The sequence below is a fragment of the Solea solea genome, chromosome 13 (assembly GCF_958295425.1).
Source record: "Solea solea chromosome 13, fSolSol10.1, whole genome shotgun sequence".
In the NCBI taxonomy this organism is placed as follows: domain Eukaryota; kingdom Metazoa; phylum Chordata; class Actinopteri; order Pleuronectiformes; family Soleidae; genus Solea; species Solea solea.
Window position 1 is genome coordinate 14,080,455 of NC_081146.1, and position 144,179 is coordinate 14,224,633.

Genomic DNA, 144,179 nt, shown 5'->3' on the forward strand with positions numbered 1-144,179 from the left:
TTATTTATTTTATTTTATTATATACATATATATTTATTATGGTTTAATAGTTTTATATGCATATGTATGCTTTTTTGTTTATTTAAGCTGCATTTATTGTATTTGTTTTGTTTTGACTTAGTCTTATATATTTTTTTATTTCTATATTTTCTGTTCTTTTAGTTCTTGTAATGAGAAATAAATGTGTTTATTTAAAAGAAATAAGAACTATGAGCTATGGAATGATTATTATGTTTATGAATATCGTGTGTTGTATTGTTAAAGTACACAGGGGAGAAGACGAGGTGAAGGCAGTAATGACACTACATTACAACTGCTGTAAAACACTAACAGCATCAACCACACCTTGAATTTATCCTTGTGTATAAAATGTGATTTGTAAATAAAACTTTCCTTGCCATGCTTTTATGTGCTCGCATATCTGATTTATGAGGCATTTTTATCTCTTAAATGGTAAAGAAAATGGATGCAGGCCTGTACTTTCTGTACTTGTTTTACGTGTTAGTGTATTAGTTTTCTTTTAACCTAATTTTGGTAGCCACATGATTACATTTTTTGAATCTTTTAAACCCTGTTTAACTTCTAAAGTCTAGTTTAAAAGTTTCACTTTTAATTATTATTTATCTAAAACTGCTTTCTTGTCTTCATGTGGTGCATCACTGTGTGGTTGGAGTGTGTCACATATTAATATTACTGTATTGAATTGTACATTCTAACCATGTCATTTCCTATGGTCAATAAAAGAACATTTTAAAATATTTCATTATCAGCTGAGACCGGAAAAGCTAATTATCAGTTTACCTGCAGTAGTGGACGAAGTGTGAGTCTCTTACACGTACATTAACTGTACAGCAAGAGAGGAGTGTGTGTGTTGGGTGTGACCCCTCTGCGCTGGGGCCTTTGAGTTATTCACCCACAGCCCAAATCCACACCCAAAGAAAATATGACACCATGTGGAAGTTATTTGTCTCAAAGAGGAAGCCAAGGGAAAGAAAGAGAATAGTGTTTGTTTCAGGCATGATTCAGTACTTTTTTTTTTAATTGGGGCTCTTCTGTGTGTAAGAATGTCAGGTTTACTGTTAAAGCTTTAGAATTATTACTTATATGAGACTTTGCAGGGGGAGTAATGTTTTATCCAAACAGAAACTTCAGCTGCAAGGATTTGGGTTTTAAAAAGTAGGCGACACTGCCCCCTGGTGGACAAAAACGCACACTTTTTAGTTAGGCCACAAGAGATACATGATAAAAATCATTTGTAACAACAATCACAAAACTGCTGCAAAACTGTTTAGAAAGATGTTTTGTGGGGAAAAAGTATGACAAAAACTTGAGAGAGTGGGTACAACCTGTACCACCATCCCACAGTCCTTACCTGATTCCACTCCACTTCAGCTGTCTTGGCCACAAGATGTCACCAAAACCTAGTATCAACATTGGTATGAAACGCTTTTAATAATGCAACAAGGCTTTTCTTTCCATGACTGAAACTACTTCTTATGAATACTTAATAGCTAGGATGAACAACACACAGGAGAAAGCTTAACATGCCTGGGATCATTTCCTCCTATACATCAAGGGGACACTGCATTAACAGATTTTAAGGGGCTCTATAATACATATCGGAGTTGCCAAATCATTTCATATACTGCTGCAGCTTCAATTACTGATGTTATGTTTAATTTATTTGTTTTGTGTCTGTTTATGAAAAGAAAACCACAATTTCTGTACATATTCTGACGTTTCTTTCGTCCATCGACCCTATGCAATGATCATATTGGTTGATATTTTGTAAAAAAAACAGGCCCAGTTTCCACAAACGCTTAACTGTAAGTAGTTAATATATCAAGTTATTATATTCATTTGATTAACAAGAATGTGTGAAGTTCATCTTTTCAATTTCCTGCTGTTTAGTCTGTTTTCATATACATGGAAATTGTGTGATATTGTGTAAAAAGCTCAACACCAGCCCAACAAACCCCCGGGGTGACATTATTTTGCCGACTAACGTCCGTGAAAAGATTTACATTTAGTTTATTAGGGAAGTGGACACATGAAGGTTGCACAGTTACACATTCAAGAGGCCACTGTGGCAAAAACATTACAACCTAATACATTTTTTCCTCTTCTTAACTTCATAGTAACCTGTTGAACTGTAGAGGGAGACACAGAGAGGTCAACTCTCCTCAGGGTGAGGGGGAGGGTCTGGGGAGTGGGAGCGTGGGCAATATCACCTAAAAACTTAACTAGAAACCAGGTTTAATCTTCTTATTCATAGGATATAATGACATTTGGCAGCTCTGATATAATATATATTTATATATATATATATATATATATATATATATATATTTGTGCTAACATTTTAAATATGAAAATTACAGGTTGAAAATACACTTTTTGGACAGATGGACGGCCAAAAAACAAAAGAAAAAAGGAAGAATATTGAGAACTGAATGCTGGGTTTCCAGAAACATCTAAGCAGCAACAGCTTCTGTGAGCTTCTGTTTACAATACAGCTTTAATTTGTTTTTATTTATTATCTCTTGTGTTGGTGACTTCCCACCTTTTACCCCTCTTTTTTTAATATTAAATTATAAAATACATCGAAAACATGATTAAAAAAAGAAGCTGGCTTTGCGTGCTAAGACATTTCTGGGAAACTCCAGTCACATGAGTTCAGTTGTTCAAATTGTATAAGATCAGATAAACTGAAGTACACAACTGAGGTACAAGTACTTGATTTTAAACCACTATCGAGGCGGTTCACAGTTTGCACTGAGGTTATTACACTCAGCTCAGCCACTCGCTAATGTGTAGAACACAAATTAAAGATTTAGGCATAACCGTTCAAAACAACAACAAAAAAATACACATCGTGGACTGAAGTGAAAGTGAAGTGGATGCGTGTCTGCATCACCTGACATCTACACTCATAATACTGATTTAAATCTCTCCATTGCACAGCCAAACATTTTTCATTTAAGCCAATTTGCTTCTCTTAATATCTGCAGATGAGGAGAAAAAAAAAACACTTCCCTGTGGCAGCTGTTCATTTTTTTCTTATTATATTATTACAATGCAGCGTATGCATTAGTGGGTATGAAATAAGGGACTTAAAATGAATTGTAGTAGGACAGAACATTTCACTGATACTAAAATCTGATGTGCAACACAACTCTATTACTCTGATATTTTATAGAAGTATAAAAATAGAGATAGGTTGAGAAACAGAAAAAAGATTTAAACACTGAGAAAGAAAATAAATACAAAAAAAAAATAATGTGTGAGTTCCCGGACTAACTTGTACATCTAAATAATATTTACACTTTCATACATGCCATGGTCTCACAGTGCTTAACAAATAAAAATAATTAAAACACAGACTATGAGTCAGTGACTCTAGTTGCTTTTAGCCTTTAGAATAACAACACTTAAGAAAAGCCTTAAGATCTTCAGAATCTATTGTCCAGGTGAAAAAAAACCAAAACCTAAATGCACCTTTAATGACACATCGTTTTGATTGTGATGAGATTTTGTACAGAATTTCAGTTTCAACTGAACTCGTTGCTGTTGAAGCTATTTAAGAACAAAAAAATAAACACAAAAAAACAAGGATGCATGCATAAAGCATGCATTTCAAAGAGAAAAGTTCAACGACAGCAAACAGACAGAAGAATAAAAACAGTATGACATTACCAACCATAACCTTTAAATCTTATCTTTTAAAACATCAAAAATATTTCTGCCTCTATAAATGTTTAATACTATATATATATATATATATATATACATATGTATATATATATATATATATATATATGTATATATATATGTGTATATGTATATATATATACATATGTATATATATATATATATATATACACATATGTATATATATATATATATATATATATATACACATACACATATATACATATACATATATATATATATATCTATAGTATACACATTTGAATTAATGTTGAGTTTTGACATGGCACATCATTACTTTGACTATTAGTGTTATGAGGAAACAATGCACAGGTTGCAATGGGGCTAATAAATGCAACAAAAAGAAGGATCTAATATATAAGGTCTAATATATACGTGTAGAACGCAGTGAGTTCCTCAGCGTGTAGATACTGCAGATTAAATGAGAGCCATAGTGAAGTAAATGATACAAAATAAAAAGATCTATAAACACGCTGTTTAAAGATGTAAAACAGAGGGGTTTTGGCACAGTGGTGCAGGTGGCAAAGATGCAGAGAGCGGAGAAAGAAAAAAAAGCACCGACACACAACTTGCAAAATATTTACAAAACTTTAACAAAACAGAAAGTAACTAATCAACCGTGTGACGCTTCCGTCACACTGTCGTCTCCCAAGTCTGTCATCTGCATTTAGCGTTGTGAGGAGAGCTCTCTGTATTGTTCATACTCCTGCTCTGCTCCTGCCGTTGGCTCTGTGGCCCTTGCATGTAATTTAGTGTTTGAAGTATTTTGATAACGCCGCGTCGCTCTCCCAAGTACGCAGCCGATGCAAATCAGCAGTTGTCAAATGGAGCCATTACTTTGTAGAGCACCTGAATATCGCTCTCTTGAATCCGCGTCGAATTTACAGCGGGTGACGTGTTCATTCAGCGAAGCCACTCTGTCGTTTACCCCTCGGCGATACAAAGAGGGTTTGTTTTTTTTACATGGACAGGAAACATCCACATTGTCCTTGTCCAACAATCTGTGTCTGGATTCCTGTGTTCTTGAAGGCATTCAGTGAAGTAATGCTGCTCTGCACTTCTTCTCATGAACAAAAGCGTCCTTTTGTTTTACACAGCAATGGGCTCGGATTTTTATGTAATTGCTCAGTCCAAAAGCCTATTATTTGTGCGTCTAGGCACGAAATTAGATCTTTTCCTTGTTCTTACACAGGCCCATTCAATCCTAACGCGTGCCTTAGTGTTCCACTTCACATCCAAATATTTACCTACCTTTAAGCTGGCTCTAAATGATTTCTGAGGGATCTCAAGCCACATTAGAACATTTGCACATTACATTACAATTTTTCCTCTCATGGCTTCTGTAGTGAGAGAGTCTCACAGCTGGAAATTTACAAAATGGGAAATTAAAAGGCTTTTGATTCTGTGCATTGTGTTTCTATCAGCAACACTTTTGTAAGGAATATTCGTACTCTTGTACAAATAAAATAAAGCTGAAGCTGCACGTCTACGAGTCAGGATCACACTTCTCTTGTGACCCTCACCTCAAAGTCGCGACGTTGTCGTCATGCAATGCGTGGAGCAGAGCGATCATTGGTGAGGGTTCTCTTGAGCTTGACCCCCTTGCGAATAGCCACCAGCATGTTTCCATCTCCCCCTTCTCCTGCCTCCTCCCCTCCTCCTCCTGAAGGCCTACTCTCACTCTGTAGGAGCTGCTGGTTCAGCTGGTTGGGCAGTGGGATGGTGGGAGGGTTGGTTGTCGCCTGACCACTCCAGGACATTAGAGGCAAAGTGTTAGCATCTTCCCCTCCGGTATATGTTGGAGAATCTGGGCTCTCTCCTCCTCTTCCTCGTATCTCTACTGCATTCCTGCTCCCATTCATTGCTCCTGCCATATCAGGCACTGTCGGGATTTGTACCGGGATGACAGGTGTGCGAATAGGAATGGGGCCTGTACCTGACATAGAGGCAGAACGGCGAGAGGAGGGTTTTGAAGGGGTGCGGCGGATTGTGGCAACCCCCGGTGTGACAATAACTGGACCATGGCTTGTAGAATAGGAGCCAGAGGCATTATAGGAGCTGGACCCAGAAAAAAATCCCTGACCTGAACCTGCAACGAAACAAGACAAATGATTTCAGTCATTAACAGAGTGAATTCCAAAATCATTAAAGAACTATATTATTATTATATTATTAGCAGCTCAATATATGAGAAGGAAAAGGAAAAACAATTACTTTTGGCCAATTACAGTAAATTCTAAATATTCAAACAAATGAGTTCACATGAAAAGTTTCAGAAGTGAATTTGACTCATTCAGCCGCTTGACAGGATAAAAGCTTCTTGGCCCCACCTGCTGTTTCACTTCCCAAAGTATACACACAAATACTCCTCAGTCACATCTGATATTATTTGCTAAACAGAGCCAGTTTTCAGATGAAGGACGCAGCAAACAAATGATGTAACATTATTTACTGGACTCAAGACCAAACAGAGGCAGAATAATAACGTCAACAAAAAAAAAAGAGAAATATCGAAACTTAGGAAATGCAGCTTCATAATTAATTGTGTTTTGCAAGGGAATTGTTGACATTAAGGTGTTATTAACACAACAACAACAGAAAGGTAAAAATGTACCTGTTGGGGTGGTAGGATAAGACCCAGAAGGGGTTGATGGATAAGTTCCTGTGTGGATAGGTGTTGGGGGATAAGGCCCCCCAGGATAAACCCCATGTCCAGAATAGACCCCCTGTCCAGAATAAGGAGCCGGAGGGCTGGGCAGTCCAGCTGTGGAGGCTGGGCGTTTGGTCTGGAACATGCGTCGGTAAGACTGACTGATGTCGCTGTTTCTGGGTATGGTAGAGGACTTGTCAAAGTCAGGCTGCTGCTGCTGCGGATCGGGCTCCTGATCTCCAGCCATCGAGAAATAGTCATAATCTGATACTAAAAGGGCATAAAAAGAGAGGAGTTGGCAGTGTACTGATATAGAAGTGATAAGAGATTAGCATGTCCTTTTCAAAATGGTGTTGGACTGATTCTAAAATGAGCGTTACCCTGTGAAGGTATGGTGTCTTCAGAGCAGCAGGGTGTGTTGGTCTGAGTGCTGTAGCCACTCGAGCACTGGATAGAGTCTCTACTGGACCTCTGGGTGTCCAGTTCCAGACCTCTGGACAAGGCCAGAGTCAGTTCCTCATGAGCCGCAATATCACCAGCCTGTAACAATCACCCATTGAAAACAAGACTTGGTAACAGAGTCTCAAAGCCTGACTGTCTGGATAATACAGCCAGGTACAATTCATCTAAGTCATTAAAATCATTAAGTACAACTCATTAGAGTCATTATATGGGGGTTTTAGTGGTGGGAGCCTCATTCAAGTGGTTTTAATGCCGTGACTGCAAAAACATCAGTCCTGGTGGAAGTTGAAAAAGAGGTCATCTGAACTTTAATTATAACAGCTGCCATTACATGCAGACTGGCCTGTGTTTACGCGCTTTAACAAGCATTGGCACAAGGAGGAGGATAAATTTTAAATCACAGCACATTTATGATGTTTTTTTGGGGGACGGATTTGCCTCCAGCTCCAGCAAAAGCACAGGAGTTTTCAAGCACAAAGTTGACATATGAGAAACATGTAAGTGCACAAAAGGTCTGAAATCATATGTGTTTAGTGTGTTTATATACTTTCTGGTTTGCAACAGCCACTGCAGTTCACTGAAGGAGTGCAGGGAGGAGCTCTCCATTTGTTACACTCTGTAGTCTCATCATTAAATGTCAATACTAATGGAAGTTAATATTGACATGGACATTGGTATTCTTATACTAATGGATGAGGAAATTACAACTGTATAAGATAGAGACTTAAGCTGACCTTGAGTGGTGCAGCCACGGTCCTCCTCTTGTCTTCCACTGAGGTTGGCGTTTGTAGCGCCGCCCGAGCTGGTGCCGAGCTAGAAACCGAGGACGGGCCAGAGGTTTGGTTACCATCACTGTTCATATTACCATCACTGCATATTACAGCAGGAGTCTCTTTGTCTTTCTTCCTTCTTAGTGTGTTGACCATGGGTTGGTCATAAGGCCCTGGCTTCGCCCAGTCCTGTAAAGAAAGACAAGTGAGAAGTTCTTGTTAATACTGAAAATTTCTCTGATGTTTTGATCAGGATCTCTGTGTGTGGGTTTCACAATCTTGTAAATAATTGAGAGAAACTGATTAAATACATTAAATTATTTCACTGAAGTCAAATCCAGTTGAATAAACTGTGAATAAAAAAAAGGATGTTGCATCTTCAGCATCGAGGGGACGAACAAATGAACAGACCTTCCAGCTTGGGACTTGAGATGAAGGCATCAATGGGGAGCCCAGTGTGCAGTAGTTAGAGTAGTCTGGAAGCAAGGCTGAGGCGGGACGTGACCATGAACGAGTGGGACAGGAGGAGGAGGTGGAGGATGAGGAGGACGGAGGGAAGAAGGGGAAGGCAGTGGCTGACACTGAACCCAAACTCCCCCCATTGCTTTGCAGGTAGGGGGAACTGGCTGGACTGTAGTGGTCAAAGCCATTGGACAGCTGGATGTGTGTGCATCAATGGGAGTGAAAACATAAACAAACACATAATGGGATAAATTAATGAACTGATAAAAAATAAAACAGACAACATCACAGAGGAGAAATCATTCAAAATGACACAAAGATAATTTACAAATAAACTGATATTGAAAATGTCAAACAGAACAAAAAAAGGACACAAAAGATGAACCAAAACTAAAGAAATTAATGAAAGGGAGTTCATAGATGTTCATTGGTTTGTTTATCATTTCTGTGGTGAACTTAAATTAGTGCATAGTACAGCCAAGGCTCACGTTAGGTTGTGGAGGAACTGGGGTGTTTATAAAGCTGAGGTATTATTGTGAAAAGATGAGCGGTTCATGGTGAATGAGTGTGCTTCACCTCGTCAGTGTGCTGAGGCGCAGTGGCAGCTGCCAGAGAGGAGGGGGCGCTGCAGTCACTGTGAAGCTGCCCAGTCTCTGATACCTCAGAGGAGCTGGAACTGGGACAAGGCTGGAACAGCGAGGGCAGCAGCAGCAAGCAGGCAATAAGAGGAGACCAGATAGAGGGAGAGAAGAAGGAGAAGAAGGAGGGGGTGAGGGGGATTGCAAAGAGAAATAGCAGCAGGTAGACAGAGAGAAGCAGTTTATTGGAGAGTATGGCAACTTTCCACAGATCTCAGCAGTTAGTCAGGAGTTCAGCCAAGTGACTTCAGTGTCAGTAGAAAGGGTGCACTGGAAGTAATAACAGCATTAACTGCATGAATATCAGCAGTGTTAGGTCAGAGCCATGTTAAAGGGAAGAACAAGCAAATTCTGCTTCTTTGGGATGTACAACAAACCTTCACAAATCCATGATTTTTAAAAGAATATAGTAGCATTTATATTCCTGACAACTGTATTAACATCAATACTACAATACTGAATTACTACTTGTAGAGAAATAATATGTTTTTGCATTCTGCCCTGGAGAGAAAGACAAGGGCTTGGGGTCAGCTGCAGCATCCTTCATAGAAATGAGTATTGAACGCAGATGGAAATGACAGAGATTCACATTAAGTGAATGCCATAGACTGGCTTTATTGAACTTGGCTGTAGTCTTGACCAAGTCCCAGTTAGCCCTGTTTTGCGATATGACTGTTCTTTTTCAAACATAAGCCAATGTAAGTACATAAAGAATGAGGCAATGAGGAGACCGTTTCCCAGGCCAGGCCTGTACTGAAAAGGGGTCAGGTACGGAGCTGCCAAACCACCTTTACTGCATCATAAAAACTTGGACTCTATCTATGCCAGTATGCTCTGGACAGCAGGAACTCTGGATGCTGGTGTGCTAACAAAATAGCCGCTCTCATGGTTGATCTCAAACCACAAACCCCACACAGACAATCTGCTGGATGACATGACGGGTAATTTTTTAAAGCCCTTTGTCGGATGGTTAGATAAAAGACAGAATGGGACCTGTTGATGGAGATATGCTCTAAGTAGCTATAAAACATTCTGTTGACACTACAACATGTGATTTCACTGTGATTTAATGAAAATACAACATGCAGTTCGCTCAGGCCTCTGCAAGTTTAACCAAACCACAGTCTGTCACAGCAGTCAGCTCTTTAATGGCAGGATGGGGTTGACCTGTTTGGCCCTGGGGCTAGAATGGAGGCAGACTAATTTCCTGTGAATTTATGCTATAATAATAACATTCAAATGACTTCACCATGATCACATACTCTTAACTTTTGCCAGATAACTGCTGCTCAAAGTGGCTGAGGAGATGTGTGAGAGAAGCCTTGTTTGGATTGCTGATTCGGGGTTATCTTTCTGACTACAATAACTTGTAAAATCATAGAGCACATGTGGTTTTTATAGTCTTGTCTCAAACATGTACGTACTTGGATTTAGAAGTGTGGTTAGGTGTGGTTAAGTGTGGGTAGCAGAGGGTTTTATTCTTACCTTTGTTTCAGCTGGCATAGGCGAGTATGACTTCGACGTCAAGTACTGGTCTTGCGATGAAGAAATGAATCCAGAGTCGTGGGAGGAGATGCTGGAGAGCCGACCTGGTGCCGGCTGTGGTAGCGTGGAGCTACGGTACCGATGGCGGGGGTGATGGTGGTGGAAAAGGTGGTTTGAGGAAGAGGAGGAAGAAGAGGAGGAAGGAGAATGAGAGTGGGAGCCACTGGATCCCCTGGAGTCACTACTGTTAACGCTGTTCAGACTACTGTGAAAGGGGACGGAGTAAGGGATGAGGGAAAGACCAGAGGAAGGAGAGGTTTGGCAGTAACAGGCGGGGTAAAGAGAATCAAGTGCACCCAAAGAAATGGATTGCGGGAAGAAAGACGAGTAAGGAGGAGATTAAAGAAATAATGGAGAAGAAATGAAGGCAGAGGATTGGGGGGAATGTGGAGGAGACAGGGTGGGATAAAATTAACACACCACACCAAGATGCAGCAAGCAGTGACTGAGGCCAATCCAGTCAAAACAACAAATCAAAACAATTTATGAGGCCCAAAGTCATAATGAGAATAATTACAGGCTAGAAATCAAGAGATTTCAGGCCTTAGAGCCAGCCTTTTGAAATTATTCACACAAGACACATAAACAATATAATCATGGGTGTAATTACTGTAAACTGAGAAGAAAAACAATTAACATTTAAAGAAAACACATGAACTGTATAGTGTAAAACCTATGCTATGGAGAATGCAAATAATATGTATCAAATCATGTACAAACGTGACCTTAAAAAGCACAAAAAACAGCCAAGTCATACTGTATATCTAATGTAAGCTGCTCTTAGTGCAATCTATCATGCACAACCATAAACACACAAACACACAATGTACTGTATGTGCATAAAAGACCCACAACCCCTTGAGAAATGGCAAAAAGCACAAAAAGCAGGTAGAGGAGGGCCATGATTTGAACAGCAACATAAAAGATCCATTGGTATAAAATGTCTCTAAACTTAAATACCTAGTTGTATTTTTTTTAGCCTCTAGTAAAAACATATCAGCGTGCCTTTCCTTCAACAATGTAGTTCCAAATAAAGACATGCAGTTCAAGTTGTCTACCATAAAGCAGCTCATCCTGACCACTGGGTGGCAGACACTGAGTGGGCAACACAATTATTAGTTTTTTTCTTAATGTCTTTGTTTCCCACCTCTTTATGTTGATGTAAACTATCTCCAAAGAAGATTCATAAGTAGTTATACATTTGCTTATATGAGTGTCATGCTGTTATATGGATGCGGTATCTTGACCTTGTACTTATGATTATATTTTTGGGCAAATGTATATTAAAAAGGCAAAGACATTGTTTTGAAACATTTGTGGCTGAATTGCCGTAGGAACCTACCTGCACATGCTCGACTTTCTGGACATAGTGGTGCTGGGAGATGAAGGTGGCGTTTGATAGGACCAGCCATAGTCTGAGCCCTTCAGGTCCAAGATCACCTGAGTGGGAGGGACATGATAATCACACTTATTAGTGCTTGCAAAAATAGAAAGGCAGAATGAAAAGTTGAATAAACACAAAAATAAGACATACATAACCATAAGGCGTCATTTCACTTTCAGTTCATCTCACCTGTTCACTAGCAGGGGGCAGCTTGTGCGGGTCAGAGGTCAGGGATTTGAGGTCATCAGAGATAGCCTGGAGATGGGTGACTTCTCCCAGCATAGAAATCTCCTCATCCTAAAATAATTAACATCAATGAGATCTGTGCAATAATCCTGCACTTTTTCATGCAACTTTACATAATGAAAGGTATAAATCTTAAATAATATGAATATCTTGATAACATAATTTAATAATATATTTCCTTTTAATGTTCATGTTCTTGTTTAATCTTGTTATACTGCCTAATATATGTTAATCTCGCTTCATTGTTTATTCTAATTTTATTTTCTATTTGTCACTTCCTATTCCTGACCATTTTGTTGTCTTTACAAGTGAATTATCCCGGTGTGGAATCAATGAAGTCAAATGTAATTTAATCTACTCTATGAGAAAAGGTCATTGTTGGCCTGGAGAAAAAAAATATAATAACATTGAAAGCATATGTTCCATTTGTTTGGGTTTAAAACTGCATCATCACTGCAGTGTCAAATTACTTTCTGTTGTTTTCTCTCTCTCTCTCTCTCTCTGTACTCACCACTACAGGCCGCAGCATAGCTACAAAACAGCAGAATCTCTGTCTCTCCTCTATAAGAGCCTTCCTCAGGGCCTGTTTCTCAGCCTCCTCCAGGAGGATGTATTTATCGCTGACATCCTGCATGGCACTGTCCAACTGGGGCTGGAAATCACCTCGACCTTGAAAGGAAAATGGACACACAGACAAACACAAAATAATATTTCAATATAGCCACGTTTATTACTCCACAATGTTTAAGATACTAAGACAACAAATCTTCCTTTGCAACAGAAATACTGAAAAGCAGTGTTATCCCACTGTAACATGCATGAATAACTGTGAATAATATGACCATGTAACAATGACACAAATAGTAGATGCATTACTCCTCACTTTCTGTTCTGTTACTACTGCTCCACACAGTTTTCATTGAGGATTGTGTTATCTTAATTTGAATTTGAATTCCTCTGCTATTCTTTGGCTATCACCTCAGCATGAATGACCTCTCTTGTCGTGTAAGTGTCTTCTGCCTCTTGTTCGGAAGTGGCAAGAAGGTTATCTCCTTTAGACTAATCTGTGGCTTGTCTTTGAAAACGTCCATCGGTTTACAACAAGGTACTCAAATGTGAGAGAAGCCTTTTTGACTATCTCTCCAACACTCTTTGTTCAACACTTAAATTACAGGGTGTTTCTTGACAAGACAGACATTGTGTATGTGTGTGTGTGAAGATGAATAACAAGAGTGTAAGGCTTCTACAAGACCATCTCTGTATTGCAAAATGAATTATGTAAAGTTGTGAATGTTTGAGGACAAACACAACAATTCCAAAATTATTGTTATGAAGCACTATGAAGGCCGTGGTGCAGTTTGTGGTTGCATTAATTTGTGTGTATCTAAAGTTAAGAGAAGATACCCTGTAGCCAAATCAAGTACTCTTGATTTGTGTATGGAGGCAGGACGGCTGGCGACTGCCCAAGATGATATACAATGGGCCTCAGAGCCATTATCTTTCCACTCAAGCTACACTTGCACCCAAACACAGTCTTGACTTTGGTACATCAAGGTTAAACCCACAGGGAACCACCCTGTGGTCTGTCTGTCTGTCGGTCTGTCTGCTCTTGAGTTTGGGCAAAGATAACAAATTGGTGTCTTTTGTTTAACATTGCATATCATGTAATGTAATGTAGTAATAAAGGAATGCAGATACAATTTCAGAGGCAAATTATTTCACCTCAAATGTAAAACATAAGAATGTCCATCTTATTTTGAGCCATCAGCTCTTTTGCTAGCCCACTCTATACATTACATGTGTGGGAAGCTTTGTTTCCACTCTTTATCTCTCCTGCAGCAGACCACAGTAAAAATGACAATTAACAATGGCGCCCAGCAGACGCACTAATGCAACTACCGGACAAGCACACCGCATGGAAACTTTTCATTATACCCCTACCATCATCACATTAGCTAACCAGATTGAGAATGGACTTATTTTGAAAAATGCAGTTTTCATGTAAAGCTGCATCATTAACTGGTTTCAATGTTGTCTTTGCTATTGAGCAATGGACAATAATGGGGGAAAAAAAGTTGAAAAAAATATTAAATGACATCATAGATGGTTAAGAACAAGCTCCAACGAGGAGAATCCGATGCACCAATAGTTATCACTACAATTATGTTTATATACACTATATTTAAATATATTACATTTACAGAGGTCTAAAATACACAGGATAACTCTTCAAATAGACACCCTGCAACACTACAAATTTAAACAATAAAGTGTCTGTATACATCCTGTGTGAACAGTTCCTAGAAGTTAATGGTTGTTGACAAAGTAAGACAAACTGAGTTTCCATATATAGAGAATCCATTTGCCAAGCGTGGTTAAATGTCTGTAACGCTGGACTGGAGTGGAATGTGAGTTGTGTGTGTGTGTGTTCATTGCCGTTCCTACTATATTGCACTATGGAGACCACGACAGAGTTGATGGACTGTAGAAGCCAGACTGGAAAGTCCAAATTGCAACATACTGTATATTTTCAATCTCACTTAGATTCAAAGGCAGCTTATTGCGTGGACAAGATTTTGTGGAGCGCTGGATGTGCAAGCTGGACAAACAAATCTTACTTACTGGTCTGGTTCCCACAACAGGATCAAACTCATTACTATACGTGTCCCTCAAGGCAAAATTTATCTTTTTCCATTCCGTTGCTCCAGACGTTATTTGTAAGCTCGGCTGACAACTCCAATAATGTTTCAGTCACTACTTATATGCAGTTGGTTAATGGTATTGCAAAACTATTTGTCAAGCGAATCCATAAAATAATACTACTAACAGATCCAACAACAGAAATCAAATTCTTTGTGGTATAATCAATATTTCCCACAAGTATAGGCTCTGTATAATGTAGGTTCTTCAAGAGTAAATCGTAGCCACAAAGTGATAAATGTCATGTCACATGGCACTTCTTTATATCTGTTTTTAGATCACTGAATAACATTTTAAACTTTTAGCTTCAGTCGGACTCATTGTAGAAAAACAGCTTTTCAAGCTCCAGTGCCAGTGATGCTGTGGTGTCTCCTTGGCACGCAGTTAAATGAAGGAGCATACTGCTCTCTGGTTTCTCCCAATGGTTCAAATCTTGGCAGACTGTGTTCTCAACACAACCAAAGTGGTTTTGGAACGACACCACTGTAAGTTGAATAACTTTCTCCGAGACAGATGGAAAGCCAAATATTTTCTTTGTTGCTGTCTTGGTAGTGCCCGCGAGTAGCTTGAATAGAGCTCAACATTATTATAATTAATATCACATTAGTTCTACATTATCTGTTAAAAGGATGCCACATCAACAGCATTTATCCTTTCACTTACTAAAAAGAGGTTCAGTCTTAAATCAACAACACATTCATTTTCACAATAAGTTTGAGAAACATGTATGTGTGAATGTAAAAGACAATCATGGGGATGGAAAGGACTGCGTACACCAAACACACGTGGGCACAAAATGTGCCGAGACAATGCAAACACATTGTGGCAAGAAAATATCAGCTTGTGGTAAGCAGGGGGTTGTTAGAGCTGAACCTAAGCCTCTGTTATGCTACAACTTTGTCTCAGCGATGGGATGTTCCTTGATTTGTCCACATTCCCACTGTCTGTGCCATAACTTGTGCATTCGTGCTTGTGAAACTATGTGAATGACAAGGCCCTGATTGCTACTTCCTTTTTTCCCCTCAACCACAGACAAACATTGAGGTTTACTGAAGCTCAGCGGTCATCGACTACATTGTAATTCCACACCAACATATTTTACAACTCTTTTCCGCGTTCAATTAAAGAGAATTAGGGCTTATGACAAGGGTTTTGATTTATAGTATAAAAGGGCAACTGTTATACACCTTTAGGAGGACTAAATGACATGATGTAGATGTCCAGGTGTGTCAGTCTGTCAACTGCATTCACACTTAATGTACGCTAATGAATTTAACCAGTCAATTCATCATCATTTTCTGTAGATGTCTTAGTTATATATGACTCATAAGCTGATCTGATCATCAACACCGCAGCTGGAAAAGTGAGAAATTCTTCTTATGTGCATTTTAAAACAATTAAACAAATCTTACTGATATTCTATATTCTTGTTTTGACCAGTCCCAATGCCAGACATTCAGTAACCGAGCCAAGATGAATATGGTGGGGGTTGAAATGGCCCTCGGTGTGCACACATGTAGACATATATGCGTACATAAATGAGATTAACTGTTCCAGCTTTCACATGACCAATGATTACATTTGGATTCAGTCAAAGGATTTTTCTTAGCGAGGCCAAGGTCTTAGGTCAGAAAAACACCCTCACAAGACACATATCAAACAACAGATGGTGACAGCTTGTGTTAATGATGTGGATAAAAGACGAACTCTTTTTCAGTAATGGGACTACAATGTGTTGCCCATTCCTAAATGTGATTAAAATGTTAACGTTCTGTGACACAAGGTCAAGCGAAAATTGGTTAAGTGGTTTTCTGCTCAAGAAAATGAAATGATGTACATAATATTGTTGCTAGGATGTAATCAAAAGAGAAATGGCAAAAGCATTTCAAGAGTTATGAAACAAGACAATTTAGTTGACGTTCTTCCAGCAAAACGGCTATTGATTTCATGATGGTTAGAAGAAAAGGTGGTGTATGAGTATGTGTGAAAAAGCAAAGGAAATGTACACTTAAAGGCAGTTTGCATAAATGAGTCTAACCCTACAGACTTAGACCAGTAATGTAGAAGGAGGCACCACTTGTCAAAACAACATGATTTTACAATCAGTATTATTCTAATTTTTTCCTACTCCAGCCCTCCATAAGGTGACATTGAAAGAGTTGTACCCTCCGTCTTCTGTTCAGTGTGTCCACTTGAGAACACTTTACATATTACATTAAGGTGCTTTTAAATACTAAGTCAAAACTAGAGCTACAGTGAAAGAGGGGTCAGAGGGCAATGATGGTGCAGAGGTAGGCTACTGTAAAAAGTATGGACCCTGGTTTCTTTATGTTAAATTTACATGGAATCAAATACAAAAACTATATAATGTCATGTGTGTTTGAAACCAACACAACAAAAAATTAACTCAAGGGAAAACTGAGCATAGAAATTAAAAATGGCTTCTTGACAAAGAAACTGAGACAACTGGTTAAGCATTTCAGTATAAACAGCTAAGTGGACAGTGTGGACCGACTTACCTAGATTATCAGCTGTAATGCAGCATAAGATGAAGGATTGTGTCAGAAAAACATGGGTACAGGGAAAGCAAAAAAGAATATTCAAGTCAACTGCCAGCACACAACACTTCTTTATCAATGTGCAGGTGTGTGTGTGTGTGTGCATTTTTTTAATCTAAGAGAAATAAGAGTACTCTATATATTTTTTAACCAATTACTATACGTTTCCTACACTACTGATAGAGATGTGTATGTTTCTTCCAAGAGTAAATACTCGTGCAAATGCAAGAAACACAATTTGTAAAGTAACTAAATCTTTCAGAAGGTGTGTATGTGCATGTTGCTGCATCTGTATTAATAATTTAAAAAAGTGAATTTAAATTCAACAAGATTACCATCAAAATATAGAATTTAGATTTGTTTAAAAACAATTTTACATCAGCTACTGTACATGACAACACTGAATACTAGTGTTTAATTGTACAGGCAAGCTCTTTCAAAGGATAGTAGCAGTACACTTCTGTTTTCAATTAAATACCATCCTAACGTGTCCCACCACCAGATCCCAAAACCCTGGTGCTGCATTTTAGTGTGGATAGGCAAAAACAGGGAGCTTTAAAACCAATGATAGAGCTACCAGTATTCACTTCTTGATTATTCCTCATCAGCCACAACAACTATAAGTTGTAAATTAAAAGCTACATTAGTACTTTCTTTTAGTGTAACTTTCACCTCCTCATCGGTCTAATTATCACTGTTCTTACATAAAATCATTGTTGTTTTTTGTTACTATTAAAACATAGTAGTATGGAAGTAGCAGTGTCTTAAATCATGCAGGCAGCTGTAGAGGAAAGACATGTTTCATGTAGCAGTATTAGTGATCATTACTATGCACAGTGCAAATTCAATGCCGACATCACTGCATTACAGGAGCAAGAAGAAACTTGAGGAGATTGTTAAACTTGAACATTAGAGCTGTTTGACATACACTGATTCATGCCTGAAACGGTAAGCACAAACACACACTGGATATTATTGTAATTACTGTTTTGTGTATATTGTTTTTGCTAGGTGAATGCTAATGCAGAACCTGAGCCAAGAGGAGTGCAGGAAGAAACAGCCTCTGCACTCTCAGTGTTTACCAAGTATGGTAATGTTTAGCCTTAAGAGACCTGCACAGGCCTAATCAGTAAGGACAAACTTCTTCTACACAGACACAAACACACACTGCTGTCTAATAAAAAACATTGTACATACAATTTAGACACTGTTATGCTTTCTTGTCTGACAAAACTGGTTTCCTGATGATGAAACTGTAATTTTCCTTTACCCCTGATTGTTCCAGACACAACTTTTTAATGCAGTGCAGCAGCATACGGTGCATAAAAGTGAGGTGAAACACCCTTTTTTCAGTTATAGCAACTCGATAAACTACTTTTTCCTCATTCTTAATGTACAATACTAGACACAGTAGGCAGACCAGGCTAACTTTAGTTGTGTTGACGTTCAGCAAACAGATGATTACAAGATTTTCACAGAGGTCAATGAAAACCACATCTTTCTTATGTCTGGCCAGTGGTGGGAGAGACGTAGCATCTATGAGAAAAACACCGACTGAAGCTGGAGAGACCTACGGTTGCTTGAAATACATGAATAGAGCTAATCTTTAAGTGTGTAAGTGCTGTGTCTCATGCTTTCTAATCTCCTCACTATGTCATAAAAGCCTGTCAATGGTTTCAAAAACAATATTTGAAGTTGACAAAAGCTTCAACCTCTGTCAATGTATTTCTTGCCGACTCCCCTGATCTATATATTTACAAGAAAAATTGCAAGTTATGATTTTTACCTTTCTTTGCCTTCTTCTGAAGTTTCAGTGTGTCTGAGGATTTCTTCTTGATTTCCTGCCGAGCTCTTTTATACTCTGGTTTAGGTAGACAAGGTGATAAGTTACTTAACTGTGTGAAAATGTTTTACAGATTTAATGTAGTTGTTAAACATATCTGGCACCTCATAAAAAAAGTGTATGGACCTATGCTTAAAATCAGTTACATGTAATGTCTAATGCACAACATAAATGGAGTCAATGAAAGAACAACAATACCACTTTTTATTGTTTTCAAATAATTAGAACATCTCTTGTCGGCAAAATATCCTCTGGAACAGTGAATTGTTTGTTTAAGTACCTTTAGCATGGTCCTTGTCCAAAGTACTAACTCCTCTTTTCCAATCCTCCATCTGTTCTTGTAGAGGGTTAATCAGACAATCCAGGAAACCTCTGCAAAAAATGACGACAGGTTACTTAATTCTGATCTGGGGTCAGCTTTCATTTATGAGTAGAAGACTAACCCTTTAAGCTCTAAACTAGTCACATGTATCCAAACAGTTCATGATTATTTGGCCAAACATCTTATTTATAAACACAAATACCCACCAAGGACTTAAGGCTCATGTTTGATTAATCAGTGTATCTGTAGTAGACTAGAGCTGGGTAAAATAAATTGTTAATTACTTTAAAATGTCTGGTAGCGATTGCAGGATGGATACTTTGAACTTGGATATGTTCTGAGTTTGAATTATCATCTACAACTGTACTGTGAAGACATATGAAAAAAAAGAGCATTCATGCACAGTAAGTACTTGAGAGTAATTTTTCTTGTATGTGAACATCACTATTTGTAATGATGCACCAGGTGGGAGAGACACACATTCTATAAAATTTACAGCATTAGTTCTGTGTAAATCTCTTCCCTCTCTATTTATGGAAAATTAAATATATTTCAAATCAAATCAAATCAGGACCTTGTAAATCAGAATCTAGTGAATTCAGGTATTCGGCAGTGATATTCAGCCCTATAGAAAACATACAAATGCTAGCGTCTGTGAGCATTTCTGTCTGTATAATTTATTCTCTCTCTGTAAACCATTAACAGACACAAATAAAGGGAGGAAAACAGACACAGAGAGAAAAAGGTCTACTTATATCTCCGACAGTGTGTCACAGGAGGTGACATGTCTGTCTCTGTGAGCGTGTTTAAGAGGCTGGGAGTGTGAGAGGAGGGCAGCTGCAGGCTTAGTGCATTAAACTAAAATAAGACTTGTACGTCTTGCAGACATTTCGCCTGTGTGTGTGTGTGTGTGTGTGTTTGCCAGTGGGTGGTTGGTGACACAGCCCCCCTCTGTACAGCTCCTGCTATGGAGATCCAAGAGGAATCTCTACTGAAATGCCACGAGAATTAGAGAGGCCCTTGTCTGTGTAGTATGAGTGTGTGTGTGTGAGTGAGAGAGATACAGATATGTATTGTGGGTGACTTCACTGAGACATTACAGATTCTTGTTCTACCAGAAACACTGTCTCTTTTACAGCATCTCATGACCCCCACAGATAAAATATCAATATATGGAGACATATGCTGATATCCAAATACAGATCTGCTCTATTGGAGTTGCACTGGGTTTGGATCATGTATACCAACCAAGTGATTAATATAGAAAACAAGACACATATTTATTACAAGTAACTCAAAACTCAGCAGGGCAGGGATTGTGTGTGTTTGAAATAGACATTTAAAGTCCTTGTTAATATTCCGTTTTTGTGAGCTCAGTTCAGACAGTACATGATGTCAGATTCTGTAAAATGGTAAATACCAACTGTGGTTGTGGCATAAGACAAGGGAGCAGCACACCAGTACGATATGTCTAGTGTTACTTACATGGAAAACTGTTTGAGTTTAGCCTCTATGCTGCGATGCCTCATACACATCCTGGTCAAAGCTGATCCAATGTCTCTGGTTCCTCCTGAAAGATATAAAAAAGACATGGTTTTAATGAAATGAACTTGGATCAATATCACTACAGTACAGACATGTATAATAGTAAGTATTTCTTTGAATGATATAAAATCACATAAAGAGTAAGCAAAAGAAGAGGAAGAGGAAAGACAAGCTACAACAAAACACCTCCTTTCTCCACCATGCAGGAGCAATGCCCAAACTTGGTGTGACAGAGCATGCTCTAAACCACCCAAACATATCAGACCCATCCTCTTTGAAGTTGCTCCTAAAAACTCACCTATTTCAAACTGTTTTAATGTTCAAACTACTGTATGTGAGGTTTCATTTTTTTTACAACTTGTAATTTAAACTTGTAAAATGTCTTTGAGTACTTCTTTCAAAGACATTTGTACTGGAAAAATTGTTGCAATTTGAGTGAAATTACTGTAACTTAAAAACAGCAGCTATGACGTATAATTACACAGGCAACTACAGAGACTCCACACAGCTCAAAGCAGACGATGTGCTCTTTAAAAGAACTAGGTGGCTTTTACCTGCAGAGTAAACACTAAATGAGAAGCAATGTGATAAGTATTTGCAGCATATGACACTCATCATACGGTTACTTTATATTTTATAACTTCACACCAAAGCTGAGTAACTTCACTACTGGAATTAAAATGTGTTGCCAGACTTTCTATAGTAAACATTGTGCAGAAGCACTCACTGACCCCACTTTTTCCACTCCAGCAGTGGAAATCAGTCGGAAGCACACTTCTACTAACAACACATTGTCAGGTCAAGAGAAATGAAGAGAAGCCAGAGCTGGAGCCTTGAAAATGTGCTTGGGGCCAATGTCAGTTTCCGTCATGCGACCTAACTAGCTGTCTACTGGAAAACCTCTTTGGACAGCTGAGCGGGGACTTGATGTTGATTGACAGGACTATTGTTGGGCTGCTCGGTATGACTGGCCTGTTCCTTTGTGGCAGTGAAGCATGTCTCTGTGTGTGTCTGTGTCTGCTTATGTTGGTGTTTGCATGCAAGAGAGAAGGTGGGGCCGAGAAATCTTGTACGAAACAGTGTGGAGTTCTTGCGACATTCTGTTCAGTGACACAATGATTCTCACATTGTGTGTGTGTGTGTGTGTGTGTGTGTGTAGTTGTGATATCTCATGTTTAGTGTGAATCCTCTCCAACTGAGCAAGGCATTCTGTTGTCAGCACAGTCCTTAACACATGCAGAGACACACACACAGAGCTGTCACTCAATCACAGCAATACTTCCCCCACACACGCACACAGTTCTGCTCAGCTAGTCTTCTTAGGACACTGACAGTCTAATGACCAGTTAATGCTGAACCTTAACCACATATCAGAACCAGGTTTTGTTCTCTACAGTCGTATTTCCACCGGGTGGAGCCATTCGGTACAGTGTGTATTTTTTTGCTTTTCCATTAGGAATAGTACCAAAATAACCAGTTCCATTCTTCGGCACCCTTCCCGTGAGGTATCAGAGTAAAATGGTACGGTAAGGAGCTAGACCAGCTCAGTGTAAATATCCCATGGAAGTTCAGGTAAATGCGTGCAGTCTATTTCCATACAAAGCTTAACGTCTTGTTCCTCCACTGTTGTATGTTGTGCCGTGTTCGATGTGATCATTTGTTGGTTGTCATTGCATTGGTACAACTTCACACTATGCATCTCATTGAAGTGGCCAATCGGGCACAGCCCACAACCCACCTACCAAGTAAAGGTATGATTTTCAGTCAAAATGCAAGCCTGACACAGGGCTTTACAATTCCAAACCCTACCTACGGGACCAAATCGAACGGTACCATGATGTAAAACGGCACATGATGACTCCTGGTCCTGACAAGGCAAGTGTTTATGCCAGAAAAGGTCCTAAAGAAGTAACAAGTGTACAGTGAGAAAGAGAGAGAGAGGCAGAGAGAGGCCGACAGAAAAACAAATAGACAGACTGACAGAAGTAGAGATAGATTTACATGCACACAAAACTGTTTTCCACTGTGTCAACGGCTGTACACAACAAAAGCAGGAGTGCTGGTTTTGCCAATAACACTGATTGATGGTGACCGGGGTGCTACAAAAAGGAAACACTAACCGTGAAATTAGTAACAACAAAAAGCCAAAAACAAAAAAGTTAGTCCCAGACAATTTGTACAACTGTAAGCTATTTCAATCCTCATCTTAAATTCATGAGATCTTCTTGGAGCCAGACTGTCTCAGTCTGAGCTGTGGCAGGATGAAACTTGATAAAACTTGTTTCAGCTGAATTTCTAAATTCAACCAGATAATGGTGACATAACAGTAGGCAGATTAATAGTTCACTCAAAAAAATCACTAAAATTCATTACTAAATGTCGCTAAAAATGTTCCACAGATAGAATCTTGTGTCAAAAAAGGAGCATTTTGAAAAGAAAAGGCGTGTCCAGATGAGTATTTCAGCTTTGTAATGACAACCATGTGTGTCAATTTTAACACACCTGAGAATGTTTATCCCACAGCCATTCACGTACAGTGGGCATGTGTGTGCCAATGTTAAAAGGAAGCAGATTTTCTCCTCTGCAGTTGTTTATGCAGTTTCAGAAAATAATAATGAGAAACAACGATGGCAAAAAGAAAATGCAGTATTTCTTTTATTAGACCAAAGATGGGATAAAAGTGTGTTAACAGCACTTTTTTTTCCACAGCTACTCATTGTGTAGTGACTGATAAGAGTCAATCAGAAAACAAATTTTGACCTCGTTTCCAAATGTGTTTTCAAACTAAAACAGACCCATCAGCAATTCCAAACTTCTCCATTATAACGCTCCAAACCTCTGAGGCAGCAGATGTAACCTTAGCAGATGAGATGCTCTGTATAACAACAATACAGTAGTGTGGATGTAGTAAAATTCAAATGCTTCAAATCTAAACCAAGTGTTCATTGTGTTTTTAACAGCTCAGTTATGGCGAAGCTGAGACAAATACTAAAATACTAATATAGAGAGATGGGATGGTAACACTGAATGAAGCTATTTCATGTGATAAATAACAACTTTCCCTTTACCTTTCAACAATCCACAATGTAATGTCAATCTCTACCAATGTCCTCAAAGCTTTCCCTCTATCCATTCATCCATTCCTCTTAAGCTTTATGTGCATATTATTGCAGAGGGTGTGGCTACTACACACCATAAAAGACCTCCGTTATTCAGCAACATAATGTTCATTCATTCACATGTTGACTTATTTAGCCATCAATCCATCCTTCTATCCATTTGTCCATTCATTTATCTGCCCACCTCTCTCACCATAACCCATAACTGCTTGTTATGGTAGTGGGTGTGGCTGATTGATGCCACAGTGGTACAGACAGGCGACACCAAAAAAAAAGTTAGTTTCTCATTAGAAAGTTAATGTGGAGTTCAGGCCAATGCTCAGGGGAAGAGTTTGGTTTCACTTGATTATTTATTTGGTGCAACCCCACCCACACTACTGGATTTAATATGAGGCATTTACTGTACGTAAACCAAAATCTGCTCCTGTTGGACTTTCATGCAAAGCCTCAATTTCAATTTGAATAGAGTTTTGATCTTGAGAGAAGATTGTATTTGAAAGAGACTAGCACTAAAGTATAAAAGATGGTATTGAGAACATTGGAATTGCTCAGCAGATGTTGCAGTATTGCTTCATATGTGGTTATACAACTCCCAATGCTGTTAACAAACCATGGCAATCACAGTGATAACAATGCAACACATTCTGTGTACGAAAGACATGCATTTCTGATCTCTCTGCCCCACTCTTTCCCTCTTTCACAGCAGGTAGCAAGTCAAGGAGGCCTCTGCCATGACTGCCTGTTGCCATGGAAACCTGTATTATGCATGCATATTGTGTGTGTGCATGCTACAATCTGACTTGTGCTACAATACTTTCTTTCTGCCACATGAACTTCATGACTCCATTTGTTCTGTGTGTATGCATAATATGGTTTTGGCTATGGTTTTGCATATTTTCCTAAATGTGAAAAATTATATATATATTATTAAAATGATATATGCATGATATTTATTACAACCATGTAACTTTAAGCACCAAATTTCCCCTGACAGATATTGCATTTTAAATTCTTTATTTACTGCACAGGCTTTTGTCCAACCCCTTTGTTTTTATTCTTATTAAAGCTTTGATTTTTGGTGTCTTTTGTGTAATCCATTGAGACAGTTTGTGACTGAGAGGTGACATTTTTGTTTGTTTGTCAGTGTGGGCATACAAGTACGAGTGACAGAAGGAGATAGGATGGAAATCTGATGTCGAGTTTGACTCCGTCCTCCAACCCCCCGCCAAACTGTTCCTTGGGACGTCACACTATACTGACACACTGTATGTCTGTGGGAGTGTACTGTGTAAGACAGCATTAAAGAGAAGGGGATTTCCTATTATGATGTATATAAACGTGTATACACTACAGTGCAGTACTCACTCATCTTCTTTAAATAAGTAAAAGTTTGATGGGCAAAGTTCCTTCGATTGTCTGAATTGCAACAACAGATTGACTTTCAGGGTATTATGAGAATGTGACACAGTTTGATACAATTGGAAGCCATAAATAAATAATTGCATCAGTCCAGGAGGAATTATAATTACGAGCAAGGACAATGTGTGATCCACTCCTATAAGGCTGCTCCATATTTTACCACATGCTAGACCTTTAATTTTACAGCTGTTCAAATTTACTACCATAGTTGTTTATTTATTAATTGTAAATCATTTCAATTAAGCACATTACAATTATCATTCTCAATTGAGTGTGACCTTTCACTGTCCATCATTATGTGGTAGAAACTCCTTTTACTACAACTAAGACATCTTCCCGTATTTAGATGATCCATCCTGCACTGCTTTAAAGGGGTGTTCATTTAAATACAGATCATATGGTGTACCCTCTCTAAAAATACAGCCCATGGTTCATTTATGGTAAACCCACTGAGGAAAGAAGCATGTGGTTCACACCAAGATAGTTGGCATCTTTACACAGATCTCACTTGGTGATTAGAGGATGGAGGAAAGGCTGATATGAGGAGAGAAGAATGAGCAATTCAGACAGGAAGATAACAGTTAAAGACACAAATGTTAAACCCCCCCCACATTCAATTACAAAACAAGGAAACATAGGGATGAAGGGAAGACTATTTAGAGGAAAAAAAGGGGGAGAAAGAATGAGAGTGATTTGGCTTGGGTAATTCTGAGAAGAAACAAACTCTGTGTATGGGCCACAGATGGTCGCCGTTAAATAAGGGCCAGTGGTTACACTGATAAGAGGCTGTAGACCATACAGCTGGATACACACACACAAACACACACAGACACACAGCTGGACAGAGGTAGGGCGATCTGTTCACTAGCTAATTAGAGACCAGGAGAAAACACTGCGGCTAACATCCATTCAATTTTGACTATATTTAGCAAACCATTTCAATGGCTAGATAGTGTGCTGTTCACACCAAAAAAGCAAATATTAAGGCAGTCATTTGTTGCCTCCGGCAATGAAACAGACATTTAATAGATAACTGTGTCTGAAAACTGAGGCACAATATCACTGTATTAAAATGGTAAATTAATATCTATGCTGTTATTCCAGTAATTGTTATTATTGTTAGAACATGTTGTGGACTAAAGATCTGAACACAAGTACACTCCGACACTCCTAGCTGAGCAGTTGGCATGCCCAGATGGAGCCACCCACATAGCAAAGATACAGTCTAGCATTTCATTCATTGATTTATTTGTCTGCTCTGTCAGTCTGGTAGCCCACTGTAGATATACAATTACATTTTTCAGTAAATGATAAACTTATTGGCTGATTGGTGGCGCTCTGTGAATATGGGGAGGTGAAAGAAAGTAAGCACATATCTGAATGAATTAGTCAACAACTGAACTGATGTGAGTACATTTACAAAATGAATAACAGGAGTTAGATAAAAAGATGTGTATATGATCTTCAAGGTCATGGATTAATTGTCTGGTCTAATAGTTCCTCACCTCTTCACTCATAGCTACTGAAAGAACGTCAGCCTGTCACACACACACACAAAGCCGGTGAGTCTAGCCTTAATGGGCACCAATATATGCAAACCACACACATGCACCTGCTGCAGTGTGACCAGTGCTGCTGACACACAAACACTCTGGACAGTCTGACTACAGCTCCCAACAGCTGGCATCCAAAGACAGGAGAAGGGAGGAGTGCAGACTAGGGGAGAAAAGAGGAAGACAAATAAAGAGCAGAGCTGAATTGCTCTTTTTTTGTCCATTCAAGAGGACAACTTGCAGATTCAAGACTGTATATTGAATATGTGCAAGTGAACTATATTTGTAAAATAATGTTGTCTTTCTGCATATAGCACCATACTGTATACAAACTGAAAAGTGAGATATAGCAAGAGACAGACAGAGGGGACAGAATCCCTGTCGGAAACCTTATTCAGGTTTAAATCTGTCAGTGTTTTGCATCTTAATCAAATGAGGCACAGAAGCAACAGCAGGTAAACATCTGAGTGTAAATGTAGAGTAAATGGCAGCTGGTTGTGTGATTTAGTGACAACCATCACCACAGACAAAGGGATGAATCTCATGACTAGGTACTGTGTATTTACAAGCTGTATTCTTTAGAAGAAGACTCATTATAATCTGCAGGTGTGAATGTGTGTCAGTGTGCCACTGCAATGCAGTTAAATGCATCCTGAATGGTAATGCATTAAACTGCCATAACCCTTCTTTACTTTACATTGCTCTCCTCTCCTGAGGCCGACAACACCCCCATTCAACTCTCCTCCTCCATCCCAAAATATCTCACTCTTTTTGTGCTTCCATGTATTCATCCACCACCTCAACTGTCCTCTTCTTTTCCTTGTTTACTAACCTTCCACTTCATTGTGTCATGGTCACAGTCAGTGGGGACAAAACAGAAATCTGAGATTAATTAAAGGGATATAATATGTGAGTGATGTATGAGTGGTGTATTCAGCAATGTAAAGCAAAGAAAACCTAAGAAGTCTGGCAACAGTGTCAGCGTGTCTCACATTTACAGTTTAAATGCTTATTGGAACATTAGATACTGGAAAATTAAATACATTGAGATGTTATTGCTACAGACTTGAACATACAAATGTGGAGGGAAAACTATACAAATGAGAGTAGAGAGTATGGATTGCAAAAGAGGAGTAATTTGAGTCCAACATTATGCCACCTCTGTGTGGTCCTCCCGCTTGAATGCTAACAAGGTCTTGAGGCCCTACATAAACAATACAGCCGGCTGATTAATGCACCTCATTGAGATGCTAACCCAGCTACTGTATACACACCTCCCTAGTCTGTTATCCTCACTTACTTTTACAATCCCTATCTTAAGGTGGCATCAAATGTTACAAAGGAATGAATGAGGAACTAAAATCACAAAACTGCATTTCTCTCGTATGAAAAATACCATCATGATTTTCCTTGTCACATTCGGATGTGCCATGGTAACTTACTTCCAGCTTCCAGTGAATGAATATTTATGTGTATATATATACTGTATATACATACATACATACATACATACATACATACATACATACATACATACATACATACGTACAGAGGTCCTCCAGTTTTGGACAATTAAACTGTCTGATCATCCTAAACGTATAGATAAAGAAAACAAAGGGTGTTTTTATTTCAGTCACCTGAGTTCACTGCAAATGAGCAGGTGTTATACTTGCTGTGGACCACACTGATGGTGTGGTCCACAGCATGACTACAGAAGATGATAGATGTTTAACCAAATAGTCAATGTCTACAATTGGTTTAAGTGTCAAAGTGAAATGTAATTACATTCCTGCCTGAGATTAACTGTTATAAAGAAGAGAGTACAGTAAACTAGTACAATTACTGTGCTGTATGAGATTAACAAGAGACAAAAGTACGGGTGGTCTCAGGATAGAAATCCTCTGCTAGAAAACAGTCTCCGGGCAGACTTGAGATGCAAATTTATGCTAACTGGCCTACTGTATCCATGCAGTACTATGTCATAACTGTACATGTTGACTTCAGCTGCAGATTACAATTCAAATGTAGGTCATGGAGGACTTTCACCCCATCCCCAACCCACCACTCACTTCTATTCTGCTGTATTCCTTTGATTGCTTCCTTTGAGCTGTTCTCTGTCTGATCTAGATCTTAATCACACACTCACACAATCCACACTTTCTGTGCACGGTTCACTTTTTGCATTCTGTGGTTTCTCTTTGCACTAACTTAATCCTTTTCTCCCACCCCACTGCTCTCATGTGGTACCATAACGTTAACATGGTGCCTGAGCTAATCTAGTCAGTAAGCAGTTGGCCAGTTCAGTTAGCGGTCAACGTCAAGACAAAAATAAACGCTCAAAGAGAAGTAGACAGTATCCCATGGGAAAGTACATGATGGAAAAAGAACATTTTGGTGAACTCCCTCAAATGCCATATTCACGGAATGAATAGTAGAAAATCGTTTGCGGTGTTGAAATGTTTCACACCTGAGCTGTCACCTTATTAGCCAATTGAAAACTTGCACAGAGATTTAAGGACGCACATAACAGCCTCTCTTTTCTATTTTGGCTATGGTATCAAATTTGGTATTAAGAATTACTTTTAAATTGTATGGTACTGGTTATGGTACCAGTAGTACAATTTGTGGTAAAAGACTACATATTTGTATCTGAATATTGCTTTATTTTCAGAGCTGCACATTTAGGGTTGGATTCAATTTTTGAATATTGGGTGGAATGGTGGGAAGTAGGTTTGGGCAAAATGCTCAATCTTTGGTATGTATGGGTGGCCAAGTACAAAAACACAGGCTACACTCATTGCAGTTTATGGATAATATAAATGCTTGACCTGTAAATATCTGAAGTACAAAAACAAGTAATTTGTTGTTGGAGGTATGAGGCTTCATTTACTGGTAGCCAGGGCCTATGTATTGTTCTACACAGTGTCAATAAGTCTTCTGCAATCTAACAAATTAAACATTTTACCACCAAGTAAGGCGGGTTTAAGCATGTCATGAGATGACCAGACTGAGAGAAAACAAATGTTGGACAGAGAGAGTGAATGTGTGAGAGAGAATAGATTACCCTAGAGTCCACTCTTGCTCTTTTTCAGGCTTGGTGCCCCACTTTTTCTCTAATCTTCCTTTCTGGTCTGACACACATTCCACAGACAGATAGAAAGGGCTTACTAGGAACTCTACAAATGAATTGAAATCACTGCTGTTTTTGTCGGACTACTCCCATCCATATTTTTGTTGAGCCGACAACAGTCTGAGAAACAGTAGCAATGACAACTGCAACTCAACATAATCAAACCATAAAAGCCAGTGCTAAAAGACTCTTTCTCAACTTCGTGAACAAATGAGAAACTGTTGAGTGAAAATACCAGACTAGAGTCACGTAATCATATGGTCTGAAAGTGCAAAAAGTCTGGCGTGATGGTTAATCATTTACAGTTAACAGAGGTTCATATTTCAACAGCAATAAATGACGGCAGCAACAACTGAATTCTGAGTCACAGGGTTTGAGTCATATCCATGAAAACGTCACAGCCCATAAAAATATTATCAGCAAAAATACCTTAGTTACGACATGTAGAGAAAAACAGGTAAGGCAAGAAAAGAGGGTGGAGAAGTTATAGTTGCAGCATAGAAGGAGACCGTGAGGAGAAGCACTGAGAATAGTTTAAGAGATTCACAATGTCAATGTCCCACTAGTTCAATAGCTTTTACAGTATAAATTATTTTTCAAGAATAAAGTCATAACTGTGGCTCCCCCCCCCTTTTTGTTTTTTCCCCTCAGTGTGGCCCTAATATACTAATATTTTTCCAAACAGCATGAATATATTTTTTTGCCCGACTGGCTCCCTCCTGACCAGTCTTGACGTTCATTGGCCCGCCCAGGTCATTTCAGTTTGAGACCCCTGGTCTAGAGCACTTCCAGAAGGTTTACATTTTCAGGGCTTCAAAACTCTAGCAGACCGTGGACACATTAAATCTAAATGCTGTAAAAGTGAAGTGTTTTGAATGACAATTACAACAGTGTAGTGTAGATATAGCCTGAAAGACCTAGTGATATTTTTTTTCTCTGTAGGGGGAGAGATTAAGAGGCCTCTAGGCTGCGAGATACTGTGATAATTTAAACCAGAGACACTCTAGAGAGGCTGAACTATTTGTCCGTACAACACAACAGGACCTTGTTTGCTATAATGACCACCAGATTACATCGACCATACGTGTCTGAACCTTTGCATATATATCCGTATATCCGCATGCACGTGTGTATTTGTGTTAGAGCCCATAACTGTCAAAGAGTGGAAAGCAAGACAGTCTCCACCCCAGTGTCACTCCACATCCATCCACTCACAGACACACACACGCTATTCATTCAGAGGGATTTATGAAGTGTCTATAGGACAACATAGAACAATCCAGTCACTGAAAGCTAAGCAAGTCAACCGCACGGACTGAGTTACTTGAATGGGCACAACAAAAACCACAACTTGTCCATCCATCAACCAAAACAATGGCTGTATTATCTCACCCACTACATGATTGACTCATATCTATTGAATGTATATAAAGAACATAACTTTACAGGCATGTTCAGCAGAGTTTATTACATTTTCACTGAACACAACATATTCCTAAATTTTAAACATTTACAAGTTAAGATGATTACATGTACATACATTAGACGAGGGATTCCACAAGTTGCTGTTGGTCCATTAATCGATCCAGTATTATTTTACCAATTAATGAATAAAATAAAGTCGGAATTAAATACATTTTATTTTTAATTATTCCATGTAATTTTGTAAAGTGGCACCTGTGATATGCATATAGTGCTTGGGCTAATGTCAAGTACTGCTGTATTTTTGAAGCTTGGGGTTTTCCTTGAGTTGAACTCTTTCGATGCCACCATTTTCTAAAACTTTTTTTTTTCTCGTGACAGGGACGGACTGAGTGACCTAACCTTTTGTCCAAGTTATACTTTGGAGTTAATATTGCAGCAGATGGCTCAAAAGCCCAGTCACACAGTTACAAGCTGATGACGGTATCCCACAGTGCATGCGTCACTGTCCTGTGTCACTGTCTTGAGTATTTATGCAAATGCGTAGGTGTTGCTCTGTATTCCTAATAATGACACATCAAAACCAAGTATGACCTAACCAACACTAAGCACACAGACACACCTATTATTTCTATTATTCCCCATCAATACCGAGCACTTTCCCTGTAACTCTGCCTCTGGTGTTGTGGTGTTTGCTGACAGAGACCGGCTGTGCATGCACCTGGCCTCGACAGCATGGACACACACAGGAGGTGATGGTGTCGGTGCAGAGGAGAACCAAGGACATGGAGAAAAGGAGGAAATGACAGAGACAATAAGAGGGGAAAAAAACACGCATAAACGGCATGGAGGGAGGAATAGAGCTCTAAACAGCAAAAGCTGACAGCATGTAATGAAATACTTATGGAAGGGAAACTGCTTGTTTTCTTGGTGTGTGTTCAGTTTATTCAGTGAGATATCAAATACAACAACCATTTTGTTAAATTTGTCTTTTTGGCTGTAACTTTCAAGTTTATCCTGTAAGGACACCCAAAGTCCTTTAAAATGTATGTGAATTCATTTATATACAGTCCAGAGTGTGCAAAACAACTTTATTTTGATTGTTAAATGGAGAGAACCTGAAAACAAGTCCTTTAGTAAGATTTTCCCCAACAGGATTGAGTATCAGTTCAGCAGCTTTTTTGATAAATTAAACCACCTCAGAAAAACACAAGTCATAAGTTCATTTGCCAGAGAAGAGTCTGTTTTGAATTTAGCTTTGCATGCATGTCAGATGCTTCCAATCCAAAGCTCACTGGTCTAACCGGGTTCATGTTTAAACAAAAACAGAGAGCAAACAGCACTACCATGCATACACATACTGCACACATAGTCAAGTGCACAGAGGACTCTCTAGTTCTCCAGCTCAAACATTACAACTCCTATCTTATGAGACTCCCTCATAGACAGAAACACAAACACTCACACTTTTCCAAAATGTATTATATCAACGGGCAGTTGTTGTATTATCGCAGATGGTTGCAGATAAATCTTTCAAAGAAAGGTTTGTTGTATTTTCCATGTTAATGCGTTTTATAGTGTGAACTAAATGAGTCTACAATGGGATGACAAAAGAGTTTGACCCATAAATTCTCAAACTGCAGAGAGAAAAAACAGCAATAAATCAGCCAGAGGAGTCTATTGTCCCCAAAAAGCAGAGATAATTTTGAGCTCTCTAGTCTCCATGATTGAATCTCTTCACTCACTGTGCAGGCATACATGTGCATGTGAACACAACATATTAATCCATGGTCTATGTGTGAGTCGGTATATACGACCCATTAACTGATTCAATTGCTGGTTCCAGTGATCTGTAAGATTCCCAAGATGGGGTCATAATGAACAGAGGAGAACAGAGGGTGGATTGAGAGGCACTGAACTTGTCCAGGGACTGGTATCTAAGTCTGGGGATGGACAGAGGGCAGGAAATTTACACGGCCACGCTGGTCTTGGACCGAAACTGGGAAAAAGGGACAGAGCCCTTTCAAAGAGGGCATTGAGACAGTGGGTTGGTTCAGAATCTGAGGCTGCTCTGAAACAGAAGCCAATGGATAGAGAAGGGCAAAGAGGAAAGGGCTTGATTTTTTTTTTTTTTTTGCAAATCAGCTGTATGTTTGCCTGTCAGTGGCACCACACACAGAATGTGCTGAGAGAAAAAGAGCAAAACTGTTCTAAAATCGGTTGCAAACATGGACTTAAAACTCACTGATCAGAAAGCTTATCAAGTGACAATACATCTGCATTAATATAAGGTGAAGCTTTCTGGATTATCTAGTTTAACTGTGAGAAGTTTACGTAACAATAAAACCTGAATGTTTGTTTACTAACATTAAACTTTGTAAATGGTTCACTTATTTCATTAAAATGTACTACAACTGTGTGGTTGCAATTCACAGGAATTAAATGGTGCGGCACCCAGTTGAAAAAAAAAAAAAAGATATGAGTGACAGAACAGAGGCCTTATTTAGGAACGACTGGGACGTACATATGCTGACACACGCATGTACACACAAATGCGTAGCTTGAAAATCACAAACCCTAACCCTAAATCTCTCTGAATCTCCCCCCCTCTCTCTGTCTAACACACACGCACACACACTCTGGGTGACACACACCCTTATTAATGTGCAGCAGTTGGTCTCCTGGGACTCATTCAGATTCAAAGACTACAGAGATCTACAGTATTAAGTTCATGTATACACTCGCTTTTCATTCATCCAACTCCATTTCGTCACATTCATACTTAACAAACAATTTGCACTTTTATGAACCTCAAAAGATGCCATACATGTTGTAGCCTTGTCTCAACTACCAAGACTGAGAAGAGCAATAATAGGTGACTATGGCATCTATGCCTTTAATGGAGACAGGCATAGATAATAGATAGCAGTTGTTAGCAGAGGCACAAAGTGCATTACCAGATGACTGGAAATAGTAGAAGGTAAATCTTTAGAGACATCTGGGCTTTACAGCTCCACTTACTCTGTCTATCAGCTAAACACAGCAACATGTACTTCATGAACAGCATGAATAAATACCAATGTTCTAAGGACAAATCTTCTATTTTGAAATCTATCAAATTACTTTTTTCTTTTTCAGGGCTATTTTGTTGTGTGATGTGCACACATACACACACCTCTAGATTAGAAGTTATTTTCAGGTGGTGAACTCATTGTAGGCACAAAGGCCTCTGTGGAACTAAGCTATTCCATAAGGAGGGGCGGCGTTGATATTAATGGGAGAGGTTACACAATGAGCTGGAGCTAGGCAGCATATGGAGGTCAGAAAGATGTAGAACAGCCACTTTGTCAAACTTAAAAAATATAGCAACAATACGAAAACTTGGTGATTTTTTTTTTTTTTACCAGTATAGGAATGTCATAAAATCGGAATTGGAGTCGTTTTTTATTAAAAACACACATGACATTATTGATTAAACTATTCCTAGTATATACACAATACAATCTTTATTATGAGAAGACATTAAATGGTAAAAAAAAATGGCTTACTTCATAATGGACATTTTGATCAGGGACTTATTGTCATTCATTTCATCCTGTGCTTCAAACTAAATTGGACAACTCCATTTCACAGGCCATATCCACTGCCTCTCCACGTTTAATGGAAGACTGAAATCCATTAAAATTTTAAAGTTTTATAAGGGCTGCAGCTTACGCGGACATACTGAGCCACCTCCAGTAAACATAAATAATGTTTATGGTTGATTGGTGCTTTGTTTCACTCCATTGCTTCAGAAACTAGGGGGAAAGAGTTGGATAACACCGACAATTATTATGATTCCAGGGCTGCAAAAAACACTATATTCACTGGTCTTCTTCAAAGCAGAGAGGATGTGGTGGTTCACTTTATTAATAATGTCTTAATAATATTATATCATACAATAAACTGACTTGCTTGTTAACAAAGTAGGTGAAACTGTACATACTAAAATAAATAATATAGCTAATAGTTTTTATGTAATTATCAAAGCAAAACTAACTTATCAGGGTTGTTTTCAGCAACCCCACTAATGAAAATTATGTTAAAAGCTTATGCACAACACTGATAACAGTGATTTGAGTTGTTGTAATGTTCTCTTAATGGTTAATTTGACTGAAAATTATAAACTGAATAGGCCACTACATTCAAATAATTATCAACACTAAAAATACTTTAGTACAAGTGTGTAATCTTTTTAAGTTCAAAGAGAGTGAACAGGCTTCTACATGTTAGCTTTTAGGTAGGTGTCGATTTCATCTCTGCCAATCCAAACGTGTCCAAACAGACTCAATGCAAGAGCTGCCGATAGAGCCACTGGGATTAACAGATACACAGGCACACACTCATGTACATGCACCAATTCCCACTGTTCATGCAGAGACAGTGTCCTGACAGCTGCCAACCCTTATTTGACACAGTCCTAGATTTCTTCATAAAAGCGAGAAACGATTATTCTATGGGTTGCTTGAGGAAGTCCGAGCTGCGCATGTGTGTTTGTTAATGTGTTTTTGAACATACAATAAGAAAACTAAGAAACAAACACTTTCGTAATTATCAAACAATTTTACCAATGGTCATCAATATCAACTCTATACCTTGCACTGCAGCACAATTCAGAGAACAAGCTTAAGTGACAGAATGCATCACCTTGTCTTTATTCCAAGGTGGTTTTCAAGATCAGACACCGGGATTTAAAGATGGGTCAATGGAAGACAAGAAGAAGCATGTCCTCTAATTACCTCTCAAACGGGTAAAACTTGCTCACTGTGAACCTAATGAGATGTTCAGATGCTAAGAGCTCTTCCTATAGCACATCCCTGTCTGCATTCCAGTAACATTTGTGATTTGTGTAGGTCGCACTTTTCTCAAGCATTTGACTTTGAAATGCAGTTCCTGGAAAGGGTCAAAACAGCATGACTGTGTTTGTTCGTAACTTTTGCGCTCCTCTGGTTTGTCGAATGGAATGACCTCATGGTTTTCATAAAATTGCACAACTTACTCGTAAATTCAATCTCACACTGACTCAGCAAATGAAATACCTGAATGGAGGTGCACTGGTATAAAAGAACAAAGAACCATACACAAACAGCTTCAAAAAGGAAACAAACGTACACACACAAACACAGCTTTGAAGTTTTATGTCATCTTTGTACAAAAATATTAGGTTTGTTTTAATTTAATGGAATTCACTGGGTCCAGAGCTGCTGTTTTCTAAACTTCTTAAGCTGTGTTTCCACCAAGTGGAACAGTTTGGTTTGGTACAATATAGTAAAGTAAAATGGTCTACCCAATACAGCTTATTGGGCGACAGAAAAACGTTACTCCTTTGCGATCAATGTAAATATCCCATGGAAGTCAAGGCAAACGCCGGCAGTCTATTCTCATATAAAGCTTGAAGTCTTATTGAAACAAACAGCCACAAACCCGTTGTTCGCTACATATCTCGCTGGCATGGCCATGGGCCACACCCTGCCTATCAAGTAAAGGTACTATTCTCAGTCAAAACACTAGCCTGACACAGGGCTTTACCATTCCAAACTGCACTGCACTGTACCGAACCATACTATGATGAAAACACATCATTAGTGAAATCACATTCTGAGGGAGGTGATAATTAGTTTTGGAGATTATTGACTGTAATGTGATGTAAATAAATGAGTCCCATTCTGTTTATTTAACCTGTTTAGCTTAGTCAAAATGAATAAACTGATTACAACATTGTGCACTTAGCTAAAACATGTCTTTATTCTCTCACCGTTTAAAGCTTCACACTCTTATCTCGCCAAACTAAATAGCAATGAAGGTACTAGGATTCTACTTCTAAAAAGACAAAATATGATGATAAATTGATTCTTAAATTGAGTTGTTTCTATTTTCCATATTTTACTAAATTGTGAATCCCATTTTTTCAGACATTGTGGCCTGATGGGTCAGTAGTACTTCCACAAAATTAGACCAAAAAGATGTTTAATCATTAACTATTGATCACAGTTTAAACCAGAGCCATTAGACCTATGAGAGCAAACACTGTCACGCGCCCTTAGGGCAGAGGCACCTCTGGGGGTGCATGGGATGTGTTTGTGCCAACAGTACGTGGATACAGGCAAATGACTGCATGTAATTGATTAACCTTTGTGGGCAGATTCAAGGTTATAAAGCCATTTGAATAAGGGTACAGTGACAGAGGTAAAGGTGTTCAAAGAAAAGCTGAAATGCATGGCAATGTGGCAAACATAATAATAATTTGTTGGAATAACAACAAAAAATATTTCTAAAATAAATTCATCCGCTAATATCCCTGTGTATTAGTGTGAACACAGATAATTTACACAAACCCGAAGATGTGACCTACTCTCCTTATCAGAGTTGCAGCAGGTACGAAAACTTTCAACACTTTTAGTCTAGAAATTCGACAAGCTAACATCATGCATGAAGAAGAACATTTGTGAAATGCTGTGTTGTTATGACACAGAGACAGTAAATGATAAGGAAAACTTCACAGACAAAATGTGCAGAGGTGCAGGAGGCAGCTGGAAAAATCGTAGAAATGTGAAGCAAGGGGAGATGCCAAAGCACACTTCGATGTACTTTATCAAACCAAGACAACATAGCAAAGATTCAGTGGAGAAAGTCCAAATCCAACAGCAAAACAGGTGGTTTTCGCAAATCCTGTATGTGTGTCTGTATTGAAGAACATTTGGGTGCATAGGAGAAGTAATCTTGATATGAGTGCATGGCATGTGTAGTTGTACAGATGGTAGATCATAGAGATGGTAGGTACCGTACATGTATGTATTTTCTAATGATAAAACAGATTCAGTCTTTACTGAGAATGTGGTCACTGGCAGCTTTAAAAGAGACAAAAGAGAGGGATAATTGAGCACAACAGAGGTAGGGAAGGGGCTTTAAGAAAAAACTTAAGTCTGCCTTTCGATCTTCTATTCAAACTCTTTCCACTTGGCATTCCAGTCACTCAACTGTAAACTAATAAGATGGAATTTTAACCTGGAAAGAAAGACTTGCACTCTCATTTTGAGTTTATTCTGGTAATATGCAGTAATTACTGCATGTTAATCCTCTTTTCTTCTTTAACCTCAACTGTAAGCTTGCAACCCAGTCCATTGTAGTGAAAAAGACAAAACCAGTGTCTCAGGTTTTCAAGATTTTTCTTCTTTGTTGAAACCACCTGGTTCCCATAAACCAGGTCAAATAAACCCCTTAAACAAAATGCACAAACACAATCAGCATGTAACAACTTAAAACTATAAGGGGGTACAGCCATTTACTGGAGCATTTCCAAAGCTCAGCCTTTACAATACCTTTAAGATTAGCTCATGGGATGACTGATTTACTAATATTTACACAAGAAGGTTGTTTAACAACTCCAGTATGTTTTGTATGAAACAATGCCATTTTTCGCCAACGTGGTCCTCACAACCAACTGTACACTTCAATACGATTGAGAACAATGATGTCACAAGGATACAACAATGTTTGAGTACAACATACAGCTGCTAAGCAGGCTTGACAAAGCTACTCCAACATTCTGTCAACACTGATAATGACATTGTGTGAGCTGCTTTCTAATTTGATAACAGTGAGACTGATCTGATTACAGTAACATGAAAAAGGTGAAAACAGGCCAAGCTTCTGTGCACGGGGTGTCATTTCAGAAGGGGGATTTATATGGGCCGCTGTATAAATCAAACACTGTTGGTGTTTTGGTTAATTTAGGGACCAGTTAAGTTGCATTTACACTTCTGTTCAATGTAGACAAAATGCACGTCCGACCATCTCCAGAAGTGGTTTGGCAGATCGGATAACGATCCATCCTAGGCTGTATTTACGCATGTACTTACAAGTGGTCAGGTGCTATCCAATAGCAATCTGATGACAGAAAACACATTTAATGCCAGGTGTAGAGGGGCCCAGAGACTTCCATGCCAAGGAAAGAAACACAGGAGAACAAGAAGATGGAGTCGCCATCAACTTAGTGTATAATATGGCCTCAACAGCCTCTGGCAAATTATCATAAGCTAAATGAAAAAAGACATGCCTGTCAGCCTGATATAAATACAGACAAAACCAACATCAAAGGCACAGTAACACGCACGGGCACACACACACACACAGATGCACACATGTTGTGATGTCTAGAGAACACACTTTGCTCTTGTACTCTGTAAGTGAACAGTACAGTAAGGCGATAGCTTCACAGGTGACTACCCCAGGCACAGTTACACAACTGTTTTGTAGATACAGTAGATTCCAGAGAAGCAGTTCGGTTTGGTTACAAATGACTCCTCAGTAAATTGCACAGCAGAGATCATGTTTTCTCTCCCAAACATATTCTATAGGCTGCTGTGAGGACTGACCTAAAAATCAAACTAGTTTTTCACACCTTTAGAACCCATAGCCACCAACAAACATATTGCTAACATCTTTAAAAGTGAGTGTTGGCCTTGTTCTCCAGCTTGAAAGAAAGCCTCTGGTTTAGCTAAATACATAAAAGATTCTACACAACCAAGCAAAAGATATAGTGTTTAAGGCCTCAATTCATATCTTTCAATATGGAAAAACCAACCCCTCCATTTGCAGGAAGACAATCATTAGGTAGAGAGGGTGTGTGATAAGACACCAGTTGGATCGAGTTTCCATAAAAACAGTAGTGCAAACTGGTAGGGCTGCCACGATGAATCGATTATTAAAACTGAATTTTGGTTTATGGAAAACAAGAAATTGAGAACATCATAATTTCAAGGTTTAGGAAACACTGATCAACATTTACTGACATTTTGTGGACCATATAACTAATCCATTTACTGCGAAAATACGAACCCAATTAATTAATTGTGAAAATGACAGTTAGTTGCAGCCCCAGAAAAAATATTTTGGGCTACCACAAGGAACAATCAAACTCAGATGACTACGGAAAATTTTACACCATTATTTAAAAATAAAGAATTACACATCTCCACATTAAAGCTATTTGCAAGATTAAGTGACAAGCAAAATAAAAGGCTTACAAGAATAAGTTGCAAAAAAAAAAAAAAAAAACCTCTCACCATCTGTCTCACAGGCGTCAGGAGTGTAGTATTACCTTTTATGAATATGTAAACCAATAAAACTGTCTGTTGATGAAAAATATGGTCTTTAACTTTGGTACAACAGTAACATGGACAGGTTATCGGTACGCATGACAACGCATTGTCCTGGTTTGCCTCTCTGCTGGAGAGCTTAGCTCTAAAGTGAAACATGAGCAACAGGACACACAAAAACCTCACAAAATCAGTGCCATATGATAGTGTTTACATAAGACACATTGTACAAAAAGGATGTGGAGAGAAAATGATGCAAGATGAGAAACACTCTTCTGCTTAGTGAATTCTTAACAGCAAAACATGTATAATGGGTGATAGACAGAAAAAGAGGGAGCGAGAGAGGAGAGGGTGATCACTGCCTCCCTGCACTCCCCCATTACTCTCTAGCTCTACTCCCCCACACCACCACCCCTCTCTTTGTCTCTGCAATGAGTGAGATGATGAATGTGTGTGTCCGTCTCAGTTCCTATTAATAGTATGGAGCAAGGCTGGAGGTGTCAAAGCTGGGGAGAGATGAAATCCCTCACTCCTCTCCCCCCATTTCACACACACAGAGCTGGAGCAGACTAGTACAGAGTCCAGCTGTAGAAGAGGTGGGGTATAGGTGGGGGTGCAAAAAGCAACGGAAAAGTGGTAGAGGTTGGAGACAATGCCAGCAGCACAGCTTCAAACAGCACACTGACAGATTTACTACCTATACGATAAAGCAAACAACCCACAAAGTTTCTCAGCACAGTGAGCTTGTGGACTGGACTTGCACAGTAAAGCTACATCTAGACAAACCAAAAACACTAACACATAGGTGCCCAGACTCACATACTGTTAAATGGTGACTTCACTGATTGAACCCTGTCAGCATAGTGTGACAAGAGGGGATTCTCAGAGTGAAAGCTCACTTCTCAAAAACAGAAAAAGAATAGCCAGAGAAGACAATTCACTACAGCCTCAGTCCTCTTTATCTGGGTGCATGTTCTTACCTCGTGAGTTGGTAGCAAGGTCGGCCACTTTCTGAAAGGCGTCCAGGAAGGCAGCCACAGCAACTGCTGTCGCTCTAGGAGAAAACACAATAACAAGTAAAGTTTAAAAAAAAAAATATTTCAATACAAAATATACACAATATCATATTATTCAGCAAAAGGGCAAAGATCTCATTCATGACAGGATCAATGAGACACACATTTCCATAGTTCACCTTTGGGGACTTTACACGGAGTAATTTCCTGGAGACTTACCCTAATCATAACCTCTACTAATCAAACCCTATCCTTTACCTCTGACCCCCCAAAACCAAATTGGGCAAATTTTTTGACAAATTATTTGACTGGCTTTTAATCAGTACCTTGTCCCTTAATTGTTTGTGACAGACAGATACAAATACACACCCTGTACCAGTTATTCAACTCTTGGCTTTACATGCAGGTGTTGGCAGGAAACGACATTAACTGACAGGATAGGAAAAAATATTCTTTCATCTTGTTTTCTGAAATATTAAAAAAATAAAAACAGTTCCGTGCAAAAGTCTCAGAATTTGACAGACATGAAAACAAAAAAGCTGGTGGGGCACCGTGACCATTGGCATTTGGATTGGAATGATGTGACTGCAAGTTGTCTTAAATACTAGCAAGCTGTCAATGAGTTTAACTCATGCAGTGTGTGTATATAATGCCCAAGCATGTCTTGAATAAAGCTGTAGTAATAGACCTTTTTCACAGTAGATATTTTTCCACATGAAATAGTTAAACAAGTGCAGGTTTTACCAATAAAATGTGGGTTCCACTCCAGTTTTAAGAGGGTTGTGCTTGTTGTAAGGGTAGGTAACACCAAATACTTGACCTTTTAACCTTTTCTGAAATATTTGATGATTTTAAAACTGCATACATGTTTACCATACTTTCTGGATGTGTTCCAATTAAGTGATTGAGAAATAATTATACAGTATGACCATTATAGCATTGCTACAACAACAAATCTAATGATAGCCTAAGACTTGTGCACAGTACTGTATATATATGCATTTGCACAAATAACACGTACATGAATTTGTGGTACATTTTTGATTATGAATCCTGACCAGTCAAAAATTAAAGTATGATTGTGCTTGTGTATTAGTGTGTGTGTGTGTGTGTGTGTGTTTAAACTAAAGTATGCCCTGCTGTGTGAGGAATGTCTATGTGATTACTTAGAGACCGCTGGAATCTGTCTGGCTCAGCAGAGTAACTCCTGAGCAGAGTTTGCCACACTCACACTTACATGTCAATGAACGGATCAGAGTTGGATCTACTTTGTTCAGCTCTAAAATGGAACAGGGTCCTATGGCAAGTGTCCAAGTCATACCTGCTTATCTGCCATCTTGTACAGTTGGCCAAATTGACTTGTGCCAAGTATTCTGCAGGATAAAATACAGTGTATACACAACAGACTGCAGGAAGGGCAAAATACAGCCTCCTCATAAAAGATAAATAGAAGCTTGGTGTAAACTTACTTTCCATTTTAGACATTACAGGCACCGTTTTAGTGGTATCCCAACTAATCACCTACCTATCCTTCTGTCTGACCAGTTACCTTAGTTGGCTTTGGAGGGAAAGCTTGTACAACTGATAAAAACAGACCTCTTAAGATCACAAGTATGGAGATGGTCCTTGTGTGTGCACATGCATGTGTGATATCTGATCTCCTCAGCAGAGAAGAGTAGCTATCACTCATGTCACACAAAGAAACGCAACAGACTCCAAATTTTCCAAAGCATATTCAGCAACAAAAGCTTGTTTGTTCTGACTCCATGTGCCTTGATTTGAAAACACCTGTTATCTTCCATGGGCCAACAAGAAACCTTTTTAAAACAACCTAGGAATCCATAAACAACCAGACTCATACCTTTCACCACTGTGCAAAACAATAGCTGTAGCACAGTGACTCTCATGTTTGATGTGCAGAGGGAACCAGTGTTTTTTTAAGGAAACTTAATAGTGTGTCTTTTATTATGTGTATTGAACAATGTGAGAAAGGTATTTGCAGAACTTAATTTCCTGCATGAGCTTTTGGCTCGGGTGATATTCTTAAGGGGAAAGTAAACTGGCGAAGTCTACATATGTCGTCTTTGCACTGAGAACGTAAATTTTGTCATCCAGCCATTTCCACTGACATCCACATGGATGGGCCCTGAGTGGACTGTGGACACCGAGTGCCATCAAATGCTCTTGTTTTAATCACACGATAAACAATGAAAAAGACAGCAACCATGGACACTTGCTTGAGGTTATGAGAGGAGATCCACTGGTTCCCACAAATGTACAACTAAGCGCTCGAAGCATACAAGGAAATACAAAAGAGGGTGAACCCCTGGTGAGAAACTGCCACAGCTGGAATGGAATGCAAGACCAAGTATGCATGTGTGGAACACTAGCCTGACGCAGACCGTTGTTTCAGTATGAACGGAACCACATGCATGTACGCACATTCAACTCTCAATGGACGTGGAACACAATAAGAATGACCTGGCCCTGGGAGCTCTTATGAGGATAATTGCCACCTCATTATGAGTCTCACAACAAAAAATTGAGTTAACATTCTTCTACTTCTCTGACCCATTCAGAACTATCTTTATTATCACTCAGAAACTTAAAATGATTCTGCCTGATAAGTCCTATGTTGTTGCAGAGCTGACCAGAAGATCCAAGGGTGTGTCCTACAAATGGAAAAAGAAACATACACGCAGGCACACACGGATTCCTTTCTATTTACAGCCCAGCGTGGGTACCCGAGGAACCTCCAGCTGATATCTGCCTCCACTAATTTATAACATGTACACAATGGTCTATGAAATGGATCATGCATTTGCAGCCAAGTCTTGTTGAGTCAAGTTTAACTCATTAATTTAAAACAGGTTTTCATGGAAGTGGTTTTGGCTGAAGAATTTGGCTTTTAATATGAGAGAAAACCATACACTGAAGTACAGTGTGCGGCCGTTTACGACTACACATAATGATCATCTGCAAGATAATGTGTTCCATGCTTTAACAAGAGAAATGCTAACAAATTATAACAAAATAACAAACTTTTTCGGTACACTACAATTAGCAACAATTAATTTTTTTACATGTTTTGATACTTTTATGATAAGTAAGACTGGAGACAGAATAACAAAAGTGAAAGAGCATTGCTGCAGAGACATTATAGAGGAAAGACAGACCAAGTTTGAATACAAACATCTGTAACATCAAAGAGACACATATCTCACACTTTCCTCCGAAAAGCAAATCATTTGTTTTTAACAGCTAAGCTGTAAACACATACATACATACAAAATTAATATATATTAACATATCTAACTAAAATAGTACTCTGGTTGTAGGGATTAACGTGCAACTGTTTATGAACCTGTTCAATCTATTTATGTGGCGTCTGTCTACCATCAAAATACTATTGGCCTCCTTCCTGAGCACAATTTTGTAATCACATAGTTCAAAAGCTGAATTTAAAGCTTTGAGGTCTTTTTGCATCACAAGATGAACTTTTACTGTGTGCAAACCTGGCTCGGACCCAGCGGCATTAAACATGACCCACCAAAAAAAGACCAAACACTGACAAGTTAAGAGGGGACTGTGATTAGAAATCAGCCAGCCTGTATTCCACCCAGAGTGCGTACTGTGTTCATGTGTATGTGTGCATGTAAGATGGCTATATAATACCAGAAACAACACACACCGACCATATTTGGACCAAAAACAGACAGAACAGCCAACACTGTAATTGGTTGATTTCCTAGTTGCTTTGTGAGAGGGGAGCAAAAGGGGCTAAATTACAGAGCAGTCTGCCTCAGGACGTCATTACACAAATAGACATTTGTTGCTACCACTGCTGGCTAGTCACTTATCCAGGCCAAAGTGGGAAGGTGTGTCTGTGTGTGTGAGCCCCTCTATGAAGTCAAGTCTCAAAACAGATTACAGGGGTCCTTGGGTGGGGGGATATGCAGCAGTCAAAGGGGTTACTTGCTAGTTTTGGAGACCAGCTTTAAAGCAGACAAAGTCTTATTTGTAGGTCACCGTGAGTAAGCCCAGCACACTCCATAGACATAGGCCAAGCTTCATCATGCTGCACTGCTTAAATTTAGTTGTCTCTTTATTAGGGGTGGGCATAAGTATTTGATTATTAGCATGATTATAAAAAATCCCATCAGTTACCGTGACTTCATAATTAAAAAGATACAAGACAAATGTTTAATCAATGATTGTATTTATACAAAACAATCTTTCTCCTCCAATGACTACCTCATTTGTGGTGCATCTATTATCACAAGGTGCAGTGGCAGCAAGCATTTGGTGGGTGTTTGCAAAAGTGATGATATTTAAGAGATTTCTTGAATGCATCTTGAACGTGCTCCTCTAAGCCTGACACACGGTAGATATATAGGATGTTATGAAATTTACCAGGGTCCTTGAATGCATCTCATTAGCTGCTCCTCTTAGCTATGGGTCAATGATTATGCATCACAGCATATTGTTACACTGGACTAAAGACAGGCAGCTATTTAAATGAATTGAGCAGTCATTAAACTAGTTTGACCAATGAAATGTATGGCAAATTGTAACTAAATTTTCAAAGTTTCATTGTTAGAAAATGTTCATTTATCTGTGCTGTTGTGAATATTGGGAGTTTGTTCATCAAGATAAGCAGCAGGTGATGCAAAAGTCCATATCCCCACAGAGAGAACACAAGGCGCAAGAGCCCCAATGGCTGCTGATTAAAGGTGCTTCATCAGTTTATTATTGTAGTAATATTTGCTTCTTGCACTAGGTGGAGGAACAGTATGGTTTCCTCATCAGTCCACACATTGCTCCTCTTGCACACTGAATCCACCATTAAAAAATATTTACACACATTTTGCAAACGCATTTTGTAACATTTGAGGTACGCCATTTCTAAATGTCCATCATTTATTCACGAAAACTGTTCTCATTGCACTCATTCACATCTACCTTTCATCAATACTTTTCCATCTCCCTCCATCTGTACTTTCATCATTGCCCTGGTGTCCTGGTGCACAGACATCAAACTAATCAACAGCCAGTCATTAGCAACCAGGCCACAAACACTCCCCTAAGCTTTTAGCATGACAAGGTCACATATTTAACCTCTAATTTAAGAGCACACATAAATAACATATCACCATTAATCAGCCTTACTACTGAGAAAAATGGAAGAACGGGTCAGTGTGGCCCCTGGAAACCCCAAAGCCTCTATACAACTGTCAGTCTTAGTATGTCTGAGGACACGTGGTTACTTAAAATGGGAGAGAAATGTCCAGTATTGTCAATCAAAGAATAATTCAGACCCCAGGACATCCGTATTTACTGTACATGCTCAACAATGAGCTTTTATTTCAGCCGCCATAACTTGTGTGTCTCCTGACACGTGGCCACTTAAAACCAACTAGGAGAGGTGACCGGGTCTGGCATCTATTGTTCTTTAAAGACATGGAATAATTTTGACAGGAGGTGTGTACATTCACAGTGTTAGAAAAACAAATTAAAGTTATTTTTTTTCCCTATAAGGCATTTATAGCATAATCTAATAATTAATTAAAAAGATTAAAATAAAACCAGAAGGGTAGATATTGACCTACGGACAGCATTGTTAAGACATTGGGCTTTTACGTCAACATGACTGCTTGTTTGACTCAGGACACGTGGCCATTTTTCTTGGGAAGAATATCGACTGATATTTAAAAGCCAAATAAAATGCAAAGGTTGATTTAGGAGTACAAGATAGTAAACAGAGATATTATGCAAATATCACAGAGGTTTTTCCCTTTCCAATACATGCCAGTTCCAGCTTCAGTAGATATTTAAGTCACATGCAACATGTACAATATGATTTATTCACTTTTTGCTACATTTCTATTTGTTTTGTGTGTCAACATGTAGTATAAATACACATTACGATAAAAGTCTACTACTACTATATATTCAATTATATCAGTGTGTTTTTTTTTCGGGTTACGGGAACAGCTAAATGAATCAGCACAAATGTTGCTCTCCCTCTTTGCAGTTTTAATCACTGTAATAGCTCTGTATAGATTCCATCCACGGGCAATGTGACAGAAACATTGACATATTTTGTACTTGTATATAGTCACGCACTCACCTGAGCTGCGACTGCAGTTTGCCAGCCTTGGTGATAAAGTCCTCCCAAATAGGGTAGCTGCTCTGTGGGAATAAAAACAAGACAGACACAACCATCAGGACAGATTCAAGAATTCTCATTGTTTCACAACAACATTGGGCTACACTGACCTTATCTACAGGGTTAAACAGAAACCAGGGCTTACACGGTTTCCTCATGTAACCCCACTCATGAGTCACCTCTAAAAGTGTTTTCCCATATTTATAATTTTTAGAATTTAAAATAAAGCATGTAGATTAGTCACAGATATTTTCATTTTGCTCTTAGTTTAACTTCTTTACATCACTATATAATCTATTACCTGGACAAAAGGCAATGAAATTTTGCCTTGCATGTTGTAAAATGGGTCACATGCCTCTTCTGCACAACAAGGGCACTAATACTATGTTATGATGAGCCTGGTTCCCAATGGAACTCTAAATTTAATTTACCCAGTTCTGGTCGTGAGCTTAAAATAGTTGAAGAGTCTTTTGTCCAAACTATCATGGAGAACAAGTGGCCTAATGCACTGACAAGAGGATGTTAACACAGTGATAAGACAGCACATGATAGAGTGTTGGATATAGCATGACCACATGTTTGCCAGTGGTGTGTTACGACTGTCAAAGACCTGAGAAATGTCGTGTTATGGTGCCAAATATTACACCCAACAACCAGCCATCTCCCACCCCTCCCTTTGAGTCTCTTGATCTCCCTTACATCACTTTTGTTTCTTTTTTTATCACTGTCCCCTCTTTCTCTCTCTCTACTGTCATTGCCTTGGCATCTATTTGAGTAAAAGTCTACCAGCTCCATATCAAACACTTCACCAGTACCATGACACACCAGCTCCTCTGCATTTCCTCACTCTTGCCAATAGATTATAATAGATTCCCAATAGATCTCAATTATGTTAAGCATCTACTAAAATATAAAATTAAAGTATACAGGGGAACCCATCGGGTATTTCTGTAGGAATGACCACATGACTATGTGACAATTTAAGAACTATTTAAGATTCCATTGTTGTCTGGGACCTTTTAAAACACAAATATAGGCCTAATCTGAAAACTTGCAGCATGCCTTGGACCTGGACCCCCATTTGGGAACAACCTGATTTTAACTGCAAAGTCACTTTGAGCTGTGAGGCACTACCGAAAATGTGTTTTATGTTGGAGGCAAATACACAATTTCATTTGCATATTTCCACTGACAACATAGTAACCCAACAGTGTGGAAACAGGGGGTCCATGAATTGCCTAGTCAAGTGATACAAGGCATGGAGAGAAGTGCTGACTGTCTGAGTAGTATTCATAACAAACTTCCTGACTCCAGTAGACCTGGTGGCTGGCCATTTGACCCGCACATGTCAAAGCCTTCAGAGCCTGTTGGTGATTTTTCTAGCCTGGCAGCTACATTCCCTGGATTCCTCCAGTCAAGAGCACAGCAGCTGGGAAATCTGCTAATTGTCTCATCAGCCACAGTCAGTCAAAAATAACATCAAAAAACAAGATGCCCTAGTTGTGTGACTGATTTCCAAATTTAGCTTTTATCCAATGGTGGCTGCTGCAGCAACTTCAACCTGAATCCAGCAAATCAAATTGTTTTACCTAAAACTGGGGATTTGGTTTGTGGACAAATCAAGGCATTTATAGCATAATCTAATAATTGATTAATTGACAATAAATAGCATTAGTTGGGGCCTTATAGAAGCATAGCAACACACTATACTAGCTGTATCAATACTGGAAAATTGGGTTATGAATTAATCTTTTTAATCGACAAATAATAGTCGAGTACTTCATTAATTAACATTTATTTAGTCAATTAATAAGAGTGGTTTTATTTTTAAGTTTCTCTGATTTCAGCTTCTTTTATGATAATGTGTTCTAGTTTCAGTGACAGTGAAAATATTTGTACAAAACACGAACATTTTTCTGGACCAAACAACTAATCGATCATTTACGAAAATAATTGACTGATTAATTGTAAGCCCTATAACGTTTGAGTCTCTAACTGAAGTTCAGAAGTAGATGTTAGCTTAAGTTACGTGACTTTAGTTCTCTACTGTGTTCAAATTTTACATTGGGGTGATATAGTTTAAATAACTATGGTTAGAAAGTGTGTATTGAAGAAGAAGTAGTAGTAGTAGTAGTAGGTAGTAGGTAGCAGTAGTGGTAGATCGTCTTACTTTCATGTCTGCGATCACAGTTTGGAAGAGTCCTCCGAGCGCGCTGCATTCCTTCTCGATCACAGCCTCCATTTTCAGGACCAACTCCAGCGGTCAGTCCCGACTCAGTGAGCCGCTCTCAGTTCGCCAGCTCTCCTGGGCAAAACTCTGAAGCTCCAAAGAGTAAACCGAAAAACAAAAAAACTAACCCGGGAGAAATGTTTATACCGCTGCTGGGAAAAATGCGAATAACAACTTTTAAAATATCAGCCAAACACACATAGAAACTCAGGTCGCTCGGTTCTGCTCTGCTGCACCGTTGCCTTCAAGTCAACAGACGGGACGAGAAGAGAAATTTAAACCCCCCTCTCCTCTCTACGTCGCCCCGGTCGTAGCCATGACTGCGCCGTTAAAACAACCTTTAACGAGTTTTCTGGAAGAAAACGAGAAATAATCCACGAAATGTGGCTGTAAACGCCGCTGCGTCTGCTGACAGGTAAAGCCCACACTGTGAACCGCTGTGACTGTAGACTCCACTTACAACAACCGAACAGAGGAGAAACAAGAGTCAAGTCGAGTCAAGTCAGCCGGAACAAAGAAAGAGATTCACTTCCGGTCAATCGTTTCTACCAAAATAAATCATCCACAGTTCCAAAGTTGGTAAAAATCGAGATTTATGTTTATTTAGAACGATAATAATAATAATGATAATAATTATATCAAAAGAAAATAGTGAAACAATTGTTGGAAAAGTGGATTTTAGTAAAAAAAAAACCAAGGGATAAAATAAAACCACATTTCAATAAGGAGGGTTACATTTCAGAGATTGTACTGCTCCACAGTGGTGAATTTCAGTAACTGCAACTGATGAAATACAGGATTTATCATCATCTTTATTGGAATTAAATAGTGCCTCTCCCTCTGTGGCATGTCTCCTATTTCTTATGAAATACCTGCATTGACATAAAGTATGGCCATGTAAAACAAAAATAAATCTGTTATAATTACAAAATATAACAAAAATAATAATAATAATAATAATAATAATAATAATAACAATAATAATAATAATAATAATAATAATAATAATAATGTTAATAAAAAAGCATTTAAACACTTGAACAAAAGGGGTGGTTTTCTGTCCATCATTGCACTTGTGTTAAGATCAGGATCCTCTGGATTTAGCCACAGTGGCATAGATCACAGAATCCTCCTCCTCTGCTGCTTTGGACCTGAAGAGAAAACGGTGATATGAATAAGTATTAGTGGATTAGGCATTGTTCCGGTGTCTACACATGCTAATATTGACATTTTAACTAGATTTGATATCAAGGTAGAGTATCTCAACTGTTGAGAGATAACTAACATGGAAGTGACTGGCTTTGTTTTGTTTTGGGTGGAGGCAAAGCACATTCAAATTCAGTGTGGTCTCACAAGGTCAGAGCAAAGTTACTATAGGAGTTGCACTCACATTTGAAATGACTTTTAAGGTGGTTTGAGTCAGAGACCCCTGCTTTACAGAGTGAGGATTTAAAACAAAGTAAAACAGGTAATACATAAAGTTATTGTGAAGTCCTGGCTACAGGTTTAATTTTTCTTGGTCTGGTGAAAAATGTGGTCCTTTCACACCAATTCATGTTGTTTTGTAACGGTCTAAAAGACACTGGCATGAACTAGACTTGACTGAAAGTCACAAATGAAACAAAATATTAGCTGTGCAGTGTTACATGTATGGACAGAGAACATACTTTATGTGAGGCGTTACATTAGTTGCTTTGTGTTTGATGGTCACAGTCGAGTAGATCACTAGAGATTCGTCAGAACTTGGGGTCTGAAGCGAGAGCAGAGCAGTGAATTCATTAAAAAAATGAAATATGGTGCTGCGTCTTTGCATTTGAACATTTATGCTTTTGAGTTCATTTGTGAATGAGAAGCACGACCCGATCAGCCCTTACAAGTGGGGGAGAGGATGGAACTGTGATGTTGGCATAAATGGTGTCGAGCTGATCTTCTCTGACTGAAGAGCTCAAGCCATTTACTCTGGAGCCAGACACAGCCTGCAGACAAGGACAGAACAGGAAACAACGTCAGGTTTTCTTTCACAGGTGAATAATGTTTTATTTAATCATTTGAATTATATCACTGATCACATACAGATTACTCATTTCAATTAGTTTACTGTGTGCACTTACGTTTTGCGCTCTTAGTTTCTTCCTGACAAAAGAACACAAATAATTGTTACACATAACACTAGAAATAAGTGCCTCACATGGCCCCCTGGTGGACACTGGGGGATATTGCAGGTAGAAATATCAGCTAAATTATAATATTAATTCTGCCAAGGAGGTTATGTTTCTCACAGATGTGTAAAGTAATGAATTACATTTACTCACGTTACTGCAATTGAGTAGGGTCTTTTTGTACTAAATTTGTAATTTTACTTTTTAGTTTTTTTTGGAAGTACTGTACTTCACTACATTTTAAATCACATCCATTACAAAGTAAAAACAAATGTTGGCCTGAATTTAATGATGTACTACATTGTATATATTGTATATATAATTTGAAAACACTACACAGAGCATCTCAGTTATGGTCAAAAGGTATAATGTTATCTGTTTACTTAAATTTGTGTTACATTTTTGCTTATGTACAAATCTGGTCATGGCCAGAACAAAACTCTCAACTGCTCAATCCTGTGGTGTCATATTCTTGAGACGTTTTTCTGTAATAGTGGGAAACACAGCAGCAACATGACACCAAAACGTGTCTCAAAGTCTGCCCATACTCACCAGAACAGAAGAAGAGCTGTCACAAGAGCCACTATAACAATGAGTCCTGCAAGTCCAGCTATGATTAGGTAGGACTGGCTGCCTGAGGAGGAACACACATTTAAACAGTGGTTCCCAAACTTTTTCTGTTGGGCCCCCCTTTGGAGGAAGAAATTTCCCGGGGGCCCCATGACATTTTTGCTTTAGCCTGCAAAACTTTAGTTAGGACTTAAAAAAAAAAACAGAACTCGCGCCCCCTGGAGAGTCTCCACGCCCCCCAGTTTGAAAAAGGCTGCATTTAAAGATGTTGGTCCTGTCGGAAATTCGTCATGTGTCATAATGCTCACATCAGACAGAATGACAACTTGAGGACCAAAATGACGCACCACACGGTCATCATATATCACAGACCAAGTCCACAAAACCACACAGGACTTTGAATTGTATCATTTACAGCTGGTAGTAGATTACATATTTCTGCCAGTACAACTTATCCTTTATATTATTTTCACAAAGACTTGATGAACTTTTGTAGGATTTTTAGTTTCACAATTATTTTGGATACAGGACCTTTGTTTTCTGATGTTCGTGTGTTGAGTGCAAAAAAGGGCATAAAAGGTCCTGAGGTACCACTACGGATGTAATATATTTTTGACCACAAGTAGGTTTTTGGGGGCGCTGTTTCCCACTTGGCATAACAGTAAGGAGACGTTTTTTTCTTCTGAGTGAGAAGAAGTGGCGGCAGCAGAGAAACAGAAGACAGCGTCTTTTTCACGTTCCTCGACATATTTTAAGAATGTTTTGAACTTTTCAAAGTAAGTGGAGGGCCAGGCAGCCCTAACATTCATGCCTGTTTCCATGATGTGCCAGGGAAGTATATCTACTGCCATGCAAAAGTGTTTTCCCTGTACAAGACACAGGGCTTGGTCAGGGAGATGACCTTTGACCTGGAGGGAGTTTCAACAGTCTGAGTTTTATGAGGCAGAAAACATCAGGTGGGCTGCAGAGAAGAGGAAGTAGATATTTAAATGAATGAGTTGAATTTCACACTGTACACTAATTCAGACAATAATGTATAGACTTTATGTTTGTAGTAGTATTTACTGTGTATTTCTACTTTATCTTTTTTGACATGGTATCTGTTTTTATATTTATAATTCAGTTTTGTTTTCCAAAAAAGTACCTTGCCAACATCACCGTGACTGTATTTACGTGAGAGGGTTATTGTTATTATAAGGTTCAGTTCAATCTTTGCCAAAACCAGCATGTAAAGGCAGTATTATTCATTTTTGCAGCACTCTGATTCACTTTAAATGCTAAATGTACCCCCCTGGAAGTATAAACACACATTGTGTATAAAGTATTATGAACGAAATTCAGAACTTTAAAATTGGGTAAGGTGGGATTCAAACTTAAAATAATGTAATAGTCCTCTACACCAATCGTGTGGCCCTTTCTGGAAATGTGTTCAAACATTTTGGGAAAAAGTGCGATCTTCTTTTGAGGATAATGACTATAAAAAAGTAACTTTTCTAAAGTGGCACATACCTTGATTCATTGTCTCCACGGTGAGAAGCACCTCAGTTGAGTTGTTCTCCCCCACACTGTTCCTGGCCTGGCAGAAGTACAGTCCAGAGTGAGAAGCCTCCACAGAGTGAAGAGACAGCATCTGTCCTGAGCCCACCTGGAGAATAGAGTTGGAGTTGGCTGAATGTGTCCTCCTCCTGTACCAGGTGTAGTTGTCTGCTGCAGGATTAGCCACACTGTTGCAGGTCAGATTCACACTGCCGCCCTCAGCGACTTGTTGTGGCTCCACTGAACCTGAAACTTTCATGGGCTCATCTGAAGACAAAGGACAGTGTAAACTCAATGAGTAGTCGCTCTCCAACTCTGCAGCCTTGTAATGGCTGCTCGATGATTAAATGGAAAAAGGGATGCCGGAAAAGGTAAAAGAGGGAAAAAGAGTAACACGAGAGATATCGATATGTTAATTTTTATCTATCACTTCTCTCCTCCATTGTTGTTTAGCTGTGCTGTGCTGTGCTGTTGGTGCAGGTCAGTGATGACAATGCTCAGCACATGCTTGTAGGCAAAAAGCCCGCATTGATTCTGATATGATCGTTCTCACTCATGTTGAGACTTGGTTTCAGGGTTAGGGATTTAGTTGTGATGGTTCAGGTTAGTGTAAGGGGCTAGAGAATGCATTGTGATGACATGGTTTCTAATTTGAGAAGTAACTTTTAAATATTCAGGTTTATCTCTTTAAGGAGGTCAACATTACAAGGACCTTGAAATTGGGGGTGGAGTGGCTCAGTGGTTAAGACTGGTACCCTGTGTGCAAAAGATTTCATGGTCACAAGTTCACCTCCACCCCTGGCTGATTGTACTCAATTCCCTTGTCTGCTAACATGTAATGCAATGTTGACCTCCTTGAAGAGATAAATGTCTGTAGGCTATTGTGCAAATATGACACATGAACATTTTCATCGACACTTCCTCTCCACCCGAGTCTTTCGCAGTCTTGACACATCCTGCTTTAGAAACAGGGAGACTGGGCTATCATCTCAGAGTAACACTTCATCACACTTACACTGGACATCAAGGTGAATCTCAGTCGATTTGACCGTGTCAATGCCCATCCAGCTGATGCTGTTCCTTGCTCGACAGTGGTACAGTCCACTGTGACTGGGCTGCATATCAAAGATGGTGTGGGTCTGTCCTAAACTGACCAACTGTCCGTCCTTGTACAGACTGTATCCTTCGCGTGTCACAGGTGGGTTTGCTTCACAGCTGCAGGAGAAGGTCACTGAACTCCCTCTGATGATGTTTGCTGGTGAACTTATGGACAGTGTCACATTATTGGGAGCATCTGACCACAGAAAAAGTAAACATGAACATACTGACTGAGTAAAAACAGTATACAGTGTAGTGTGATGGCAGATTATTATAGGCATAAAGCGAAGACTAAAGTATACTGTATGCTTATTTTCTCCTCAGAGCAACATGTCATCACACTTACACTGGACATCAAGGTGAATCTCAGTTGATTTGACCATGTAAATGCCCATCCAGCTGATGTTGTTCCTTGCTCGACAGTGGTACAGTCCACTGTGACTGGGCTGCATATCAAAGATGGTGTGGGTCTGTCCTAAACTGACCAACTGTCCTTCCTTGTACAGACTGTATCCTTCGTGTGTCACAGGTGGGTTTGCTTCACAGCTGCAGGTGAAGGTCACTGAACTTCCTCTGACGATGTCTGCTGGTGAACTTATGGACAGTGTCACTTTCTTGGGAGCATCTGACCATAGAAAAGGTAAACATGAACATAATGACTGAGTATAAAAAGTATGTAGTGTAGTGTGAGGGCAGATTACTACAGGCATTAAGCAAAGACTAGAGTATATGCTTATTTTCTCCCTTCCTTTGGAGGACAGCAGAGATTAACTGAGATTATTTTGAATAAGCCATGTACTAGCACCATGTCAATTAAAACACAAAATAAATGTGTGAATTCCGCTGTGGTGAAACTCTTCACAGATCTTTAGTGAAAGAGGGACTATCTGGTTTGTATGAACTGCATTAAAAAGTACATCTAGTCCTACTTCTCTCTCATCGTGTCATTATTTGTGTGCTGAGTACTTCATCTGAAAACAATAGGCTTTAGTTACAGAGAACATCAGGTCTGATTATGATCATGCTGCTGTTAATACAAACAAATTGTGCTTCACTTTAGCATCCAGGTGTTGTTTTTACTGACTCACTGTCACAAGGACACTCTATGTCAGTGAGGTCTTTTTTTCAATTATTATGGGCTATTTATTGAGAGTTTTGTTCTGTATTCAGGATGTGATCTTCAGAATTTAAATTGAAGCATTGTTAAGTTGGTAACGTTTGCTTTATGTGATGAAAACAGCCTGTCATTTGAGCTTTGGTGGTTAGTTGCTACTTACAGTGAACATTCAGAGCCACAGAGGCAGATCTGGCTGTCTCTTGTCCATAGACGGCACACTGGTACGTCCCAGCATCCTCTCTTCTGGCCCAGAACTCTGGTTTTGACACTCTTTGTCCATCTCTAAACCAGACAATGCCTATACGTGAAGGGCAGCCTGACTCGCAGATCAGTTGGACATTATCTCCTTCTGACACAGTGGTCGGCCTCACGACGGCGGTCAACTCTGGTCCAGGGTCAGAAACACATTCATCTTTACTAAAAACCGTATTAAGTCGTGAAAATAATGACCTATAATAATGTACATTGTTTTGTCATTACCTCGCACAGTCAAATAAGCGGGGTATCTACTACTCCATCTGTCGCGCGTTGTCACAAAATTGAAATAGTACGGTCCTTCATCCATGGGTCGGACGTTATTGATCTTCAGGTCACAGTCGTCACGTTTGTTGCCCACATATTTAAAGTCTGGAGGTGAAGGCAGATCAGAGAGGGGAACTGGCTGACTGGCTACAGACTGTTTAAACCAGTGCACCTCGGTGACAGTATGACCAGAAGGGTAGTCATAGACACACTTTATAACTACTGATGTGCCCTTCAAAGCACACGGACTCTCTAAGGTCACCCTCCAATCTCCACTCCAAACACCTTTGGGCAAAAACAATAAAAGATTTGTTGATTTTATCTTGCATTAACATATACATATTGATATAATATATAATAAGTGTCAATCAGTATTCTTTTACCTGGCGCAAGAACAAGAATCATCAGAATGAAATATCCCATCATTGACCTGAGCCTATAACAAGTTGATTACTATAAAGTCACTGGCAGTAAAATATCAAGAATGTATCTGTACTCACCAGCTACAGCAAACTGATTGACTAAAGACTTAAGCAGGGAGTAACTGTGTGAAATGAAAAGCAGAAGTGGCATGATTTCTTGACTCAAAGTGCTGATTGCATAAGGTTGGATGTTCTCAAAACCTAATCCATACACAAACGTTAGATATGTTGGGTGTGCACGGGTAAACTCCACACTCTCGAGACACAACAGGCGGCACAGAACAATACAGTGTTTGTTCAGTAAATGAAAATAACATGTGCTCAGGACATCATTTTATTCTCAGTTTCACCCTCTATGTAAAATGTCACAGAGTCTCTGTGGGACGTGTTATTTTAGACTTTAGAATTTATGAAAGTATGAAAGACATCATATGTAATATTTCTGCATGAAAATGTCTAAAAATGACAAGACTATTGTTATACACTGCCTGGCCAAAAAAAAAGTCACCACCTGTAACGGCCTCCTTTTAAAGATGAAGCACGACTCGCAGGAGACCACACAAGGGACGCCACGACGAAGTCTCACCAGAAAATGTTCATTTATTTAACGAAGGTTGTCATTTAGACAAAAATAGGGAACCAATTCACTGTGGCATTGTTTCCATAAGCTGCTGCAATGTCACAAGATTTATTTCCGTCCAGTGTTGCATTGATTTTTCACCAAGCTCTTGTATTGATGATGTCGGGCCACTGAGCAAAGCCTTCTCCAGCACATCCCAAAGATGCTCAATGGGGTTAAGGTATGGACTCTGTGGCCAATTGTCATATCTAGGAAGTTGTGTTAAGTTATGTTTAGTTTTGTCTTGTATCTGTTGTCTCGTGACTTCCTGTTTTACTTTGACATCTCTCTTTCCTCTTGTTTCAGATAACTTGCCCTTCCCCTGTGGGTTTCCCGCCAGTCTGATTATCGTCCCCGCCCTGATTGTTTCCACCTGTTCCCCATTACCTTGGGCGGGTGTAAGTGCATATATAGCCTGTGCTTCCCTTTGCCCTGTGCCAGTTCGTCTTGTCATGTCATGCCAGAGAACCCACGCCAGTCCATGCCACATAAATTGTTTGTCAGGCTTTGTGTTTCTTATTTGTGACTTTGTCTTGCTTTTTTGAGCATTCTGAGTTTTTCCTCGTGAAGAGTGATTTTGATTTGGCACTTTGCCCAAACCTTTTGTCTCCTCCCATTATAATTAGTTATTTTTGCCCTTTTGCTTATTTAGTGATTCCACGATAGGGTGATTTTCTGTTGTTACTTTTCCTCCTTGGAGAGTGATTAATGTTTGATACTTTGTGCAATAGGGCCACACGGTGGGGTAGTGGTTAGCACTCTCGCCTTGCAGCGAGAAGACCCGAGTTCGAGCCCCGGTTGGAACAAGGCATGGAGTTTGCATGTTCTCCCCGTGTGTGCGTGGGTTCTCTCCGGGTTCTCCGGCTTCCTCCCACAGTCCAAAAACATGCGATGTGGGGATAGGTAGATTGGACAATCTAAATTGACCATAGGAGTGAGTGTGAGAGTGAATGGTTGTTTGTCTGTCTCTCTGTGTGTGGCCCTGCGATGGACTGGCGAACTGTCCAGGGTATACCCCGCCTATCGCCCGATGTAGCTGAGATTGGCACAGCACCCCCCGCGACCCTCTAGCAGAGGATAAAGCGGTAGATGATGACTGACTGACTGACTTTGTGCAATAAATTGTGATACTTTTTGAAGTTGTCTCTGAGTCGTGCTATTGGGTTCAAATCCTTGTTCGGTCGTGACACCAATCCATGTGTGAAAATGATGTCTCATGCTCCCTGAACCACTCTTTCACAATTTGAACAAAAATGGTTGTTTCCTGTCCACTATTGTGTTAAGATCAGGATCCTCTGGATTTAGCCACAGCAGCATAGATCACAGAATTCTCCTCCTCTGCTTCTGCTTTGGACCTGCAGAGAAAACGATGATATAAATGAAAGTATTAATGCACTGGGCATTGTTCCTGTGTCTACACATGCTAATATTGACATTTGAACTAGATTTGATGTTAAGGTAGAGTACCTCAACTGTTGAGAGATAACTAACATGGAAGTGAAAGGCTTTGTGTTTTGTTTTTGGTTTTCTTGGGTGAAGGCAAAGCACATTCAAATTCAGTGTGGTCTCACAAGGTCAGAGCAAAGTTCCAGATGATTTAATAATGTTGTTGCCTTTAAGACAAACGTCTGTTTGGTGTTTCAGGAGGGCACTATACTCACATTTGAAATGACTTTTAAGGTGGTTTGAGTCAGAGACCCCTGCTTTACAGAGTGAGGATTTAAAACAAAGTAAAACAGGTAATGCATAAAGTTATTGTGAAGTCCTGGCTACAGGTTTAATTTTTCTTGGTCTGGTGAAAAATGTGGTCCTTTCACACCAATTGATGTTGTTTTGTAACGGTCTAAAAGACACTGGCATGAACTAGACTTGACTGAAAGTCACAAATGAAACAAAATATTAGCTGTGCAGTGTTACATGTATGGACAGAGTACATACTTTATGTGAGGTGAAACATTAGTTGCTTTGTGTTTGATGGTCACAGTCGAGTAGATTACTTCAGATTCGTCAGAAGTTGGGGTCTGAAGCGAGAGCAGAGCAGTGAATTCATTAAAAAAATGAAATATGGTGCTGCGTCTTTGCATTTGAACATTTATGCTTTTGAGTTCATCTGTGAATGAGAAGCACGACCCGATCAGCACTTACAAGAGGGGGAGAGGATGGAACTGTGATGTTGGCATAAATGGTGTCGAGCTGATCTTCTCTGACTGATGAGCTCAAGCCATTTACTCTGGAGCCAGACACAGCCTGCAGACAAGGACAGAACAGGAAACAACGTCAGGTTTTCTTTCACAGGAGAATAATGTTTTATTTAATCATTTGAATTATATCACTGATCACATACAGATTACTCATTTCAATTAGTTTACTGTGTGCACTTACGTTTTGCGCTCTTAGTTTCTTCCTGACAAAAGAACACAAATAATTGTTACACATAACACTAGAAATAAGTGCCTCACATGGCCCCCTGGTGGACACTGGGGGATATTGCAGGTAGAAATATCAGCTAAATTATAGTATTAATTCTGCCAAGGAGGGTACTCACGTTACTGCAATTGAGTATGGTCTTTTTGTACTAAATTTGTAATTTTACTTTTTGGTTTTTTTTGGACGTATTGTATTTCACTACATTTTAAATCACATCCATTACAAAGTAAAAACAAATGCTGGCCTGAATTAAAAAAATAAAATAATACACACACCGGAAACTTTGGCAGTGAATGATGAGGACAGGTGATTTGGCACATTACACATTACATTATGTGTTTACATATTTTATTTTGTCAGCGCTTTAATTAGTAAAGATGTGCCTTTAATTAAACAATTCATGCAAGATTTGTGAAATAACTCCAACCTTGTTAAAAAGTAATTAAGTAACTTTTACTCTTAATACATTATAAACAAGCTAATACTTTTTTTTTTTTACTTTTGCTTACTTACGTAAAATGCTATCAAAATAGTGGTGCTTTTACTTGAGTAGAATATTTCATTACTTTTTCCACCTCTGGTTGCTCACTGTGTTTGTTTGTGAGCAGCATAAAATACAGATTTAAATGACATTTAAATGATTGAAATGTGGAAGTAGGTGCTCTCTGAGTACTTTGTTCTTTGTTTTGGGATAGGAAAATGACAAAGTTATACACATTTTAATGATGTACTACATTGTATATATTGTATATATAATTTGAAAACACTACACAGAGCATCTCAGTTATGGCCAAAAGGTATAATGTTATCTGTTTACTTAAATAATGTGTTACATTTTTGCTTATGTACAAATCTGGTCATGGGCAGAACAAAACTCTCAACTGCTCAATCCTGTGGTGTCATATTCTTGAGATGTTTTTCTGTAATAGTGGGAAACACAGCAGCAACATTACACCAAAACGTGTCTCAAAGTCTGCTCATACTCACCAGAACAGAAGAAGAGCTGTCACAAGAGCCACTATAACAATGAGTCCTGCAAGTCCAGCTATGATTAGGTAGGACTGGCTGCCTGAGGAGGAACACACATTTACTGTAAACAGTGGTTCCCAAACTTTTTCTGTTGGGCCCCCCTTTGGAGGAAGAAATTTCCCGGGGGCCCCATGACATTTTTGCTTTTGCCTGCAAAACTTTAGTTAGGACTTAAAAAAAAAATGTCATAATGCTCACATCAGACAGAATGACAACTTGAGGACCAAAATGACGCACCACACGGTCATCATATATCACAGACCAAGTCCACAAAACCACACAGGACTTTGAATTGTATCATTTACAGCTGGTAGTAGATTACATATTTCTGCCAGTACAACTTATCCTTTATTTTATTTTCACAAAGACTTGATGAACTTTTGTAGGATTTTTAGTTTCACAATTATTTTGGATACAGGACCTTTGTTTTCTGATGTTCGTGTGTTGAGTGCAAAAAAGGGCATAAAAGGTCCTGAGGTACCCACACTATATATTTTTGACCACAAGTAGGTTTTTGGGGGCGCTGTTTCCCACTTGGAAACATAACAGTAAGGAGACGTTTTTTTCTTCTGAGTGAGAAGAAGTGGCGGCAGCAGAGAAACAGAAGACAGCGTCTTTTTCACGTTCCTCGACATATTTTAAGAACGTTTTGGACTTTTCAAAGTAAGTGGAGGGCCAGGCAGCCCTAACATTCATGCCTGTTTCCCTGATGTGCCAGGGAAGTTTATCTACTGCCATGCAAAAGTATTTTCCCTGTACAAGACACAGGGCTTGGTCAGGGAGATGACCTTTGACCTGGAGGGAGTTTCAACAGTCTGACTTTTATGAGGCAGAAAACATCAGGTGGGCTGCAGAGAAGAGGAAGTAGATATTTAAATGAATGAGTTGAATTTCACACTGTACACTAATTCAGACAATAATGTATAGACTTTACATGGTATCTGTTTTTATATTTAGAATCCAGTTTTGTTTTCAAAAAAAGTACCTTGCCAACATCACCGTGACTGTATTTACGTGAGAGGGTTATTGTTATTATAAGGTTCAGTTCAATCTTTGCCAAAACCAGCATGTAAAGGCAGTATTATTCATTTTTGCAGCACTCTGATTCACTTTAAATGCTAAATGTACCCCCCTGGAAGTATAAACACACATTGTGTATAAAGTATTATGAACGAAATTCAGAACTTTAAAATTGGGTAAGGTGGGATTCAAACTTAAAATAATGTAATAGTCCTCTTCACCAATCGTGTGGCCCTTTCTGGAAATGTGTTCAAACATTTTGGGAAAAAGTGCGATCTTCTTTTGAGGATAATGACTATAAAAAAGTAACTTTTCTAAAGTGGCACATACCTTGATTCATTGTCTCCACGGTGAGAAGCACCTCAGTTGAGTTGTTCTCCCCCACACTGTTCCTGGCCTGGCAGAAGTACAGTCCAGAGTGAGAAGCCTCCACAGAGTGAAGAGACAGCATCTGTCCTGAGCCCACCTGGAGAATAGAGTTGGAGTTGGCTGAATGTGTCCTCCTCCTGTACCAGGTGTAGTTGTCTGCTGCAGGATTAGCCACACTGCTGCAGGTCAGATTCACACTGCCGCCCTCAGCGACTTGTTGTGGCTCCACTGAACCTGAAACTTTCATGGGCTCATCTGAAGACAAAGGACAGTGTAAACTCAATGAGTAGTCGCTCTCCAACAATGCAGCCTTGTAAAGGCTACTCGATGATTAAATGGGAAAAGGGATGCCGGAAAAAGTAAAAGAGGGAAAAAGAGTAACACGAGAGATATCGATATGCTAATCTTTAGGTTTTTAGAAATACCTACAACTGTCTTGCATCTGAATTTCACATGAACGTAACTTTCCTACAGAAATCACACATTTGCACTGGAACACTGCAGAATTTTGATAGGTTACCTCCAATTTGACGTGCATGACTTGACTGCTCCAAATATATTCATAATTTGATTTGAACATCTCTCTTTCTCTCCTCCATTGTTGTTTAGCTGTGCTGTGCTGTTGGTGCAGGTCAGTGATGACAATGCTCAGCACATGCTTGTAGGCAAAAAGCCCACATTGATTCTGATATGACCGTTCTCACTCATGTTGAGACTTGGTTTCAGGGTTAGGGATTTAGTTGTGATGGTTCAGGTTAGTGTAAGGGGCTAGAGAATGCATTGTGATGACATGGTTTCTAATTTGAGAAGTAACTTTTAAATATTCAGGTTTTGACTGACCTTGTAATGTTGACCTCCTTAAAGAGATAAATGTGCAAATATGACACATGAACATTTTCATCAACACTTCCTCTCCACCCGAGTCTTTCGCAGTCTTGACACATCCTGCTTTAGAAACAGGGAGACTGGGCTATCATCTCAGAGTAACACGTCATCACACTTACACTGGACATCAAGGTGAATCTCAGTCGAATTGACCGTGTCAATGCCCATCCAGCTGATGCTGTTCCTTGCTCGACAGTGGTACAGTCCACTGTGACTGGGCTGCATATCAAAGATGGTGTGGGTCTGTCCTAAACTGACCAACTGTCCGTCCTTGTACAGACTGTATCCTTCGTGTGTCACAGGTGGGTTTGCTTCACAGCTGCAGGAGAAGGTCACTGAACTCCCTCTGATGATGTTTGCTGGTGAACTTATGGACAGTGTCACATTATTGGGAGCATCTGACCACAGAAAAAGTAAACATGAACATACTGACTGAGTAAAAACAGTATACAGTGTAGTGTGATGGCAGATTACTATAGGCATAAAGCAAAGACTAAAGTATACTGTATGCTTATTTTCTCCTCAGAGCAACATGTCATCACACTTACACTGGACATCAAGGTGAATCTCAGTTGATTTGACCGTGTCAATGCCCATCCAGCTGATGCTGTTCCCTGCTTGACAGTGGTACAGTCCACTGTGACTGGGCTGCATATCAATGATGGTGTGGGTCTGTCCTAAACTGACCAACTGTCCTTCCTTGTACAGACTGTATCCTTCGCGTGTCACAGGTGGGTTTGCTTCACAGCTGCAGGAGAAGGTCACTGAACTTCCTCTGACGATGTCTGCTGGTGAACTTATGGACAGTGTCACATTCTTGGGAGCATCTGACCACAGGAAAAGTAAACATGAAAATAATGACTGAGTATAAACAGTATGTAGTGTAGTGTGAGGGCAGATTACTATAGGCATTAAGCAAAGACTAGAGTATATGCTTATTTTCTCCCTTCCTTTGGAGGACAGCAGAGATTAACTGAGATTATTTTAAATAAACCATGTACTAGCACCATGTAAATAAAACACAAAATAAATGTGTGAATTCCGCTGTGGTGAAACTCTTTACAGGTCTTCAGTGAAAGAGGGACTATCCGGTTTGTATGAACTGCATTAAAAAGTACATCTAGTCCTACTTCTCTCTCATCGTGTCATTATTTGTGCGCTGAGTACTTCATCTGAAAACAATAGGCTTTAGTTACAGAGAACATCAGGTCTGATTATGATCATGCTGCTGTTAATACAAACAAATTGTGCTTCACTTTAGCATCCAGGTGTTGTTTTTACTGACTCACTGTCACAAGGACACTCTATGTCAGTGAGGTCTTTTTTTCAATTATTATGGGCTATTTATTGAGAGTTTTGTTCTGTATTCAGGATGTGATCTTCAGAATTTAAATTGAAGCATTGTTAAGGTTGGTAACGTTTGCTTTATGTGATGAAAACAGCCTGTCATTTGAGCTTTGGTGGTTAGTTGCTACTTACAGTGAACATTCAGAGCCACAGAGGCAGATCTGGCGTTCTCTTGTCCATAGACGGCACACTGGTACGTCCCAGCATCCTCTCTTCTGGCCCAGAACTCTGGTTCTGACACTCTTTGTCCATCTCTGAACCAGACGATGCCTGGAATTGAAGGGCAGCCTGACTCGCAGTTCAGTCGGACATTATCTCCTTCTGACACAGTGGTCGGCCACACGACGGCGGTCAACTCTGGTCCAGGGTCAGAAACACATTCATCTTTACTAAAAACCGTATTAAGTCGTGAAAATAATGACCTATAATAATGTCCATTGTTTTGTCATTACCTCGCACAGTCAAATAAGCGGAGTATCTACTTCTCCATGTGTCGCGCGTTGTCACAAAACTGAAATAGTACCATCCTTCATCCATGGGTCGGACGTTATTGATCTTCAGGTCACAGTCGTCACGTTTGTTGCCCACATATTTAAAGTCTGGAGGTGAAGGCAGATCAGAGAGGGGAACCCGCTGACTGGCTACAGACCATTTTAACCACTGCACCTCGGTGACAGTATGACCAGAAGGGTAGTCATAGTCACACTTTATAACTACTGATGTGCCCTTCAAAGCACACTGACTCTCTAAGGTCACCCTCCAATCTCCACTCCAAACACCTTTGGGCAAAAACAATAAAACATTTGTTGTATACATATTGATATAATATATAATAAGTGTCAATCATTATTCTTTTACCTGGCGCAAGAACAAGAATCATCAGAATGAAATATCCCATCATTGACCTGAGCCTATAACAAGTTGATTACTAAAAAGTCACTGGCAGTAAAATATCAAGAATGTATCTGTACTCACCAGCTACAGCAAACTGACTGACTAAAGACTTAACCAGAGAGTAACTGTGTGAAATGAAAAGCAGAAGTGGGATGATTTCTTGACTCAAAGTGCTGATTGCATAAGGTTGGATGTTCTCTAAACCTAAACCATACACAAACGTTAGATATGTTGGGTGTGCACGGGTAAACTCCACACTCTCGAGACACAACAGGCGGCACAGAACAATACAGTGTTTGTTCAGTAAATGAAAATAACATGTGCTCAGGACATCATTTTATTCTCAGTTTCACCCTCTATGTAAAATGTCACAGAGTCTCTGTGGGACGCGTTATTTTAGACTTTAGAATTTATGAAAGTATGAAAGACATCATATGTAATATTTCTTCATGAAAATGTCTAAAAATGACAAGACTATTGTTATACACTACCTGGCCAAAAAAAAAGTCGCCACCTGTTACGGCCTCCTTTTAAAGATGAAGCATGGCTCGCAGGAGACCACACAAGGGACGCCACGACGAAGTCTCACCAGAAAATTTTCATTTATTTAACGAAGGTTGTCATTTAGACAAAAATAGGGAACCAAGGAGGTCCCGGCAAAAAGGGTCACATCATTGGACCGCCTTTAGCTTTGATTACGGCACTCATTCACTGTGGCATTGTTTCCATAAGCTGCTGCAATGTCACAAGATTTATTTCCGTCCAGTGTTGCATTGATTTTTCACCAAGCTCTTGTATTGATGATGTCGGGCCACTGAGCAAAGCCTTCTCCAGCACATCCCAAAGATGCTCAATGGGGTTAAGGTATGGACTCTGTGGCCAATTGTCATATCTAGGAAGTTGTGTTAAGTTATATTTAGTTTTGTCTTGTATCTGTGGTCTCGTGACTTCCTGTTTTACTTTGACATCTCTCTTTCCTCTTGTTTCAGATAACTTGCCCTTCCCCTGTGGGTGTCCCGCCAGTCTGATTATCGTCCCCGCCCTGATTGTTTCCACCTGTTCCCCATTACCTTGGGCGGGTGTGAGTGCATATATAGCCAATGCCACGTAAATTGTTTGTCAGGATTTTTATTTCTTATGTGCGACTTTGTCTTGCTTTTTTGAGCCTTCTGAGTTTTTCCCTGTGAAGAGTGACACTTTGCCCAAACCTTTTGTCTCCTCCCATTATAATTTGTTATTTTTGCCCTTTTGCTTATTTAGTGATTCCTCGATAGAGTGATTTTCTGTTGTTACTTTTCCTCCTTGGAGAGTGATTATTGTTTGATACTTTGTGCAATAAATTGTGATACTTTTTGAAGTTGTCTCTGAGTCGTGCTATTGGGTTCAAATCCTTGTTCGGTCGTGACACCAATCCATGTGTGAAAATGATGTCTCATGCTCCCTGAACCACTCTTTCACAATTTGAACAAAAATGGTTGTTTCCTGTCCACTATTGTGTTAAGATCAGGATCCTCTGGATTTAGCCACAGCAGCATAGATCACAGAATTCTCCTCCTCTGCTTCTGCTTTGGACCTGCAGAGAAAACGATGATATAAATGAAAGTATTAATGCACTGGGCATTGTTCCTGTGTCTACACATGCTAATATTGACATTTGAACTAGATTTGATGTTAAGGTAGAGTACCTCAACTGTTGAGAGATAACTAACATGGAAGTGAAAGGCTTTGTGTTTTGTTTTTGGTTTTCTTGGGTGAAGGCAAAGCACATTCAAATTTAGTGCAGTCACATACAAGGTCAGAGCAAAGTTCCAGATGATTTAATAATGTTGTTGCTTTTAAGACAAACGTCTGTTTGGTGTTTCAGGAGGGCACTATACTCACATTTGAACTGACTTTTAACGTGGTTTGAGTCAGAGACCCCTGCTTTACAGAGTGAGCATTTAAAACAAAGTAAAACAGGTAATACATAAAGTTATTGTGAAGTCCTGGCTACAGGTTTAATTTTTCTTGGTCTGGTGAAAAATGTGGTCCTTTCACACCAATTCATGTTGTTTTGTAACGGTCTAAAAGACACTGGCATGAACTAGACTTGACTGAAAGTCACAAATGAAACAAAATATTAGCTGTGCAGTTACATGTATGGACAGAGAACATACTTAATGTGAGGTGTAACATTAGTTGCTTTGTGTTTGATGGTCACAGTCGAGTAGATCACGTCAGCTTCGTCAGAACTTGGGGTCTGAAGCGAGAGCAGAGCAGTGAATTCATTAAAAAAATGAAATATGGTGCTGCGTCTTTGCATTTGAACATTTATGCTTTTGAGTTCATTTGTGAATGAGAAGCACGACCCAATCAGCACTTACAAGAGGGGGAGCGGATGGAACTGTGATGTTGGCATAAATGGTGTCGAGCTGATCTTCTCTGACTGAAGAGCTCAAGCCATTTACTCTGGAGCCAGACACAGCCTGCAGACAAGGACAGAACAGGAAACAACGTCAGGTTTTCTTTCACAGGTGAATAATGTTTTATTTAATCATTTGAATTATATCACTGATCACATACAGATTACTCATTTCAATTAGTTTACTGTGTGCACTTACGTTTTGCGCTCTTAGTTTCTTCCTGACAAAAGAACACAAATAATTGTTACACATAACACTAGAAATAAGTGCCTTACATGGCCCCCTGGTGGACACTGGGGGATATGGCAGGTAGAACTATAAGCTAAATTATAGTATTAATTCTGCCAAGGAGGGTACTCACGTTACTGCAATTGAGTATGGTCTTTTTGTACTAAATTTGTAATTTTACTTTTTTGTTTTTTTTGGACGTACTGTATTTCACTACATTTTAAATCACATCCATTACAAAGTAAAAACAAATGTTGGCCTGAATTAAAAAAATAAAATAATGCACACACCGGAAACTTTGGCAGTGAATGATGAGGACAGGTGATTTGGCACATTACACATTATATTATGTGTTTACATATTTTATTTTGTCAGCGCTTTAATTAGTAAAGATGTGCCTTTAATTAAACAATTCATGCAAGATTTGTGAAATAACTCCAACCTTGTTAAAAAGTAATTAAGTAACTTTTACTCTGAGTACATTATAAACAAGCTACTACTTTTTTTTTACTTTTGCTTACTTACGTAAAATGCTATCAAAAATAGTGGTGCTTTTACTTGAGTAGAATATTTCATTACTTTTTCCACCTCTGGTTTCTCACTGTGTTTGTTTGTGAGCAGCATAAAATACAGATTTAAATGACATTTAAATGATTGAAATGTGGAAGTAGGTGCTCTCTGAGTACTTTGTTCTTTGTTTTAGGATAGGAAAATGACAAAGTTATACACATTTTAATGATGTACTACATTGTATATATTGTATATATAATTTGAAAACACTACACAGAGCATCTCAGTTATGGCCAAAAGGTATAATGTTATCGGTTTACTTAAATTTTGTGTTACATTTTTGCTTATGTACAAATCTGGTCATGGGCAGAACAAAACTCTCAACTGCTCAATCCTGTGGTGTCATATTCTTGAGACGTTTTTCTGTAATAGTGGGAAACACAGCAGCAACATGACACTAAAACATTGTTTTTCTATAAGAAGCACATCATATACTTTAAACAGATGTAGAGACAACACTAGTAAATGTGTGTCTCAAAGTCTGCCCATACTCACCAGAACAGAAGAAGAGCTGTCACAAGAGCCACCATAACAATGAGTCCCGCTATGATTAGGTGGGACTGGCTGCCTGAGGAGGAACACACATTTAAAGATGTTGGTCCTGTCGGAAATTCGTCAGGTGTCATAATGCTCACATCAGACAGAATGACAACTTGAGGACAAAAATGACGCACCACACGGTCATCATATATCACAGACCAAGTCCACAAAACCACACAGGACTTTGAATTGTATCATTTACAGCTGGTAGTAGATTACATATTTCTGCCAGTACAACTTATCCTTTATTTTATTTTCACAAAGACTTGATGAACTTTTGTAGGATTTTTAGTTTCACAATTATTTTGGATACAGGACCTTTGCTTTCTGGTGTTCGTGTGTTGAGTGCAAAAAAGGGCATAAAAGGTCCTGAGATACCACTACGGATGTAATATATTTTTGACCACAAGTAGGTTTTTGGGGGCGCTGTTTCCCACTTGACATAACAGTAAGGAGACGTTTTTTTCTTCTGAGTGAGAAGAAGTGGCGGCACAGCAGCAGCAGCAGAGAAACAGAAGACAGCGTCTTTTTCACGTTCCTCGACATATTTTAAGAACGTTTTGAACTTTTCAAAGTAAGTGGAGGGCCAGGCAGCCCTAACATTCATGCCTGTTTCCCTGATGTGCCAGGGAAGTATATCTACTGCCATGCAAAAGTGTTTTCCCTGTACAAGACACAGGGCTTGGTCAGGGAGATGACCTTTGACCTGGAGGGAGTTTCAACAGTCTGACTTTTATGAGGCAGAAAACATCAGGTGGGCTGCAGAGAAGAGGAAGTAGATATTTAAATGAATGAGTTGAATGTCACACTGTACACTAATTCAGACAATAATGTATAGACTTTATGTTTGTAGTAGTATTTACTGTGTATTTCTACCTTATCTTTTTTGACATGGTATCTGTTTTTATATTTATAATTCAGTTTTGTTTTCCAAAAAAGTACCTTGCCAACATCACCGTGACTGTATTTACGTGAGAGGGTTATTGTTATTATAAGGTTCAGTTCAATCTTTGCCAAAACCAGCATGTAAAGGCAGTATTATTCATTTTTGTAGAACTCTGGTTCACTTTAAATGCTAAATGTAACCCCCTGGAAGTATAAACACACATTGTGTATAAAGTATTATGAACGAAATTCAGAACTTTAAAATTGGATAAGGTGGGATTCAAACTTAAAATAATGAAATAGTCCTCTACACCAATCGTGTGGCCCTTTCTGGAAATGTGTTCAAACATTTTGGGAAAAAGTGCGATCTTCTTTTGAGGATAATGACTATAAAAAAGTAACTTTTCTAAAGTGGCACATACCTTGATTCATTGTCTCCACGGTGAGAAGCACCTCAGTTGAGTTGTTCTCCCCCACACTGTTCCTGGCCTGGCAGAAGTACAGTCCAGAGTGAGAAGCCTCCACAGAGTGAAGAGACAGCATCTGTCCTGAGCCCACCTGGAGAATAGAGTTGGAGTTGGCTGAATGTGTCCTCCTCCTGTACCAGGTGTAGTTGTCTGCTGCAGGATTAGCCACACTGCTGCAGGTCAGATTCACACTGCCGCCCTCAGCGACTTGTTGTGGCTCCACTGAACCTGAAACTTTCATGGGCTCATCTGAAGACAAAGGACAGTGTAAACTCAATGAGTAGTCGCTCTCCAACAAGGCTGCATTGTTGACAATACCTACAACTGTCTTGCATCTGAATTTCACATGAACGTAACTTTCCTACAGAAATTCACACATTTGCACTGGAACACTGCAGAATTTTGATAGGTTTCCTCCAATTTGACGTGCATGACTTGACTGCTCCAAATATATTCATAATTTGATTTGAACATCTCTCTTGTGACTGCTATCACTTCTCTCCTCCATTGTTGTTTAGCTGTGCTGTGCCGTTGGTGCAGGTCAGTGATGACAATGCTCAGCACATGCTTGTAGGCAAAAAGCCCGCTTCTCACTCATGTTGAGACTTGGTTTCAGGGTTAGGGATTTAGTTGTGATGGTTCAGGTTAGTGTAAGGGGCTAGAGAATGCATTGTGATGACATGGTTTCTAATTTGAGAAGTAACTTTTAAATATTCAGGTTTTGACTGACCTTGTAATGTTGACCTCCTTAAAGAGATAAATGTGCAAATATGACACATGAACATTTTCATCAACACTTCCTCTCCACCCGAGTCTTTCGCAGTCTTGACACATCCTGCTTTAGAAACAGGGAGACTGGGCTATCATCTCAGATTAACACGTCATCACACTTACGCTGGACATCAAGGTGAATCTCAGTCGATTTGACCGTGTCAATGCCCATCCAGCTGATGCTGTTCCTTGCTCGACAGTGGTACAGTCCACTGTGACTGGGCTGCATATCAAAGATGGTGTGGGTCTGTCCTAAACTGACCAACTGTCCGTCCTTATACAGACTGTATCCTTCGCGTGTCACAGGTGGGTTTGCTTCACAGCTGCAAGAGAAGGTCACTGAACTCCCTCTGATGATGTTTGCTGGTGAACTTATGGACAGTGTCACTTTCTTGGGAGCATCTGACCACAGAAAAAGTAAACATGAACATACTGACTGAGTAAAAACAGTATACAGTGTAGTGTGATGGCAGATTATTATAGGCATAAAGCGAAGACTAAAGTATACTGTATGCTTATTTTCTCCTCAGAGCAACACGTCATCACACTTACACTGGACATCAAGGTGAATCTCAGTTGATTTGACCATGTAAATGCCCATCCAGCTGATGTTGTTCCTTGCTTGACAGTGGTACAGTCCACTGTGACTGGGCTGCATATCAATGATGGTGTGGGTCTGTCCTAAACTGACCCACTGTCCGTCCTTGTACAGACTGTATCCTTTGTGTGTCACAGGTGGGTTTGCTTCACAGCTGCAGGAGAAGGTCACTGAACTTCCTCTGACGATGTCTGCTGGTGAACTTATGGACAGTGTCACATTCTTGGGAGCATCTGACCACAGGAAAAGTAAACATGAAAATAATGACTGAGTATAATAGTATGTAGTGTAGTGTGAGAGCAGATTACTATAGGCATTAAGCAAAGACTAGAGTATATGCTTATTTTCTCCCTTCCTTTGGAGGACAGCAGAGATTAACTGAGATTATTTTTAATAAGCCATGTACTAGCACCATGTCAATTAAAACACAAAATAAATGTGTGAATTCCGCTGTGGTGAAACTCTTCACAGGTCTTCAGTGAAAGAGGGACTATCCGGTTTGTATGAACTGCATTAAAAAGTAAATCTAGTCCTACTTCTCTCTCATCGTGTCATTATTTGTGTGCTGAGTACTTCATCTGACAACAATAGGCTCTAGTTACAGAGAACATCAGGTCTGATTATGATCATGCTGCTGTTAATACAAACAAATTGTGCTTCACTTTAGCATCCAGGTGTTGTTTTTACTGACTCTTTGTCACAAGGACACTCTATGTCAGTGAGGTCTTTTTTTCAATTATTATGGGCTATTTATTGAGAGTTTTGTTCTGTATTCAGGATGTGATCTTCAGAATTTAAATTGAAGCATTGTTAAGGTTGGTAACGTTTGCTTTATGTGATGAAAACAGCCTGTCATTTGAGCTTTGGTGGTTAGTTGCTACTTACAGTGAACATTCAGAGCCACAGAGGCAGATCTGGCGTTCTCTTGTCCATAGACGGCACACTGGTACGTCCCAGCATCCTCTCTTCTGGCCCAGAACTCTGGTTCTGACACTCTTTGTCCATCTCTGAACCAGACAATGCCTATACGTGAAGGGCAGCCTGACTCGCAGATCAGTCGGACATTATATCCTTCTGACACAGTGGTCGGCTTCACGATGGCGGTCAACTCTGGTCCAGGGTCAGAAACACATTCATCTTTACTAAAAACTGTATTAAGTCGTGAAAATAATGACCTATAATAATGTACATTGTTTTGTCATTACCTCGCACAGTCAAATAAGCTGGGTATCTACTACTCCATGTGTCGCGCGTTGTCACAAAACTGAAATAGTACCGTCCTTCATCCATGGGTCGGACGTTATTGATCTTCAGGTCACAGTCGCCACGTATGTTGCCCACATATTCAAAGTCTGGAGGTGAAGGTAGATCAGAGAGGGGAACTGGCTTCAGCTGACTGGCTACAGACCGTTTTAACCAGTGCACCTCGGTGACAGTATAACCAAAAGGGTAATAGTCACACTTTATAACTACTGATGTGCCCTTTAAAGCACACTGACTCTCTAAGGACAGCCACCAATCTCCACTCCAAACACCTTTGGGCAAAAACAATAAAAGATTTGTTGATTATATCTTGCATTAACATATACATATTGATATAATATATAATAAGTGTCAATCAGTATTCTTTTACCTGGCGCAAGAACAAGAATCATCAGAATGAAATATCCCATCATTGACCTGAGCCTATAACAAGTTGATTACTATAAAGTCACTGGCAGTAAAATATCAAGAATGTGTCTGTACTCACCAGCTACAGCAAACTGACTCACTAAAGACTTAACCAGAGAGTAACTGTGTGAAATGAAAAGCAGAAGTGGGATGGTTTCTTGACTCAAAGTGCTGGTAACATGAGGTTAGATGTTCTCCAAACCTAAACCAGACTCCAGACTCTTGAGACACAACAGGCAGCACAGAAATATATATGTATGTACATATATATTTATATACATGTATATGTATATATAAATACATATATGTAATATTTCTGCATGAAAATGTCTAAAATGACAAGAGTAATGATAAACAGTGGATTTTGCACGGAAGCTCAGCTTCTCTCGGAGTCAGTGGAGAAGTGGGCGGGGCGGACGCTGTGATCTGCATAACGATTGGAGGAACTGTCTAAAAGTTTCTGGTTGATAGTGTAAAAGACGGATGGATGAAGTTTTACTGGGCTTTGTATACCTTCCATTGAAGGCGTGTCATTTTGTGTGCCAAGTATCTCTGCAGCTTTGAGTACTGTTTATGTTCTTTGGAGAAACAGTGGCATTTGGTGACAGGAAGCTTATTTCCTGTAACTGTAATTTAACCCTCACTCCATGTTCAACCCTCTTGTTAAATCTTTTTGCTTTGTGTCTTTATTTGTGAGGCCAACATGGCAAAGGTGTGGCACAGACGTTTCTGGTGAGTTGCAACATGTAACCAGTGATGAAACACAACTGTTAGTTAAGTACCAGGCTACTGCTCATCATTTCAACAGATTATACAACATTTGATGTCTAGCAGTGGTCAAAATACAACATAATAATAAAAAATGATGATTAAATATGTATTTCTCTTATTGGCAAATAACCTATGGGAACATTTCCACTATTACCACACATCCACGTGAGAGGAACATGATAATGACAGAATTATTACAACGAACATTTCATTTTAGTTCAAGACTGTGTTACGACAGACATTTTATTTATTGTGTGGTTATATTTATTTTTTGATGGTGTTACTGTTGCAACGGTTTGCTAAGATGATCATTTAGGAAACTCTCAGCTGTGTAAAAATAAAACTTGAAGTTATGGCACTGCCTTGAGTGTTTGTCCTCAGCATCTAACATGATTTATTTTTGGTTTCTGTTCAGTTTCTTTAAAAAAAACTAAAAACTAAAAAAACACACAGTCTTGTTTCTTTTTTTTGTGACTTCCTCAATATGGATTATTTACTGCCTATTTATTAAAACAAACCTGTTATGATGACTGTTACACGCAACATCTGCTCTCAGAGGAAAGTCAAAACTAAATTTTTATAAAATGCAGAAAAAGATCTGTCTGAGTGTATTTTTTACTTTAATTGAACCACAATTTCTTTTTTATATTCTCTGCCTGCGTGTTGTATGTAGTGACAAAGACTATCCTTTTTTTTTCTTGGTTTGCTTAAAAGCTTTATTTCTCTGATTGTGTTTCAATTAAACAATTGTTGTAGATGTCAGCTTTTCCCTGTGATCACATTTACTTTCTCACAGTCACATCTGTACTTTCCTCATTTGGTCACAGGTCACGGAAAACAGTGTCTCAGTGTTTCCTGTGAATATGCAAATGCTTTTGTGCATTCATGCAACTGTTTCGTTTCTGTATACTTGTCTGCTGTTTGCTTCATGTTCTCTGATGAATAATAGTATATAGAATATAGCACTATACTGTACTATACTATACTATATTTAGTTTTAAAAGTAAAAAGAAAAACCTACATTCACATGAAAGTATATGGGGATGTAGGTTATTTGAAGGTTATGGCAGGAAGAAATTATTACATTTCAGTGGTGATATGTCCTTACTGTAGTGTAGTGTATTGTCAATGAGCGTCTGTGCTCTCTGAGTGCTTTCCCCCCCTGGTGTATGATGTTAAACAGTCTTGTCTATTTACTGTATTTTATTGCAATGACAGTGAGTCGGTCAGTCAGTCAGTCATCATCTACCGCTTTATCCTCCACCAGAGGGTCGCGGGGCTGCTGTGCCAATCTCAATCCCTATCGGGCGATAGGCGGGGTACACCCTGGACAGTTCGCCAGTCTATCGCAGGGCCACACACAGATAGAGACAAACAACCATTGACTCTCACACTCACTCCTATGGTCAATTTAGAGTGTCCAATTTACCTAATCCCCACATTGCATGTTTTTGGACTGTGGGAGGAAGCCGGAGAACCCGGAGAGAACCCACGCACACACGGGGAGAACATGCAAACTCCATGCAGAAAGGCCCTTGTTCCAACCGGGGCTCGAACCCGGGTCTTCTCGCTGCAGAGAGTGCTAACCACTACACCACCGTGTGACCCCCAATGACAGTGAATGTTACAGTAATAAAAAGTGCGTATGTATTAGTATTTAGTACTTATTGAAAGACACACAGAACTATATTTAAAATGTAAATGTAAATCTGGGCAAGTCTCTTGCTATCGATAACCCACAGTTACTTAGTACAGTTGAAAATGAATATATGCCACACCTGACGGATTATGAGCCATTAATGTTGTAGACTGTTAGATTGACAACATGACTTAACAGTCTGACTGTCATCTACATCAGGGTTTCCACCTGATTCAAATAAATAGGTCGTTATCAGGCCTCTGCAGTGCTTGCTGATTATCTGACCGTTTGAATCAGGTGTGCTGGAGCAGAGAAAACATCTAAAACACACAGGACAGTGGGTCCCCAGGAACAGGATTACGACAAGTGATGATTATTGTCTTAGTGATCCAGTAAAAGTGTTGCGGCACATACTCAATACTGCTTTGCAGATATTAAGTAGCAGTGCCGGCCCTGAGTAATTTGGTGCCCTAGGCAAGATTTTAGCTGGCGCCCCCTTGCATCGCAGCAGTCAATTTCACAATCAACTTTCAAACAATCACACAGAAACTGCATGTGTGTATTCAAGATTTTATTTCTAATTTCTATTTTAAAAGTTCATCTGAAGAGAGAAGAGAAGTATATGTGACGACTGCATGTTACATTTTAATAAAAAAACAGATGCTTGGTGTGCTATACATGAGACTAATATAGACTAATAATGAAAATGTGATGAGATTCATTCAACTTTATTGTCATTGCAATGCAATTCAGTCTAACCAGAGTGCAAAAACCAGTAAAGTGCAGTGAAATGAATATATATGTATATATAGCCTATGAATGATATGGGAAAGCTAAGGTATGAAATATTAACAGTAATACACTTTAACACTGATGTAAACTTTAACAAACATAAACTGTGACACATAAAACCAAAGGCTTACAACCACCCTATTACAAAGGGGATGGACAACTAAAAGCATTTTAACTGACATACAAGCAGGAAAGACACCTGCAAAATAACACCTAAACAGGCCTAACGTTAAGTTTCCAAACGTCCCTGATGAATTTAAGGTGGAGTAACATTAACACACGTCGACTCAGCTATTTATTGATTATTAAACAATGTTGCTATCGTCCGAAGTAAGCTAGCAAGCTAACACTCTGCTCCAACAACGGTAACTACGATGCATTAAACTATTCATTTCATGCACTTCATCACATTGACATTACTGTACCTCAATCTTTTTCACGTTTTTCTTCCTCCTCTTTCCTTCTTTTCCTTCCTTGGGCGCCGGATGGCTTCAGTCTTTTGGACATAATTCCGATACAGTGTCATTAATCTTTTTCTTCGTCTCTGGGTCACGGACCGTTCAGATTCTGGCAGCTGGCCTCTTGACCCCGCCCCCCTCACAGAGGGCAGGTACAGAACAACGGCTCGTTGCACCCAGAAAAAAGGCTTCTGCATTATTTAATAGTCTTTGCTATGACCTTATGTTGCTGTGGGCTTATATAATATTTCGAAATAATAGTAATAATGGTACTGGTAAAAAAAAAAAAAAAAAAAAAGTAGTATTTATAATTAAGAAAAAATTATTATTTTTTTTTTCCCTCCGTTTTCGGCGCCCCCTGCGGAAGACGGCGCCCCTAGCATTTGCCTATACTGCCTATGCCCAGGGCCAGCTCTGTTAAGTAGGATGTGAGAAATGCACCAAAGAGACCGTATTACCACTCTGTCAATTTTAATGTAAACCATTACATTTGAATACAAATGATAATCTGTAATCTGTGGATGCAAAGGTTAAAGTGGCAAGCACTCGCACTGTGTCATCTACATATTCTAGGTGGCAATTTTTTAGTGTCAAGCATGAACGAAAAAGCAACAGTGGCTATGACCTGTCCAGTGGATTTGAATGCAGTTGAAATTATTACTGATGTTTTATACTTTCTCATTTTCTCTTCATAAGACATATTATTGCGATAAGATACTTAATATGATAAAAAAAACTGATAAAAAACAGGAGAGACATGCAACACGGTGCAAAGGCAGGACTTCCAGTCAGCAGCAGGTCCACGCGTTGCCTTCATGGACCGAAGAACCACAGAGAGTTTTAGAATACGTGTGTGTGACCCAGAAGAGTGTAAGTAAGGCATATTAAGTGTTTGTTTCTGCTTTTCTCAGTCCTTGCTGGGCAAATGGAAGCACAGTGACGAAGGCTGGCATTTCATTCAGCTGAGGAGGAAAATGAGAGAGTGCTTTTGCAGTAGAATAGACTAAATGAAATACCACAAACAAAAGTGACCTCAACAGAAACTGACTTAGTGTAAATTACTGGATTACAGTCTTTCATCCGCTCCGAGTTTTAGTTATTGCATCAAAAGGACACTTTGTATTTGGGACAAAAAGAGATTGTTGATGTGCTCCAGTGTACACACTAACAAAATAAAATGATAAAGAAGCCATTTCAGGAGTCGGTTATGAATATAGTTAACAGTCAGCATCAAAATGATGTTGTACCTGTCTCTTGTGTTCAGGGACGAGTCTGGGGCAGTAAGGAGTAAACACACTTTGAGGAGTCCTTTGGTTTTCGGTCGCCACCCAGTGGCATGTTTTGGAACTGCACTTGGTCTGAACTGAAACAGCATCAACAACAAAACAGAATTACAGCATTGACAGATAATATCTGATTATGTCATTTTGTGAGACCAAACTAAAACTAGAGATTTATTGGAATCTCACGAACAGACGAAGGTGTAAAGAGAGGATAAATGAAAGTATGAGTAACTAGATAAAACAACATTGCTGGAGATAAAATAGTAGAAATCTCTGTAGAGACGGAGTGGATGAAAAGACAGGAAATGACAAACTGTTCATGAATGAAAAAAGAAACTAAAAATTGAAGGGAATGAAGAAGAGAAATGAATAAAGTGATAGAAATGGGGGATTAGAGTTGGGATTTAGATTGTTATGTGTTATGTGTGCCATTGTTCCTATTGAATTTAGATAAAAAAACATTTTCCATATGACAAAAACCTCAGCCGTGTTATAAACAGGATTTCATGTAAACTGGGTTTGGAAATAAATAAATAAAACAACCAACAATCTACCTGGATAATCTGGAGTAGTGGACAGTGATGTAGGTGGAGGCAGGATTGCAAGTTTCCGCCTCTGGGATTGGTGGTGCATCCTTCAGAGGGACGATGGAGGGGTGGGAGCTGTCACTCAAATCCTCTGGTTCTTCCTGCACAAATAAACATACATGTATGTATGGACACGAAAACAAACTATCAAACATTGAGATCAATTGTAATAATGAGTCAGATTTGTTGCTCACGGGGATGTCAGACATCTTGCCCTTTCTCACAGGGAAGGTCTGTTGTGCTGACTCATAGAACATGGTGTCAGCTGTCACTGACGGACGCTGGGAGTCACACGGACACACACAAATCAGAGAATTACAAACACACCACACACGCAACAAAGAAGCCTGATTTAACTGTGCAAAGATGGATCAAGATTTTTAAATCACCATTTCACCAAGTTCAAAAACATGAAATGGTGATTTAAAAATATTGAACTATCAGACCCATGCAAAAAATAACGACACAATAGTTTCCATACCTTGTTTACTACTTCTGCTGACTCCATGTCTACTCTGTGCATGTTCTTACTGTGAAGACAAAGGGCTGATGACATCTTCCATTTACCATTAAAAATATGCAATAAAAACAACAATGATATTGACATTAAACATTTCTAGTATGTGGAAGAATACAGAAATGGCCACTTGAGTAGTGAGTGAATGGCAGTGTACAGTGGTGCCAGAGGGTTTGTGAACCATTTCAAATGTTTTATATTTTAACGTACATCTAAAAAAAAGAAAGAAAGACAAAGTCTAAATATAACTCTTAAACACGGTCCATGACCACATGACCTGCATGTCTTTGGACCGTGAGGAAGTGCCTTTAGTGTCTTTGTTCATAGATTGTCATCCCACAAACACCAGAACTGTATTCATGGCAGAGCTGCTCTCCAAGAAGAACATATCTACACCTCTAGAGTTTGAAAAGGACCACATGAATAAGCCAGAAAGCTACTAGAAGAATGTTCTGTGAAAGCAAATCCCTGCATAGTTTTTCTAACAAAATATTTTATGTTTAAACAATTTGTTTGATAAATAATGAAAAATGGCGTCTGTATTATTTGTGCGGCTGGATTTGTATGATCTACTTTCAGCTGTATGTAGAGGTGCATCGGCACTTCCTGTCACCTGATCATAATGGCCACTGTCAGAGTGATGAGTGCAGCAGACACGCCCACTGCTGATGCCAGGGCAATGACCTTGAGACGACCTGTCGGTGGAAGGATAATAAAGGTCATCAGCATGACTGCAAAACAAAAAAAAAAAGGGAAATGAAGGGTGGATCAAGAGGAATAAAAATAGAAGAGCAGAGAGGGACAGAAGACATAAAAATAGAAAGAAGAAAAAGAAAGACATTGAGAAGCGGGGAAAAGAGCTGTGCATCATTTTGCAGCTGTCTAGACTTGAGACTTGTGTTTCCAGTTGTGATTTCCAAACCGAACTCCATTTCTTCAGCTGTCTAGACTCAAATAGTAGTTTTCCACAACACCTCATCACCTCCTCCTCTGCCCTTATAGAGAGAGAGAGCTTTACATGACTCATCATGACTCATAGAAAAACAGCCAGGAATCATGAGACCATACACAATGAAGACCAGAGCTCAGACCTCATGCTGTGATAGTGACAGAGCAGGCAGGTTATATCACTCACCACTTCAAACTCACAGAAACCGATCCAAACATCAGTCATGCCATTTTCTCATATAAATACTGAGAAGCTTGTTTTTTTTATTTTTTTTCTCCTTCCCCCCACAATTCCCTCAGATAATCAGAAACAGAGATGTCAAAGCGACACTGGGGTGTTTCACTGAGCTCCTCAGAGACACATCGTCTCTTCTAATGCACTCCTGACAGTGACGTCGGTGCACGATATGAAAGAGAAAAGAGTGTGAGAGTGAACAGTCGTCAGCAAAGATGAACCGCGGCAGTGTGAACGGGAATGAAAAAGGTTCAAAGGTTGCGCTGCTTTTTCTTCTACCCTTTTTCCCATAATTTCCTTCTGTGTCATAATTCTATTTTCTACTGTGTGTATGTGTATGTTGGTGTATATATGTACAAATTATGTGACTGAATGTTGTATAAAGTTGTCAACAGGAAGCCATGCTGATTAATTCATTCACGTTTCAAGGAGGAGTGAGATTAAATAACTTTCAAACTTCTTCTCAGTCCTTTTCCAACATAAGAAGAAACTCATGAATGTGAATGAATTATTTATTTCTGCTTGTGAAATAAATTCAACTAAAACTAAACTACCTACTGTTTCTAATCTTCCACGATTCTTTTACAGAAATAAATCACAGAGCCTTTTTTTTTTTTTTACGAGTGATAAAATAATATTGGCCACATTGGATGACTGCTGAAGTACAAATAATGCCGGATAAAATCTTAGGTATAAACAAACATAATTCAAACATGTATGTATAGAATAAGGCAGACCAGTGGGTAAGTCTGTTTGCCCTTTGCTAGTATTAAAAACTAAAATGTGAGAGAACAGTTCATATGGCTTGGCTGCTAAATGAACTCAAGACTACAAAAGTTAACATCTTGAGGTAAAATAACACAGTCCCTTAAATCTGCTTTTACTCTTTGGGCACCAGAGAATCCTCATAACAGTCCTGGTAATCAGATGCTTTTCAAGGACTGTGTCAGAGTCCCTTCATTGAACCAGACTCACCCCACTCACCCCCAGACAGAAGATGGTCCGCTGACAACCACTAAATGTTTCTGCTGCTACAAACGCAACCCTTTGCCTCAACAATGAATTCAACATAACACAATCTCACCTACAATTGCCTTAAAATGATCAATCATAAAATGAAAGGGGGCTAGTACAAGTTTTTCATCACTGTGGAGAAAAAAGATATAATCTGCTGTTCCCAGACGGCCCCTCTCTGTTCAGGCTTGTTGCGACAACCCTGCTGCTCATGAAGAGGTCTCAGTCTAGTTCATAACGCTCAGAAAACAAAGAAGAAAATGCTTTACTTTAATTGTGATGAAGAAACACAAAGACAGAGGGACCTTGTACCTCTGACTCGTACGGTGAGGACTGGAGACCTGTGGGCTCCGATTCGGTTCCTGGCCTCACAGTAGTACTGGCCGCTCTCCCCGGGGCCGACCTCCGAGAAGGTGAAAACAGGACCAGACTTGCTGCCCCAGGCTGCGTGAGACACCAGGAAGAATCATCTCAGTGTTTCAGACGGAGAAACCAAAACAGCAGCACAAAGTGCACAAAGCTTTTCCCGTAGAGTGCATTCAGCATGGTGGATTTTTTTTGTGTTAACGTTAAGTGCAATCACATTTTTAGGATGCTAACATTGTACAGAGCCCCCGTCCAGAGAGAGACGGTGCCATGTGAAGTTGTCCACTACTGGGTTGCCCTGACTGCTGCACATCAGAGTCAGCGGTCGGCCCGCATCCACCACACTAGAGGGACGAGCCAGAACCGAGGTGTTCTTGGGAGGGTCTGGAGAGGAAGAGTAAGGGAAAGAGTGAGACACGCAGTGGAATATTTAATTTTAATTATATTCATTAAACACTTGAAATGTACCTTTTTCCCCCCAAAGAATTTATTTAAGTCACCATTTTACACTTTTGTGAATCTTTGGGACACAAATTCAGTATGACACAAAGATGTTCGGCAGGGTTTGTTGAATAGATCCAGTGTTGTAATACTTGTACTTGTACTTAGTACAACATTTACATATCTGTACTTTAGTTTGTTATTTAGATTTCTACCAACTTTTACAGAAGAAGAAGAGTTGGTCATGGTCTGCATTTAGCTGAGCTGCTTTACACTACAGTTTTGCCATTCACACGCTTCAACATGGGGTTAAGTGTCTTGCTCAAGGACACATATAGACTCACAGAGTCTATATGTGAAAATGAAAGATGAAAATATAATATAGTACACAATTCAAAACTAGACGCGCAGTACATAAAACAGACACACTACTTACAGAGCACAGCGAGTGTCGCGACCGGGGAACTCTGGTATCCTAATCCGTTTGACGCCGTGCAGTAGTACTGACCAGCATGGTGAGCACGTACTGATGTGAACGTCAAGTTCTGAAGTGTTCCTTTAGCCAACACCTGATCTCCTAGAATATGATACCAAGCGTACCTACAGGAAAGAGGGTGTCGTTCACAATCTTTAACACACTCTATCAGACTGATAATAGAGATAGTATGCATGTACAGTACATGCAACCTCAAGCTGACTCCTTATACCTGTTTGTGAGAGGGTTGGCCTGGCTGACGCAGCTCAGGTTGACATATGAACCTTCTCTGATGTCGCCTCGAGGACTCACCAGCACATGTGTGCTCTTTGGAGAATCTAAATATGATAAACAGAGATATCGTTACTACATATTGAGTGGCAATGAAGCAGTTAATAGAAGCTTAATGGGGCAGTACAGGTGCCAACTAAATGTGTACTGACAGCACTTCGAAACATTACATTTGTGCAGGTGGAGTTAATAAAATGGACTAATTGGTTTTGATAATGGATGATAATTCAACCAAACCTCACTTATGAGAGCTCACATTTCAGAACCAAAATGATGACCTCAGACAATGTGATATACTCGATCAAATTGATACCCACAGGGTTTTAACTGCTCGTGGCACATTTGGCTCACATGAGGAAATGACCAACTCTGTGCGGGAATTTCCCCTTAAACACAGGAGAACAACATCTCTTTAAAAATGTTGATTATAACAGATGTGCATCACTACTTTTTTGCTGTGCAGAATTTATATAAATGCAAGATTTCCCCCGCTTTATGGGGGACATTTGGTTAGGTTTCGTCTGCTCATTTAATCCCGATGAAAACATGCACAAACACTTACAAGTGACATTGAGCAGCAGCGGTTGAGAGCGATCTGTTCCCAGTGAGTTGCGCGCTACACAGAAGTATTCTCCTCTGTCTGTGTATTTGAGCTGGGACAGATGGAGCCGAGGCCTGAAACTGTCTGGGATGCTGCCACTCTCCATGTCTGCAGAGCAGAAACACACACATGTTTCTTGACACTGCGGGGCAGTCCAAACATCATCTATGTCATCAGCAGAATATCTACACGCTTGTAATTGATGTCCTTCATCAAAAGCGGCTGTTAAATATCTCAGCTGTTCTTCCTCAGCAGTTTGATTAGAACATGTTATTTTTTTTACTCATCCAGACAGAATAAATATGTAGTGTAACTATCTCGTAATGTGTGCACTCAACAGTGTAATTATTATGCAGGGTATATGACAACATTATACTGTACTGTTCTGCACCTTTAAACCAAGCAAAGCTCTCTACAGGTGGAGCTGCGTCACTACTGCAGGTCAGAGTGACGGACCCCCCTTCAGTCACCTCCCCTCCAGGAAAGACTGCGATTGACGTGGAATGAGGACCATCTGGAGGGAGGGGCAGAAAGAAAGAAAGAAAGGAAGAAAGAAAGAAAGAAAGAAAGAAAGAAAGAAAGAAAGGACGGAAGGAAGAAACAGCTTCATATAACTTGCTAATATTAGTTTCTATTAACGTAATTTTTCTTTTTTCAGCGCAGATGTGCTTTGTTGCAAGACTATTAACGTAATGACACCAAGATTATAATTAAATAACTAATAAACTAAAATTGAAAATGTGATCTTCGTTAACTGAAATAAAAATATAAATTAGAGTTAAAAAAGATAACTGGAACTGAATTATGTGTTTATAACTAAAATGGCATCTTTTGCTGGGTTTGATTGTGTCATAAAAGATTTGCTGCATCTTTTATGACACAATACTGATTGTGCCCTTTTTGAATTTAATACTCCATATTACAAAAACCTCAAACTAACAAGACAGTCTTCGAATCAACTTCCGGTCCTGACAGTGCAGGTCTGCAGCCAGACCCCTCTCCAAACTAAACTAAAACTAAGCATTTACTAAAAATCTAAAGTCAAGACTAAATAAAAACTAAAATGAATGAAAAATCTCAAACTATTATAACTGAGATTACTCACGTCCCAGAGCCAGGGAGACGGACGGGGACTGCACATTCTGTGGTGGGATCGGGCGACAGGTGTATGCTCCACCTTGCTGCCGGTCAAAGCGGGTGATGATCATCCATTTCTCGTAGGAGCCGAGGTTTATTCCATTCCTATGTGCAGATCACGACATCATACCCACAGTATGCTTTTTATTTCACACCCGTTAAAGCTTAGAGATGAACACTTACACACCTGTAGAGAGCCAGACTCCTTCCTGGTGCTGCACATCCGCTGGCCTGGCAGCCTACATACACTGTCTCTCCAAAGCCAAACATGTTGGCGGGTCTGGCTGGATGCACCTGGACCTGCAGGTCTGAAATACACTCGTACATGTGAGAGACTTAATCCAGTCATCACTGTCACTGCTGCGACGCAGCAGCAGTTTCAGGTTGTATGAACATACCTGTTACGTCCAGACTAATCGTGTCCGGGGAGGTCCATCGGCCCAGTTGCTGGTCCGTCTCGAACCTGAAGTGGTACTGACCCGCGTCACTCAGCTTCACACCTCGAATCTGGACTGAGCAGCTGGAGTAGCTGCCCCCAATGTAGCTGAAAGAATCAAGAATCAAGAATCCCTTTCAAAGCCAAATATTTTATTTCAAAGCACCCATCATATCTGTGCTTCTCCTACCGTGTGCGCCCACGGTATGACAGACTGATCTGGTTTGTGTCAGTGTGGTGGGTGAACTCCCTGCGACCCTCTGCAGACACTCGGAACCACATGACTCGCTTTACAGTGTGGCCTGCAGTGTTTAAGAAAGCCGGAAAACAAAACTATGTTAGAGGATTTAACTCTGGGATTCATGTTTCACCATAGATAAACATCATAGCTAAACTCCAAGGGTCATTTAGAAAATACTGATTTGTAACACACGTAGACAATGTGAAGATAAACTGCTGAAGTTCAAATTGAGCATCAGAATGGGGAGGAAAGATGTTTTTAAGTGACTGTTGGTGCCAGTGTTTCAGAAACGGCTGATGAACTGGGACTTTAACGCACAACAATCTCTACTTTTTTACAGAGACTAGTCAGAAAAAGAGAATGTGTCTTAAATGCCTTATTGATGCTTCAAACCTTGAAGCTGACCACTGTATTTGGTGTCCTACCTGAGTTACTGTTGAGTGTATATTTGGAAATAAAACAAGCGTATTCAACAGAAAACAACCAAGAGAGGGTACAAAAAACGCAAAATGCAAAACTAAAGGTTAAGTGGTTGTTTTGTACCTGATGGGTAGTCATAGCGACAGGGCAGAGTGACAGTGGTCCCGGCCCACACACAGATCTCCTTCCTAGAAAATGTCACACTCCACCTGCTCTGGATACCTGTGTGTACACACACACACACACAAATCTCACAAACATATCTTATGATAACAATAAAGCAAACAGTAAGTTCAGAGGATACATCCTCAGAAACTGAGAGACTTCAGACTTCACTAAACTTCAGTGACCTGCACGTAAACATTTTCCTTGCCTGTGGCTTTTCAGGGGAAAACTTTTGTAAAACCACACTTGTGCTCAGCTCAGAGAGTGACACATAAACCTTTAAGAGAGAGAATGGGCCTTTAATGTGCCGCCGTGGTGTCGTCCTGTGCTGCCAGCTGCCTGCCTGCCTGACCACCTTGCACAAAAGGCAATCAATACTTATAAATAACTGGAGCATGAAGGCAAGGACACCTGGCTACAGACACTTATGTGCACAATGTCAATCTTTTCTGTTTTTAAGAGGAAACTTTTTGAAGTATTCGTGACACCATTTTGTTTGGAATAAATAAGACATATCAACAAAGAGAAATCCCGCCGTCTTATCTCTTATATCTTAAAAAAGTAAGAATAAAGATAAATCCTGAGTCAGTTTGGTTGTACATTCGTGATGAAACATGAAGTGATTCTCATACCTGGTAAAGCTGTTAGGATGATGCCCAGAACTAGCGCACCTGCCAACATCTCCGCTGACACGAGCTCTGTATTGACAGCAGAGGAGGAGACAGAGAGGTCAACAACATCATCCACGTTCATCACGGTAAACCCGCTAATCAAATATGAAGCACTCACCTCTTATAATATCTTCATTCACCTCAGCCAGTCAAACAGAGAGAATCGTGGGCGATGCCTGCCACTCGTACTGTGATGAGTGGGATTTTTATAGGAGTGACAGATGCATGGTGATGTGGTAATGTGAGGGGAGCCAAAAGCAGAAGAGAGCAGGAGGAGGAGGAGGGGGAGGAAGAGGGGGGAGGAGAGGAGGAGGAAGAGGAGGAGGGGGTATTCATGTTTGTAAATTCACTTAACTAGTGTCTGATCCTCCAGCTGTTTCTATTTTCACTTTTCTTCTCACTTCTCCTTTTGTTGGTCAGTTGAGATGTGACATCCATGTGATTGTGTCAGTTTCAGTCTATAATAAGAAAGTTACTAAAGATTACATACTGAACCCAAACTTAATTTTAAGTCTATGTATCATGATAATAATCATAATGTTGAAAACATTGATTTTCCTGATACTTAAGTATAACAGATGTAACACCTTTTAGACCTGACAGCAAATTAGATTTGCTTATTTATGTCCAATATTCAGTCACTTCCTCTTCAGCACAGTTTCACTTTCCAACAAACGTGTGTCACCGTTAGCTGTGTTTAAAATTAGAATGAGTTATTTTTGCACACACACCAATTAGTGATCGTGACTTTGACCTCAGCATCCTAATTACACACCAGTAGTGAACACACAGGCAGGGCACAGGAGCAGTGGGGGATTGGGTGCCTTGCTCAGGGTGCACCTCAGCCCTTGACCTGGGTTTTTAACCGGTGACCCTCTGGTCACAAGCCCAATTCCTTTCCTCTTGGGCATGGGCTGCCCCATCACCATCATTATGGTTAACAGCTGACTGCACTGACCTACTGTGACTCACTTTGTCTGTTTCATTTTTAGTTTGATGCACAAATGGAGGGAAAAGGTTGCTTGTCGCCATGTCTTGTTTGATTTTGAAACACGCTCCACTCTCCCTCATTGCAGACATCCTCACTTGTGGTTGTGATTGCTAGTCATGCCCTAATCATTTACACGTGTTCCCCATTTATTCACTTCTTCAATAGTATTTAAGCTCGACTACCAGATCATCTTCAGCATCAAGCCTTCCAGCAATTGTCCCGTGTTTCTGTCTCGCATTTATAACCCATCATGCAATTATTTTGTTTACTCTGACTGCCTGTCTGTGCACTTAACCTGGTATATGTTTAATTAAAGTTCAATTTCAGCGTGAACCCTCTTGTGATGTGTCCCACATTTTATTATACATGCTTACAGACATTACAGACAGTCCCTATAATTGTCAGTATGATTTAATGACGGTAATATAGATAGTCCAAATAAAGACTTCATCCTTCATATATCATACTTGACTAATTGTTTGTGTGAAAATAATAATTACTGCATATAATTACTCAATGTTACCCATTGCTGAAAACCTAGTGATCGGACATATGGTGTCTTCTCCGACACTGTCACGGCATTGGTACAATCAGAGACCATCACGATTGACTGAAGTGCTAAATGGTCCATGTCTATCTGTTGAAAAGATGGACATGTATGGTTCATTTGATAAACGAACTCAGGCCCGTTGGCGTACGTCCATGAACATATGTCAAGCAGACACACCAGATGTCCTCTCATCCACTGCTCTAATTGAGAATTGTTGGCACCGAAATCTACCCGCAACCAGACGTGGGGAGGTTCGAGACCTCTCAGTCAACTGTGTCCACTTAGCCTGATGAGTCTAAATGACTTTAACATCCTACCCTGCCACAATTTGGCCAATATATGTCAGTTTAGCATCACGACGCGGCCAATTGGCTACTTACCCGAGCTTTGACCCAGGAATAATGATGATGTACAGTTTAACATTTCATTCAATTTCTATTCACGGGCCTCCAAGTGCAGGAAAAAAAAAAGGGGAGTTAACTTTGAGGTTTCAGAGATGATATCTTGATGGACATCTGGAAATGAACACCGACATTTTATTCAGTAGCCAACTGATCAAAGATGACGGAGGGGGCAATATAAGGGATCAGTACTAAAGTTAGGAAATGAGGATGTATATCCGATTTATATCCTGCTAGATTTTAGGATCTGCAGGTCTTCGTGCGTGGTCTCCAAAAAATAAAGAACAGCATTAATAATGGTTTTAATGAGCGTCATGTCAATAGTTACATTTCTCATTTGGTTCCTGAAGACACATTATTTTCTATAGGAGGTCTGCGTCATGTTTAGTGGGAAAAACGAGCTTGACTTTGAACTACAGCCCTAATAAGGAACAGAAATTCTCTGGTCGGGAAAGTCATCTTAAAAATATAATCAAAATCCTACAGCTATGAGGTTAAATGAACAATATATTCCAGTTCACAGATTGCTAGGTTGGATTATAGGTTGGGACCTAAAATGGGGTGCAGGCCCGCCTCTCGCGGGTCTCCACATGACAAGAACTCTTGTATGATTTAATGATCCTGGATCCCAGGGGGGGGAAAAAGTCATTTTGGTCCCAGGCTAAAAAGTTTTAAGAACCTATACCGTTTTTCCCCCCTCCTCCAAATACTGTCTGTATTATGTAGAGTAAGAAGAGTGGTGGGGTTTGAGCTTAACCTGTAACCACAAAATGACTTCAAAAGGATCACGGCACACTAATAGGTCAAAGCCTGATGTAATCTTAATCGAAAACAGACCGGACTAAACGAATGAAGAGAAACAGATGGATGGAGCTAGATTAAGTGTGACTGACCACAAACAGAGAGAGAAAGAGGGTGAGAGTGGGAGGAATGAGAATGTTAGAAAGGTAAAGTGGGGGGGGGGTGTAGAGGTAAAAACTTGTGATGAGGTAAGGTTGTTAAGCAGGAAAGAAGGAAAGGAGAGGAAGGAAAGGGAGGAATAAATAAGAAACGGGAGAAAAGTGTGTGTGTGTGTGTGGGGGGGGCAGCCAGAGACAAATGTATGACAGTGTATCCAACCTTATGATGGGGAAGGTATCCATTCACTGACCGCAGCCTTCAGGCCAGATGAAGTGTGACCGTCTGGTGGTCAGACTGGACCTGAAGATTTTCCGCTGTTGCAAAACACTTCCTGCCTGCTGTTTTCATGTAATGTGACCGCTCACAGTTTGCTCCCCTGCCATACTTTAAGTTGTACAATATGTTATTTCTGTGTTATTCCTTATGCCCACAGATTAGACTCTTGGCTCTACAGGCCCTCCAGCCTTGGACGGACTCCACATAAGCAAATAACAATTTGACTGTCCAACATGTGTTTGTCTTCAAACTGAGTGGTGCTCTCCACGGGGGAAGTCTGGGCAAGAATGACGATGATCAGAGCTAAAATCATATCTGACGAGGTGATATGTTGTCCCTGCGCTGTGTTTGAGGAACTCCACGTGATGACTTGATGAGCAGGACGTTGGCCAAAGAATCACGGAAACCAACGAGGAGTTAAACAAAAGAAACGAAGGCAAGCAAGGAGAAAAAGTTCTTCTTGGTTAGTCCGTTAGATCTTATCAATAAAAACACACAGTATTTAGCCACTTGACTTTTATAAACAGGCCAAACCAAACACTCAATGAATTTTCAAAACTCCGACATCTTTGAAACGTATCGCAGCACTATTAAATCTACCCTGGTTTTGCTCATTCCTGTCCCATTCACAAACTCTGCTGAAGAGTCGAATTTCTGCTCCTTGTCTGCCAGAGACCTGTCTGTGGCTGCTGTGGTATTCCACGCTGGATGAGTCATGTCTGGTGGTTATTATGGGCAGGCAGTTGACAAACCCCCGCTCCCCGTCTCTCACCCCGTCTAGTGGCAACAGGCGAAATTACATGTATTTTTGTCGGCTCTTCAGACCAAGCTGACAAAAGGTTTTGGACGTGTGGTTGAGGACGTGATTATTGTTTTTTTGTTGTCGTCATTTTCTCATTGAAGCAAAATGTATGTAAATGTATATGGAGATGCCAAACGGCTAAGTTAAAGCTGCTATTTGGACCACAACACTTTACACAATGTGGCCAAATGTGTATCACTACATGTCAAAAATATGTGGCCTGCGTTTCTCTTTGAGTTAGGGGGCGGGCTGTACATCTGTTTTTCAATGTGTTGATTTGAATTCTGAGAATCTGTCTACCCTTTAGCAAACTTACCTGAGTGGGCTGGATGAAGACAAATTAACACTACTGACTTGCTGGCAAAGTATTTTGCTCCTCTTTGGCCAGGCAGGCAGAAAAACATACTGTATGTCCCTGTGTAACCTGTCTAGTTTATCAAAACACAATTTGAAATCGACCATGAAGTCAAGTCTCCCTTGGAGTCGCAGTAAATAAAAATGTTCCGTTTTTTTGCCAGTTGACAAAATCATGTTCATATGGTGAAGTGAAACATAAGGGTTGTAAAGACAGGCTCAACACATCTTCATCTTTGACACCGAGACCCCAGGTTCATGCTCTGTTGCCTGCCAGTGAAGAGTGTATCCTTCCTTTTAAAGGAACAGGTCACTTTTGGGAAATAAGCAAATTTATGCTCTTGCAAGATTAATACCACTGCCATGAGAGGCCGCTGCAAACTGTTGGCGAGCCAAACACTGCAAAAAATGGGAAAACACTGACCTTGGCTCTGTTCAGAAGTAACTAAATTCTACAAGCATCTTGTTACAGCTCCTAATAACTCTGTCCTAATCACTGTGGGGGTTTTTGTCAAGCAACAGTGCCCGGCCAACAAATAGTTCGGTACAAAATCCCCATTAAACCACAATGAAACATTTTTTGCACGTACACTTGCTTTTTGTTTGAAATAAAAAAAAAAACCCAGTCAGTGCGTTTACGTGTATGTGAAATGTTTTAGTCGGACTAAGACAATATTTTGATTATTGTTAGTCCAACTAAACTTGAGCTAGTTTTAGTTGGACTAATACACCTGGACAATGCGATTCATAGTCCGATTACTCCTGCGTGTATACGCTTAGTCGGACTGGAGTCGGACTTGGCGTTCTGAATTTCCTTCAACTTTCCTGTTGACCTTTACGTGGCAGAGCGCAAACAGCAAACGGCGAGATGGACTGCGCTGTGGTTCTGTATGTTTCATACATGCTGTACATGTTAGTGTAATACAAATTAGATCAAGCATGGTTCTTTCAGTTGCTGTGTTGTCCACTGCCGCCACCGCCACTTCTGGGTCAAAAGACAGGGGAGGAACGGCAAGTCCGACTCCAGTCCGACTAAGCATATACATGCAGGAGAAATCGGACTATGAATCGCGTTATCCAGGTATGTTAGTCTGACAAAGACTAGCTCTTTTTAGTCGTACTAACATTTTTACATCAAGAAAACCAAATAATTGTCTTAGTTTGGACTTTTAACATTCATGTAAATGTACTAAACAACATTGTGCCACAAAATATGACAGTTTTCACAACACAAGCTAATTCTACAATAGGGCATCATGGGAGGAATGTGTTGAGGAACACTTTTTTTCTCCACTTTTGTCACATGACGCATATTTTTTATTTGAATAAAATCCTTGATATACTTAAAATGGGCTACAAAGATTAAAACAAATTATTGTTATGTTATCAGCTATCAATGGCTTTGCTCGCTGAGGTTTTAAAACCATTTTTGGACACCAAGACAATGAATTTGCAGGAGGATGCTTTTATGGGAAGGCACTGAAGCATGAAACTGGTTGTCACTGAGCCGCACCGGTGCACTCGATCAACATCTCTGGTCAAAGGGTCACAGTCAAGAGAAGGGAGGAAAAAGAAGAGCGCACCTTGTTCACTTCTACTGTCCAGATTTTCCCAGCTGGGAATTTTGGCCTCGGGCTGCAGTGGCACAAACTTTCTGCCGAGAACCAAACGACTTTCTTGTGTGTGTGTGTGTGTGTGTGTGTGTCTGTCTCTCCGTGTTTCTCATGTGTTCAAAAAACGAGCAAAAGCCATTTCCTGGTTCAGACTGAGAGAGAACATGTGTGTCTTCTGTGTGTGAGAGAGGAAGAGAATGAGAGAGAGAGAGAAGGAGACAGTGTGTGGGAGTCTATGTGCATGTATGTGTCTGTGAGTTTTGTGTGTCTGTGATGGCTTTACCATGTGCAGAGTCCCACTACGGTTCTGAATGAAGTCGGATATGAAGGAACCTGTCAGGTCTGGGCTACTGTCGGAAACTCTCCTTCTGTTACCTCCTCCTTCTCCTCCTTCTCCTCCCACTCTTCGTTTTTTACTTTTTACATCTGTTGTACAGGAGATGCAGGTTATATCGTAGGCCATATATTTTTCCAAAGTTCGTAATTTACATATAATTTAAAGGGTTTTATTTGGCAAATGGTCGCCGTGACACTGCCAGTTCAAAATTTATATTATTGCTGTGTTCGTTTAGAACTCGTAACAAAATAAACTGAAACCCTTGAGCCCTAAAAGGTATTTCCATAAATGTAGTTTTAAACTTTAGTTTTTGTCCTTGTATATACAGTATATGTATATATATATATATATATATATGAACGTAATAACAGAATATTTATAGAGCGCTAGTATCGTATCAGTATGTGCCTGGTTGAAGGTGACGTCAGTTGTGAAAACTGTCATTGTGAGAGTTAAATCACAAATCTTAAGTTTTCAAAATTAACTTTATGCAGTCTCTGTGGATATATGTGTTGAGGAAGTGGGATATTTATTCTCTGACAAATAACCTCATGAGCAGAGAGGACTGGCTCTTTGTGGAGTTTTGGCTTCTGACTATAAACGTGTGGTGGGACAATGGAAAAGTTTCTCCTGGGTTTACTTGAGACTGCGACACCCATGTCACCGAGCAAGCAGGTCAGTGATGACTGACAGAGTATAGAGCTCAATTTCCCACATTGTCAATACACAAACATACCAAAATCTAATTCTTTACCTCTTTCTTGGGCCATAACCAACATTACCAGTAATCAAAATCCATCCATTAGCATCATTATCATTGTAAGTGATGCTGCTCACAGAAAATCTGTGAGACAATCGCAGCCAAAAACATAGCGTCCATGTCAGAGTACATTCAAGTATGTCATCTATACATCTATAATGATATGTTTTGTAAGTTTAATTTTGCAGATGCAGGTGAGAGCTAAAAAGAGTCGACATAAAGTCTTTTTCAATTTGGTCATTTCTCAAAGGAAACTAAAGCATCTTTTTAAACAGGTCAACGAAACTTTAATCAAATACAATTTTAATCCATTACCATTTGTTTTACCAACTAAGAAAACTAACTTGTTTATTTAGTAGATCTGTTGAAAAAGATGTTGTTGTTTTTATGAGAAATTACAAAATTTTATGTGGTAAAACAAATGGTAATGGATTAAAAAACACAGGTTTTTCAGAAACATTAAATGTTTAGACCCGAGGGGCACAATCTGTTTTTTATCACAAAAGATAAGGATGTACTGTGAAGATAAATAATAATTTGTAGTCTACTGTAGCTCTGATATTCTTGGCCAAAGGCTGCTCAACTATAACTGGATAATAAAATATCTGAAAAAAATATAATAAAATCAACATACTGAGCTCTTGTCTTTTAATTAGCAAGCACAAAATAGAAAAAGACTAGAAATTTTGAGGTGGCACAGTGGGGGAGCGATCAGATTTGGAGCGTGTTCTCCGGTCCCACCCTGGCAGTCCTCCGGTTACGCCCCTGGTTTTTACGTCGTCCACATGGAACAAGCTCAGTCCAGGACTTTCCTACAATCCCAACCCCAATTCTAACCTTAACCCAAACCCTGTAATTTGTCTTTTCTTTTGAGCGAAAATGGTCTACACAAGTCATTTTCTGGTAATTGACTTCGAGTAGAATTTAAATGGTCACAGACACATGTGCACACAGATGCACACACACACACACACACACACACACACAGTCAATCACATACAAAGTGGTCGTGCAGCTGCGGCATGTGTGATAATGAGACAATCCTTGGAGGGACTCATCTGGACTGTGTTATATCATCTCCCTGGCAAAGGTCCACAGCTCTAAAATAGGAGTGTTTGCTCCCAGTCAGCTGCAGTATGATGTCATCCAATATAATTCCTACAATCAGGAAAAAAAAGAAAAAAAAAAAGATATTTGATGACATGCGAATGTGCAAAGAACAGTGGTTGCTTTAAATATGGAGATTTTTGTGGTGTAGACTATAATTCAGAGCTCTGTCTGCAGCTAATGTTTGCCTAAACAGACTTGCCCCAAACACAAAAACTTGTTGCCTGAGCTTTTGCACCTGTCTCTTATTTTCTCATGTGGTTAAACAGTTCAACAAAGAAAAAAAAGGCTTTGTTTTTAATACAATGAAAACACATAAATCATCTGTGTATTTATTTCGTCTGCTTCTGTTGCTTTATCAACGGTGTAGCGAAATACAAAAAAAGAAAATACCTACAGAATACAGATGAAAGTCTTTTTTCCTCAGTCTGGTGTTTCACTGACTCTTCCAGGTGTTACACTTTTCTAATGACTTTCACTAAGCTACTGACTTCATAGCCATCACTAGGTGTTTCCCATCCCCTGCTGTGGCTTGTGTTACAACCTCCACATCTGGATGGAGCAGTTTTACAGTACATTTACACTTTTACAGTAGAACCATATGCAGTCGACGACGTGAAAGTGCACAAAACACTCACAGCAGACCTCAGTTGTGACTTACCTTTCATATTAGGCGGACAGGTACGCAGTTGGTTTGTGTGTTTTAAAGCCAGAACAAAGAAACGCTTCCATGGCAACCTTTACTCCGTCACTTTTTCTGGCTGAGGATGTGATGTGATATGAATGTGAGCGTGACCGTGTCACTCTTACCTTGAAACAGCGTCAGAGTGGCTGAGTCTGGCCTGTTTCCCAAGTAATAGCTTTATTAAAGAGTACATCTGTGTGTATGCATGCGTGTGTGCGTGTGTGTGTGCGTGTGTGTGCGCGTGCATGTGTGTGTGGTTTACAGGCCGGCTGTGGTGGTTCTCAGAGGACAGCCCTCTCCAGCTGCTGCTTTACAAGACTGTAACATCAAACACACACACACACACACGCATGCACACATGCACACACGCACACACACACACTTCACACGTTACTTTAATGTTCAACGTCTTTTAACAAGTTCATTAAATGAACTCTTCTTCTTACCCCTCCCATTCCCAGCATCCAACTGATCTCACACCTCCTCCACTCCACTTTCTACACAGTAAAAAGCTGCCTGTACATATATACATACAAACATGCATACACACACACACACACACACACTGTACACAGAAGTACACTCCATATTAGCAGATGTACCAGACTCTGACTCAGTCATGGTTAAGTTTGTGGAACAGTCAAGGCCCAGTTAGTTTTAGCACAGAATTGTTTTTGGAGAAAGATCATGGTTATGGGTTAAAGTAAGTACTGTTATTGCCATAATAGATGAATGGAAGAAACAATATTGGTTGTTTTATTATCCTGTGTGTGGTGAACACATCCATTCACCCCAAGCTCCTCTTTACTCACCTGACTTCCTCTTTCCTGTGACACAGTTTTTTGTTTTTTTTCGTTTTTTTTAACGTCTCACTTTGGGAATCTTGGCAATAAAAATGTTATTTTCCAGCCTAATACATTCTATGTGTAAAGCTAAAGAGTTTAATATGCAAGATAAAAAATAAAAAAGATCAAGTGAAGCTCTGACAATAACCATAAACTCTGACCTCAGTCTTCTCTCCTCAGCTGCCCAATAATTTAAGTTATACACTCTTCAAGGTCTGTTCTGTGAAAGTTGCTCCACAGTAGTAGTCATAAAATTCAATATTTTGTGCTTGACCTGGCAGTATAAGTGCTTTTTCACTCTATATATTTATTTGAATTTTTACCTCCACTTCAGCTTTTCCACAGTAAAAAGGTTCAGAAAAAAATTCCCATGTAAAAAGCAGTGAATGTGTCAGTGATGAGTGAGAGATTTACATCACTAAGATTTTGACTGAATGCTGCGTGAGTAGGTGACAGCTTATATATGTTTGTGAACTACAGAGTCATTGTCTGAGAGTTTTAAAACGTGAAAACTGTAACCGGATAGTTTTTACAGCTATGAGAGATGTTTCGATGAAGAAATTCAGATCCTCCTGTGGCTGGTGATGTGTCTTTTTACAATATCATCAGACAACTGGCTGGAATAACTTGCCAATCCAAGGGAACAGAAGGTCTCTTTATTTGTGAGCCACGTTGTGATTCCAGCAGGTGTGTTCATACTTCATTTAAATCACTGTCAAAGTAGTTCACGGAATGCTAATTAAGACTATCAGCTCCACAGTGTTTAACTGCTGCAGAAAGTTGGCTGTACAGCTAAAAACAAACCTGAACCATCAGTTGGACTTAATAATTGCATTGTAATCATGATTACAATTTTGACTTATCACAAAAATGATGTTCCCTAAAAAACTGCCTTCATGTGCAAAACACAGCTGCTGCTATTCGTCTACCATGCAGCTCCAAGTTTCAATGAATTAATGAAATCTGGAGTAACACTGCTTTAAAAGACAGATGTACGACATTACTGTACTGAAAAACTGTTGTCTGTATATCGTTTTACTTACCATTTGTCTTTATTAAATAATGCTATAGCAGAGAGGATCAGGCTGTTTTTTTTAAAAAACTTGTTGCCTTGTTGCATCTTACTTTCATGTACCTGCGTCTGGAAGGAAGGATTGTGAAGTAGCAGTGCAGTGAGTCGGTGTTGTGTGGTGATATTGTGTCTGCGATGCATGTGATGGCTCTGAGAGAGTAGACGGTAAAGTGGTTTAAAATGAATGAATGATCAAAATTCATTATATTCTGACTGTCTACGCTGCTGTCACGGTCACTGCAATCTGCCATCACATCAATGTCGGCTCCAAATTGTTGTATTTGTCAATATCTGTGGCGTGTGTGTGCGATCAGAAAATAGTTTGAGTTTGTGTGGCTCAGTCAGTGCTGTGAGCTCCCTGGCATCTGAGGCAGACACTCATTACACCATGGAACACAGTGGAGCCAACTAGAGCCTCCAGAGTGTGGAAAACTATATTGGGAAAGCATTTTATTTCATTTCATTTTCATTCCCTTTCAGCTGATGTACATATATCATGACTTAATGTTTGTTGATTGAAGGCAGTTAAAAATTAGTCGCATTCATTTTCAAGTGTGGCTCTGGAAGTGACTGGAGGCAAGCAGCAAGGCAAGGCAAGGCTCAGGGGAAAATTCATAGTCCAGGAGAGAGCAAAAAATAAAAAAACATGAGCGGTAGTAGGCAGAGATGGAGGCAGAAAGAGGTGAGTGAGAAGGGAATTGAGAGAGGTGAACAGAAAGTCAAAAACACACGGAGAGAAAGTGAGAGGGAGGTGAGGTGGTGAGTGAGTCAGGTGGTCAAAATCATTCCTGCCACCTCATTAGTGGCGATGACATCACAGCTGATTTCTCTTTTACTCTGTAGAGCCGCTACTGGCCCGAGTCTTTGACGGCAGAAGTCTGGGAAGCAGCTTTTTATGTTGTCAATAACTTTGAGCGAGTAAAAAGGAGGCTGGATCTCCTCTGGTTAGAGAAGCTTTCTTTGAGCTAAATAATCACAGCTCAGGGTTTTTAATATCAGCATTACTCCCTTTCATGAATGGACTGTAGCTCAGCTGCAGCTGTCTGTATTCAACTGATTCACATGTAACAAAGCCTTAAACAGCTTTGAGCCAGGATGTGGCTTTTGTTAAGGCCTATAGCTTTTATACTCCAGCAAAGTGAATATATCACAGGTGACCAGTACAGCTTCCAAACTGGCACCCAGTCAAACCCTTTACCTTTAGTTTAATGTGCTTCTCACAGTTTGATTGCCCTCAGAAAAGTTAGTAAAAGCTTGCTTTTTTTTCTTCTTTTTACACCTACTGATGTGAACCAGACTTTATGCTGATGCTGTGAAATCATGTGCTGAGAAAGTGTAAAGATTTGCTTGGTTATGTAGCTGAGTGCATTTTGCCCATGCTCAAAATGATTTACTAGGAAATGAACATGATTATTGATTACCTTAACATTTGTTTGTGAAGGTGCTGTGGTGCAGCTATTATGACCGATTCAACGTAATTCAAATGGCCAGGTCATAGTTTCTGCAACTACATTTTTTTTCAATCATTTTTCAATAAGGACTGATCACAGCAGCATTTCATTGCATGGAACAGGAGCGTCTCAGATTACAGCTGCATTTAGAATAAAATAAAATAAAATGTTTTGCTTACATCTAAACAAGAAAGATTAAAGATTAAGGCTCTGGTATACGCCGAAGTGTGCGTCGCATACCGTGGACCCCGGTATACTCGCATGTCAGAGTCCTGTAGTATCTCACCTCACCATCAGGTGGCGGTGCAAGTCTGGACGCAGGGAATAGGACGCATTCCGACCAAAGAGGAAGAGAACGATGCTTCATTTCCTTCGGTCACATCTGGTTTGAGCAGCTCAAAGCTGAAATTTCCGTTGGGCAGGCGAGTCGGGGTGTCAGCCGGTTCGAGGGTCACCAGTTTGAGGCTCAGATGACTATTATTGGTGATTCAAAAGGTTTTTTCTGCTTGGTGAGCGGGGCTTAATACTCCAGCTACCGGTGGGGCGCAAATTCAGTTCGCACATGCGCTGTCCACGCGCACCCAACGCGCTCTTTGCACACGGTTCCAAGATCTGTTGCGCATTGATGTTGCAATTGGCGTCATGCACACGGTGCGTTGGGTCCAGACCATTTGAGCAAATTACTCAAGCCTCAGGAGATCAAATAATTTGACAGTGGCTGTTGTGGACATACTACATGCTGATGTGAATCTGTTTTGGAGAATAACACACACTCAACTTGTCAACGTTAAACAGCAACTCAAATAAGCTGCAGTAGAAAAAAAGACGCATTTCTGATGAAGAGCAGATAATAGATTGGAAACAGACTCCCATCGCTTACAGTATGTTTTATTGTCCCACTGTGTTCATGAATGCTGCAAGATTCAAACAAACTAGACACCCTGATGCAGCAGCGCGGCTCAGATGTCTGACGACAGCCGTCAGACACACTCAGACGAGCGAGATAAAAGTCATAGACTTTAATTTCACTGCATTTGTGTCATTGTTTTACAGCTTTCTGAGGGATGTCGAATCAAATAATAGCTTTTTACTATGTGTTTGAACCCAGTGCACTGCAAGCGTGTTTGTGAGAAACTCTATCATAAAATGGGATATGAACGGAAAAAACTAAGAGAGTGAGCACGGCTTCAGCTGATGTCTTCCAGTTGTGTGACCTCTCTTTCCTCCTTCGTCTTTTTTCTGTCTCTCTGCCTCTCTCAGTTTAATAAGGCCAGCTGTAGAGTCTGGCTCTCCTGGGAAGCACAGTAGAGTGTGGCCCGAGCTGAGACTGAATGAGGCTGAAATTGGTGGTGGGGGTGCAAGTTGGGGGGGCGAGCACTTCCGACCATTTTCCCCACGCAGTACACCACGCAGTCTGGAGCATTGGCAGGCTGCCGCCAATCTCTCTTTTCTTCTACTTCTTTCCCTCCCACCTTCATTTCCCTCTTTTACATCCTACTTTTCTTCCTCTGTCTCACAATCACCGCCTCTGTCCCCTTTTCCCTCCTGCTTTCCACCATTCCTCCATTTTTTCCTTCCTTTTCCTACCTTCTTCCTGCAATCCGCTCTGTGCTGACTGGCGTGGAAAGCAGACAATTACTTTTGGTAATGACCCTCTCCAGACGTCTGCTCCTTGGCACCATAACAAGTCCAGAAACTCTTCCCCTCTCCCCTCCTTCTGTCACTTTTCAAAAACGACTGTCCAAGGACTACGATAAATAGCCTCGTTCCTTGGAGTCTCTTTCCCCCTGTAGACGCCTGCTCTGCAGTACCGTATCAGGTCCAGACCTGCTTCCGAGTTTTGACAGGTCCCTGACCCGCGCCCAGAGCAGTTCATCTGAGTTTGGACTGTGTGTGTGTGTGTGTGTGTGTCTTTGTCTTTTAATGTGTAACTGCATGAGCTTGAGCCTGGATACGTTGGTGGGTGTTTTTCATCAGACTAATGAATAATAGGTCTGAGCTGAGAGAAGAGTATGGAGCGCAACGAGAAGAGGAGGAGAAAAGAGGGGGAGAAGGGGAAAGGAGAGGGGAGGGGTAATGACTATCAGATGGTGTTCTACTACTGTGCTGCTGCTGCTGCCACTGCTGCTGCGCCTTCAGAGGAAAACACCACTCTCAAAAAAAAGAAAATCTGCATTTGTGATTATTATTCTCTGCATCTGTGCAAACAACCATGATGAAAAGGAGAAACGCAGTCCAAATGTAGGAAAATAGTTTTGAGCCCAATGTGTGTTTGACAAGTCAGGTGACAGCTGACTGTAGAAAAACCTCCTGCACCTTCAGTTGGGTTACTGAGGGTCCATATCCTCACTGGAGGAACGGGTGTTAGGCAGCTGATTTAAACAGCTACAATTGGTTTAGATTGAACACAGTTTGGTCAACAATAAAGAATCAAATATAACAAAAACTACCTCACAGACTGAATCTACTGTCTACTGGCTACACACACACTCACACTGTTGATTCTTGAATGCAGATGGAGTTCTTAAGTGTATGAGTAGTAGCTAAGGTTACCAAGTACTTTGGAGTATGTGTAGAGTAAAAGGGTGGGTTAAAATACCGATTTGGTGATATAACAATTGATATACGCCAGGGGGCAAATGTTGATATTTTAATTGAAGTAAACAGTCCCTGCCAGTTTCACTCGCTGGGCATCACTACTTCATGTCTCCTCATGGCGGCGCTGCTCAAATGAATGAGGGGAAACTTGGACAGAAGTTATCCGGCCGAATAAGAGGGAGATTACAGCAGGATAATGGTGGAGAAAGCTACGTTCAATACATGGACTTTATGCACTTTGTTCTCTATGTGGACAAATCCTGAACTTTTAACTTGTCACTGACATTTTGTTTTCTTCAGTTAGACAGATATTGTGATGTATTGCTATATGATAGTCTTGGTATTGGTATTTATGGTATTGCGATATTATTGGTATCATGGACCATGGATCACGTATCGTATGTTGTCGTATTGTATTGTTTCGTGAGATACCCTTAGATTCCCACCCCTATTGGAGAGAGTATTGTTTTCAGCCAATTCCAGTCAAATGGAAGGAACACACTGAAAATCTTTTCACAGATGGACTCTAACGAAAGGGCCAACAAGCAAGACGCAGCACACCAATGATGTCAGTCTAATGACCAACCAACCAACCAACAGCGTGGTATATGCACTAGCCATGATAGGTAAGCGTGTTGCTTTAATGGGGCATTTTAATATTACTCCATGATATATGTTACGAAATAGCATTATTTGTATTGCAAATACGTGTGCAAACAATTGTTTATTTATACATTTAGCAGATGTAGAACAATGCAAGGATTTGCAGTCTATACCTCCTAAGCAGTCACCTGTTGAAGTAGTGGCTAAAACTGAATTCAAACAGACTTGCTTGGCTCTATCAAGGAAACAAAGGTTTAATTTCTAATAAAGGATTTACAGCTGGAGCAAACATTCTGCTCAGCAAGATATAGCTGGATGAAAAATCGGACAGGAGGCCTATTCACGATCGCCAACTGCAAAAACAATAGCAGCCTGTGTCTACATTTTTCATTTTACATTATACTGTAAATCTGAAGTCTGCATTCAATTTAATTTAAAGTTGAATCTTTATGAAATATGTACCTGACAATCTGCAGCTTTCTGAGCACATCCCACATGATTATTGAAAGTCCAGAGTCTGCTCTGTGCATAAAGGTCAATACTTTATGTAGTTTTATGTAAATGCAGCCATTACTGAGCTGTTATGTTGCCATTTCCTCGTCATATAACTTTCTCCTACCAGACGCAGGCATGTGTGATGATGAAAAGACTCAGTTCACATCATACCCGGTCAAATGTTTTCTGGCCTGCGGGTAACGATTCGGAAAAGAAATGTATACTGTGTTATAGGCCAGCCACGCTCTCCTGGGAAATGCAAATTAGAGGACGATCATGCCAATGCATGTAATGGTAGCTCACAGTGAGTGAAGCTGGTTTGGAAATCCATGTCAATACTTGAGTGAGAACTAATAAATATACATACAGACAGTCTAAACACAGCCCTGCGGTCATTAATCAAGATATTTGTGTGGAGAACTAATTTAGATTTTTCATGGCTTTCCTCATGTCTGCACAAAATGGAACACAACATATGAGCTCAACATTTTTTTTTTTTGAACTCTTCACAGTGAGTGGCATCTGTCAGATGTTCTGGCTCTGAATAGGAAAGTTAAAACCTCCTTCACAGCTGCTCAGTTTCCCTCAATGTCAGTACAGTCACAAAAATCGAATCATTTCTTCCTTGGGCGAGAACATTTTATCAGAAAATGGCCTTAAAGGTATAGTTTGTAACAACTTTGGGAAGGCTAATAGGCCGAAATCAAATGTAGTACTTTGTTTAAATGTATAATCACTTTTTTGTAGCCTTAGATCAAGCCTTTTATATGTACTTTAGGCAAAGGCCTTGCTGTATTTACACCACCATGTTTCTACAGCAGCTCCAATAAACAAACCAGCCAGAGCGTGTATTTCACCTTTTTAAAGCCAAAGCTCACCGCAAAAACAGGGTTAGGGTTAGAAGAATGCAGAATATATACGTGGCTATGGGGCACTTACTATATTAAAGAATAGGATCATCCTTTATTTCATTTCCAGTTATTTTGTACTGATCTAGTGAATCAGCCACCCGCTGACTTAGTTTCCATTCTGTTTACAAATGAATAGAATGTGGATTAAATACTTGATTAGATGGTTATTTGTTAACCTGATAATTTGATTGTACTATTACACTCAGAAGCAGATCCAAAACCAGCAGCAAGCCCCCCACTGTTTACCTCATGCTGTCATGGTTTTCTCCTGGGCAGGAGCAATAAGCTACTGTATTGCATTGCAGTGCTGGCTGTCTGAAGACAGAGTTTGACAAAGTTTTTACTGGGTGATTTTGTTATTTTTGGTCCACTCTCATACGGGCTTTTATTACTTGCAAGACTTATAAAAGAATAACAGTAGTAATATCTGCTCATGAATCTGGGTCATTCACTGAGGTGAGGCCCAGGTGCAGGGAGCTGAGGATCAGAGACACTGGTTACATGAACGCAGGTCACAATTATGTTGTGTAGATGCAGACTGTGTCTCAGAGTTGACAACCAGGCATCTTTGATCCATGGTTCTCAAACAGTGGTATGTGTACCAACAGTGATATGATGCACGCTTCCTCTGGTGGTACTTGGAAAAATCAGTGTATATGCAGAGGAGAAAATCAATTTACTGGCTGTGTAAGTCTGACTCCGCCTCTGTATCTTTCTATGAGCTAGTGCGTATCCATTTCCTGTTAACCTTTACATCTCAGCAAAACAAACAGTAAATGACAAGATGGACGGTGAGATGGACGATGAGATGGATCGTGCTGTGGTTCTCTATATTTCGTAGCTGCTGTAGATCAAGCATGGCTCTTGTTTCATGGTTGCTGTGTTGTCGATGCCGACACCGTACGATTTCTGGCAACAATACTGCAGTTTAAAAGGTCAAAGAGCAGAGAGGAAATTTTAGTGCATGTGCAGAACTCCAAGTCCGCCTCCAGTCCAGATTTTTCTGCCCCACTCCATTCCGGGCCATAAATAATAAATTATAAAACTGAATTGGACTATGAAGTGCATTATCCAGGTACATTAGTCAGACTAAGACTAACTCATTTTAGTCGGACTAATGTGTTTACATGACATTAAGAAAACCGAATTATTGTCTTAGTCCGACTAAAATTTGGACTTTTACCGGTCTTAGATGAACTCAATAGATGTCCACTGACTAATGTGCCGCTTGCTTCACTTGCCTACATCATACAAAATCTGCACTTCATTACCACATCTTAGCCAAAACAAAGTAATATAAAACCTCAATCGTGTATTTCATTGTTTTAAGGGTATGTTATAAACTTGCAGGCAGAGTGAGCATAGTCACTTCACTTCACATTGATACACTGAAAATACTGTAGATTTATCTGAAAGCTGTTTGCTGACTGCAGGATCTGAACTCAGACCAGCTTTGGTGATCTATGGAAACATTAGCACAGCTGCAGCTTTATGTTGCCTCATCGTTTTTCATATCAGATTTCATATTTAGGTGAACCACTGAAAGTCAGACCCTATGCTTTTCTCTTTTACTCCATAATCAATTACATTACAGAGAAGGATCAAATTTTACTCACGCTGTGTTTTTTTTTTATTATAGCATTTAGACAGTGGTTTCATCCCCACCTATAGCTTCCCCAACTTCCTCAACCATTCTTTGAGTTCTGATCCAAGCACTTCCTATATGCGCTGTAATAAACAACTGCGACCAACATTGGCCCCAGAGTCAGAACCACAGCATTAACACTACTGCTGTGGTTGAAGGGTAGCGATAGATACAGAGAGTGGAGAGAAATATGGACAGAGAAGGAAAAATGACAGAGAAACGGAGAGAGAGGGAGAGAGATTGATGAATGCTGACAATAACATTGTGTAACTCTGACAGATTATTCATTGTGCTATTAGTTTTCAGCAGCAGCATGCAGCTGCCAATCTACACAAAAGATGCATACCAGTAACGGCATTTGGGTTTAGAGTTTTCATTAATGCACTACTGAGGATTACAGACTTCATGGCTGAGTTTTACATAGGTGATTGACCTTCCACCACTGTACACATTAGGCAGGAAGTACAATTTAAAGGTCAAGCCAGTTCCTTGGAAATAAGGCTTGGGTTTCATGATCAAGGCTAATAAAAATCCCAGAGACTTCAAGTACGAATGAAGTTTGATGAAGGCAGTAAAAAAAAAAGGTTTCATAAAATCTGAGCAGGAACTTGATTTCCCAAAACACTGGAACACATTCAAGTCTTACCACACACAGACAGATTGTGACAGACAGACAGACATGGATAAGATGGATAGATAGATAGATAGATAGATAGATAGATAGATAGATAGATAGATAGATAGATAGATAGATAGATAGATAGATAGATAGATAGATAGATAGATAGATAGATGGACAGTTAGTTCTGTCCCTCATAAGTTTTCTCCCACTTGTCTTTTCCGCCTCTGTCTTTGCTCCCTCTGCCGACTCTTTTTATTTCTTCTTCTATTTAGAAGGAAGACAGATTGTTAAAGGGAGTTAGGGTGAGTACAAATGCAGCTCTCCTCCACACTCCACCCTACAAATCTGAACCCCTGGAGAGAAAACTACTTGCAGGACCACCAGCATCACAGCTTGTAGAGGGGAAAAAAAGGCTTTGAATACAACCAGCCTCCATGGAGAGATTTGAGCAAGCTTATAGCACTGAGGCTGCTCACCTCTGAAGGACAAACACAAAGCACATGGGCCACTGACTGAGAAAAACCCTATTTCAACACGAAAGCTGCTGTCAAGTGGTTGAAGAAAACATTAGTTTTTGAGAACCTAAATCCTAGTGCTTCACCTAACTTTGGGCACCATGCTTTGTCTGATAAGTCTCATAAGTTATGAGAGAGCAGTGTGCAAAACTGGTAAATGTCAAAACAGGATATTCGAGAAAATTGAGAATGTGTGTTAAATAATCTTAATTATGTGAGAAAAATTAGCATCGAACAACTCTAAGTTCACAGAGGTCAATCATATCTTTGAAACAAAAAAACCCCTCCAATGTTATTTGAACATATTTAGTTTCTTAGACATCTGATATTTTATTGCACTGTCCAAGATCATAGCTTTATTACTCCTGTCAGATGACAACATTTTATTTCTGTTTCATTTCCATTTTAAGTCATCGTCCAAGTTCTTGAACGTGTGTACAGTGTTCACGCTGAGAGGGATATGAGTCGCTCTGTGGCCTCTAAGGTCACCAAAGTGTCCCAACACGCTGGGTGATGCAAGTTCTGTTTTAGGATGGATTTCCCCTGTAACACACCAGTGTGCAGCCAAAACAAACTCCTGCTGATGGTTTGCCTCTTGCCTCCGGTCTCTCTGGCCTGCTTCTAGACAGCAGCCGAGGGACCTTATAGCTCAGAGGAGGAGCGGTGGAGTCCTGTGGTCCTCCCACTGCCTATAAGACCAGGGGCAGACGGAAACACTCAGACAGCAGGCACACGTGGAGAAAGGAGGCAGAGAGGGAAGAAGGGTGAGAGAGAGACCAGCAGAGAGCAAAAGAGAGTCAAACTGCTGCCACAGGCTGGGAGTAGTTTATGCAACTGGACTTGAAAGAGACAAATATAGACACAAAGGAGCAAGGGAGAAGGTTCAGAGAGGAACAAGAGAACAAACCAACAACCGCTTGACTTGTGTGTTTTCTATCAAAGGACTAAGTGAAAGAGGGACTGACCTTTGGGATGTGAAGTGTTTTTTAGCAAACAAACAGAAGAACAAGAAGGACCTGGAACGTGCAGCCACCTGCGACACAGCAGCCCCAGGCTTGAGTCACTCTTCCCTGACTCATGATCAACTTGCTGATCTGAACTAAGACTCTCTCAACTCTGGCATCTCACTGACCTGACTCGACAGATTTCACAAAGAACATACGTTAGCTGTAAAGAAACATCACCAAAGGTGGACAACTTTAGGGAGTAGAAGCTTTGGCAACGCTTTGCAGAAACTTAACCTCAGCAAGTGGACGTTGCACTAGAATCAGTCAGTAGCTGCCTGACTCTTGTTGTGAGCAAGATGACATTTGCCATGCTCCGCACAGCGCCTCCCGCAGGTCGCTTCCTATATGGTGACATCGCACTTCTCTCTGAAGACGATGATGAGAATGGGAGCGAAGGGTCAGGCTCAGAAGAGCGGAACTCTTCCAACTCTGCGGCCTTCCGCCTTTCCTCCTCATCCCCATCTGCTTTTCACATCAAGGTGAACAGGAAGAGGAAGCTGTGTGGGGACCGAGGGTGCGGAGGAGTAGGTATTGGCGTAGGCGGCATGATGGGTAGAATTGTCCCCCCAATTCCGACTGCCCCTACTGAGATTCGCCAGAGGACCGCAGCCAATGCACGGGAGAGAGATCGCACCAATTCTGTCAACACGGCATTCACAGCACTGCGCACGCTGATCCCCACCGAGCCTGCAGACAGGTACAGAGCAGCCAGAGTTGTCCGATTGCCCGTCTTAGTCAGACTACGGCCTTAGCTCCATTAAGTGTGACTTAACTGTGCATGTAAACGTACTGAGTGTCCCTGCATTTGATCTGATTCACAAATGAGATCTCACAGGAAAATGACTTGCATCTGAGAACTTGATAAGTAAAAAGTAGTTCCTGTATAACATTATATCGGAAATAATATTTCCTGTAGTAGAAGAGTCATACATTTGGAAAACATCGTCTTTGTACATCTCTTTTTGAAATATTTTATATAAACTTAAAAATGCCTTGCCACTGCATGATCAATATTTGTTTGCCAAATCAAATAAACAATAAGATGACGCAAGTAGGAGAAGATTGTGCACTTTTATCTTCATTAATATTGTAAATGTCTGATCTGATTATTAGGAAGCTGTCAAAGATCGAGACGTTACGTCTGGCCAGCAGCTACATCAGTCACCTGGGGAACGTCTTACTCTTGGGCGAGGGGCTTCATGACGGACAGCCGTGCCATGCACCCTCACCACCGTTCTTCCATGTCAACTCCTCCCCCACCAGAGGATCCGACCAATCAGCTCAGCCCAAGCACATCTGTACTTTCTGCCTCAGCAACCAGAGGAAAATGGTGAGCAGAAAACGCTTAGTCAATAGAAATAAATAAGAGAAACCAAATTTCAAAAAGGACAATTCAGTCACGGTGATTCTGTGGCTCTCCAATAAAACACACACTTGTAAAACAAGACTAATCTAAGGTTTTTACTATTTCATGAATATGAAAAAAATATTGAACGACACGGATTTAGTTGAACTCAAACTAGAGTGAAGGTTCTTGTGTGGAACTTTAGGGTCAATTTGGTTTTTAAAGCTGACGTGAGATCAGAGACTGCTTCCATATACCTCACTGGCCCTTGGGGATTTTTAAAAGAAGAACCTCTTTAAAGTTCTCTGTTGGGGTGAATGACTGTGTGTTATTGTGCTGTTGGGGGTTAGTTTAACTCCAGCAGGTGGCTTGAAAGTTCAAGGTGGTTTCTGAACCTCTGGGCATTGACAGTGAAAAGAGGAGATTGGTTTTGTGTCTGAGGAGCGAAGAAAGCGCTGAGCTGGGTCTCAAAGTATGTACACAACCATTACATAAAAACAATCTGTGGTGTTTCTTCTTCTTCCTCTCTTTTTTCATTTTTAAAATTTAAAGCTTACAAGGTTATTCATGCAGTGAGCGAGATTTATGATCGTGAAACCAGGAAATCCATCCAAAACGTATAATTTCAAGAAGGTCTTGACGTCAGCCTGAATATGAGAAGGTTTTAATCATAACTACAAACAACCGACCCGAGATAAACAGATTGGTAACTGGAAATATATTTGATCCACGAAGCCACAAAAACAAAAATACTGTGTTTATCTCTGGAGGTTAACCATAACAAAACACAATTCACCGGAATTTAATTCAGGAAAACAGTAAAAAAGAAAAGTTATTTTTCTCTTCATAACACTCTGATTTCTCATTTCAGTGACAGATGCTTCTTTGTAGCGCTCTTTTTCCACTGCTGCAACACTGTCAGTCTACACCTTAATAGAGACTCAGAGGAGGAGAACTCGATCCTGTGCGCGCTTCAACTCACATTTAACTGATTCAACACAGGAAATAGACATAATCAGGAACACACTCACACTAAGAAAGTCTCGAGTCTGATGAGAAATAACAGGGAATAAAGCTGACCATGATCAAATTTATACACGACTGTTTTCAGCAAACACCACAGATGATGATAGAGGGGTGACGTCCACTCAACTTTCCCCCCTCTAACCCATAGCCACTGCCCATTTAGCAGGATTTATGGGTAAGGAGCTGACATCTGGCAGACTCCCCCGTTACCCCAGCAGTGTGTGAAAGCTAATACCCTCCTCAGTGTCTAAACCCAGAGACCCTTTAGCTGAGGGATAACCTGGGTCTCAGCAGTGTGTCCCCCCCCCCCCCCCCCCCCATGAACCTCTGTGAGCGAAAGCCTAGACGTAACCCAGACTCCCTCAGCTGGGAGATTACTGATCTGAAACCTGTCTCTCCTTTGTCCCCTTTTCTTTCTTGCCTTTATTCTCACCCACACCTCATTGTGTTTTCCTCTTCAACTCGAGCTCTTCTCTCTCTCTCTTCCGAGCTCCCCCCCTCTGCCCCCCCGCCTCTCCTGCTGCTCTCAGCTGCATATCGATCAGCCCGGTGGAGGTCACAGCTGTCAGTAGGAGCTGTGTAATACTATCTGCTGCTGTCAGCTCACTGCTGCACTTGCCTGACTGACCTGTAAATGCATGCTGGGCAAAGAACAATTGTGAAGTTTTCTCATGTCAGAAATGCCAAACACAGACCGTCTGACTGAGTCCATGTCGCTTAGTGTCAGTCACCTTTATGCTGTTTTAATAGCTCCATGAAATGTCACACGACTTTCTCTTCCATATGATGTACACTAGGTCAAATGCATCTTTACGGGTTGTCCCTGAACTGCACTGAGACGAACCTGAGAGAAGGAAGATATGTGAGGGAGAGATTTAGAGGTTTAGACGTTGTTTGTTCAAGGACTTAAATGCCTTTATAACGATATAGACACCTTCCCCTGGTTCCAGTTAAGGTGAATTTAAGCTCTCCTAAAAATAAAGTTTATGCTGCAGTGCACAGCATGTTGGAACACAAAAGATTATTTATCTGCCTCCTTTATTCTCAGCAAAGTATTGTGTGTCCTAATGAAAGTGAGACCTGCATACACAGTCATACAGACAAAATTGTTTTTCTCATATCAACCCGTTGGATTGGATAAATAGTTTTTTATTGCCCTTATAAGTAATACAACAAAACATTGTTTGTTGGAATGAACAAGCATAAGCAGCATAAGAAGAAGAATATAAATAAAAGAATAAATATTGAACACATGCACACTCATCTCAGCTGAAGTACGCAGCACCCACACCCACGTCTACACACACATTCATATCCACAGCTTAAAATATCACAAAAAATAAATTGGTAAATATGTAAAAAAAAACAAAAAACCTTTGTATAAAAAGTAAATATAAGGTGCATTAAAATAAGACAAATCTCACTTTTGCTGACCAGCTCTGCAGCTCAAACGGCTGCCACTGTCACTGTAACTGTCGTGTTTTCTGTAGACTATTGACTGTATAAAAAATAAGATGCAGCTACAGTGTCTCTGCTTTAACAGCATCACGGTGGTGACAGGTGTGTTTACAGCATGTTGTCGGGAAAATCGTTTTGTTTTTGGTAAATAAATCATGTAAATAACCTTTAAATTGTTACTCATCATTAAGAAACTCTTGATTCATTTCAAACGATCAATAAAAAAAACGATTCTGACAAATATCAGCATTATTTTAATGGCTCGGTAAATTCCTACAATTGCTTGGCAGTCATAACAATGACTCGGATGAGAAAGGGTGTTTGTTAGGGACCATTTCATTAACACAAGCAGTGAAGTGAAGGTCAACAGCACAGACAAAACCATTATATATCCTAGATAAATTAAGGATTTATAGATAGTGGGAGTCTCTTTTTACCTTTCTATATATATTTTTTGCTCTATGTAGTTGATCAACAATGATGAGAAAAGTGTTGGAGTGAGACATTTTTTTTTAGTGCTGCTAAAATACCTGACACAGTGTCACAGCTAAATGCACAGTGGCCAAATGAAATTGATATGATCTGCCTGAAAAAGAAATCAGGTACATACACCACTCCGAGATGTTAAGGTCATGTGGCATTGAAACGGTTAACTGTGATTGGCAGAACCTGAGAACTTTTCACTTTACTTGGAAAAGTGGTCGTGCAGAGGCTCTAAGTGGGCTAAAGGGCAGAGTCGGTGCTGGTGATTACAGAGAGGAAACGGTTGTGATGGTAAAATGAGACTTGCTGTCCTGGGCTCTTTCTCTCTTTGTATGTTTTTATGGTCATTGAGGTTCATCACAGCTGTCAGGTCTGCTTAGAGCCGCCGCTTCAGTTACATCTATTTCCAATGTGCAGGAGAGTGAGAGTGCGAAATGTATACGCTCATTTCCTCTTATTATACGTGTGTGCATAGTGTAACCGCTTCTAAACAGCCGTATATAGTTTGAAACGGCTAACGCAGAGAGCTACTCTGGCGCCCACTATACGTATTCACTGGTATACTAATGTCATTTCATCATATGTGGTACGAGTTGATGAAGGGGATATTTTGAAGAATAGGTATTAGGTTTATTATATTTTTCTACTTTTTAGGATGATGCTATGAACATGAACAAAGCGTTTCTTATTATTGGAGACACTCTATCGAGACATTTTCCTCTAACGCACGACTGACCAAAGTAAGGATTTAATTTGAACCACCAGACTCAAAATAAATTCAATAAAAATATATTTTCAAGCACACATAAAAAAATCAAACGGTAATATCCCTATTGATGCATTCTCTTTTGTGAGATATACTCCATTCAATTATTGTCAAAAAATACACACATTGCTCTATGTGGTCAGTGATATTGCAATCGCAAGTGGAAAGGCAGAAAATAAGTGCATTCATACTTCAGCTTTTGATGGTTTCAAATGTATGTGATGTAACGGAGGTGCAAAAATAAAAGGTTTTAAGACAGAAACATACAAGGTGAAGGTGTTATTTCAGTGGCGTCTAGACTCTGTGGGGTGTGGGCATTGCTCACTGTAACAGTAGTGTAATTTCACTTTGTTAAAGGTAAAAGAATATATCATTAAGGAACCTGGAATCCTAGTACTTGCTTGTGTCTTTAGACAATACTGCAATAGGTGTTTGTCCTTCAAGGGGAAAAGTTATTCGGTTGCTGCAGTGTGTTGTTGTGTGTTGTTGGTGTGTCCCGCTGTCTCTGTCCCTTTTCTCTGTCCTTGCAGTGATATACTATAGTGTAACAACATGCTTTACTATCCTCTGATCCACGGCCAAACTATTCATTAAACGTCCACATTTATCATGATTTTTGACTTTTCCTGAAAGCAGTTCAGGTGCGGGTCAGTACCAGTAGTTTGGCATGGACAAAACTCTTGTGTGCAGGTGCCTTTGATATATGCCGTTAAAAAAAAAAGAAGAAGAAGAGGAAGAGGAAGAGGGGACAGTCGTGATGGCTCCATCTGCAAATGAGATGTACAGAGTTTAAGAATAGAGGATTGAGGTGAGCTGGGAGCTGCTTAATCCCCGCTCTGTCAGCTTGATTGATGCAGATATCCTGTGTGTGTGTGTTAGGCCTCTCGGCTTCTGCTGATCAGTGCGACTGTCAACTACAGTGAGACTATAGCACGGTTATTTTTCGTTTGTTGTATTTGTGTATGAAGGCAGCACATGAGTTTATAGTTTATTCACTACCTCTCTGAGACAATGTGGGAGCGGAGAGCTTTCACGTGCGCTAATCTGCCTTAAGGCCGCGGAGCTCGGAGCATTTTTACAGCTTTCCTTCACAAGCCTGTCTTATTTCTTTTGGCCTGAACCAGGCAGAGGGTCAATTCGACTCAATGGCAAACGTAAACAGAAACAGCGATTCTTCCGCCAGGAACAGCAGTCACGCTGAACTACTTCCTTTGAAGCTGGATGTGACAAGTGCAAACATTTTCCAAAATTTTAAATCTTAAGGAGCACATTTGACTTGATTTGATTAAAACGATTTTAAATAAAAATAATAAAAATAAAAAATCTAGCAGAAATATATCTACCATGATACTTATCATGTGGTTTCTGTAAAAGAAAAAGAAAAAAAAAGAGCACGGTCCCTTTGAGATGATAAAATTGAGTTGAGTTTACAAGCATTTTAAGGCCCAAGCCGGGTTTAATTCCATCTTAAAAGGGATCTGATTTATTTGGAATTTTTCTCCAAATTGAAACGTTTTGTACAAATGAAAATTACAAACACTGTCCCAAATGTCACAAACAGTTTTTATTTAATCTGAGCTCCTGTAAAATGTCTAATTAGAAACAGACTCATCTCTTTTTGGTGTGTGTGTGTGTGTGTGTGTATGTGTATCCGTGTGTAAGAAATAAGTTTTCTATCTGTAGGTGAAATGTACTTGTCTTATACATATGGTATATACTCATATACTCACATACACACACACTCACGCAGACACACACACTCACGCTCTCTGTGTCTGGAAGTCATTGGCTGTGCAGAGCGGAGCAACAAATGAGCTAATTGTTCTGTAAATGATTTATCCTCTGCTGAGGCCGGTACAGTCAGTGTTTAATTCAGCTGCTATTAGAAACACATTGACGTTGGACTTTGATGGTGATGTTAAAGAAGCCTGGAAACCACTCTCTGTGAAACGCCCTCCCTGCGCACACACACACACACACACACACGCACACACACACACAAATGACACATACACACATGCAGGCGCAAACTCGTGTACAACCACAGAAATACTGACACACAGTGCACTAAACTCGTGACACACAGACTTTTTTATCAAAAGCCATTTCGTGCTGCTTCTATTTTTTTCTGGTTTTTGCAGCCAGACGGCAGTTCATTGCTGCTTTCTAGACGCTACCGCACCCGCCCACCCTCCAACCCACCCCCCAAAAAACCCCACCGCATATATGATTACTCAGTTCGGGAGTCCTGGATCACGGCTGTGCTTTCAACACTTTCTATACTAATGGTGTGCAGGAAGTTGTGGGAGCAGACACAGACAAGGGGAGAAACAGAAAGAGAGAAATAGCCAACAACTCAGCAGGATCATCAGTTTTGCTATTTATCCTCCAGTTTGGTTTTCAGACTGTGCCGCAACTACACTTTGCTTCTTTATCGAGATCAAATGAACCTTGCAGCTCAAGAGTAAGAGAGCCTATTAAACGCGCGGCGAGGACGTTTTGGAGCTCACTAATGACTGTGGGTTTTGCTGTCATTTGGATATTAGTCTGTTTTCACTGGAAAATAACATTACGTCACTTGTGTGTGTGTGTGCGTGAAGCAGATGTTTCAAGGTCACAGATGAAACGAAATGACCCTCATTTACTGATAATGCCGGTGTGCCTCCTCAGCGCGTGAGCTTCTCCCGTTTGCCTCTCACTCAGACTATGCTAATGAAGTGCATCCGTGTATTTTTCAAATATATTCTCACCCACGTTCGGCATGTGTCTGTGTATATGAGCCTGGCTTTTGTGTATGACTGCGTGCCTTCATGCATGGGCCCGTCTGTGTGTTTCCAGCACAGATGGAAGCAGTTAAGACTTAATTTAACACCAACAGAAGAAGTCGGGTCAGATAACTAACAAAATCTATTAGCAAAGCTATGATTCTGTTGTCATTCGGCCTTCGGGGAGCGCGGCCGCTCACAGAGCAAATTAGAGCAAGACTACAGAAAGCTGAGCTGGGCAAAGAGCAAACCTTTCAAGACGTGTTCTGAGGCAGACACAGTGCAGTTCATGAAAACAATATCAAACCGAGGCTAATGACATCGCGTTGGCCGCTGCAGGACGAGCATCGCGGCGCGGATGATAAAGTGCCTGCTTGTGCAGCCGTAATTCATCAGAAACCAGACGCAGACAATTAGCCGCCCAGTGTGAGCGGCGTCTGATTGGACAATCAGGTGCAATAATTTCTAAATGAGCCAAAATGAATTCTTATTAGCAAACCACAGTCAACATGTACCCAAGCCACATAATGACAAAGTGCGGCTCGTTCACTTTGTTTGTCAGCTTATTTAAATGTCTGCCCCGCGTTATTTATTGCGCCGCTCTTGCTGTACGCACATGCCTGTGATCCTCTAATCGTTGAGCCTTTATGAGGATAATTACGGCTTGTACGAGCCACTCGAGGCACCGACTCTTATTCGCATATTTTCACTCGATAAACTAAAGGGATATTACTAGTTTTTATTTCATGGTTGAATACCAATAGCCTTATATGATTTTTCGGGCCAGTACCCAAGTGGAATCTTTTTTTTTTTTTTTTTCCAACCAGTCATTCCTCTCCCCACGCAGCCAGCAACTAAATTAGATGTTTGTATTTGACAGAGGGGCTTAACAGGAAAGAAAGGGGGAAGAGAAAAAAAAAAGAAAAGAAAAGGGAGAAATAGACAGATTGAAATGTAGATAGAGTTTCAGTGAAACAATATTAAAGTTTGAATTCAATAAGATGCCGTGAAGAGACTTTACTACCTTCACATTAAAGTAAGGTTTTCACCCTCAAACATGTTCCCGTGTGGTAATACCATTGTATTATATCTAAAATAAACATTATCAGGTAATCATATTAGTGTCAGACAAATCACCCTCCTGGGAGGTCAGTGGTATGTCTGCGTGTGTGTGTGTGTGTGTGTGTGTGTTTGGGGAGAAACAGAGAGACAGAGAGCAGATATGTCACCCGGCCATGCCATTCAGGAGATTGTTTTGACTACCAGAGCAGCCTTTAAGCCTCGTCCCCTCCTCCTGCTTTGACTGGACCGGCTACAGCTGTGCTTTATAAACTCTTGCCGAGGCGTGGGCCGATTTCACGGTAATTCGATGCAATTTGGTAAATTATCCAATACTCATGCAAACTTTCTGAGTGGGAGGGGGGGGGGGGTTTGTTGTTGTTTTTATGCACCCACGACTGTCCCTAACCTGCATCACTTTCACGCCCACTGATAAATGCCTGCACTTTTCCACATGGTATTCCAGAGTGCACAGATGCACACTTGTGTCTTAAGATTTCTGCGTCTGTAGAGGCAGCGATGCTTCGCGAGGCCAGAACTCTTCTAGGCTCTGTTTGCAATCATTTACTTACTTACTTTTTTACGGAAACAGTTCAAAACAAATTAGAGACAGTGTGTCAGGTGGCCAAACACTACACAGGTCATTAAGCCTCCTGACTCTGCTCTGGCAGACTCGACCTGTTTTTCCCTGTCTGTGAATGATGGCTTAATGCTCTTGGTTAGTGATCATTTATTGTCCACTTATGGTGTATTTTAGGATCATTAGAGTTAGGGCTTTTTTTCCGGTATTTAACACAGACCATGATCTAGTTTAGTCAAGTGCTGAAACATAATTATATATATATAAAAAAAAGGGCAAATCCTGCTTATATGTGCAGAAATACCACAAAAGTGGAAAAGTATATGAATTACAAAGTCGGGGGAACACTTTTGAGATGCATTAAGCAAAAGCATTTTGCAGCTGATGAATGTAATTACTTGGTGATGTGGTTACTCACATAACACTCGGGCAACACTTGAAAATGGTAAACAGCGCTTAATGATTCACTGATTAGTTTTTGCACAAAACCAATACAATTTCCTCAAAACATCATTTAACAAGTCTTGCTGCTGCTATGCATTCTGTACCACACCTTTTAATAATTTCATCTAATACATTTCGTGTTAATATAATTATCAATATCTGGTGCTAAGGGAAGTAAAGCTCCAATTACTAAAGGAAAATATATAATCTTACATTGATTGATATTTCTGTCCCAGAAATGTTTCTGCTAACGTGACCGTGCCAGAAAAGCTTCATCGTAGGACCACAACGTTTACATTTAGCATGCAGAAAAATATAAGATAAGCAAAAATACAGTGTGATGGTAATGGCACACGTCTAGATAATAGAGGTCTAATAATGATCCTGTGCTCTCAGTCCAGCTGGAGTAAGGATTGATGATAACAGCTCCTGCGTCTCCTCACACTCGCCCAAGTCTGTGGGTGGACCGACTTGTGTCCAAATCCTACGATCTCACGCTCTCGCTGCAGCCTGATACCCTTCCAAACATCTACCCACCTTCGCTGATGTCAGTCAAATAGATTTTTTCCACACACCTACATCTTGTGCTCAGTCTGAGAGGAAATGTGTAACAGGTGTTCAGCTGATGAGTGGAAGGCAGTCGAGAAGATATGAGAGGGGGCAGAGGGAAAGTCAGAGGAGGAGAGTGAGAGTTTTGACTTTCGTTGAGTCTAATTTACTGTAATATTCATAAGCGAGTGTTTATTGAAGCTGGGATGTGTGTTGCCCATCAACCCATGGTTTTAAAAGGCTTTTTTACCGTGGCTTAAAAGGCCGGTGTTAGATGTCCTGAGAAGTGAGCGGAGCAGGGGTTTTAGGTGAGAGGGGAAAATGTGACGTTATTTTCCTGGCCAGATAGAGAAGGTTTCCTCATAAGCCAGGAAATCAAGGCTTCTCTGCTCTGATACCACAGATAAATGAGAAACATATCATCATGAGGGGCTGTCACATGATGTCACTGGTTAAATTAAAAGATATATCTGCGACCACAGTGAGTGAGCATTATGTATGCTGCTGTACACACTCAAACTTCATTTACTACATAGAACAAAACCCACACTGATTTACTGCATCTGTAATTTCAGTGGAAAAGTATCTATTTCCATGAATAAACTCAACATTTCACTGAAGAGCAATGACATAACACCATAATAAAAGCGCGACATGAAACACAGCATTTTCATTCACCTGCTCCACTGCATTAGAGGGTTTTATAACACAACTTTTGCTCAGTTTGAAATGACTTATTCTAGTTTTTAGTTAAAGAGAATGTAGCAGAGTATTTCACTCTACGGCAAACTGAGAAAAATATCATGTCAAAAATGAAGTGCACACTTCTTAACACATAGGATAATTTCCTTAGTCAAGAAGGCAAATAAAATATACATAAATTGTCTTTAAACTGATTTCATTGTTGAGTTGTTAAATGATTGTGTGTGTGTTGTTTTTTTCTCTCTCCTGCAGAATAAAGACAGAGACAGGAAGACAGCCATCAGAAGCTAACAGTGAGGACACGCACCACGTGGATAAAATGCCAGGATAAATCACCATTATTGCGACTTGAAGATTTACAGACTTGTGATGCATTCATGGACCTTTGAAGGACTCTCTTAGCACTTCCAGGACTTTGAAAGGAACTCTATGAAGCATTTTCTTTTGTTGAATTCTTTTTTTTTTATATTGCCTTATTCAAACTTTTTAACTTTTCAAATAATGATTGAGACACGTGTGAAAAGTTTAACTATACTTTTAAAGGGCTTTTGCTTTGTTATGAACATGAAGAACCTTTCAACAAACACTTATAAGAGACTTTTTTTACTGTATTGACTCAACGGCTGTTCAGAGTCTGAGGAACTTATGGCACATGATCGAAGGGGGGAAAAAAAACCACACGAAACCAATGAAAAAGACAAATTTGTATTCAAAAGCTGTGTGTTATTAATGTGTATACTGAAATATAAATGTATATTTATGTGACATAACAGTATCTAATGAAACTATGTTATTTAACAAGCATATGGCATTCTTATGAGGACGAGTTTAAGGTACAAAAGCATTGGCATTACAAAAATAATATGCTGGAACATTGTGGTATCGGTTATTTCCAATAATCATTTCTAAAGGTTAATGCTGGAAAAGAACTCAAGATGACCAATAAATTTTTTTTGTATATCTGGAAGTAGACTTCATTTATATGTTGGTGGTATTTTCAGCAGATTCTGCACTGGAACCTCATAATCCGACCCAACTGACATTATGAAAAGTTTCCACAGCGAAACCGTCCCATGTCGTGCAGATATTCAAAAAAAAGAAAAGAAAAAAATGCTTGGTTTTTATCTTGCTTCTGCTCTTTCAGGCAACAAGGGGAGGGGTCAATTTTAAAAGTTTCAAATAAATTCCTTTACCAAAGAAGCAGCACAGGGCACATAAATACAAGTTCCACAGCAACTACACCTGCTGCTCACATCATCTGAAAAAACATTTTCTTTTACTCTCTTCTCTCTAACACATCCCCCTCTTTCTTCTCTTCTGGGGCAGGCAGATCACAGACAGTGTGGGCTAGGAGATGAGGCGGACGACTGGGGTTTGAGGGGCATGGGGGAGGGGGGCGGAGGTGCAGAATTGAATCTGCAGGTATGGCTTCATGGACATCTGCTCTTGTCCCCTCACTGTCCTCTTCTTTACCTTTCCACATGCTCTGTCTCTCTTCCTCTCCTCCTCTGCTCTTCCTTTCTTTTCCCTGGAGTGCCACAGGCCAGAGTCTGATTTGTGATGGCTTTCCAGCGTGTTTCGCTTCGCACCACTTGCCCTCGCCCTAGTTCTTTCTGTTCATCTATCTATCTATCTATCTATCTATCTATCTATCTATCTATCTATCTATCTATCTATCTATCTATCTATCCATCTATCGCGCAGGATATAGTCAAAATTACTTTTGACAGAAGCATAATCATTTTCTCAAATGTCATTTTAAAGAAAGAATATATCAAAATGCTGTTTATATCAAATAATGGGATAATTGTTTATTTTAGGATATTGCACGTTGTCGTATTTTAATTTCAATTAGTTTGTGATTATATTGTGCAAACCCTACAATCTATCAATCTTTTTTCCCTCACACGTTTTCTCTCTCTCACCACTCTTTCCGTCCGTCCCTCTTTTTCAGCTTCTCTCCACAGTGTTTTCCTCCAAATCTGTTCACTGCCTTCATGGAAAATTATCAGAGCATTAACAATGTGGAATGCTGCCCTTCCATTTTTTTTATTATTTTTTTTTAAAAAGGTACTGTCAAATGTATTTTTATAACACATGTATTTGTTTTTCATACTTGCTCTTTCTGCCATACACCTAATTACTGGTTAAAATACAGCTGAATTTGTGGTTTTACACCCCCTGAGTTCTGCAACAAATCTTAGAAAAGCAAATCCTAAGGAAAACCAAAAGTTGTGGTTACCTGGAAATGTTGTGGCTGATGTGAGAGAGATGCTAGCGCTGGATTCTCCTTGTAGTTATCATAGGTTTTATTACTAAAATGTCTTTGGAGAGCTGGGATCCGTTACTGTATTCTACAGCCAGTCGACAGTGTCCAGGGCCAGCGTTATAAAACCACTGCAGCATTTTTAAAGCCATTTTCCATCATTAAGCGAGATGTAAATGAGCCGTTGTTTTAATGGAGACAGACCCCAGCGCTGCACTGGTTTGGTGTTTCCAAATTATTTTTTTTAACAATGCTAAGAAGCACTTTCCACAACTGAGGTGTCAAGTTATGGAGCTTTTTCCTACAGTGTGACAAGTGTCAGCTGAAGAAAGACAACCAACAAAAAAACACAAGTGTGACTTGTTCGCACAGCCAAAACACGGTATTTAGTGGAAGGGGCACTTAAAAAAAAAAGATTTATTGTGTGTGTAATCTCACTAACACCCAAACCATAAGCAGCAGTGAACGCTTGGCACCAGGCTTATGGAGTTAATGCATCCTAAGAGTGATGTCATCAAAAGGATACATGCTTTAATACATGCTTTAATGATGTCATTTGCAAAGGTGATGAAGGAGGAAAAGATACAAATTCAACGTTGGGACGAAAAGGAAGACTGAAAGACGTTGTTTCTTTGCGTGCTTCAGGAAGTGTCTCTTAATAAACCGAAGATAGTTGTAAAATCCTTCCTGGAGAATCACTTATACAAAAAGACAGATTACAGTTCTGGCATATATGCTTGAAAAAGGCCCTTTAAACTTATGTGCCAGACAACAAAAGACTAAATCTCAGAGCACACGTTTAATGTAAGTGGTCCCTGCTGCTCACTGGCTCCTGAGACAAAAGTTTGAGAACCTCTGTTGTTTAAAAGCTCTTCGTTGTTTCATGAGCCTGTGATACACAGATAATCTTACTGATTTTTTTTTTTTTTTTTTTTTTGTAAAAGGAAGCAATAGCTTTGAAAAAACAACGTGTGTCTAGTATGTCCTAATGACTTCTGGTCCAGTTAGTCTGAGAGTCTGATCTCTCTAGCAGGCCGTCTGTCTGAGCAGCTCAGAGTGGTGGCAGTGGTGGTGGTGGTGGTGGGGTTCCTCCTACACAGTCCAGATCAGGTTCCCCTTACGCCTACACACGCGCTTTAACACAGACACAGATGACCATTTACACACTCGTACGCCGATGAACTTACATTTGCATGTGCAGTCACACACTTTGATACACACACACACACACACACACACTAGCGTGCACTGAAGAGGGGAATCTGTGATATAGCTTAGCTGTCTAATGATCTCTGCATTTTACATCGATGAAAACAGATCAGCTGAGAGGGCAGACTGCTGTGGCGCTTTTAAGTGGGCGGTTTTGGACGGAGGTGAACCGGAGGTTGGACTGGTTCTTACTGTCAATGTACGTAATAGTCTCTGATGAAGATGCCCCCATGGAAATCTGGCAAGTAATTACTGATGGTGGGAGTAATAAAAAGGCAGCTTGCGTTCCTGGCATCTGCACAGTCTGAGGGTGGTGAGGATGGTGGCGAGGATGTAACCTGAAGATGATTTAGAGTAATAAAATGAACTTGTAGTATGACTGATGTTCTCCCCGTGTGTGGGTGGGTTTTCTCCGAGTTCTCCGGTTTCCCCCCGCAGTCCAAAAACATGCAGATTTGAGGATTAGGCAAATCTGATACTCTAAATTGGCCGTAGGTGTGAGTATGAGAGGGGATGGTTGTTTGTCTGTATGTAGCCCTGTGATGGACTAGTGATCTGTCCAGTTTGTGCGCCACCTTTTGCCCTATGTCAGCTGGGATTGGCACCAGGACCCCCTACGACCCTCATGTGAAGGATAAAGTGGTAGAAGATGGATGGATGGATTAACTTGACGCTCTAAATTGACTGTAGATTCTGAATGTGAAAGTGAATAGTTGTTTGCCTCGATGTGGCCCCTGATGGACTGGCTACGTGTCCAGAGTGTACCCCACATTTCACCGTATGTCAGCTGGTATTGACTCCAACAACACTGCAACCCTCATTTGGAGGACAAAGCGGTAGAAGATGAATGACCGAACGCAGTCACTTATGAAAGAACATTTTCTATAGCATAAAGCCATTCACACTCATTTATGAAACAAAGATAGGAAAGAAACCTGTGCATACAGTAACGTAAAGATTTATCACTTTTATCATTTTCTATTATGGACATGAGTCACATCAAATGATGGACATAGTCTTCCAGTTTGAAAAGTGAAGCCCTATTAGGATTAGAATTAGGACAGAAGTCGTAGTTGGCCACCAGACGGCGACTGCAAAAATAAATGGGAAACTTATTCTACTTTTCACTTGATTTATTACATCAGTAAACATTTTCTTGAGGGGTTAATGGTGTCATTCTCTCTCAGGTCTTTTTCAATAAACCATGATGTCAATTTGGTATATAATGTTCCCATTTAGAGGAAAATCACAGCACATAGGAGTGGACACCAGTGTGATTGACAGCTGATATTATCCAGCAGGAGCCTGGTTGAAGGTAACATTGGTTAACTTCTGGTTACAATAACTTTTTTGAAGTTTAATTTTAAACCAGTAGACTACATCAAGTTTAGTATCTTAGCAATCTAAGGTCTTCAAAAAGCTCGGAGGCACAGTGGAGTGTTACGTCAGAAGATTTAAGGCCAGACACCGCTGTCTTGGATCAGCAGGGATTCTACTACATACACCAGAGAGAGTTTGTGACATTATTGCAGCCTGCAGATTTCTGCCCAACATCGTGGAGAATAACACGGTGCCATTTGATATGCCAATGCAGCCAGGAGAACCTTTGCTCAGGGAGCTGTGGCATATTTTGGTTTGCTTTTCGAAACCCCTGCTGTCAAAATCCAAAGACGTGTTGGGCGAGCGTGACGGGTGAGGAAATATGTTCTCTCCTACGGCGTGTGTTTGCTCGGGCTCTGTGGGGCTGCCTTCAGGCCTGGACTGGATGACGCTGAACATCACAAGTGCCGGAAATACCTTTAAAATTAAGGAATAAACTCCACTGCCGTGAACAAGCCACAACGAATACTCACAGCCTTAGCTACAACATTTCTTTTTACTCAATACCTGGTTTGGAAAGAAATTGAAGGAGACCTGTTAAGCATGGCTACGTTTACGGCAGTCATGTTAGTTTGACAGATTACATTCCTCCTTCAATAAGGGAACATGATATTCAAATGACGGTGGTTTTCAGTTGCCACAGTCATCAACGTCCGACCATTTTTTTCACTGATATTCTAACGATATTTTCCATTTCATGGATCTCACAAGAACCTAGTCAGATGATGATTTCTCTGCCCAGATCTTCACTGATTTCTAGACTATTTTAATAAAAGAGGGCCACTGTGTTCTCTGGTGAACTCAGCAATAACAAAAAACATTGATTTTCTTCTCAGGACATGACTCTTGGTAGGACTGGGAGCCATAGAGATAGACAGGAACTATAGCACTTAATTAGTCACTTAATCCACAAATCTGCATGTCTTTGGATTGTGAGAGGAAACCGGAGAAGAAGAAAGACTTTTGTTCCAACGGGGTTGAACATGGGTCTGTCTTCTTGCTGCAAAAGCAAGAGTGCTAACCACTACACCAACAATGCAGGTGTGGGAGATGTTCAAATGAATTACATAGATCCTCGTAGGCGTTAAGTACAATTTCTAGTAACAAATGATGAATCTGTTCCCCTACGAAATGTCCCTAAATTACCTCGCAGTGTCTCTCTCTCTCAGTTTATTTGCGGCAGTTAACCTAGCAGTAGTTGCGTAAATTAAGTTGTTTTGGCTGGTGGGCCTTCACTATAGGAAATAGCAGCAGCATACTGTAGCAGCTGTTTTTATTACAGAGGTGACCACAAATTTTGAGTTCCGCCTCACTATATGCAAACCATATGGTTACTGACTTCTTCTGGTTGATGCTCAGTAGGTAGGATATGTTTTTTTTTTTTAATGATAGTGTAAAAGAGCAAAACAGTTCTAGTTGTTCAGAGGAGATGCAGAAATGTTGAGCTGTGAAAAAGTTTTACACCTCAGTCGCTGTTAATACAAAGTGCATGAAAATTGGTCAACTTGGGAAAAAGGGACATTTTTATCCATAGTGAAATGCATGGTTTTATAGTAGGTCGATGCAAAATGTACCTCAGTCCTACCCTTATACACAAAAAACTGCATATAGGAAACTAAATGTAAAGCTTGCAAATCTTAATTCAGCCACAGCAGTCTTTACGACTGAGCACGTTTTTAAAATATGTGGCTTACCTTGGACCTTATCTTAAAAACATAAATCAGTTCCTTTTCTTTTTTTACATTTCTCAACTGTCATAACATGAGCACCAGAGGAGGAGACAGGAGTACTTCCTGTTTTTTTTCCAACCATCCATGTTTTTGCGCTCAGATGGTACCCAGCTGAATAGGGTCTATTAATTAAGGATGGATAGGTAGCAGTGCTTTTCCTGAAGCATGACCTCCTGTTGACATTGGAGCAGAAGTTTCCTCTGGTGTCCTCTCCTGCTCCATCGGCCTGTTGGCCAACTTCCTGCCTTCACTTGAACTGTCTCAATAAAACATAAAGAACAAAGATATAAAACGTGGAGGAAAGAGTGAAATGCACCTTTAGGAACATTAGTCTTTCTAATCCAATTGGGACCCGAGCTATGCAAACACACACAGTTGCGCACACACACTCACACACACACACACACACACACACACACACACAGTCGGTTACGGACACACAGCCACACACGGCAGGAGGCTAACTGCTCCAAGTGGGAGCTGTGCTGCCGAGGGCCGGATGAAAGGAAACACTAAAACTACAACTAGGGAAAGACAGGTGGCCAGTTTGGCTGCTCCACACACCCGCACACACACACACACACCCACACACCCGCACACACACACCAACTCCTTCCTCCTCAAACCCCCTGTAGTGCACACCTGTGAAAGTGCCAAATCCTGGACTTTACCTCACTCAGCTCCCCTGCTTTCTTCCTACTTCCCTTCTTCGCTCTATCTCTCCCCCACGATGAATATTCTCCTTCCTTCTGTGTCTCCTTCAGCTCTACTGTGTAAACATTCCTTTTGAAAGCTCGTAGCCTGGCTCGCCTTTTAATTGGTTGTTAAAAAGACATTTCCTGCTGAAGAGGATACCACTGTGGAAGCCTCTGTGATTGTTTGATTGAATGTGTGTGTTCCGGTGAGTGATTTCCCCCGACAGCAAATGCTGAAATTAATTTCTGTTGATTGCCAATTTTCAACATAATACATTGTTTCTATCTAGTATGGTTTTAAACTGCAGTAACACAGACAATGCATTGTGGGTGGTCAGTTTAAATCAACAGCTAACAGGCTGTATACAGTAGAGTACAATACAGTTTTTTTTTTTTGTTTTGTTTTTTTAAATGAGTTTTTTATTTGGAACTCCTGCAATTCAAAATTGGAAGACCACTTTCTTTCCAGTGGAGGATGCACTTTCTACATCTACAAATCATAAGGTAATTCAAAACAAAAATACCAGTATATTCATCCTATTCATTCCCATAGACTATGTGTTCTATCAAGTGATAAGAAAATATAGCTAACTAGTGAGTTTTTACCACTTCAACTACTTAACTGAGTCCGTATTGCAGTATATATATCAAAAGTGCTAAACTGAGCTGTCACACTGCATTTCACTCTTACTGTATTAGATTGTGAAAACATTTTATATAAAAGGCTGTAAAAATGCAGTATATTGCTTAAAAAAAATATAGAAATAATTGTACAGTATGTATACTGTTTAATTATGATTCTGTGACTCTGTTGCCAGCTCTTTACCTTCATTTTAAAGAAAGATTAGACCAATAAGGCTGCAGAGGTAAATGTTTGTTTAGTCAAAAACTGTACTGTTACTCCTGCACATCTATTGTCAGCTGATAACATACAGAAGTGCATCAACTCCTGTCCTTTACTTTTTAAGTTATGCTGCTTAAAGTCAGAGAGAAAAAAAGAAAAATGCCCTCTCTGGTGGAGGTAATAATAGAGAAAAAAAACCACACCAGCATTTCCCATCATGTGAAATGTTGCAAATCGTGTGTAATGTCTCATGAACACATCCTGAGTTTTAAAGGACAGTTGTGTCTCTGCAGCTCCTCTTATGTCCTCTCTGCAGACATATTTTCATACACCGAAGCCCAATGTGTGATCAGGGCCAGAGAATAATAATGTGATTCTTCACTTCTGAGTTGATGACTGTTTCCCCATTATGCTCCTCCATATTTTATTTTTTCGTTTTTTTAAACATAGAATTCTCCCTGGTAGCTGACGATGATTGTCTGGACTCAGTATTAATGTCTGTCTGGAAAATATACCCTGATGAGAAAAACCAAAATGTCCAAGAGACCAAAACCACAAAGACAAATGTGTCCTATCATTTAAAAGCCTTAATAAAAACAATTAATGATGAAACACTTGAGAGCAGTACAGAGTGGAACTTGGGGTTTTTGAAGGTGGGCTTTAAACTGGTCTATAAAAGTTTATCCATTTCTTTATACTGGGGGAAATATTCAAATTTCAGAGACATGATGTCTATTTTTTTGAGCCACTTCATTCTCACTATGTTGATTTCTCTATCTGTTTTAAATGATTTGTTTGTACATTTTCATCTCTGTTCTTAATCACTCTAACCTGCTGCACATCCTCTCCAGTTCTGTCTCTCTGTCTCGCCAATCGGTACAAGTCCTTCTCCTTCCTAAGTGTCCAATATGTATTTCATACACCTCACTATTACCATTCACTATTAAATGACTAATTCTAATTCTATAAGCCTTCTCCTTTCTCAGCTCTCTCTTTACCACACGTCTGGACTCTCAGTACTCCTTCCTACTTTCCTCGTCTGTCCCACGTTTTCTTTCCTGTACTTCCTCGTTCCACCACCAAGTTGCCTCGTCTTCTTTCCTCTGTCCAGAGGAAACACCAAACACCTTCACCATGTTAGCTGCACTTTCTCAGTCATCTGGTCACTCTTCACTACCTCTCCGAATCTGTCACAAGTCCTCGCTGAACTGTGCACAACATTCTTCCTTTTTTAGCGCCCATCATTTAATCTTTGGCTCCGCCTTCACTTGCTTACTCTTCTTGGTTTCCAAAGTCATCCTAATACAGACTACCATCCGACACTGCCTAGCCACGCTCTCCCCTGGCATCACCTTTCAGTCTAACCCAACACCTCTGTTCCCTTCACCAACATGCAATGTTGTCAGGATCACATGTTCAAATTAAATATGAATATACTGAATATGAAAAAGGTGCTCATGGCACAAAAAAACACACACAATAAACTGGATGTGAACATTCAAGCTTCATGAAACCTCAGAACACTGACAGAACTCTAATGTAAAAATGAGCAAAGCTATTTTGAACGTCAAAAAATATTTTACACATAATACGATAAAACAATTGTTAAGTGCTGAAGGGATTTACATTTCCGGCTCGGTGCCACAAATGTAAAACAGAGCCAACCAAGCACAGGCTCGATGACCGCCATCTGACAATCAGTGGAGATTATGAAATCTCAGTAACCAAAGGAAAACAGAACATTTTCAGCAGGCCATGTTGAGCTCTTCCTCCTTTACTGTATTAAGATGTCAACTAAGAGAAAACACTGGGTGACTTACACCAACCTCTCCACTTTGGTGATAGATGGCGACTGACATAGGTGGAGGTTGACAGACACACATTATTTCATTTTATAGGATTTGTGAATCAGGAGACACTTTGGATTTTATTAGCCTCAAAGTGGGCGTGTAGTGTACCAATCCAACTGTGAACACATGCCGCCCTGCCCAGAGTGAAAACCTGGGATCACATGGACAAAGTTATAGGCACAAGACAAGAAATTAAAAGAAAGACTAAAAATAACAGGTTTCATTCAAACTTAAGTGACGGCAAATTGGTGTTTCCAGCCCACATTAATATGACACTGACTTTGAGATGAGAGGTTTGGGAGGGGCGAAAAGGAGGAGTAGGTACAGATTGAAGCAATCCCCACAAAAAAAAAGAAATAGAAAGAAGGAGATGATGAGAGGGAGAGAATGAGAAGAGAAGCCAAGCCTTCAGTCAGTAGCAGCTTGCCAGAGTGTTGCTTTGCTTCGCCAGGTCCCTGTGCTCTCTGCTCTGTCCTCTCCAATAAGACCCCTGGTTTAAAGCTGGAAAATTCCCTCCAAGCTGTCAATCACCCACTTTAATAAAAACAAAGTATAACATTGCGGTCTCGCTCGCTCTCCGTTCCCCCCCGAGAATTAGAATGCAAGGTTTTGTCTGCGGAACTGTGAAAATCTCCTCTGCTTTTATTAGCAAAGCCCTGGTTCGACCGAAACCCTGGAAAAATCTGGCCACTCTCTGCTGTACGTCTCACATCTGGACTACATTAGAGCCAACCACCTGGACCCATACCAAACCTGAAATGAAACTGGGGGTATTACAGAAAATAACTCCAGGATCTGCCTGCACACACACACACACACACAGACAGACAGACAGAGATACATATCTTCCATTATTCACGCACACACAACTGTGTGTGTGTTGCTACACTCCTGACATGGTTCATTCACCCCGCTGTTTCTCCTGTTTTCTATTCCACGCTTAATCAGATTTCCTCAAGGAAAACCAGTCTTAACCTGCATGATGAGATCTGATTTGGCTCACTGACTGACTGACTGGGTGTCTGGGTGTTTCTTTTAATGGTTGTTTGGTTAACTCACCACCCCATTGGCCGGTTGGGTGCTGACAAGCTGGCTAACATGGCCGACAGGATGAGGGATCGACTGTCTGACTGAGCGGCCACTCTTACTGACTGACTGAGTGGCAGCTGCAACACACAGGATGTGCACGATTAATGAGCTCCTTCTTTAACCGATCCAAGAAGCACCGCTTGAATTATGGATTTTAGATCTGAGCGAACTCAGTCGGCCGCCATGTTGACTTTAAATCTTTAAGGCAACTTCTCATCACAGGATACGACCTCTGCCCCGTCAGCCATTAATCTACACACTTTACATCTTGTCAAATGCAGGATGTCTGGTGATCCTCTACATTTTTCTTATTGTCAAATATACAACAAGAATCATGTCCTACAACCATCAATAACACATTGGCGAGCCACACAATTCAAGTGGATGAAATGTGCAGGCAATGTAATGAACACGGACACAGTCGTTTGTAATACACTGTCAATCAGGGGAATTTGTGGCTGAGTGCATCTTTTAATATCGCTATGATATTGTGTATGAAGTTTAATATGCCAAAGAAAGACCGAAAGAACATTGTGACATGACTTACATAGACTGTTATCTTTTTCCCTGAATTATAAACTCAAACTCTGTTCCTATACTCAAAGGTTTTCAGTTAGGCCGTTTACATGTGAGCTGCTTCAAGAGGTACAAGAGGTGTGTATTTTCCTATATTTAAATATATGTGGAAAAACTACATTGTCTGGGTGTTTACTGAAAATAAATGATTAAACCCTTCTAGAAAAAGATAGTGTGTATTTGTGGCCAGTCTGCAAGGACTTGTGTCTTGAGCAGAAACTATATGTAGATATAGTTTCAAAATAACACCAGTCTACTACTTAAAAGTCAATTATTGTAAAGGTATTCAAAGTAAAGGGGACGTAAACAGGATTGAGGTAAAAAAAAAAAAAAATTGATTTTTACATTATGCTTTACAATGAATATTAATACTAAACTACTCAAACCTTCATGGCTGTAGATTTCAGACCAGATGCTAAGGTGACAGGTGCAGTGTGCATCAGGTGACCTCACCTTCTGTACTGTAATTAGGAGTAAACATAGAACTACACACACACACTTGCACACTGCCAGCTGGTTGTATTCCAAAACCACTCTCGGCCTCCCTAAATCACCAAGGTAATGTGTTAGTAGAGGCAGAACAAAATGAAATGAAAATAAACATGGCAGAGCAACGTTTACAGCCCAGAACCCAGTATCACTCCCCTCGGTGGAAAACACACCATAAATTACTGCAGATCAGTTTGTGGAATTCTGGAGGAAAAAAAAAAAAGTTCTGCACTCCAAACCCCCCGCCCTAAGAAAAGGGCAGTTGATTTATATCAGCATTAAATGTGTGTGCATGTGAGTAAGTGTGTTGTGTGTGAGGGTGATTGTGTGCCTGGTGGGTGTCATTGTGTGCATCTGCTTGTTTATGTAAAAGATTTGTCTTGTGTGTGCAAGAAATACACAGACAGACAGAGTTTTACAGCAGCAAATGGCTCTGTACATTTCTTGCTCTATAGGCAGCTGGAGATTGTCCTTCGCTCATAACAACAATATGTTCTATATTAACCCCACCCATCACTACTGTCAACGTTTGGCTCCAAGCGCAGACTCGTCCGCACACGTTTGTAAAGTCCTCCGACTGGTACTATAGTTTAGAGCCAATAAAAAAGGACAAGACAAAATCATCAGTGTCAAGGCAGTTCACTGGGGAGAAATTCTCCTGAGAGACATTCATTCATTGTCTACCAATAGGGGCAAAAGGCGGGGTCACACCCTGAACAGGTCACCAGTCCATCGCGGGACCAACAACCATTCAACCTCTCACACTACGGTCAACTGTGTTTTTGAACTGTGGGAGAAAAACCACACGCACACAGGAGAACATGCAAGCTCTGGGATCAGAACCGGTGACCTTCTTGCTGTGAGGGAACAATGCTAGCCACTAGACCATCATGTGATCCCTCCAGAGAGACAACAAATGTAAAATCACTGAACTCTTTGATGTAGGCAACCAGAATGCTGGTGAGACTCCGCTCTGATCCTAGTTTTGCGATCCCTTTGCACGCATACATTTAACCCTGCTTTAAACTTTTAGTTCTGTTTTGTTCTCCACCAAATCCTGAGAAAAACTACTTGGCTTTTTTCACAGCTACAATCATGTAACTGTGGCTTTGTGTTGTTTTATTTACTTACTTAAATTGAAGTGTGCTCTATAATTAAACAGTGCAGTAACTGACACAAACAGGCTTCGCAGAGCTGTGGAGAACGACTATGTTGGCGGTAAGTTTGTGTGACAGACAAACCGTGACAGTTGAAGTGGTTCCCCGACTGTAGGAAGCCTGAACTGTGCTCTCACAGACATTGTAATGCAGATTATGCATTTGTATAAATGCTCCAGCCAGAAGAACTTGATAAGAAAATTGGTAGGCCCCATTGGTAGCAATTACAGCCGTGAGCCAATGTTAATCTCTGCACATCTGGACACTGCAATTTTTATTCCAATCTTTGTAAAATTGCGCCAGCTCCATCTCACAGAGTGGGAAAAATGAGCTAAATGAAACTGTCAAGGCCTCGTCCACTTTCTCAGTTCAGCTGAGGTTTGGCCTCGGGCTGGGGTTTGGCTCTGTGTTTTGGGGTCAGTGCCCTGTAGAAGGATCAGTTCACTGCAACAGGTTTTTTTTTTTCACCCCCTTCACATTCATTTTCAATTTAAAGAGAAACTGTGCCGCCACCAGCAAGAGGATGCTGTCACCATTGAGCTTTTATATAGTTTATACAGTGGTCACACAGATGTTTTAACTCTATTTTTAAAGATAACACTCTCATATTTCACTTAGATTGTTTTTACCTATAAAATACTCAAATATCACACGACAAAGCATTGACCCAAATACAACATACCTCTATTAAACAAAACAAAAACAACCAGCTCAATGCCTCTAAAACAATAAAGCTAAATGAATATAAATCATACATAAAATGTCCATGACTTCACCTCCTGTAACTTCAAACTCAAAGAAATGTAGACAAACAAACACACCACATAAATGGTAAATGGTCTGAATTTATATAGTCCTTTTCTAGTCTTGATGAGCACTCTTTACACCACATTCACTCATTCACACATCTATGTGCAGCACATTTTCTGTCACACATCTATCATAATCTGTCATACCCACTCACACGCTGCCGACACCACGCTCAGGTGAAACTCAGGGGTGTTAGGTGTTTTGCCCAGGGACACATTAGCATGTAGACTAGTGGAGCCACGGATCAAACCCATGACACTTTGGTTGAAAGACAACCCTCTCTACCGCTGAGCCACGGCAGCCCCAGATAGACAAAAAAACAACAACAACAGAAAAGCAAATAGGCACACATCCAATTTACACAATATTCAAATAATGCATTTTTCCAGGGCAACAGTGTTGGAGGGCACACACATTTCCTCTAATTAGAAATTGCAAAATTATTATTATTTTTCTTTCAAAAAAACCAACGGCAATTTTTAGACTTCAAGAACCCAAACAATCAACATGAAAGAGAAGAAGTAATGGCAACAACACAAACACAAAAACAGGCTCCTATTGAACAATACCAGCGTTTAATCACACTCGTGTCCACTCATAATGTGTCGCACTTCATCATCAACATCATGTTCTATTAAAGAAGACCTGAAACTAGCAATGGAGACATTAAGTCCTCAGGAAAAAGCTTAGTGAAATAATAAATCAAGTGAGAAGTATGATTTTTTTTTGCAATCAGTGAAGTCACTCCCAATGGCTGGTCAATTAATTCTTATTTCCTGGTTGTCTTCAGGAGGAAACCAGAAGAATATTATCAATAACTGATATGTTGGCTGCGTCAGATGACTGTATTGGTTCTGCCAGAGATTTCTTACTGTTAAAAGGGAGTTTTTTTCCTCTGACTGCTGCCTGTGTGAACTGTTCGGTCTCTCTAAAATAATTGTGTGGTCTTGACCTCGACTACGTAAAGTGCATCGAGATAATGTGTGTAATAAATCGATGCTGTACAAACAAAGAAAATGACATGAAATTGAAATCTTCATGAAGGAAAGAGCAAAAAAACAATCAAGGACCCATGTTTTGGTGATGGTTCAGATTCATCCAATCACATATCTGGATTTTCTTCTGGAAAAGAACAAATTCAAACAGATCTAAATGATTCTGTGTAACAAACCGTGTGACATGCCAGGTCATAGAAGGCCAAAATAAATCAATGGTTGTGTCAAAACCTAAATAAAAATACTTGAACTATGGTCTGAAAGTCTGTAATAACTATTTTTACAACCCCTCACGGCAAAATCAGTGTATAAATGAGTGATTTGTCCCATGTTGTATGGTTTAAATGCAGGAGGCCTGTGTCTCAATCTCTTCAAGAGTTTACTCTACGTGTAAAAAGCTTGTGTCCCATTTTCGGCATAGAAGTGAATTGCTCTGGCATCTTGGCATAGTGTTTCTAATAAGTGCAGGATTGTACACTGGCAGTGCCTCAAATGGAAAAAGGGGCATCAGTCACAAGTGTGTGGTTGGAAATTGAACATACGGGAGAGTCTGCACATTGCAAATGACTGACTACATTGGTCATCTCACGTGTGGATATCAGAGGTTACATTTCATTGTTGTCAAAGTTTTAACCTGGTTTCCATCCTCTTTTGCACTTTAGCCGGGCCATATTCGTGTGTGTTTGTGCGCGAGATTAATGTGTCATGGACACAAATTGGAGGCATTTGTTAGGTCAGGTTAGTGCAGTATCTGATTTCATAGCTGGTGATTTAAAGGAAAATTGTTTGGAATGTGCTACAGATGTGAGTGGTGCAACAGCAATGAGAAATGCCAGGATTTGTGTTTCCCAATTTGAAGGGCCCGTATTATTCATATTTCCTATGTAACACTGCAGCGCATGTGTGTGAGTAAATGCATCTATTTTATGAACATTTTAAAAGAATGTTTTTGCTTCTGGCAAAACGGTGCAAAGTCTAAGGCCAGAGAGCCACACTGCTCCTCTCGAGGATAGAGCTCTTGCCTATTTTTCCACAAAGCTGGGCACCGTTCACAGCCAAAACGTTCAAACAGAGAGTGAAAATAAATGACCTTTTACCACAGTTTCAATCTGTCAGATATGTCACAAACACAACACTTTGTGTCGTCCGTCCATTGTTGCTAAACAACCAAAACCTGGGAGCAGCAGAGATGACCACGCAGCCTCACTGAACTAATTTACACATAAAATGATCAGCATTTGCCAAAAACCTTGCTGTGTCTGCATAAATCCTCTCCTTCACCAACTGATGTTTTTATGTCAACGTGATGCGAATGAGCCCATATAAACAGTCAAGTTGTAACAGATGTGCTTCGTGACTGCGTCACCCGTGTTTATGGGTGTGTCTCCATAGAAAATAATGTATTTCTGCACACAAAAGACATGTCAACTGCCCCTGAGACTCATGCACCGATGTAGGGCTTTGCATGGATTTCTTTGTAAGATCACATATTCACTCTCCTCAATGGCATAAGAATACAATGTTGAAAGAAGGCAGACATGCACCTTCAAAGACTCAAAATGAAACATTAATGATAGTCCTGAGAAGCTGCAGGCTACTTTACTAGCACCCATTTGAAATGTCAAAGCCAATACATAAAAAAGTACGTGTCTGAGAGAAACAAAAGATAGTGAGGGTCATCCAAAAATGATCCAAAGACAAGGGAAGAAGCTGAATTTCCTCCAGACCCTACAAAATAACTCCAAAACCCTGAGGGTTGAAACCGGGAGCCCACCAGAGTGGAAAAGATGCTAAACATCTTTGTGAATTTCAAAGTCCAAGACAATAAACAAATTAAAATTCTGCAGAGCAGCTGCCAGAAACATGATCTATTGTTCCAGTATATGTTACCCTGAACTCTCTGTTACCTGGCAAAAGTCTTTTTACTCCATGAAGATGATGCACTGTAGATGATGGGAGGAGAAAGCTATCCTGCCTGTACTAAAGTAGAAAGCTGTATGAGAAGGATACACCCTGTGGAATTTGGGTGCCACAGATTTGTAGCCACTTCCAGAAGCAGTTTACCAAGGCAGTCACTGCAAGGTTTTGTGGTCAGGGCGTAGGTCAGAGCACACTGGTCTTCCCTACAGAGCAGGGAACAGAGGACGACTCTCACAATGAGGTCCAGAGTTTTGGACCCGACTAAAAAAGAGTTAGAAACCTCTGAAACACGCCAAATGTCTTCCTCATAGAAAACATTTACATTTGTGTTGTATTTAATGTCTAAAATCTCAACTGCCCAAATCGCTGAGTCTGTGCTCCGGTCATGCAGGAAGTACTGAACGATTCTGTGAACAAATCTTTTTAATTAACTGACTCTAATGATGCAGTACACCGAATAACTGCGTTACTAAAACAAAGTCACGGCAGTTTCATGAAGCCATGCTATGATAACTCCGCCCACGTTGAGGAGGTTCTATACTAATGAAAAACCAACCAAACTGTGTCGAGGCGAGCTGTGCTGGGACTGTGTAGTGGAAAAGCGCCATTACTGGACAGAGAGCTTCAAGCTGCTGTACATACTTCATTTATTTGACAAGGTTTGGTTATTTTTTTCCCCCTCCTTATTATCACAGTTAAACCATTAATCATCATCATGCAGTCACAGCTTGAAAACACAAAGAGACACATACAAAACAAAGCTGTGGATCAAGCAGAAAGGATTAGAGGCTTCTAAATCCCAGAAGGCCTATTGAGTCGAGGAGCTCCTGCACAAACTCAAATGATAAAACAGAAAAGACGGCAGGGGAAACTGATGTAAAGCCAGATGGACAGATAGTAAAACCAGAACAACACAGACGGACATAATGAATAGAAGATACTTTCACTTTAGACACAGGCGATGGCTTGTCCTGTAGTAACTCACTAAAGTCATTTTCTGAAGTGCTTCTTCTTCAGTGTTTGGTTTTGGCTCAGTATGAATGTGTACCACAAGGGCCGATTACATGCTGTCCATGCATTTATGTTTAGGAATATGAGAATACATATGAAAATTAAAATACCAGCTTCTGTTGGTATGTACACGGAGTACAGACTGAACTGAACCGACCCCAGTAGTCAAATAGCGCAAACACATCGTGGCAGATGTGGAGTGATGGGATTATGAGTCCTAAATTATGGAATGTACTTCTGCCACTTGCCTCTGTATGGATCATAAACCAACCTTCTCCTCTGTGGACAATGAGCCTCCTTGTGAGAGAGGGAAGATGTTCATGGAGGATGAGACGAGCATGCCAACAGAAATAAAGATGGAGGGGACGGAATACTCTGTAAAAACTTTGATTTTTGCTCGACTGTGAGATATCCATCAATTCAGAAGGCTTTGGTTTTTGCTAGAAAAACATAATATTTCATCAGAATTGAATATGTTCCAGCATTTTTTAGTTTTCCATCATCAGGCATTTACAATATTGTCTGACCCCCAACAGTAAGGATGTTAGGGATTTAAAATAATCCTTAAAATAATCCGTCTGTAATCCCACGACAGGGGAATTTGCATTACCATGTGTACGTGTGTGTCAGCAGGCAAGTATGAACGTTTTTGAGATCACCTTTGAAATTTTCCTGGGCACATCTTCGTGTTCTCAGTCACACTCCTGACTGTCTCACTTCACTACTCTGCCAGTCTAAATTGGACAAGGTAACCCAACATAACCATCCCCTTGGATAGTCAACATGGTTTTAACACAGTTATCACTGGGGCACAAAATACTTCTTTAATGGCTATTTACAGGCTATTTACAGAAGTAGTAGATAACCTATGGTGACCAATATGGTGACAAATTGACTGTACAACCAGGTGGAGGTTGTGATAAGAGCTGGATAAGCTGTTTGGCAGCATCTTGGGTTGTTAAATTCTTCAGATGTGACCAAAATGTGGCAAAAACCATTCTGTTTCATTTCCCTAGGAAAGACCTGTAACTGTGTAACCACTCACAGCCTTGTGTTCGTTACCAGTTGATGTTACGGTTATTGTATCCATCTGCCTCTCTTCTATTAGCATTAACATTAAAATAAGGAAAAACAGCTGAATTCAGTGGTTTAATAAGTGGTTTTCTTTGACTTAAATGTGCTGCACAATTCCCGCCATTTTCTACAGTTTATATTTCTGGATTTTATACGTTTCCTCTCTTTGTAAATGTGATGTCTTCTTTCTGTACATGTGACACCTACTGCATGTCTGTCCATCTCGGGGAGAGGAATTCATTTTCTGTGGCTCTTCCTGATGTTTTCCTAATTTTTTCCCTCTACAAGGGTTTTTTCCACACTCGATGTGAGGGTCTAAGGACAGAGAGTCACTTGCTGTACAGACTGTAAAGTCCTTCGAGGTGAATTGAATTTGTGATGTTGGGCTGTATAAATAAAACTGACTGTACTTGACTTGACTTAAATACACAATTTAGTGGCAAATGTAAAAAAAAAAAGTGAGCAATGTATGACAAGTTTTTTTTTTGTCAGCACAAAATGTGGTCAAAGCAGCGTTTTTTTTTACAATAAAGACAGCAAATGAGAGCGACTTTAAAACTATTACAATTAGATCAGCCGTCATTCCAGGAAAACTGCCGATACTTGGTGACGTCCTTGGTGAAGTCAGTATTTTTTATTATTTTGTGTGTGTGTGTAGCGTACTGTGTCATAGCTCTTGTGTGTTGCCTGTGACTAAACCACACGCAACAATATCTGTGTGGCATAACTCAGGACAGATGTCAGCTTCTAATTTAAACCAGTACTTATTTCAAAGCAGCCTATAGTCCTGCCCAAACTTTTGAACCTTCTGATGCCTTACACCATAATGTTTCTATCAAGTCAGGTAATAATTTTACCAGGATTTCCCAGGATTACTGTTGTTATTCTATATCATACAAAATAAAATCTGTCAAATCCCTGCCTATTGTTCCCTGAAACGTCTGGAGAAAGGGTGCCAAACCTTCAGCAGACAGTTCCCAGCTATTTCTTTTTCTTTGTTAGTTGTCATGCGTGGTCGCCACCTTTTAAAGGTGACTCGACATTCAGCGTAGTGTCACGTTCTGATTAAATGTGATCAGGTGAAGCGGTTGTGCCAGAATTACAGTTACTGCATCTGTTTTAAGTTTTTAAAAGTTGCCACTTTTAGGCAAAGTCTCTGCTTTGACTGATTGGATGTGACGATCTTTTCCACTCATTATTTTCCCCTGAGGTACGTAACTGTAGCACTGAGGTAATGTAACTTTCTCTTGCTACTTTTCCTCGAGCCGCAACTTTTCTTCAATAATTCTAACCCAATTTAATCTTGTTTTTATTCAGTTATCACCAGTTACCTTCCGACGAGTCAGTCCACAAATCACCACACTTCCTAAAGGCGTCCAAATAGCTTAAACTAACTGTAACAAACTATCATTTTCTCTCCTTTGAGGTTGGTTTCAAATTTGAAGTATGAAGTTGGAGCATATTTAGTGATGGAAACCACCAGAAGAGCTAAAAATACCTCTGCCAGTCTGGTAGCCACGAGGCTCCATCACATACTCATTACCACACGACCTGAGGTTGGGAGGAGAGGAGAGAGGAGGGGATGTGGTCAGGAGAGAGAGGCATATAGCCTGTGTGTGCGTGTGTGTGCGCGCGTGTGTGTGTGTGTGTGTGCGCATGTGTGTGTGTGTGTGTGTATCTGTCTGCATCTGCACAGAGTCAAGAATGGTTGTGGTCAGATACATTAGTATTATATGATATTTCCTATGGTCTCCTGGCATTTCTGAATGATGGCACATATTGCAGCCTACTGGGCTATTATTGAAATATTACATCACATCATTTCTGAAGAATTTGTTTGGCTGGACAAATGTCTTTTTTATGATCCCCACCCCCACCTCTCCGTTCCTCTTTTCTCTCCTCTCCTCTTCGTCCTCCACACTCACTTCCAGTCACCTTCCTTTTCTCCTCTCGTTTGTGATTTATTCCCCCGTTTCTCTAAATCCATCCGTCTGTCTGTCTGGTGCGCTCTCTTCCAGCTGCCGAGTTCCCACCAGGACCATCAATCCTTCTCCTCAACCCAAGCCTGGCCCTTATTCAGCGCACAAATGCAAGCACACTCGTACACTGACATGCATGCACACGTACAGTAGATATCCATGCGCACATGTACAAATACAAAGCCAGGTGCAGTCTAACACACACACACACACACACATATGATGTAGTGTGTATGCAGCATGCTCACACAAGCACACACACACTCACACACACACACACAGGATGGGCAACCTGATCCAGTCGACCTTGAAGTGAATCACACAGATGGAACTTCCAGGTTTGGGACAACATCTGAAATCAGGACTAACAAGGTGATCTGTGGCAGTGCAGGCTGAGGACATGTACTGGTGAGTTCATGTGACTTCTCTGTCCACCCTCTCATTCTAACAGCTTAAACATAAAACACCTCTATTTTGGTGTAAGTTTTTCCTTTTCAAATTAATTTATTTAAAGTGTCAAATGGATTTGCTTGTAGTTTACACACAGTTATAATCACAGCTTGAGTAAAACATGAATATGAGACATGAATGTACATTAGAGAACACTTTGCTGTATAAATTTTTTTATAGATTTCACACATATACATAGATACAGTGAATGTCAGAGAGCAGGGCTAAAATGTGGGGCTAAAATGCTGCACTTTAAATGTGCAGCATTTTTTTTTTTTTTTTTTTTTTAAATGTTGCAAGCAATTCACTTGTTTCCAACATGTATTGTTACTGTTGGTGTTCCAAAGGCAGAAAGCTACATGTGGTGGTCAAGGTCTGATTCCTGTCTGACTCTGACACAAAAACCCTGTCAACCTCCATCACACCAGAACAGATTGACTGGTGTGTGTGTGTGTGTGTGTTCATGTATGTGTGTGTGTGAGTGAGGGAGAGAGAGAGAGAGCTGGAGGAGGGAAAATGTGTGTGTCCAGGATCCATGATAAATATGGCATGGCATTGTACTGTATTTGCCCATAAAAAATCAGTTTCTTTGCTGAACACACTGTAGATCAGCCTGAGCAGCAGGGAAGAAGATTCCCCAACTGTGTCAGTACAGGTCAGGTTCAACACTGTACGGAAGGAGGAAAGGAGGAAAGGAGGAAGGAGGGAGGAGAACCTCTCAGTGATTTAATGCAAAGAAACGTGCAGCTTTAAAGTAGCACCCACTATATGCATTATTAAATTATCTCTATGAATCTTAAAGCTGCAGTGCACAACTTTTGTTTGAGTGTCTTGTTCAAGGACACATATAGTTGAAAGACAATTTGCCCTACCACCGAGCTTCCATTCAGCTCAATCCTTACTCCTCACTTTTTTAATACTTTTACCTCTAAAACTTAAGTACATTTTATATCAGAAAAATACTTTGATACTTAAGTACAGTAAATGTCATGGACTTCTAGACTTTTACTTAAGTAATATTTTAAAAAGTGACTTCAACGTCTAGTCATTTTCTGGTAAGATACTTGTACTTTGACTGAAGTAACTCTGTAGGTACTTGAGTATACAAGACTGTGTGGAGCTGATCGGCTTAATCTGTGTGAACTCATTTGACATCTCATCTGACAGATGGCTGAATAGTGTTCACAGTGTTAAAGTTTTGTATGAAGTACAGATTTCCTGAGAAGTAGACCTTTAAGCTCTCACTCTCCTGCTTGACGTGTGAATTACTGCACGTGCACATGCAAACAGCCAATTAAAGGGGGAGTGCGGGTAACAATTATCACGTGTTTTCGGTCTATATACTGTACGGTGCGTGTCAGAGAGTGTAGAGCACCCCAAGGCAAACACATTACATCAGCACATACAGAGACATACACACAGACATACAGCAACCAACACTGAGAGAGACTGAGAGATGAAGTGTGAGACAAGTGGGCAAAGAAAGGCAGTAAAAATAAATAGGCAGAATTAAGTGAAAGAGAAAAGGAGGACGGGGGGAAATGATGAAAGAGACACTCAGAAATAATGAGAAGGAGACAGAAAAAAAAGCAGAAAACACAGGGTATTTGATAGGTTTCATGGGTGGCCAGCTGCTGCACAATGTGTTTAATACAAAGTGGAAGATGTAATCATGATGGGGGAGACGAAGAGTGAAACAAAGGAGGTACATGCAGGCCTGAGTGTTGACGCAAGGAGGTGAGAGCAGAAGAAAGGGGAGGATATGAGATAATAAAAAAAAGGTATTTGAAATATAACATATTTATACTGAAAGACAAGAGGAGACAGTGTAGAGGTCAGGAAAGAGGAGAAGACAGTTGTATACAGAGAAAGATTTTTGAATTTGCAGCTGTTAAACACATATAGTTTGTAACCGTGTCTTTATGTTTCATCGTTGATCGCAAACCCTTTACTGAGTTTGTGAAGAAATCATTTTAAGTTACAGATTAAAGCTGAATTAGGGTTTTTACAGTTACAGTCATTGTTAAATTAGTCATTTCAGTAGCAGTGATACATCCTGTGAGTGGCAGTTTGTGTTAATGTATAAAAAAAAAGGAAAGAAATGCAATCCAGTTTCAATGAGAGAGCAACTTTGAATTGTCATGTAAAATCATGCAACTCTGCTGTGTAGATAATATTCAACTCATTACACAGCAGCAAAGTATGTAAAAGTATGAATAACTTTTTTTTCTCTGAAAGAAGAAGCGTATATTTTGCTCTGTAACATGTCATTTGAATTTATAATAAGCTCCTGTATACATTTTTTTTATATGATGCTAACTGTTTGGGCTAAAATATATACTTTATACTTTATTTGTTGGCCTCTACAAAGTGTTTTTGAAGACTTCATCCTTTGGAGCCAACTGAACTTCCTCTGGTGGTTTGTTTTATGGAAAAATGCAGGAATACATTTTTACTGTATATTCCCCACTCCGCTGTTGTGGTTACTATTCCATATGCAGTGCATCATTGCACGCAATATCTTCACAACAAAAGAAAATACACAAGGACAAGGAAAGCTTTAGGGCACGTGTATAAAGTTATTATGTGAATGCTTCTATTTTTTTATGTCATATTTTACACTTTTTCATTACACATAGAGTAAAACAACACTGGAAGAAGATATTTGTGTGCGTGTGTTAGAGTTTATTGTGTAGCATTAAACCCTGTATTTAAAAAAAAAAGTGAGGAAAAGATTGTGAATGCAAACTTATTTTGACATTAATAAAGTCATTGTTTCTGGCCTTTGTCACTTCATGTTGTTAGTAATGCTGGTTTTGGCTGTAGTGGTAAAAAAAATAAAACCATGTCAGCTGAACTGTGTTTGTATTAGTAATCGACTTGTCCATTTCTATCTAAAATTAGCCGTTACACAAAAACAGAGTCATTATCTATTCTGGTAAGAGTTTGCTCATCTCCCTCTTTTCCTCCCTGGCTCCCTTCTCTGCGCCTCACACTCGGCTCCTCCAAGAAACGTTTCCTCATCCCTCCAGAGACCCACCTGATGTTTCTGACAGAAGGTGAGCAAAGGAGAAGAGACACGTTGTACTCCCAAGAATGTCATCTTAACCCTGCCATACCACATCTTACTCGTGCGCACACACGCACACGCACACACACACACACACAAACTTATCACATTTCACTCTCTCGACCAGGGCCGTCTATTTGACTTGGCCCATTTTTTAAAAACCACCTTGATTCTTACCCAAA

The 144,179-nt window shown here is 40.0% G+C and overlaps 6 protein-coding genes across 17 annotated transcripts; 1 reads left to right on the top strand and 5 right to left on the bottom strand.

Annotated features, from left to right (window-relative positions):
- Nucleotides 1-4,000: 4,000 nt before the first annotated feature.
- Nucleotides 4,001-50,534, bottom strand: LOC131471268 (protein MTSS 1-like). Of its 8 annotated transcripts, none has more exons than XM_058647745.1 (17): nt 49,993-50,534; nt 47,784-47,845; nt 41,618-41,691; nt 20,798-20,882; nt 19,271-19,362; nt 18,934-19,008; nt 17,109-17,120; nt 12,401-12,558; nt 11,833-11,940; nt 11,602-11,699; nt 10,200-10,329; nt 8,653-8,763; nt 8,026-8,271; nt 7,579-7,803; nt 6,763-6,922; nt 6,347-6,652; nt 4,001-5,821 (listed from the first exon to the last, which is right to left on the bottom strand). In XM_058647745.1, exons 1-17 carry the CDS (start codon nt 50,062-50,064, stop codon nt 5,277-5,279), a joined length of 2,559 nt encoding a protein of 852 aa, XP_058503728.1. In that variant the 5' UTR covers nt 50,065-50,534; the 3' UTR covers nt 4,001-5,276. The 8 variants fall into 8 exon arrangements, with proteins under 8 accessions (XP_058503728.1, XP_058503724.1, XP_058503731.1 ...); XM_058647741.1 differs by having other exon boundaries at nt 10,200-10,464; XM_058647748.1 differs by lacking the exon at nt 8,026-8,271 and having other exon boundaries at nt 10,200-10,464.
- A 189-nt stretch (nt 50,535-50,723) lies between these two features.
- LOC131470827 (B-cell receptor CD22-like) lies at nt 50,724-57,910 on the bottom strand. Of its 2 annotated transcripts, XM_058646836.1 has the most exons (11): nt 57,438-57,910; nt 57,013-57,339; nt 56,693-56,917; nt 55,762-56,040; nt 55,333-55,611; nt 54,291-54,584; nt 52,764-52,845; nt 52,164-52,185; nt 51,927-52,028; nt 51,720-51,802; nt 50,724-51,203 (listed from the first exon to the last, which is right to left on the bottom strand). In XM_058646836.1, the coding sequence occupies exons 1-11, from the start codon at nt 57,478-57,480 to the stop codon at nt 51,137-51,139; spliced, it is 1,803 nt and encodes a 600-aa protein (XP_058502819.1). In that variant the 5' UTR covers nt 57,481-57,910; the 3' UTR covers nt 50,724-51,136. The 2 variants fall into 2 exon arrangements, with proteins under 2 accessions (XP_058502819.1, XP_058502820.1); XM_058646837.1 differs by lacking the exon at nt 51,720-51,802.
- A 148-nt stretch (nt 57,911-58,058) lies between these two features.
- On the bottom strand, nt 58,059-66,241 carry LOC131470826 (B-cell receptor CD22-like). 2 transcript variants are annotated; one of them, XM_058646835.1, is made up of 12 exons: nt 66,031-66,241; nt 65,625-65,951; nt 65,305-65,529; nt 64,374-64,652; nt 63,945-64,223; nt 63,038-63,195; nt 62,902-62,968; nt 61,510-61,591; nt 60,478-60,499; nt 60,241-60,342; nt 60,034-60,116; nt 58,059-59,450 (listed from the first exon to the last, which is right to left on the bottom strand). In XM_058646835.1, the coding sequence occupies exons 1-12, from the start codon at nt 66,071-66,073 to the stop codon at nt 59,381-59,383; spliced, it is 1,737 nt and encodes a 578-aa protein (XP_058502818.1). In that variant the 5' UTR covers nt 66,074-66,241; the 3' UTR covers nt 58,059-59,380. The 2 variants fall into 2 exon arrangements, with proteins under 2 accessions (XP_058502818.1, XP_058502817.1); XM_058646834.1 differs by having other exon boundaries at nt 62,902-63,195.
- A 214-nt stretch (nt 66,242-66,455) lies between these two features.
- LOC131470815 (B-cell receptor CD22-like) lies at nt 66,456-78,093 on the bottom strand. 2 transcript variants are annotated; one of them, XM_058646817.1, is made up of 11 exons: nt 77,826-78,093; nt 73,733-73,879; nt 73,413-73,637; nt 72,482-72,760; nt 72,053-72,331; nt 71,114-71,407; nt 69,762-69,834; nt 68,667-68,688; nt 68,430-68,531; nt 68,223-68,305; nt 66,456-67,639 (listed from the first exon to the last, which is right to left on the bottom strand). In XM_058646817.1, exons 2-11 carry the CDS (start codon nt 73,815-73,817, stop codon nt 67,570-67,572), a joined length of 1,512 nt encoding a protein of 503 aa, XP_058502800.1. In that variant the 5' UTR covers nt 73,818-73,879; nt 77,826-78,093; the 3' UTR covers nt 66,456-67,569. The 2 variants fall into 2 exon arrangements, with proteins under 2 accessions (XP_058502800.1, XP_058502799.1); XM_058646816.1 differs by lacking the exon at nt 77,826-78,093 and adding an exon at nt 74,161-74,254 and having other exon boundaries at nt 73,733-74,062.
- Nucleotides 78,094-78,232: 139 nt separating this feature from the next.
- Nucleotides 78,233-92,579, bottom strand: si:dkey-33i11.1 (B-cell receptor CD22). 2 transcript variants are annotated; one of them, XM_058646815.1, is made up of 19 exons: nt 87,805-92,579; nt 87,648-87,713; nt 86,974-87,072; nt 86,380-86,491; nt 86,152-86,297; nt 85,941-86,061; nt 85,722-85,858; nt 85,008-85,130; nt 84,578-84,724; nt 83,957-84,062; nt 83,686-83,849; nt 83,043-83,192; nt 82,755-82,886; nt 80,859-80,940; nt 80,210-80,258; nt 79,923-80,009; nt 79,696-79,829; nt 79,106-79,221; nt 78,236-78,820 (listed from the first exon to the last, which is right to left on the bottom strand). In XM_058646815.1, exons 2-18 carry the CDS (start codon nt 87,694-87,696, stop codon nt 79,119-79,121), a joined length of 1,941 nt encoding a protein of 646 aa, XP_058502798.1. In that variant the 5' UTR covers nt 87,697-87,713; nt 87,805-92,579; the 3' UTR covers nt 78,236-78,820; nt 79,106-79,118. The 2 variants fall into 2 exon arrangements, with proteins under 2 accessions (XP_058502797.1, XP_058502798.1); XM_058646814.1 differs by having other exon boundaries at nt 78,233-78,820; nt 79,696-80,009.
- Nucleotides 92,580-107,938: 15,359 nt separating this feature from the next.
- On the top strand, nt 107,939-119,838 carry LOC131471971 (basic helix-loop-helix transcription factor scleraxis-like). Its single transcript, XM_058648810.1, has 3 exons — nt 107,939-108,923; nt 109,340-109,556; nt 119,656-119,838. Exons 1-3 carry the CDS (start codon nt 108,523-108,525, stop codon nt 119,692-119,694), a joined length of 657 nt encoding a protein of 218 aa, XP_058504793.1. The 5' UTR covers nt 107,939-108,522; the 3' UTR covers nt 119,695-119,838.
- Nucleotides 119,839-144,179: the final 24,341 nt, after the last annotated feature.

What these genes read in the sequence shown, in the direction of transcription:
- LOC131471268 (XM_058647741.1), bottom strand. Translation starts at nt 50,064, where the DNA reads ATGGAGGCTGTGATCGAGAAGGAATGCAGCGCGCTCGGAGGACTCTTC. An exon ending in AAACTGCAGTCGCAGCTCAG is followed by an intron (nt 41,692 to 47,783) that starts GTGAGTGCGTGA and finishes GTTTTCTCCTAG; the next exon opens with AGCGACAGCAGTTGCTGTGG. An exon ending in CCTTGCTACCAACTCACGAG is followed by an intron (nt 20,883 to 41,617) that starts GTAAGAACATGC and finishes TATATCTTTCAG; the next exon opens with GAGGAACCAGAGACATTGGA.
- LOC131470827 (XM_058646836.1), bottom strand. Translation starts at nt 57,480, where the DNA reads ATGATGGGATATTTCATTCTGATGATTCTTGTTCTTGCGCCAG. An exon ending in GATTCACCTTGATGTCCAGT is followed by an intron (nt 55,612 to 55,761) that starts GTAAGTGTGATG and finishes TTCTGTGGTCAG; the next exon opens with ATGCTCCCAATAATGTGACA. An exon ending in TTCCATCCTCTCCCCCACTT is followed by an intron (nt 51,803 to 51,926) that starts GTAAGGGCTGAT and finishes CTCTCGCTTCAG; the next exon opens with ACCCCAAGTTCTGACGAATC.
- LOC131470826 (XM_058646834.1), bottom strand. Translation starts at nt 66,073, where the DNA reads ATGATGGGATATTTCATTCTGATGATTCTTGTTCTTGCGCCAG. An exon ending in AGAAACTAAGAGCGCAAAAC is followed by an intron (nt 60,343 to 60,477) that starts GTAAGTGCACAC and finishes CCTTGTCTGCAG; the next exon opens with GCTGTGTCTGGCTCCAGAGT. An exon ending in TTCCATCCTCTCCCCCTCTT is followed by an intron (nt 60,117 to 60,240) that starts GTAAGTGCTGAT and finishes CTCTCGCTTCAG; the next exon opens with ACCCCAACTTCTGACGAATC.
- LOC131470815 (XM_058646816.1), bottom strand. Translation starts at nt 74,203, where the DNA reads ATGATGGGATATTTCATTCTGATGATTCTTGTTCTTGCGCCAG. An exon ending in AGAAACTAAGAGCGCAAAAC is followed by an intron (nt 68,532 to 68,666) that starts GTAAGTGCACAC and finishes CCTTGTCTGCAG; the next exon opens with GCTGTGTCTGGCTCCAGAGT. An exon ending in TTCCATCCGCTCCCCCTCTT is followed by an intron (nt 68,306 to 68,429) that starts GTAAGTGCTGAT and finishes CTCTCGCTTCAG; the next exon opens with ACCCCAAGTTCTGACGAAGC.
- si:dkey-33i11.1 (XM_058646814.1), bottom strand. Translation starts at nt 87,696, where the DNA reads ATGTTGGCAGGTGCGCTAGTTCTGGGCATCATCCTAACAGCTTTACCA. An exon ending in GCCAACCCTCTCACAAACAG is followed by an intron (nt 83,850 to 83,956) that starts GTATAAGGAGTC and finishes TCTTTCCTGTAG; the next exon opens with GTACGCTTGGTATCATATTC. An exon ending in CACTACTCCAGATTATCCAG is followed by an intron (nt 79,222 to 79,695) that starts GTAGATTGTTGG and finishes ATGCTGTTTCAG; the next exon opens with TTCAGACCAAGTGCAGTTCC.
- LOC131471971 (XM_058648810.1), top strand. Translation starts at nt 108,523, where the DNA reads ATGACATTTGCCATGCTCCGCACAGCGCCTCCCGCAGGTCGCTTCCTA. An exon ending in CCCACCGAGCCTGCAGACAG is followed by an intron (nt 108,924 to 109,339) that starts GTACAGAGCAGC and finishes TCTGATTATTAG; the next exon opens with GAAGCTGTCAAAGATCGAGA. An exon ending in TCAGCAACCAGAGGAAAATG is followed by an intron (nt 109,557 to 119,655) that starts GTGAGCAGAAAA and finishes TCTCTCCTGCAG; the next exon opens with AATAAAGACAGAGACAGGAA.